Here is a 142,927-nt window from a genome sequence, read left to right as displayed (position 1 = left end):
GTGTTGGGTGTGTAGGGTCTGTGCCTGGTCTTCGAGTTTCTGTGAGGGATATGGACAAATTGATGGCCTAACAAGGTAAGTCCTCAGTCCTGCTGACAACCTGAAGGTCTTGAGATGTGTGAGGGAGCTGACCCCACCTGGGGCGACTCCCTGCTTTACCATGTTGGGTGCTGTCTGAGCAGATCTCAGGACCTTTGCAGAAGAACAATGTGGGCCCAATAGAGGGGCTGTGTAAGGATTTGCAGCTCTGATGGAGGGTCCAGATCTGCAAACCTAAGGGGCCAAGTGCAGGGGTAGGAAGGCGGGGTGACAGTGTCACCTCATCATTCCAAGCAAAAAAATGATATGGAGGCACGATTCTACCCAGACTTGAAACGGGGCTTTGGCCTCATTGCAGAAGCAGAAATGATGGAATTCAATGCCAGGAAGAGACTGACGTGCTGTGGATGACGGCCGCCACTCCAGACGACGGCGGCAAAGCTGTAGCCAATCTGAGTTCACTGCTTTGGCCGAGCCTGCCCGCGTGATGACAAGCGTAGAGGTCAGCGTCAAAAGCTCTTTAGGATTGTGGGAACAGAGCAAGCCTTAGGCGTCCGTCTTGTGTAGGCCAGTCAGGGAAGTGGGGGCAAAAGCGGCCCGTAATGCTGTGACCGATGGTCTGAAGGGCTGAGGCCAAAGTTGGCTGGAGCATTCAGGGGATTAATGCACTGTGGGCGGTTTTGTTTTGATTGTTTGTTTGTTTTTGCGGTGCGCGGGCCTCTCACTGTTGTGGCCTCTCCCGCTGTGGAGCACAGGCTCCGGACGCGCAGGCTCAGCGGCCATGGCTCACGGGCCCAGCCGCTCCGCGGCATGTGGGATCTTCCCGGACCTGGGCACGAACCCGCATCCCCTGCATCGGCAGGCGGACTCTCAACCACTGCGCCACCAGGGAAGCCCTGTGGGCGTTCTAATATAGGTTTTATTATGATTTAGGGATAGTAAGGCCAACAGATCAGGAGACGATTGCCACTGAAAAGATAGTTTGTTGTTGATGGTTCCTGAGAGGAGAGGACGCACCATGCCATGAGAGAAGAATACATGGGGAAGCTCCAGGGTGGCCAGGAGGCAGAGGGAGAGGGTAAACGTGGGTAAGAGCCTTTACTGTGGTTTCCGGGGGAAGGAACAGGTGAGAAGGGTCAGCAGGCTAGGATTGGCTAGTTTGAATCATTTCAGGGCTCTGGGCGTAGGAGCTGCCCCTGGTTGTCTGGTACCTGGCCTGGGTGATTAGGACAGAGGGACAGTGGTCCTGAGTGAGAGCCCCATAGAGGAGGTGGTGGGATGTGGCCTCTGGATTGGTTGGTTTGCGTATGTAGGGCGTGTTCACAAGCTAGTCATTTTCCATCGCTTGGAATTGGGTGACCCTGAAAAGGTCGGTTCCCCACAGAGTCAGCAAGGCCCTGGTGTACAAGACATCAGAAAACAGAAAATAAAAGAAAATGTTAACAGAGTGGGAGTCTAACTTTTTCTTTAGGGAGGATAAGGAGAAATCCTGGAGACAGTGGGCAGAGAGGAAATGACAGAGGGAGTGTTTCCAGGATGCAGTCACTGCCCAGCCACTGTATCTGCTCCTGGCGTCAAGGCCCGGGCACCCTCCGTGCAGCATACAGCCCGGCTGGCTGTCGTTTGTCCGGGACTGCTGTTTGGAAGCAGAATGGGCAGAAGCAGGACATTTCGTGTAGCCATTCTGATTAAATGGCCCTAACAGAAGATAAACACATTTTTGTGGTTGTTGTTAGTAAGATTTCAAACTCGGGCTAAGGCATATTTTGTGTGCAAGTGAATTAAGGTTGTGTGGCTGCAAAGACCTAGAACCTAGAATCTGAATATAATTCATGAAATTTTAAGGCTAGAAATACCTTACTTGTTGCATCATCCAAGCCCATCTTTTTTACATGAGGAAACTAAGGCTCAGAGATACCATGTGGAACGCACTATATTTTTATACTAACAATTGCAGCAGATAACCTTGACGCTTACACCCCTTCCGGCTCCATCTCATGCGACAAACCTTGCAGGGTTGTGGGGAGGGGATCGTCAGGGAATGAGAAAGATAACTGCTCTTCCCATGATTTAATAAAAACAAACCTGGAAGAGGAGTGCCTTTGAAAATTGTAAAATAGCTAGTGGGAACCTGCTGTGTAGCTCGGGGAGCTCAGCTCGGTGCTCTGTGATGACCTAGATGGGTGGGATGGGGGTGTGGGAGGGAGGCTCCAGAGGGAGGGGATATGGGGATGTGTGTGTCCATGTAGCTGATTCACTTCCTGGTACAGCAGAAACTAACACAACATTGTAAAGCAACATACTCCAATAAAAAGAAATAAACTAAAAGAAAATAAATGAGCACTCTCACACAAAAGACTTGTATAACGATTCATATAGATGAATTATAGAAAAAATTAAGGTGAGGAAAAAAGGCTAAGTATGCCACCATAGGTTAGCAAAAAAGGCCATATATATGAAGACAGAGGTTTGCCCACTGGCAGTGGGGATTTGTCAGGTTTTTAGGTGCCCGGCAACCAAAGCCCCTTGTCTCGAGGGAATGCCTTGTTGTGGGTGCCTCAGTAGGAGGCTCTGGCTTCCGCTGTGGGAACCAAAGTGAATCTCATCCTTTTCCCCATGCTTTGGGAACCTGGCGGGGGCGCATCCCCCAGACACACCCCTCCTCCTCCTGTAATGCTTCCCCTGGGGCTGCTTAAATGAGTGGTGCAAAGACGAGACGCCTGTCTGTCCCCGAGTCACGCAGGAGCGGCTCAGGCAGTCCAGACTGTCCTTACGATAGAGCCAGCCTTATATGACCTGATTCTCCCGTCATGCAGGGGGTCTGGGCCTCCCCTTGGCTGGTTCCCTGTGCAACTGGATTGAACTTAGGTGGAACTTGCCTGAAGAAGCTCACCGACTTCTGAGGTCAAGATGCTCCCAACCGGAAGAGCATCCAGTGCCTTAGGAGGGGACCTTTTCTTTGTGGCCTCAGCCCCTTACTCTCCCCACTCAGGGCCTCACACAGAAGCCACTGGCAGGGACAGCTCCCATCAAAAATGTTGGGAACCCCTGGTCATCTCCAGGGAGAACCCAGCTCATGGCATAAGGAGCAAAATGCAAAGTGTCACATCCATAAACCAGTGTGCACAGTATATTACTTTTTAAAAACACACACACACACACACACGTATGTATATGCATAACTCTAACCCTTGTAACCCCATTGTAAGTCAAGAGCTGTGTGTAGATACGTACATATACATACATATATACACACACACACATACACATTTAGAAAAATAGAAAAAACTCTGGAAGCGTGTACCAAATATATCTGTTAAAGAAGCTATCACTTTGGGGGGGGTAGCATTATAAATGCTTCTTCACCTTCTTTTTTAATAAATTTATTTATTTATTTATGTTTGGCTGCGTTGGGTCTTCGTTGCTGCACGCAGACTTTCTCTAGTGGCGGCGAGCGGGGGCTCCTCTTTGTTGCGGTGCGCGGGCTTCTCATTGCGGTGGCTTCTCTTGTTGTGGAGCATGGGCTCTAGGTGCGTGGGCCCAGTAGTTGTGGCTCACGGGCTTCAGTAGTTGTGGTGTGTGGACTTCAGTAGTTGTGGCATGCAGGCTCAGTAGTTGTGGCGCATGGGCTTTGTGGCTCCGTGGCATGTGGGATCTTCCCAGACTAGGGCTTGAACCCGTGTCCTCTGCATTGGCAGGCCGACTCCCAACCGCTGTACCACGAGGGAAGTCCCGCTTCTTCACCTTCTTTATCCCTTTTTTTTTGCTTTGTTCTCAAAATGTACAGTTGGCAGGTATTTTATCTCCAAATCTGTTTTCATCTGGGTGAAGCACGGAAGTTCATTCTTCGCTTATTGAAGTGGTCAGAGTTTCCTTATGCTCCAACTGCAGCAGCAGAGTGCCCCGGTCCCTCCTAGCCAATGCAGGGGCTCCAGTCCTCCGCCCTGCCCATCTGGAGGAGGTGTCACTGAGCCGCAGGAGGCTGGGGGCTGGTCCCCTTTACACCCTTGGTTCGTCCCCTCAGTGCCCATTTCTTCATGTGGTTAAACTGCTTGAACACAGGTTACATGAAGAGCTGAGGCCCTTGGAGAGAAAACCTGAACGAGCCCAGCGATGCAGGTACAACTCTGGACGCGCTCCTGGAAAGCCTGCTGCCGGCCGTGGGCATCAGCTGTTGCCTTCTGTGCACCCAAGACAGAGCATTGCAGCAGACGGGAGCAGAGGCCAGAGGTGGGCCGGCACCGGTCAGACGCTGGCCACATGGGTTACACATGTGAGGAACTCCCCTTGTGCATCTGTGAAAACGAGGAGGACTTCACAGGATTATTGCAAAGTCAAATGAGACAATATATACTTAGTATGGCTTCTGGCATGTAGGTGATTAATAAAAGTGAGCTGTCTTGGGCTAAATTGAGAGAAGTGGAAATACAAAGCATTGGCCAGGATTCGGAGTATGAAACGCCCATGTGCTGCTGGGTGGAGTGTCAGCTGGCATAGCCACCTGGGAAGACTGATAACATTTACTGAAGCCGAACTGACGCAACCCCGTGACCCAGAAATCCCATTTACAGGCGCAGACCCAACAGAAGTGCATACGAATGGGCACCAGATAAGAATGTTCTAAGCAGCATGATTCGTAATGGCCCAGACCTGAAAACAACTTAAATGCCCATCAGCAAGAGAATGGATAAATCATTTGTGGTTTATTCCCATAATGGAATCCCCACAGTGTCCAGGATGAACAAACTACACCCACAGAGAACATGGTGACTTTTACAAACAGTCTGAGTGAAGGAGCCAGACACTCACGGTCACATCACATACAAAAGTGGGTGAGGTGGGCCAGGTGTTCGAAGGCTTCACGGTGAGAGGCCACCCACGCTGGGAGAGGTGCTAGGGAGGGGGCGAGCCCACATGGGCTTCTGTTTCTCGATGTGCGTGCCAGTTACGCAGGCGGCTCTGTTGTAAAACGTATCAAGCTGTACGCGTGTGATATATGCACGTTTCTATATATATTGTAATTGTAATTCAATAAAAAAGGTTTTAAAAGGAAAACGTGGTTTAAAAGTTTTAAACAATCATTTAGTTATTATTATTATCTCTATTGTTACTGGCTGGAGCCTGAACTGAACTCAGGTTCAGCTGCTCATCACTCAAAAGTCAATGTTCGAGGGCTTCCCTGGTGGCGCAGTGGTTGGGAGTCCGCCTGCCGATGCAGGGGACACGGGTTCGTGCCCCGGTCCAGGAGGATCCCACATGCCGCGGAGCGGCTGGGCCCGTGAGCCATGGCCGCTGAGTCTGCGCGTCCGGAGCCTGTGCTCCGCAGCGGGAGAGGTCATAACAGTGAGAGGCCCGGGTACCGCAAAAAAAAAGAAGTCAGTGTTCGAGAGGCAAGAGTTGCTGGACAAGAAAGATGTTTTATTCAGGAAGCTGGCAATCTGGGGAGATGGCAGACTACCATCTGAGTCACAGATCAGAGGGCAAGGGCTTTTAAAGGAAAGCTTGCAGGCTGTGCTGGGGTGCCGCGTGCAGAGCAGCACGTCAGCTCCGCCAGTCATCCTGAAACTGGTCACGTGAGGGTCTGGTCAGCGCCATCTTGATTGTTTTAAACGCACTTAGTCTTCAATTCCAGGGTCAGTTTCTTCCCATTTTCTCATTAAGGCCAGTTCTTGGCATTGTGCAGGCCCCAGGTTCAGTGCTGCCCAAGATGAAGCAGCTTATGCCATGGCTACAGTCTGGTCACCACGCAGTTAGCATTTTCCCTCTGGTGGTGGTTTTTTTACCTGCAAAACAACCCAGGAATGTGCATCAGACACTCTTATCTATGTCCTTCAGGGAGGAACTAAAGATTCTGTGACTGTTCCATGGCCAATGCACTGTTTAAATTGTTACCAGTCCTCCAGGCCTAACTGTGCCTCTGTCACTCCATGTTTACATCCTGTCAATCCTTAATGCTTGAGCCAGGATTTTAGGGGAGGCCTAGGAGACTAAAGCCTTTTCCTAGGAACAAGAAACGGGGGACAAGGAGGGGCCTTTGTACCTGGGAGGGCCTCGCAGTGTCCTGCTCAGGGTAGGATGGTCGTCTTGCTCCTGTGCAGACTTTCTTAGTAATTCATTCAGTGCAGTTACACGGAATGTCTTCTGAAGGAGACTGGCTGCTTTGGGGTGATAAGTACAGGTTATTGAGGAGAGACAAGAGCTGTCACATTTGACCTTCTCACCCCTGTGGCCCCAGGATGCAGAAGCCCAGCTGGGGAGAGGAGAGGGCTGTGTGGCTGCGCTCCTGCCCCGCTGGCCCTCCCCAGGGCTGGGAAACGCCCTTCGGAGCCTCACGCTTGGCAAATGGTGCTGCATGAGGGACCCACAAAAATGCAAGATTTCATCAAGTTTAAGGGAAGCCACGCATTTCAGAGACTAACAAGAAAGACGGGTGACCCCTGAAGTGACTCATCACCTGGAATCCGGCATGAACTTAGAGAGCTGTCGTCCCACAAGCATGCTTTGGGTGAAGAAACCTAACTTAGACAGGGAAGCTGATGTATCATGACAGAGGGTCTTCCACTTTACAGAAGGCTGGCTTTTCTCTCCCCTCCTGCCCCCCTTTCCTCTTTTTCTTCCCCCCTTCTTCTCCCCCATTCCCCTAACTGGCTAAATGAATGGGGGCAGGAGAGCCTCAAACTGTGTTAAAACAACATCGTTCTAAGTAAGCCTGTGTTTTTTTTTTATTAAAATATTTTTTGCTGTTATTTGTTTGGCATATCACAGTCTATGGTAAAATTCTTTTTGAAATTTCAGGAGGTTTCACCTTACTAAAGGAAAAGAGAAGTGATTGACCCATGGCTTGATGATAATAGGGTTCAAAGAGAAATGGTGGCTTGAAAAATCAAAGGGAAAATGTTGGAGATATTTTCTTACATAAACCTTTAAAAGCTCAAGGATAACATGCACACAGTAAAGTGCACAAGTCACAAGCATGTTTTGAGAAATTTTCATGTAACCACCACCTAAATTGACTATTACCACCGTGAGCCCCTCATGTGCCCTGCAGTCCCGTCCATATCCTTCAATATCATAGATTAATTTTGCCTAGTTTTAAAATTATAGATTAAAAATTGGATCATACAGAATGTATTCTTCTGTGACCGTTTTTTTTTTTTTTTTGGCTCAATGTTATGCTGGTGAGATTCATCCATATTGTTAAGTGTGGCCATATTTTGTTCACATTTATTGCTGGAATAAGAGTGTATTTTAATATATTTTATTTATTTATTTATTTATTTATTTATTTATTTATTTTGTGGTACGTGGGCCTCTCACTGTTGTGGCCTCTCCCGCTGCGGAGCACAGGCTCCAGACGCGCAGGCTCAGCGGCCATGGCTCACGGGCCCAGCCGCTCCGCGGCATGTGGGATCCTCCCGGACCGGGGCACGAACCTGCGTCCCCCGCATCGGCAGGTGGACTCTCAACCACTGCGCCACCAGGGAAGCCCAAGAGTGTATTTTAAACAAGCGTCCTTGGTGATCACAAGGCAGGCAGTGCCCAGCCTTATTGTGAGAAATACTGCCCCAGACCCCGTCAACATAGGTACACAGCGGCCCTATTCCATTCCCCTCACTTTTAGAATCACAAGTACAGGAGAAATCAAAAATAGTCCTGCAAAAACCAGAGCCAGGTGCAGATTTTAAGTTAATTGAGGTCAAGAGCAATTTTGTGGCCCCCCTGAGTAGAGCATCTGAAGTAGTGCCATGGACAGACTACAGTTCAAAAACTACTTTTTCTTTCTTTTTTAAAACAATTTTTTTTCTGATGTGGACCATTTTTCAAGTCTTTATTGATTTTGTTACAATATTGCTTCTGTTTTATTTTAATTTATTTAAAAACTCTTTTGGTTGTGTTGGGTCTTCATTGCTGCACACGGGCTCTCTCTAGTTGCAGCAAGTGGGGGCTGCTCTTTGTTGCGGTGCACGGGCTTCTCAATGCAGTGGCTTCTCTTGCTGCGGACCACGGGCTCTAGGCTCCCGGGGTTCAATAGTTGTGGCTTGAGGGCTTAGTTGCTCCATAGCGTGTGGGATCTTCCCGGACCAGGGCTCGAACCCGCGTCCCCTGCATTGGCAGGCGGATTCTTAACCACTGCGCCACCAGGGACGTCCCTATGTTTTGGTTTTTGGCCGCGAGGCATGTGGGATCTCAGCTCACTGTCCAAGGATCGAACCTGTCCCCCCTGCATTGGAAGGTGAAGTCTTAACTGCCAGAGGAGTCCCCCCAAACTACTTTTTCTCCCATGGAGTCAGCAATATCAAAATCCTTGAGGACAGAAACGTGTGTGTGCGTGCATGAGTGTGGTATGGGCTGAATTATGTCCTCCTCACATTCATATGCTGAAGCCCTAACCCGCTGTCCCTCAGAATGTGACTGACTGTATTTGGAAACAGGGTCCTTAAACAGGTAGTAAAGTTAAAGTGAGGTCATCAGCATGGCCCTAATCCAATGTGACTAGTGCCCTTATAAGATGAGGAGATTAGGACACAGACAAGCACAGAGGCAGGACGGTGTGAAGAGACACAACAAGAAGACGGCCATCTGCCAGCCAAAGACAAAGACCTCAGGAAAAGCCACCCCTGCCCACGCCTCGATCTGGGACTCTGGCTTCCGGAACTGTGAGAAGGCTGTTTAAGGCGGAACTGTGTGCTGTTTAAGCTCCCGCATCTGTGGTACTTTGTTAGGGCAGCCCGAGCACACCAACACGTGTGTGTGTGTGTGTGTGTGTGTGTGTGTGTGTGTGTGTGTAGGAACAGGCAGCAGCAGGGTGACCATACTCCCACACCCACCTCTGCCCCGCTTGGTTGGAGGCTCCCCCCGATGACCCCACCTCGCCTCTTCCTTCCTCTGCTACCTGGACCAGGCTGGCCCAGCTGTGCTCATCTGAGTGGCAGCGCTAACTGACGCGAGGCCAGGCAGCCTCTCCGGGGGGATCTGAGAGGGAGGACAGCCGTGAGATGGTAGGAAAACCTTCTCCCTGCAGCTCAGAGCAGGTGTGGGTGGGGAGATTAAAAACTAGGCTTAAAGGAAACAAAAGATGCTTCATTCAACTCCATTCAAGAAAAAGAAACAAAACACATGCATTTTCCTCACCATCAGAGCCTTTGAGAAATTGCATCAACGAATATAATTTTTATCCTAATTTTGAGTCCTTTAAGAATAGCCAGGGACTTCCCTGGCAGTCCAGTGGTTAAAACTCTGTGCTCCCAATGCAAGGGGCACGGGTTCCATCCCTTGTCAGAGAATTAAGATCCCACATGCTGCAGGGTGCGCCCCCCCCCCCAAAAAAAAGCCAGTGAGGAGAAGGGCAAGCAGACTCCCTCCCACTGGAGGTGCTGAGCATCAAGGAGCCTGACTCGTAAGGAGAGAGATGCCAGGAGCAACGGGGAAGCTCATCTTCCCTCTGATGCCTTAGTTCCCTATGTGGTAATGAACGACCCCAGTGCTTGAGACTGAATTTGCAAGTCTGCAGGAGGTTTGGTGAAACAGTCCGCGCCCTCTGCTGATGCTGCCCCGGGGGTCACTCCACCAGCACTGCTGTCTCAGTAAGCCACAGCGGCTGCTGCTGGGCTCAGCCACTTGTGATTGGGAAGCACTACATCATCACCTTTGCTTCCCACTTAGGGTGGGCTTTGGCAGGGTAAAAATCCCCGCAAAACCGGGAATTTCTGCATCACAGTTGATCCTTGTGAAGCATGCCACTCTCCTCTGTACTCCCACAACTCAGAATCATCTATACCTCCACATACGACCATCAGGAAAATTTTTGTACTGCCTGTGTGTGCATTCTGTAAGGGCTCAAGGAGTAGAAAGGTCTTTTAAAAGTAGTTGTGTGTTGGGACTTCCCTGGTGGCACAGTGGTTAAGAATCGGCCTGCCAATACAGGGGACACGGGTTCGATCCCTGGTCTGGGAAGATCCCGTGTGCCGCGGAGCAACTAAGCCTGTGCGCCGTGACTACTGAGCCTGCGCTCTAGAGCCCGCGAGCCACAACTAACGAGCCCACGTGCAGCAACTGCTGAAGCCCGGGCGCCTGAAGCCTGTGCACCTACAGCCCGTGCTCCACAACAAGAGAAACCACCGCAATGAGAAGCCTGTGCACCGCAGCGAAGAGTAGCCCCCGCTCGCCACAACTAGAGAAAGCCCGCGTGCAGCAACGAAGAACCAACACAGCCGAAAATAAATAAAATAAATAAATTTTAAAAAATAGCTGTGTGCTTGTGCCCAGTGCAAAACACTGATGACACCAGATGGTGGTGAGGATGTGCAACAACAGGAACCCTACAAAACGAAACATACATCTGTGCTATGATCCAGCAGTCACGCGCGCCTTGCTATTTGAATGAGTTGAAAACTTATGTCCACAGAAAAACCTGCACACACACGTTTATACAGCTTTATTTACAATTGCCCAAACCTGGAAGCAACCAAATGTCCTTCCGTAGGTGAATGGATTAATAAACTGTTGGTATACCCGGGCAATAGAATCTATTTAGCACTAAAAAGAAATAAACCGTCAAGCCGTGAAAAGACATGGCAAAGCTTAGATGCATATGACCGAGTGAAAGAAGCCAATCTTGAAAGGCTACATACTGTATGATTTCAACTATAATGACACTCTGAAAAAGGCAAAACTATGGAGACAGTAGAAAGATCAGGGGTCGCCAGGTGTTGGGGGGAGGGAGGGATAAATACGCATAGCATAGAGAACTTTTAGGGCAGTGAATCTATCCTGTATGATGCTATAATGATGGACACACGGCATTACACGTTTGTAAGACCCGCAGAATATACAACATAGGTGATGAAGATGTGTCATTGTAGCTCATTGACACAGGCACAGGCACCACCCTGGTGGGAGATGTTGGTACTGGGGGGCTGGTGGGGGGCGGGGGGTCTATGGGAAATCTCTGTACTTTCTGCTCAATTTTGCTGTGAACCTAAAACTGTTGTAAGAAATAGTCTGTATAAATAAATAAAATTAAAAGAAAGTGACAGGAGAAACCATACCTATAGACGGAAATTACAGCCTAATTTTAATTGAACTGGGGAATAGGCAAAACTGTTGTGATCTGGTGGGCGTGGCAGGGGGCAGTAGCAGGATAGGTCCCTGGCCGTAGAGACGATGTTAATGTGGTTTGACAAGAAACCATAAAGGGAGAACACGGGGCACCCACCCCTGAGTGAGTGAAACCCCCTGGGGTCTCGTGAAGGGGTCCAAGATGCTGTGTGAGCAAGGAGTGTCTAAGCCTGACAAATCTGGTTCTTTGAAGGAACCGTGATTTTCCTCTGAAGTTACAGACGGAAAAGGGAGACAGTGAAGGGACGAAGAGATTAGGGGAACAGAAACTTGAATGGGACTGGGTCCTCAGAACTATACTGGAGAGCAGAGAAGAGAGGTGCAGGAAAAGAGTGGGGGGAAAGGCAGAGAGTAACACACGGGAAACTGATTTTAGGTCCGTAGTCCTACTTTTAGAAGTTCTGGAAAGAAGAATAGATTATATTAGTAAAGAGATTTAATTATCCAAGCAATCTTGTGAAGTGAAAAGACTGTTACGACATTTCATCACAAGTGAGATGTCGATTATTGAAAAAGCACATTATTTTTGGTGTTATAAAGAAAGACAAAAGCTTGCCAATTAAACTGTGACACTGTTCTGCTTATCCATTGCTGCGAAGCAAACAAGCGAACTACCCCAAGACTTAGTGGCTTACTACAATCACCATTTGGTGGTTTCTCCCAGTTCTGTGGGTTGACTCCGCTCACCTGGATGACTATCCCTCGGGGGGTCCCGTGTGGTACCCTCAGATGTCAACTGGGGCTTAAGGCGTCGGCAGACTTGATGGGCTGGACATTTGAGATGGTTCCCTCACATGCCTGGAAGTTGATGTGAGCTGCGGGTGAGGAACTCAGCTGGGGCTCTTGAATGGAGCACTATGTATGACTCCGCAATGGGGCTTCTTCGCAGCATGGCGGCTGTGCTGCCAGAGAGGGCACCCCAAGAGTGCGTGAAAACACCCAGGGCGAAGTCCGAGGCTCCTATCTTGTGACCTGAGAAGTCCCAGGACAACACTTTGGCTGCCTGCTGCTGGGCCCCAGACTGAAAAGGAGAGGAGTTAGATCTTCATTCTGATGCGGGGAACAGCAGGCACACACGGGGACGAAGGGCTTGGCCCTCTCTGGCTGCCATGGTCACTACCTTAAAGGTTGACTCAGGAGATACACACAGGGGTCATACCAGCCTCTCAGTCCTCTGAGATATCATTCATCTCCTTGAAGGGATTTGGTAATTTCTCCCACTTCTCATTGTACTGCTTGGCGAGTGAAAGGCAAGCCTTTCGCATGGATCGCAGTACAGAGTGTAACACAGCTTTCTTGACTGTGGGCATCTTCATTTCTTGGGATCTGTGAAGCACTTGGCTGTTGCTTTGCAAGAAGCCATAGAATTGTGAACATAACTGCAGGGATGGGATTGCTACATGTACCAGTCAAGGGTCAATCAGGGAAGCAAAACCACCAAAAAGCAGGGAATAAGACCCTGCACGGACCTGGGAGACACTGAAGAAGCCAGGGCCCAGAGAGGGAACAGGAATCAGAGAAGAGTCACTAAACCGCCCACCTGAACCCTGGTGCAGGAGGACAGGTTGAAGCTGTCGGCTGGCTACGGAAGGGAGCTGCCGCAGAATCTGGGAAAGCTGTCACCTCTGAGTGTACTCGTGCTTCCGCAGGGCTGAGCTAAGTGTCTGGTGGTGGACTGGGGCTGCTGTTGGATTGGACAGCTTGTCAGCAGCAGGGAGAAAAAGACAGGAATGGAGCTGGGAAAGCAAAGAGCGGGCTGGAATCTGCAGCCCCCTCGGCGTCTGCCTCTCACTGCATCTGACCACAAGGGCCACCTGGCAGTGATGGCAGCTTCTTTGTTTCTGTGTTTTAAATGTCATGCAGGGTCCTCTTTTGGTAATTTCTAACCTGAAACCTCACAGGTTTAGAGATTCTAAGAAACATACTTCCAGCTTAACTTGATACAGCCCACTGCTCATACACGAATATCAAATCTACACTCCACTGCTCTTTTCTGGGCTTTTCTCCATGCATGATGACTTTTGGTTTCAGTGGTAAACGAAAGTGTTTTCTCTTTCTGAAGATTTTTTTTAAATGGCAATTTAATTCAACACGGGTAGTTCCAATACAGGCATTATCAACCACAGTGATGACTATGAACAGCTGCGACCAAGTTTGCACATGCACAGGTCATGACAACAATGTCACAACTGGCTGGCCGTGTTTATGAGATGCTGTCAACTGCAAGGCACATCTCACTACAGAGACATTAAAGTGTGAGAAATGTGCATCTTTATGAGTTATTATTATTTCCATTACTTTCATTTACAGGTGAGAAAATTGAGAAACAGAGTCTAAGCAACTTTTGAATTAAGGAAGGTGACAGAAAGATGGATATCACAGAACATTTTATCCAAATTCTTCAATTTGTAGATAAACCAACAGGTCAGAGAGCTTAAGTGTCTTGTCTGTTTTAACATAACTCGGTCAACATTGAGTCAGGAGGTAAATCTTTTATTCCAAGGCCAGCTACTGCATTTGCTTGTATTATACTGACTATAAAGCACAGAACCCAAGTTTTGATATGGCTTGACACAGACTTTTTCAGTTTGTTTTGATGATGACTCATGCTAAGAATTACATTTTACTTCTCAGCCTGATACACGATACATAAATAAATACATAACTGAAACAAAAGTTTTATGAAGCAATGTTAACACTTCTACACATTATATATTCTAATATTTTCTGATTTGGGGGTAATTATTTTTAATGTTAAAAATATGCTGGGTACTTCCACTTCTGGCAAAAGAAGAGGGCTTCTTTCAGACCAATCTTCCCATTGAGAAAGAGCAGAAAAGCTGGAAAAAATATTTGTAAGAGATTTGATTGCCAGAATAAGAGAGATCAAAGCAGTGAGGACTTGAGGGGTCAAGATTCCAGAGAGAAGGGAAACCCAGAATGATGAGCCCTATGTTTGGTGCTGCACCTTCCATTGAGGCAATTAATTATCCCCAAGTAAAGCTGCCGCTCAGAGACTGAAAGGCTGAGCAGAGCCTTTGACTGAGGCTGGGGCAAAATCTGATGTTAACAACACCAAGGAACAGGGACCATGGTGAACACCCCAGATTTTCAGGTGAGACACTAGAAGTGAGAGTGAATCAGAAATAGACCAGCTCTCATAAGTGCTAAAGTTCAAATCAGCTCAGTCCAAAATTATTTTAATGTCATCCACCCCTTGCCCAACTGCTTGTTCCAAGCACAAGTGAATGGAAGCTAGCATACTGCGCCTCAAAATATTTTTCATACAAAATGTGAACATTCAATTAAAAACTACCTGACGTGAAAAGATATAAGAATAGACCAAAAGCCAAGAGAAAAAAAATCACACAATAGAAACAGTCACATAGGAGATACATTAAAATAAGACTTTAATATAACTATGATATATATGTTCAAGAAGTTAAAAACAGTATGGAAAATTTAGTCCAGAGAAATGCAGACTACAAAGGATAAAATGGAAATTTTATAACTAAAAATTATAATAACTAAAATTAAGGATTCAAGGAATAGGTTTAACAGCAGATTAGACACACCTGAAGAGAGAAATAGTGAATTGGAAGACAAACCAGAAGAAAAATAACTGGGTAGGAGTAAGAAAAGACAAGTGGATTTTAGAAATACAGAAAAGGAAACAAAAGTCATATGGTTTATAATATATATATAAATTCAGTTGAAGAATTAGAAAAAGAAGAAGAGGAAGAGAAAGAGGAAGAAGAAGGGGAGGAGGAAGAAGAAGAAGAATGGGAAGAAGAAGGAGAGTGGGAGGGAGAGGGGAAGGGGAAGGGGGAGGGGGAGATGATGAGGAAGAGGAAGAAGGAGAAGAAGGGGAAATGGACCTATAAAAAATGTTTTAAGATATAATAGCCAAGGATTTTTCAAGCTGAAGAATAACATCAAACCACTAAGGTAAAAAGCTCTGTGTAACCCAAGCAGGATAAATACAAAGAAAGACACACATAGGCAAATCATACTCAAACTACTGAAAACAAAAGACAAAGTCTTCAAAGCATATAGAAAAATCAAGATATATTTCCTTGAAAGAGGCAACAGTAAGACTGACAGTTGATTTTTCCCCGAAAATAATGGAACTAGAAGACAGTGTCATTAGTCAAATTGCTGAAAGAAAATACTGCCAAGCTAAAATTCTAAGCTTGGTGAAATTGACTTTTAAAAATAAAAGTAAGATAAAGATATTTTAAGACACACACACATAGACACATACTGAAAGAATTTGTCACCAACTGTCGTCCTACACTAAAGGATATATTAAAGGGAGTCTTCAGGCCAAAAGCAAGTGATCTCGGGTAGAAGTTAACAATGGAAAAAGAATGTAGATAAAGAAAAACGAACTATTACTCTAACAATAATAATGTCTGGTAGGATTTCAATATATAGAGATAGAAATAAAAGACTCAATAACAATAGCATGAAAAGCAGAAGAGGGATAAGTGTAGCTAAACTGTTTTAAGGTCTTTGCATTATCCAGGAAGTGACAAAACTAATGACATATTTTAATGAGTCAAGGGCGCATTTTTTTGTCTTCTTTCTTTTTTTAAAATTTAATTTATTTATTTTTATCCAGCAGGTTCTTATTAGTTATCTATTTTATACATATTAGTGTATGTATGTCAATCCCAGTCTCCCACCGCCTGCTTTCCTCCTTTGGTGTCCGTACGTTTGTTCTCTACACCTGTGACTCTATTTCTGCCCTGCAAACCGGTTCATCTGTACCATTTTTCTAGATTCCACATATATGTGTTAATATATGATATTTGTTTTTCTCTTTCTGATTTATTTCACTCTGTATGACAGTCTCTAGGTCCATCCATGTGTCTACAAATGACCCAATTTCATTCCTTTTTAAGGCTGAGTAATATTCCATTGTGTATATGTACCACATCTTCCTTATCCATTCATCTGTCGATGGGCATTTAGGTTGCTTCCATGACCTGGCTATTGTAAATAGTGCTGCAATGAACACTGGGGTGCATGTGTCTTTTTGAATTATGGTTTTCTCTGGGAATATGCCCAGTAGTGGGATTGCTGGGTCATATGGTAATTCTATTTTTAGTTTTTTAAGGAACCTCCATACTGTTCTCCATAGTGGCTGTATCAATTTACATTCCCACCAACGGTGCAGGAGGGTTCCCTTTTCTCCACACCCTCTCCAGTATTTGTTGTTTGTAGATTTTCTGATGATGAAGTGTGCATACTAATTTAAGATACTCATTAAAGGAATAGTAAAAGAATGTATACCCCAAAACTATTAGATGAGGATCCATGGAGTTACAAAAATGCTTAAACAAATGAAGTTAAGGAATATAATAAAAATCAAGGACCAGGCACAGCAAGTATAAACTGTCTGGGAATTCACTTACCAAAGAACTCACAAAACCTACACAGATAGACAGAACTTCTATGCTCTTGTGAGTATGTGAAAGATCAGTTCTACCCCCAAAATCAGTAAATTCATTGCAACCCTAATCAAAATTTAAGCTGACGCTTTTCATATATTTGATAAACTTATTCTAAAATTTACGTGGAGGAATAAAGGGCCATGAATAATATAGTTGACTTTGAAAAAGAAGAGAGGGGTGACTTGCCCAGCTAGATATCGAGGCACAAGTTATGGTAATAGAAATCGTCTGTTACTGGCCCAAGAACAAACAAAAGGCATAAATGAAGCAGAAAGGAGCGCTCAGAAACAGACTCTTGAGAACGTAATACATTTCAGAAAAGCTGTCACAAATCAGTGGGGAAAGGACAGACTAACTCACTAGGGACATGAAGAAAATAAAACTGAACGCTACCTGATATTATAACTAGGGACTCCCTTACAAATAAAATTAATAGAAGACAATGTTAGTGGCCTAAGAGGGGAAAAGCTCAAAAGTACAAACCATAAAGCAAAAAAGATTGGTGGGTTTGATTGCATCAAAAGAAAGGATTCCTAGTCAATGTAAGTGGGATGCCACGGACAAAAACAACAGATTAGGAGAAGATACATGCAGTATCTAAAGCCAACAAGGGAAGATACCTAGATTAAACAAGAGACTGGCAAATCAGAAGGAAAAAGAAGGAACCCTGGTTGAAGAATCAGCACAGAATATGAACCGGCAATTAACTGAAGGAAACGTGAACGATGAAGAAACGTGTAAAGAGATGGTAAACCATAGTAATTAGAGAAACGTAAATTGAAACAACCATAAGATCTCACTTTACACTCAGCACGTTAATACAAATTAGATAGTAATTAGAGAAATGTAAATTGAAACAACCATAAGATCTCACTTTACACTCAGCACATTAATACAAATTAGAAAGGTGGGGGGGGGAGGAAGGTAAGAAAGTAGAGAGAAAGAAATATGAAAAGGTGCAACAAAAATTGTAACGTAATAAATTTAATCTCACACATATCAGCAATTAGACACTAGACACTTCAACTTAAAAAAAAAAAAGATTGGTGGGCTTCCCTGGTGGCGCAGTGGTTGAGAGTCCGCCTGCCAATGCAAGGGACACGGGTTCGAGCCCTGGTCCGGGAGGATCCCACATGCCACGGAGCGACTAGGCCCGTGAGCCACAACTACTGAGCCTGCGCGTCTGGAGCCTGTGCTCCGCAACAAGAGAGGCCGCGACAGTGAGAGGCCCGCGCACTGCGATGAAGAGTGGCCCCTGCTCGCCGCAACTAGAGAAAGCCCTTGCACAGAAACGAAGACCCAACACAGCCCCAAATAAATAAATAAATACATTAAGAAAAGAGAAACAACACCTTTAAAAAAAAAAAAAAGATTGGCAAGTTAGGTTTAGGAAAAAACTCTATGCTGCTTATAAGGAATCACTTTAAAGAGCAGGCTAGAGGCTTTTGCTAGTCAGCTGAGCCGTGGCTCTGCTACTCAGCCCTCCAGGGCTCTCTTTTTCCTGACCGTTTTCCAAATCTTGTCCTCCGGCGTCTCGTGGATTCCGTGCGCCCCTATTGTATTTCCAACAATCCCATTTTTGCTTAAGGTAGCCAGACTTGTCATCTGTTGGTTGCAATAAAAAACTCTGATTAACGCATTTCTGGAAGTCTGGTCTTTGATTCCTAAGCTGATAGATACACACACACCCGCCCACTGCCATCCAGAAAAGAGAATGTGCTGATTTCCCATTCTTCTCCGTCTGATATTAGAAAATTGAAGGGGTAGTCAGTGGGGTCCTCTAACTGGAGAACTCATCTTAGATTAAAAAAAAATTTAAAGTCCTATCCTTTTACTCCCAGGAGGTTCTGCTTTGGTTCAACACACTCAACAAAATGCCTGGACCCATTTACCTATCACTAGAGAAGAGTTTCCCTCTAACTCTCAGGCACTCTGCTCTCCATGTCTGAGCTAGGAACACTTTGTTCTATAACATCTTCATCTTATTTGATTCCCCCCTGCCACACACACACACACACACACACACACACACACACACACACACTTATTTTGAACTGAAGAAAAAACCGTCAGCTCCAGTTCCAAACCAAAAAGATGGTTCTACTGAGCAGGGACACCCAGCCCAGGCTCCTTCTGTGAGCTCGGTCCCTGAGTGCAGCCTGGGGTGGGCAGGGGCAGAGGGTGGCTGACTGTTTAATTGACAGGTTGCAGAAGGATGGTCTGCAGACAGAACATAACAGCCAGCCGTGATGCTATGTTTGGACTGAACCATGTTTTTTTGTTTGTTTGTTTTTTTAAGTTAGCAAACAACTAAAAGCACATTTTAAAAATCTAGATTTTTGACATCATGACAAACACAAAGCCCATGGAGGGGCACGTCATCGCCAGTTTGCCTCAGTCCTCAGTGCTCTCTGTTATCACCCTGCACTGAGGCTGGCGTCAGCTGGTGTTCATCTGTCGCTCCCGTTGTTTCTGAATTAAAGGTGGAAAGAGCCATTTGTGTGAAGAAGAATGGGGAAGAATGTATTAGCAGGGCTGCCTAGTGGCTGGGGAGTCTGTGCCGTGCACAGAGGGCAGGAATCAGGCTGATAGAGGGCCCTCACTTGGCCTGCCACACTGTGCCCTGGGCACTGGGCTGCACCCACCCCAAGGGGGATCATTTTCTAATTTGCTCAAAGACTTCATATAGGCTAGTTGAGGCAGGACATATATTATATACAACGTATAACTGTGTTGAAAGGGTCAGATTCAGCCTGCTTTGCTTACGTTGCCTGGTCAGCTCCTGTAGACATCTGAATTGGCAATCCTTGGTTTATTTCTTTTACTCCTACTGTTTCATAAGCTACAATTTCACAGGATTTTCAAGACAATCCAGAGCATGAGGAAACATTTCCCACCTAGGCCTTGACAAGATGATGCCTTTTTTCTTACTACAAATACTCTAAACAGATTTTGATCCCCCCCCCCCCGTCCCCCGTCCTTTTTATCCTCTGGGTTATCTGCTTACTAGAATATTCCATGCTCATTCCCATTTCTAGGCCTTTGTCAGTGTACTTTCCCCATCTGAAGTGAGCTCACCATTCACTACACCTGTCCAGATCCTGGCCACTCTAAGGTTATAGTGGACATCTATTTGTTCTGCCTGCAAAGCACCTTTCTATGGAACAATGGTATGGGGGACACTGTGGTTTCCACCCCAGACTCCCATTGCAGGGCCCATGTATCTATATCTTAGAGGCTCGAATGTCAGCTGCTGACAGCTCACAGCTGCATCCTTCCCAGTCACAGGGAACAGCCTTGCCCAGGGTCACGTCCCCTCCCAGGGCTGCCCTGCAACAATGACCTACTGATACAGAATTCCCTGAAGGGTCACCTGAGGCCTCAGTTGCAGCTGCAGGGTGGTGGTTTCTCCCTCTGCCAACCCTTCCCTCTTCACCCCCCAGGTATCTTTGCTGAGAGCACCTACAGAAAATCTTCAGCACAGGGTCTGGTTCTGAGTCTCTTTCCAGAGAAGCCCATCTATGGCCATTGGTACCAGCAGTGGTCGTAGGGAAGTAAACCCTTTAGAGTCATTTCAGTGGGACTGTAGACTTGGATCATTCAGAGTGCAGAGTTGGCACAAAGATACCATCACCAGTGGTAGGAGAAATGTGGATAGGACTGCACGCTGTAGAGGTGCAGCTGTTATAATTTTCACCAGTGGCAAAGTGGGCCGGGATTCACCAGGATGAAACAATGGTAGCAATAAGGACTACGAAATTGGATGGTTGTTGCTAAGTGCCCTTGATTCACTGATGAAAGGTAATGACAGTCAGGGTGATTAACCATCAATTCAGGGCAAAATGTGAAAGTCAAAAAGTTTCTTCGCAGCATTTAAGGAAACCTTAATCTCTTACAGCAGGAGGGCAGACGGAATGGAGGGCCAGGCTCAGAAGTGAATCCTAAAAGTAGAGGAGCTGCGGAGACATTTGAGTTCCCACCCCCAGGAGGTCTTCTATACCAAGATCAAGGCCTTAATGGGGAAGAAATAGACCTCTGAATCTTGGAATGAGGGTCTCTGGGTAGATACATTTGAGAGCCTTGAATCCCCAGGCCCCCCTGAGCCAGCTGGTCCTGTAGAATCGGTTCATTTCCCCTTCTTAGAAGATGACTCCACCTCTTGTTCAGAGATTGTGCAGGGTCCTCAAGTGAGTTGGTATCTTCTAAGACACTGCTTATCTCCCTTAAGGTCTACTCCACCTCCCATCCTGGTAGCCAGACAGATTACAGGAGTCAAATCCCAACTCAGCCCTCTTGATGGGGTGCTGGGCCTGTTAAGGGAAGAGGGGGACAGAGAAGCAGCAGGGTCTGGCTGATGTGTTCCTGCAGAAGCGGGAGGGTGGATGCATGGCATGGTGTCTTGAAGGTGCTCAGTCAAGGGGAGACAGAAGATAAAGTTGAGTGAAAGATTGTTTATTAGCATGGGAGTTTCTCCCGTGATAGAGGATTAAGCGCCCTGAAAAAGATCCTGGGAAACTGTGCTAATATGCTGCTATTAGATTTTTGAAAGTTTGGAAAAAGGGATGGCTCATATGAGTCGAAACAAATGCCAAGACTTCTTTGACAGATCGTAGAGGAAGGCATCAAAAGGCTCAGAGACGTGGGCGTGCTAAGATGGACAGACTACGTAAGGCTGAGAACCCAGAGCTGACTCTGTCCTGTGAGAGGCCCGGAGGACACCTGTTTATCAAGACCGCAAGGGTGTCCTTGGGAAGGGGCTCCAGCATTGCTGAGAAGCTCAGAGAAGGCATCCTTTGTCTGCCAGGGTTGATGGTAGCAAAAGGAATGATAGGATCCTGAAATAATAGAGGTCAGAGGGTAATAATGACCCATCAGAAGCAAGATGGGCACAGTTATCACAATGAAGGGTGAGGCTGAATGACAGCAAGGGAGCTGACGTGCAGCAAGCTAAGGAGCTGGTTCATAAAACACGGGCTTCTCAGAGGTGAGATAAATAGGCACCTGACGAGGGTGTGGCTTAGCTGACGGAATGGAAAGAAAGCAAGGTGGATGATCAGAAAGGCCAAGGCAGCGGTCGCGATAGAAAGTCAAAATCCTTTGCCCAGTTTTGGGGCCCGAACCAGTTCTCAGATCTGGAACCCAGTGACTGAAGGAGAGACAAAGTCTCTTTGAGGACGGGCACTTCAACAATGCAGCAAATGTGTTGGATAGTAACTACCCAGACGTATCCATCAAGGTGCTGAAACAAAACAGAGACTATAATATAATACAGTACAATATAATACATCAATAATATAACATAATACAATACAATGTAATATGGGGGGAGGGAGAGAGAGATCTGAATTCATCTGCATGGATTTCACTCATGCAGTTGCGGTGGCTGGCAAGTCTGAAATCCATACGGCAGGCCAGCAGCCTGAAAATTCGGGAAAGGGTCGACGTTGCAGTCTTGAGGAGAATTTCTTCTTCTTCACGCAACCTCGGTCATTACTCTTAGGACCTTCAATTGATTGGCTGAGGCCCACCCACATTACGGAGGGCCATCTGCTTTACCCAGAGTCTACTGATTTCAATGATAATCACGTCTAAAAAATACCTTCACAGTAACATCTGGACTGGTGTTTGACCAAAGATTTGGGCACCATGGCATGGTCAAGCTGACATATGAGATTAACCATCACACCAGACCTTCTCCCAGTGCGATCTACTGCCATTTACTTGGATACTGTACATTGAGGGCAAAGGGAATTCCCAGCCCTTTCAAAGGTCTGGATTGCCATTGATATCTGGGGTCCTGGCCCTGGTATGATTTACAGGGGGTCCATCAGGGAGGTCATTTTCTTGGTTCCTAAATGAAAAACTGCAATGGACATTCTTGGTAGGTGGCAGCACCCTCAGATTGGTTCTTGGCCTGTAAGCCGTAAGGTATTAAAGTAGGAAAGGCCAAGGAGAAGCTCTAAACCACTCCTCCCCTGGCAAATGGTAAGGCAATAAGTAAAAAAAGAATGCCACATTCCATGCATTAGAGCTAAGTTCGAAAACATAATGAACGCAGGAGTGATGGTTCTGTGATAACCCAATGAAACTCACCAGTCTGGCTTCTGCAGAAATCAGTGGATCATGGCCAATGACAGTGGGTAATCAGAAACCTAACCAAGTAGCAGTGCTACCTGCAGCTGCTGTGTTGGATGTGATGTCTTTGCTAGATTAACCTCCAGCATGTGGTATGTGGCCATTGACCTGCTGAGTGAGTTCTCGTCTAATCTATTCGGAAAGGATCAGAAACAGTTCATGCTCACGTGGCACAGACGATAGTGTCCATGTATGGTCTCGCCCCAGAACTATCCTAACTTTCCTGCTGTCTGTCAGAATGTAGTCCAGAGAGATCTGGACCATCTGGACCTCCTACAGAGTGTCACATTGGTCCACCATATCAATGGCATAGTGTAAAATAGACCAGATGAGCAAAGCGTGGCATGGGAAGACGAGAGGAGTCACTCACTCCAAAAAGTGGGAGGAAAATTGTGTGGGGATTCCGCCCCCTCCCGCATTGCAGTGCCCTCCAAAGTAAGAGACAGGCGATTACATCTCATACCTCCCACTGTTAAGTAAGTACAACGCCTGGTGGGCTCTTGAGCTGGAGGCAGCATATTCCATACCTGGAAAGATGCTCTGACCAATTTACTGGGCAACATGGAAGGATACTGGATCTGAGTGGGGTCCAGGGCAGAAAAGGGCGCTGCAGCAGAGGCCCAGGCAGAAATACATGCAGCTCTGCTGCTTCAGAAGACCCAGATGCCAAAGCTATCTGTGGTGGGAAAGGATGCCTCGTAGAGTTGATGGTAACCTCAATAGGAGAATCACAAGGCAGACCTCTAAGATTCTGGAGCAAGGCCATGCCACCTATACAGAGAATCACATACCATTTGAAAAAACAGCTGTAGACACTCTATTAGGTCTTGATAAATGGAGCATCAAGGTGACCACATGGCCAGACCTGCCCATCCTGAACTGGCTTCTGTAGACACACCAAATCGTAAGGTCAGGTGGCTCAGCAACAGTGCATCACAATGTGGAAATGGTCCATCTGAGATTAAGCACACGGAGTGTCAGAAGGTGCGTGTAAATTGTGTGCACGGGGAGCCCCAACCTCCATGGCATCCATCACTTTTGCACTGGCCTTGCCTCCAGCTCACAGTGATGGCTGGATGGAAGGTTCCTTTGTGACCAGTGGAAAGCAAGATGTTGAGCTTGGTTTGCGGATGGGTCTGCTTGTCAAAAATAGATCGCAGCTGCCCTGTTCGGAGGTGGCTCTGAGTAGCCACTGAATTTCTGAAGGGCCGGGGATCCAGGCAGCAATATCTGGTCACCCAACTATGGAAAAAGAAGAGGCTCAAAATAAGCATGGACTGAGACTCGTGGGCAATTGTGAGCGGCCCGGCTGGTTGGTCAGGGCCTGGAAAGAGGATTGGAAAGTGGAGAACAGGGACGTCTGGATGGAACCATTAGAGAACATCACCCATTAATGCCCACTAAAGAGTATCCGCCTTGGGAAAGGCTCCAAACAAGAAGCTAGGCAGAATGACTCAGCGAGTGTAAGTCAGCCGCTCCAGAGCTGGCACAAGGGCCGAGTGAACAGAGCAGCTCCGCGGCAGAGATGGAGTTTATACACGGGCTCAGCCGCAAGAGCTTCCACTCACCAAGTCTCAGCTAGATACCGCTACTGTCAAATGTCCGCCCTACCAGCAGGGGGCGGCCAACACTGAGTCCTGACACAGCACCACCCCTCGAGGAGACCAGCTCTCCACTTGGTACAATTGATTTGAGTGGAAGGACGTACATTCTTCTGGGTTTGCCTTTCCTGTCCACGGGACCTTGGCCATTATTCCATCCATTTACAAAAGGATCCTGTAAATGTTATTGCAGGCCGAGGGACTTACTCTACAGAAAAGAAAGTGTGGCCATGGGCACAAAGAATCCACTGGTCCTGTTACATCATCACCCAGAAGCCGCCAGCCCGGGAGAGAATGCATCTCAAAGATGCAGCTTGTAGATGACACCCTGTGAGGGTGGGCTCGTCCTCCAGGATGCATATACAACGTAAATCAATGACCGTATGGTGTTGTGTCCCCTTGGGACTGAACAGGAGTGGCCACACTTACCAATACGCTCAATGACCACTTCGGGAGTTCGGGCTTCCCCTCTCCATTACTTTAGGGGCTGAGGGCAAGGGAAAGAGTCACCGTCCCGGCAGGGATTGTTGATCCCAGTCGTCAGGAAGAGGTAGGACTGGCGTTGCGCCAGAGAGCAGGGAAGAGCACGCTTGGCATTCGCGTGATCAACAGGAATCTCTCGGTGTTTCTACAGCGAGCTTCAATGGTGAAGGGCCATCAGCAGCAATGGCCTGAGGAGATTATGGCAACCAGGGTCTCAGCCCCTCAAGGATAAGGGTCTGGGTCATCATGACAGGCCCCGGGCAAGGGTGGGTTAAATCTAGAATGGGTTAAGGAAGAGAGGGGGTAAGTATCAGTTATAACCTCAAGAGCACCTACAACCTTCTCTTGTAAATTTCTGTCAAAACAAGACCCCTGAAAATTCTGGAGCAGCTGTTCCCATAAGGGACAAATTCATCATAAGAAGCAAGTAGGTCTGAGCCATGCGAGGGGGTGGACAGTCCTGTGTGTTGTGGTTCCCTGACCCAGTGTCCTCTGTAGAGACAGTGAACCCCTTCCCTGATGTCTAGGAATATCAGAGGTTGTGTCCTTCACCGGGGATGACCCTCAGCTTCAGAGACCTGAAGGTTACACCCTCCCCTAGAGAAAAGGCCCAGAACAATGGGGACACGGCCCCCTTGTCTCAGCTTGGGACAACTCTTGTAATCGAATTAGGTCATACGGACCCCCACTTGGGTCCTAGCCTGGTTGAGGTCCCCTGCCTTGGTGGGGAAGGCTCTTCTACCCTTCCGGTTCGTGCAACCAGAAGCCAAAAGCAAAGCTGATGCAGTGCGAGCTTTATTCAATGGCCAGTGGGAACTCAGCTCACAAATCAACTTCTCACCTGGGGAACGATGAAGACAAGATTTTAAGGGCAAAATTAATGAGGGGGAGGCATATGCTTTGGTTTTCTGGGAGTAGGCTGGGTTCTTGGAACTGGAGTGCCACCTCTTTTCTGCCCTGTTATGGTCCTTTGGCATCTGGGTTGGAAGCAGGTTGAACCATCGTGGTGCAGACAGGCGTAGATCTTAAACTGACTGATTGGTGGTGAGGTAATAGGGAATCAGCATCTTCACCCTCTGGTTCCAACGTGCTCATGGGTAGCAGTTAACTAACTTCTTCCACCTGGTGGGAGTTTCAGTGTCTGCAAAACAGCTCAAAGGACATGACTCAGGAGGAACTAAAGGTTCTTGGCTTTGTTAAATAACTATGATTATTATTTTGTCTTGCTTGACTATTTCCCTTTATTTTTGCATTTTCTCATTTTTCTGATTAAATTTATTCTTTGGGACTCAGGGAAGGCCTTAGAGGCTAAAGTTTTTCTACAAACAAGAGGCAGGTGGAGGACATGGTGGGGGCAGTGTGCTCTGTCCAGGAAGGCCCCATAGGGTCCTGCTTGGTTACACTCTCAGCTCCAGAGCTGCCCGGAGGATCCGCTGAGCCTCAGGTGGAACCACTGCCCAATCCTGCCTTGTTTCGTCCTTACAGGTGTGTCCCAGGAGCTGTCCAATAAGCCTTTGCATGCGGTTTCCCCTCACAGCGTCTGTTTCCAGACCTTGGGAGGGACCTCCCGCCAGCTGCAGTCATGTCTCTCACAGCAGCCAGCCGCCAGAGCACCCTGACCCTGCTGGCCCAGGGCAAGGTCGTTGCCTCCCACTTGTGGGGAAAGACAGTCTACGATAAATGAAGCAAAAATTAAAGAAAAAGAGTCTTGGGCTTCCCTGGTGGTGCAGTGGTTGAGAGATCGCCTGCCGATACAGGGGACGCGGGTTCGTGCCCCGGTCCAGGAGGATCCCACATGCCGCGGAGCGGCTGGGCCCGTGAGCCATGGCCGCTGATCCTGTGCGTCCGGAGCCTGTACTCCACAATGGGAGAGGCCCGCGTACCGAAAAAAAAAAAAAAAGAAAAAGAGTCTTGATTTAGTCACTCTGGGGGGTATCCCATAGTGCTCTAGTTCCTTCCTTCCTTAGATATATTTGTTTAGTTTTCTCTGAGTCTTGTAGGGGGCTTGAGGGCTTTGGGGTTGATCAAGGAAAAAAGTATGATTAGGAGAGGCAGTAACGCACAAGCTTTATTGGGTGGTGCTCGGACAGACGGGGATGTGTGGGACAGGATGCATGGGACCACCCAGAAGGGCAGTGGGGCAGGGAAATTTTGGGAAAGAGCAGGTTGGAAGAGGGGGCTCACATATCTAGGTGATGTCGCTCAGCAGCCCCACAGGGTGTCTCTGGCTCAGCGAGCATGAAGGACCTCAGCAGTTTGTCTTATAACCATAGGTTCTATTGGACCAATGGCCAGCGATGTGGGATGAGATTCCACGGGGGATGCAAAGCAGGCCATCTCTAAATAGCTAAAAATGTGCTCCTTCGGACTATTTTTAAATAATCAGATGTATAAAAATTTGAGTTTGGTGTCGATGGACTTTGAGCTAACAGGTCGCAGCCTGCAGTGAAGACATGAACAGCCTAGGGCCCAACACACAGGGCATCCCTGGCTCACGCATGGAGCAAGTCTGTACGGTCCTATCTATCCTTTTAAAAACATACCCCTGGGAGTTCCTGGGGCTCCAGGGGTTAAGACTTTGCCTTCCAATGCAGGGGGTGCAGGTCTGATCCCTGGCTGGGGAGCTAAGATCTCACATGCCTTGTGGCCAAAAAGCTAAAACAGAAACAATACTGTAACGAATTCAATAAAGACTAAAAATGGTCCACACCAAAAAAAAAAAAAAAAAAATCCCCCAAAATACAACCATTCCCCTTTGGTGCTCCAGCCGGTTTGAGCTGAAGTTCTGATAGCTGCAGTCAACTATTAGGTCCTGTCTGATGCAAAAGCCTAGCTTAAGTCTTCCTGTCTTTATGAAGCCATGAAATGAAGATTTATTCCCCTCCCTGGTTGCTCGGGGCAGTGAGCTCACACCCCTTGGCACTAGGGTCTGCCTTGCGTTGTTCTTTCACAGTTTCATGTTTCGTCTTGCCTGGCCTCTCTAGCTGGTTAGCTCTCTGAGAGCAAGGCCTGGCCCGATGGCCCACTTTTCTCAGGGCCCCGGGGCCTGGAGTTGCATCCTTCCTTTTCCTGCAGTCAGGAATGTCCCCTTCCACCTCCCCGAAGGCCTCAGATTGGCCAGCTGGGGACGGGCTTTACTCACAACAGGAGAGATGTGAGATCCTGAGCTGACCCAAAATGCTGCCTGAGTCACCAAGGCCCTCCACGGTTCTTGCCTTTCGGGTATCTTCTTATCGTCAGTTCCTGAGTGCTCACAGATGTCTGGGACTTTGGGCCACTTGCCTTGTTTAGCCCTCTTACCAGCCTGATGCCACAATCAATCAATTGTAAAAAGTAAAGCCTGGATTGGGAATCGGGGGTCCTGGTTCTGGTCCTGGGGCTGTGTGGCCTTGGACAAGTCTCTTGGGTCCGCAGTACCTTGGTTTCCCCATCTGCAGCACTACTAGTAACCACGAACATGTGATCCAGGCTTCCCACGTGTCGGGCCCGGGGCCCGGACTGTCTCGTGTAACACAGCAATGTGATATGAAGTCGTGAGGACCCCTGGGCTTACGAGACGTATGCAACTTGCCTGAAATCACACGCCAGTAACTCCGAAGTCTGCGGCGAGGTCTTGGATGGCCTGCCCCTCGAGCCCACACTGTCTACTGACAGCTCTACTGTCCTACGTTCTCCATCTGGACTCACTCAGCTGCCCTGTCTCCAAACTCTGCACACGGTTTCTGCCACCCAGCTCCCAAATGCCCTGATTGCCTGAGAACCTGTCTGGAGTCACGGCATTCTCATTAAGCATCAGACAAATATGTGAGATTTCAGGCAAATCACTGTGTCTGGACTTCCTCGCAGGAGACTTAAAACATTAAAGAGGCGATATTTAAAATGGGTTTGGGGACTTCCTGGTGGTCTAGTGGCTAAGACTCCGCGTTCCCAGTGCAGGGGGACCGGGTTCCATCCCTGGTCGGGAAACTAGATCTTACGTGTTGCAACAAAAGATTCCGCATGCCACAACTGAGACACAGTGCAGCCAAATAAATAAATATTTTAAAAAATAAATAAATAAAATAAAATGGGTTTGGCTACTTGCTTGCTCCGTTGAGGAGAGTGTTATTTCAGGGAATGGATCTGATAGTCACTTTGCGCTGCCCGAGGAGGACTGTTTAAAAACACATGTAGGGCTTCCCTGGTGGAGCAGTGGTTGAGAGTCCGCCTGCCGATGCAGGGGACATGGGTTTGTGCCCCGCTCCGGGAAGATCCCACATGCCGCGGAGCGGCTGGGCCCGTGAGCCATGGCCGCTGAGCCTGCGCGTCCGGAGCCTGTGCTCCGCAACGGGAGAGGCCACAATGGTGAGAGGCCCTCGTACCGCAAAAAAAAAAACCAAAAAAAAAACACACCACTCTTTCTTTTATAAAGCAGAAACTAACACACCATTGTAAAGCAATTATATCCCAATAAAGATGTTAAAAAAAAAAACACACATGTAATAAAGATGGTTGAAAAAAAAATGAGCAAAATAAAATGGTTTTTGGAGATGCTGTGGAGAACAGAGCTACAGAGTGTCCAGAATCACTGTCATTGATTTGCTATTTGTTATGTAGTCGTTTCTCTCTGCCCCATCCATTTCAAGCGGGTGGACGCATGTTCAGAGAGTGCCAGCGGGGTTCAGGGAGTGACGGCGAGGTTCTGGGTGGCGGGAGGTGTTGGGAAGGGCTGAGCTTTCTCACTCTCAGCAGCAGGGGCTGGGGAGCGCAGCCAGGGAGGCTTAGTTTTGGAAGATGCCTCGGGACAGCAACCTCCTGAGTAGGTGAGAGGATGTTTTTTTTCTTTTGAAAACACTCTTTTTGTTTTTTTTCTTTTACATCTTTATTGGGGTATAATTGCTTTACAATGGTGTGTTAGTTTCTGCTTTATATCAAAGTGAATCAGTTATACATATACATATGTTCCCATATCTCCTCCCTCTTGCGTCTCCCTCCCTCCCACCCTCCCTATCCTATCCCTCTAGGTGGTCACAAAGCACCGAGCTGATCTCCCTGTGCTATGCAGCTGCTTCCCACTAGCTATCTGTTTTACGTTTGGTAGTGTATATATGTCCATGCCACTCTCTCACTTTGTCCCAGTTTACCCATCCCCCTCCCCGTGTCTTCAAGTCCATTCTCTACGTCTTTATTCCTGTCCTGCCCATAGGTTCATCAGTACCTTTTTTTTTTTTTTAGATTCCATATATATGTGTTAGCATACAGTATTTGTCTTTCTCTTTCTGACTTACTTCACCCTGTATGACAGTCTCTAGGTCCATCCACCTCACTACAAATAACTCAACTGCGTTTCTTTTTATGGCTCATATTCCATTGTGTACGTGTATCACATCTTCTTTACTGGGCATATACCCTGAGAAAACCATAATTCAAAAAGAGTCATGGACCACGATGTTCATTGCAGCTCTATTTACAATAGCCAGGCCATGGACGCAACCTAAGTGTCCATGGACAGATGAATGAAAACACTCTTGAATGTCTCAGTGTTCCAGTTTCCCTGGAACTGAGCAGCTGCTGCCTTTCAGAGGAGCTATAAATAGGCCTCGCCTGTTTGAATAAATAATGCAGCAGAATGAGCATGGAGAGGGCCAGGTGCGCTGGGCAGCCTGACTGTAGCTGGGGGTGAACAGGGCCTGGGGAGAGGAGAGGGCGTCCCAGGCCCAGCTCCCCAAACCCAAGGGGGCCCCCCGGGGGAACGCCAAAGGGGAGCCTGGGACTCTGATGCCTCTCTGCCTGAGTGAAAAGCGCCAGGTGGAGGGACGGTGCTGAAGCTATACTCAGCCTGGGTGTGACAGCTGCCGGAGCTGCTGTCGGCGCCTCTGACCCGAGGGGTCGGTGTGCAGTGGATACGTGCGTCGGCTCTCTCCCTCCGGGCTGGGCGTGCGTGGTGGCCGCCTTGGAAAGGTGCCCTCATGCATCCAGTGGCTTCATCAGGGGTTGTGATTCTGAGTGTTCTGAGCCGTAGGGGTGAGTCCCTTCCTGGCAAAGATAAACACAGGACTATCTGAGGCTCGATGACCGGGGATCCTGACTTGGAATGTCAACACTTCCGCAGCCCCTGCTGCTCCCCTATGCGTGAGCACCTGTTTCTGTTACCATCAGGACATGCATGTTCTGGACTCACCGTGCTCTCTTGCATGATGTGAGAAGCTAACAACTTGTTTTGGAGAACTTGCTTCCAACCCAAGGTGACCTCAGCCCAGGAGACAGAGGAATGTCGTGTCCCGAGGTTGGGCCGAGCCCTCAGGGAAGTCAGTCCCGTTCGATCACGTCCATGCCAACCTCCCGCCTGCTTCTCGGGGGAGCCCGGGGACAGCCGGCCCCGGGGGCCAGAGCTGTGGCACAGTCTCCCAGTCCCCCCAGGCCCGCAGGGGAAACGTGATAGAGCTGGCACTGCCAACAGCATTGCCCAGGACAGATGAGCATTTTTGTCTTCCGTTTCCACAGATCTCCTGTCCTGGACTTTCTACCACCCGTGTGGAAAAAGACGTTTGATTTTCTGTAGACGTGGACTCCGTAAAAGCCCCTTCAACAGAACAGCCACATGTATGATTCCAGGTCTGGACTCCAGGTTTTTTTTTTTTGCGATATGCGGGCCTCTCACTGCTGTGGCCTCTCCCGTTGTGGAGCACAGGCTCCGGACGCGCAGGCTCAGCGGCCATGGCTCACGGGCCCAGCTGCTCCGCCGCATGTGGGATCTTCCCGGACCGGGGCGCGAACCCGCGTCCCCTGCATCGGCAGGCGGACTCCCAACCACTGCGCCACCAGGGAAGCCCTGGACTCCAGGTTTTAAGACCAGAAAAATGTAAGTGGGCACAGGGACAAGCTCGGGCACGAACTTGCCCTTTGCTGCTGTGACGTGAGAGTAGTGGGTCCTGGGTGGTTTCTGAAAGGAAGCTTGGGGAGCACCCATGGTGACAGTTAGAGGTCATGGGGGGATCTGCTGCCTCTGCCCCCTAACCTGACCCCCTCGTCCACACGGACCCACGCCAGTAATTGGTGCTTGTGTTGTAGGCTGTTTGTAAACACGCGGGGAGAAGAGAAACCCGTCTCTGGCCCTGTTTATGGTCGACGTCTTCCTGGATCCATCTTCACAGGGTCTGGGAGAGCTGCAAGGCCTGTGAGTTCTCTAACTAGTTGTAATGGGAAGGGTTGTTTGGGGTGAAGGCACCCCTAGAGAAATAACAGCTCTCTGGCTTAGACCCATGCTGAGGTGTGCCACCAGGTCTTCCCGCAGGGTTTGTCTGGCCAGGTCCCTGTTAGGAGGGAAACAGACAAAGGACACAGAAGGGGCCCGACTGTATCTGCCCAACCCATGTCCAGCCAGGGCCGGCCAGCAGATTGACCCAAGGGGTACCTTTGGTCAAATTCTAAAGTTGCTGTTCCTCACTGGCCTCCAACCAGGTGGGTCAGAGTAGGCTCCTGCAAACATCCTCGGATCCGAAGGACTACCCGTGAGGACCCCCTGCCCATGGCCCCGGAGGAAGCTCTGTCATCTCAGAGGAGTCAGCTAGGCCCACCTTACGAAGTGCTGCCCTAGATGAGACAGCGTGAGACACCGGGGGTAAGACTGAGCAGGGCTATCCAAGCGAGGCCAAGCTGACAAGGTCCCGAGCACGCGGCAATATTGACTTTCACCCCGTGTGCCCAGACAACCGCGGCACAGCACGTCATGGGATCAAACGAGGCACCCTCCTCACCCTGACCCTGTCGCCCTCAGAGTCTGGACCCATCCATCCTTCTACTTCTTTCTCTGCCATTTCTCCTCCTGAACGAGACCTCTGCTGCCCTAGTCAGGTGGATGCATTGCTTAAATTCCTCGCACACAACCCATTGGCTTTTTCCCTTTGTTCACACTCATTTTTCTGGTTGGAATCTCCTTTCTTGCCATCGCTACCTAGTCAAATACTCAAATGTCATCTGACTTCCTCATCATATTGATTCACATCTGTTCTGTTTTCATGGAGTTCTCACTTTGTGCCAAGAGATTTACACATATTAATTCTGGTCCTCTCAACAATCCCATCAGACAGAGATTATTATTCCCACTTTATAGGTGAGAAAACCAAGTCCGGAGAAGCTAAGTAACTTTTTGAAGATCACAGAGAACTGACAAAGCTGGGGCTCAAATATATGAATAAATTAATGAATTAATAGGAGTCTGTGCTGCCAATAAGCAAGTGAAAAGATGCTCAACATCTTTAGTCATTAGGGAGATGCAGGTAAAAACCACAATGAGATACCTCCTCACACCCACTAGGATGGCTGGAATAAAAAACACAGACAATAACAAGTGTTGACAAGGTTGTGGAGAAATTAGAACCCTCAAACATTGCTGCTAGGAATGTAAACTGATGCAGCCACTTTGGGAAATGGTCTGGAATTTCCTCAAAAAATTAAACACAGAGTTGACATACGGCCCAGGAATTCCACTCCTAGGTATATACCCAAGAATTGAAAACATATGTTCACACAAAAACATATTCTTGAATGTTCTTGAGATCATGATTCATAATTGCCCCAGAGTGGAAATGACCCAAATGTCTGTCAGCTGTTCCATAGATAAACGAAGTGGTATATTAGTCAGCCACAAAAAGGAAGGAAACCCTGACATACGCTGCAACATGAATGAATCTTGCAAACATTATGCTGAGCAAAAGAAGCCAGGCGCAAAGGACTACATGGTGTAATAACACCATTTATAAGAGATGTCCAGAATAAGCACATCTATGTATAGAGAAAGTAGATTAGTAGTTGCCAGGGGCTGGGGAATGGGAGAAATGGGGAATGACTACAAATGAGTATGGGGTGAGGGAAATGTTCTCGAATTAGATTGTAGTGATGGTTGCACAACTCTGTAAACAAACTAAAGCCCGTTGACCTGTACACTTTAAAAAGATTAATTTTATGGTATATGAATGTATCTCAGTGAAAAAAAAGAGGCTATGCTACCTGAATTCGCAGAATCATTCATCAAGCATTTTTTGAACACGTGTTATGTTCCTAGAATAGTGTGGCCAACACCTAGCACATAGTAGGCACTTTAAAATATTTGTTGACTCACTGATTGGGTGTCTGTGCTTAGCCCAGGAATAAAGAGATAATGAAGATGTGATTTCCCAAGAAGCCATAAACATTACATATCGTATTATTTCATTTATATAAGATTATATGAAATGCAAACTGAACTATAGTGATACAAAGCAGACCAGTAGTTGCCTGGGGACGGGGAGGGAGACCAGAGAGGGGAGTGGGGGAGAGATTACAAAGAAGCACTAGAAAACTCAGGAGTGTTTATTTATCTTGATTGTGGTGATTTTGCGTGTGTGTGCGCGTGTGGTGAGAACGTTTTTATTGCATCTCATACTTCTGGGGACATGTTTTTTCCCTTTCATTTGTTTTGAGATACTTTTAAAATTCCCTTTTGATTTCCTCTTTGACTCAGCAATTGTTCAAGAGTGTGTTGTTTAGTTCCCCTATTTGTGAATTTTCTCCTGTTCTTGCTGTTATTGATTTCTAGTTTCATTCTGTTGTGGTCAGAAAACGTACTTTGAATGATACAGAGCTTCCTAAATTTGTCAGGATTTGTTTTGTGACCTAACGCGTGATCTGTCCTGGAGAATGTTTCATGTGTGCTTGAGAAGAATGTGTGTTCTTCTGCTGTTCTTTGGAAAGTTCTGTATATGTCTGTTAGGGCCATTTGGTTTATAGTGTTGTTCAAGTTGGCTGTTTCTTTACTGATCTTCTATCTGGGTGTTCTATCCAGTATTGTAAATAGAGTATCGAAGTCCCTTGTTATTATTGTATTGCTGTCAGTTTCTGCCTTTGGATCTATCTATATTTGTTTTATATATTTAGCCTATGAGTGTCTTTCAGGCTATGAGTGTCTTTAAATTTAAAGCGAGTCTATAGTAAACAGCATATCACTGGATCTCGGGTTTTTCTGCTTGTTTGTTTGTTTTTATTTTTAATCTGTTTAAATCTGTTCAGACACTTTTGATTGGGGAGTTTAATTGACTTACATATAAAGTAATTGCTGATAGATGAAGACTAACTGTTGTCGTTTTGTTATCTCTTCTTCATTTTTGAAGGATAATTTTGCCACGTATAGTATTCTTGTTGGGCAGTTTTTTTCTTTCAGTACCTTGAATACATCATCCTACTCTCTCCTGTCCTGCAAGGTTTCTGCTGAGAAATCTGCTGATAGTCTCCTGGTGGTTCCCTTATCTGTGACAAGTCACCTTTCTCATATTGCTTTCAAATTTCTCTCTCCACCCTTGACTTTTGACAATTTGATTATAACGTGTCTTGGTGTAGTCTCCTTTGGACTGATGCTGTTTGGGACGTTTTCAGCATCACGAATCTGGATGTCCATTTCCCTCCCAAGATTTGGGAAGTTTTAGCTATTATTTCTTTAAATAAGCTTGCCCCCTTTCTCTCTCTCTCCTCCTTCTGGGACTCCCAAATGCATTAATTGGTTCTTTTGTACCAATACATCTCATGGGCTGTGTTTACTCTCCTCACTCTTCTTGTTTGTTTGTTTTCTCCCCTGACTGGATAATTTCCACGGTTTCTCTTTGAATTCACAGACCGTTTCTTCTGCCTGACTGAGACTGCTGCAGATGCCCTCTATTGCATTTTCCATTTCGTTCGCTGAATTCTTTAGCTCCAGAATTTCTGTTCAGTTCTTTTTTTTTTTTTTTTTTGCGGTACGTGGACCTCTCACTGTTGTGGCCTCTCCCGTTGCGGAGCACAGGCTCCGGACGCGCAGGCTCAGCGGCCATGGCTCACGGGCCCAGCCGCTCCGCGGCATGTGAGATCTTCCCGGACGGGGGCACGAACCCACATCCCCTGCATCCGCAGGTGGACCCTCAACCACTGCGCCACCAGGGAAGCCCCCAGTTCTTTTTTTCATGATTACTATTTCTTTCTTCAACTTCCCATTTTGCTCATGTTCTGTTTTCCTGACTTTTCTGAGTGTCTGGGTTCTCTTGTAGCTTGCTGAAGCTTCTTTAAAACAATTATTTTGAATTCTTTGTCAGGCAATTTATAGATCTCCATCTCTCTGTGGTTGGTCACTGGAAAGTTATCGTTCTTTCGGTGGCGTCGTGTTCCTTTGATTTCTCGTCTTACTGTAGGCTTGCATTGCCCTCTGCACACTTGAAACAGTGCTTATGTCTTCCAGACTCTAGGGTCGGGCTTCCATGGGGGAAAGACCTTCACCCATGGGTGGGCGTGAGGGCACCAGCTGGGTGGGGTGCAGCAGCTCCAGCTAAAGGAGGTGCTGTGGTGGCTCTGGCTCCAGGGAGTGCAGTAGCATAGACTTTGGGGAGCTCCATCAGCTGAGCCACATTGGTGAAGGCTGCAGGGGTCCTCAGCGGCCACGGCTGGGAGCGTCTGCAGTGGTGGGGAAGGCTGCTGGCATCCTTCTGCTCCCCTTTTCTTCTACGAGGGGTAGTCACAGCCAAGGCCACCCCTCTTGGTCTTGGGATTTAGGGCACAGACGTGCAAAGTGGCTGCAGAGGTCCAGGGCATGGGCACGTGGAAGCTGGCAGTGGCACCAGGGTCTGTATTCCAAACACTTTTGAGTGTGAATTTTCTTTTCCGTCTACCTATCCTGCAGAGAAATGCTCCTATAGGAAATTATTCACTTGACAGATGGAGAGATAGCCACGGCCTTTTTTCCTTAACAACTTAAAGCCCCGATTAGCAATGTGCCTTGGAGAAGGGTTTCATCCTCATCAACACAATATAGGCTGTGGATATGCACATTTTTGTGAGCGATGAACAAAGTTTCTAAAATAAAACTCTGAAATAAGTAAGCCATCATAAATACTAAGATTAATTTTATGAAGCTCCCTGGAGTTGTTACTCTCCTGGAATCTGCTGATGGTTCCCAGAGTGAAGCCTTTCGTTCTGCTAACTTTCGGTTAAGAAAATCTTGTTATCCATTTATAATGCGCTTCACTTGAATAGGGTATGACTCAGGGCCTCCCAAACTCACACTTCCCACGTGGAGCTCAGCGTGACATTCAAAGTAGTTAACCATCAGCAGGCGCGAGTAGTAACCAAGCACACAGACACGGACCAGCATGCCGTGCCGGTGCGCACCAGCTAAATGTCACTGTCGCTTAGCGTTAACCTCTCGCCTCACTTTTAGGCTCAAAAGGTAAAATGATTTCATAGATATCAAAAGGCCTTCACCCAGAAACTCCTATAACTGCAGTGGCGCACGTGAATTATGGTGTTGCATTTCTAGAAAGCTTTACCTAAGAGAAAGGATAAAGTAAGCGGCAAAGTCATAGTCATTTTGGTTACAAAAAATTATCTCACTGCAAAGTGGCTTCCTATAATAATGAGGTACATGGTGGAAAATTTTGTTGAAAGGAAGAGTAAAGTAGAGTTGGTGAAAATTACTTTTTATCCTATTTAAAACTCATTTTGTTTTGTTCAAATATATTTAAAACATTCGCAGGGAAAACAACTGGTCTCTTTGGTTAATAACTGGAAAATTAACGAAATTTTGGAAAATTTAACTGGTCTCTTAAGGTTAGCTGCCTTAAAGAAGTTGCAAGTAGAAGCAGTTTGGTAAGATGTGAGGCCCGTAACTTAGTAAAGAAATCTTTCTCAATGCTAAAATAAGCATGATTTGGTGGTGGGGGAGATTGGAGTGTATGCTGGGAGAGGAGGTGAGACAGTGATTACAAAGCGGGGGATAAAATATCTTGCACACACCATCTGTGTGTTGTGTACAGCAAATGCTGGGATGAACCCTGAAAGCAACCCACAGATTTCCATGTGCATCATTACAGAGGCAGCCTAGTTTCATAGCGACTTCAAAGTAGGGGATCAAACGTGTGATCGTAGCTGATTTGACGCCTCCCTGCCCCTCCTCAACTCAGCCCAATTCCAGGCCAGATGAGGCTGTGAGGGTGAGCGGACTTGGCAGAGGTCACGTGGCAGCTGTGATTGGCATTTTGGAGGCCGGAAGGAGCCCGTATTCAAGGGTGAGACAAAACAAAATTTTGGAATTAATGATAATTATCCAGGACATATTTCCTCCCTTTGCGATGGACATTCCTCTTCAATTTTTTGATACTGACCATTTATGCTTGTGCAGCACAGGGTTAACTCAGCAGCTCTGGGGCTGTTCAAACCCTGCACCTTCCAAAGAAACTAGCTCCGGACCGGCTCCTGGGAGATGAGCTTCAATTCCTTGGAATAGGCTGCCTGATAAGACCGTTTCTGTGTACCTGAAGCTTTGGGCCCTGCCATATAGTTTATGCTCACAGTGTGATTTCTGGCGGGGTCCTTGGGCCATGCCATAAGCGTTTGAGCCCTGAAGTAGCTGGAGACTGAGAACTAAGTCCAGCCCTGTGGGCGTTCCATGCTTATGTGAGAAAACCCCAATAAGAACCCTGTACCCCAAGGCTGGGGGAGCTTCCCTAGTTGTCAGTGACCCACACACGTTGTCACACATCTTTGCTGGGAAAAGTAAGTGGTATCTACACAACTTCATGGGGAGAGGACACCTGGACCTTGAGCCTGGTTTCTCCTGGATTCCATCCCCTCACTCCTTTTCCCTTTGCTGGTTGTCATCTGCATCCCTTCACTATAATAAACTGTAACTGTGAGTATAACAGCTTTTCTGAGTTCTCTACGTCTTTCTAGTGAATCACTGGCAAACTTTCTATCCGAGGGTGGTCCTTCTGTCTCACTTGAGGGTGGCCTTAGGGACCCCTGACCACAATGTTGTTCTCGCACAAACCCAGACGATCTTCCTCCAAACAGCCCCAGGCTGTGAAATACGTTGCCCTCCACTCCCTTTTATCAAACCTGCACTCCTTCTAGCTGATCTCTGAGTCCTGAAAAATCCAAGACGAGCACCTTCCAGGCCCAGGGTCGCTCTTGGCCAAGCAGTCAGAGTGACCGTGGGTACTTCTGTGGTGGAGCCTCATCTCGCTCCCAAGTATAATAGTGTGAGGCCGGAGCACTGTGTCCCCACGATGTCCACCCAATCTGTCAGGCAGACAGCTTCTACTTTGATTTTCTAGTTACACTGAAGTCTCACCTCCCCCCCTGGAATGTAGCCCAGCCCTAACCGCCAGCGAATGGTTAAGGCCCAGACCATGTTCTTACTAGTTGGTTCCCCTCTGCCCTAGAGCTGGGCCCTCTCCTCCGTGTCCCCAGGGGCCCCCAGGCCATCAGGGGACACGACCACCCTGATCCAGGTTCTGGCCTAGTCCGGTGCCTCCAGATCACTGCCGTGGCTGAAAGCAGCCCAGACTCCCTCCTCTAAAACATACTGAATCGGGGGGCAGGACAGACTAAACCCCAAAAATGTATTTTCCAGCCGACTGTCATCCTTACCTCGGCCTCCACCTGTAGAGGACAAAGCACTGTGTCCTTTGTTCCTGGAAGACTTGGAGTTCTTAGCAGGATGTGAGTGTCGTGTCCAGGCTCCATGCAGCTCACTTCCTCGGCCACCTCAGGCCTCCCCTCCCCTTCCAGCGGAGGCTCGACTCCCACTAATCATTCAGATCCCGGTTGATGTATTAATAATTCCTTGGGGGAACCTTTCCCGTGCCCCAGTCTAGGTCAGGTGCCTTTGGTCTATGCTGTCATAAAATTATGATCTTTTCCTTCCAAGAGTTCACCTGTGTTTGTAATTACTGGATTAATGTCTCTCCCCTTGCAGACTGGGCTCCATGGATGTTACGTCCCATTCTGCTTACCATGTATCCCAGGACTTAGCAACGTGCCTGGGCTCAAGACATGGTTCTTGGACTACATATGAGGTCTCAATGTCACAATCACCTTGCACTTTAAAAAAATTATGACAATGTTCTCTTCCAGATACGTAAACTCAGTCTCCAAGACCTTTTGCTCTTGTAACTTGGTCATCTGTTCGCAACCTTCAAAAAATTAGAGGAGTGATTGGTTGCCAAGGTAACCCATCTATAACTGGGAAAAAAGTAGCCCTGCAGGAAACAGATGTGCAGGCCTGTGTGGATGAGTCATCCTTCTCCACGCCTTTTCCCTCACCGTAGAAGGGAACAGAGCTAATTCTGGGGAGCTGCGTGGACAACTACACAGAGAACAAGTTCTCCTTGAAAAAGTGGCTGGGAAAATTCTGACACGTGCTACAACACGGATGGACCTGGAGTGAAATAAGCCAGACAGAAAAGGACACACGCTGTAGGAGTCCACTGATATGAGGTACCTGGAAGATTCAAATGCATAGAAACAGAAAGTAGAATGGTGGTTGCCAGGGGCTGGCAGGGAAATGGGAGTTGCTGGTGCGTAGTTACAGTTTGGGAAGATGAGAAAGTTCCGGAGATGGATGGTGGCGACGGCTGCACAGCAATGTAAATGTACTTCATGCCACCGAACTGCACACAAAAAGAGTTAAATTGGAAAACGTTGTCGTATATATTTACCACAATAAAACAAAAAAAGAGATGAATGAAGAAATCTTTCTAGTTAATCAGGAATTCAGAGGAAGCAATTGATGCTTTCTTGTTCAAATACTATAATCAAAGAAGTAGAAATTCTGTAAAGACACACAGTGGGAAAACATGGCCCATGAGCAACAGATAGGGGGTCTCCCTGTGACAGGTCGAGGACACCTTGGTCCCGTGCAGCAGTGGCTGAGGATCGAACGCACTCATGTTTATTTAATCCTGTCCCGTAAAGTGTGAGGGAAGAGTCCCTGCTTCCTTTGGAGCGTCTGTCAGTGTTCTGTATGTCTCCAGGCCGTACATCGGGAAGACCAGTCGACATGGTGAGGAACGCTTTCCCAGATGCTGGAGAAGGGGAGTGGCACATGCACAGCACCTGCCTTGCACCTGCAGCCTCTTTGCTCTTCATTAATCCTCAGACACAGGAAGCACACCCGCGACCTAGCTCAGGAAGGTTATGAGAGAGAAGGAACTGCCTGGAGGTTACATCTTCTAAGAGGTAGAGACAGATTTAAATCCACCTGATGCTCTCGAGGGCGGCCCCCTCTGAAAGGGGCGGCACGGGTCTGGCTTCCGCTTTCCAGACTGAAGTGTGCTACAACCCCCTGGGGTCCCTTCCCCCACCGTGATTACGTCCCAGACACTCCCTCCGTGAAGGATGTTGGCCCTTTCCTTGGTTGGTGATGTGGGATCTGTGTAATCCTGGAGATTTCCTGCAAGAGGAACTCAAATGCTAAGAGGTTGGGCTGAATATCCCCAGTAAAAAGGGTTCACCAGGAGAAGCTAGAAGGGAACCCCCCCAAAACAAACACGTTCAAGCAAAAGGCAAAGTTCCCAGCATTGCACCAAGCCCTCCCTTCTCTCCACCTAGAGTTCTCGCCAGGCTGCCCGGCAATGCAGGTGGTGACGGTGCTCAAAGTGAGCTGCCCTTTGGCAGGACATAAGGTGTGGCATTTGGGAGAAGCGGGCTTCCTCCTTCACGCAGGGCCTACTTCAGAGCGCCTCTTCCGGCATCCAAACCCCAGGTGCAGTGATGTCCACCCTGACAAGTGGCATCATACAATCCCCTCCGATTCTGGAGCCAGACGCGTCATCACCTTCCTTAAGTTACTCCAAGATCCCCAAAGGGCCACGACTTCCGGCAGAGGGGACCTGATATAAAGCGCCAGAGCCTCTATTTCTCCACCATTGCTCTCCAGAAAAACCCGTGCAGATGTTGTTTTTTTCCAAGCGAAAGAAAGGAGCTGATTTGACTAGACCGGGGAGAAACGTTGTGAAAACAAGTCCGGGAACTTCCTGTAACGCAGAGACTGGATGCTGCCTCCTGGAGGCTGAAGGCTGTCGGGTGGCAGCAGCTACAGTTCACGTTGTCTCGGCATCAGCAGGGACAGAAAGCAGGCGAGGAAAGCGGACCAGAGCCCTGGGCCGGGCGGCCGGGTCAGCGTGGGTGGTGGCTGCAGAGCGGCGGGTCATCAGTGAAGGGCTGAGATGGTCAGGAGTCAGGGCTGGGGCAGGCATCCGGGGACCCGAGGCGGGGTGGGGCCGGAGGGTCTGCGGGACGAGGCAGCGTGTTCCTGGTGAGGCGGGAGGGACTTGGGATCACGCAGAACTGGAAAGCTCCTTCGTTGTAAAACATAGCAAACGTGATAGATGCTCAATGTCAAAAATCCTAACAACAGAGAGGCGTGAGCGTGAAACTAAAAGTCCCTGCCTTCCTTTTCCAGCAATTTCCCTCCTCTCCCCGGGGATGACCACTGTGTAAATACGCCTCTCTGGTCTTTCTTCTAGGTATTTGGAAACACGTAGACGTCAGTCTTCCAAATCAGATGTCCTATGAAATGCTAGATTCCTTTATTAGTATTTTAATCAAGTTAAATCTGAATCCAAGCCCCCATCCTCCATCACCGGGGCTTTCCCACTCCAGAGTGGCACAAAGATCCCAGGGTCCTGTGCCAGCCGAGGAGTTACCAGCTGCTGTGTGAGCCCACAGGGTCCCTTGAGGTCCGGTGCCTCCCCGGGTCCTGTGCCTCGCTGGAGGCTGGGACACTGGCGTCTTTGACAAACAGATACCGGTTCCCTGGGTCCAGCCCCACAGGGCACATCAGGCTCTACCCTCACTGAGGTTTGCCATCCTGCGGGCAATATCAAGTTTCCCTCTGGGCCTAAACCCCTACCTCCTGCTGCTTTTTAGTTGGAGGGATATCTCTGTCTTGTTCTTGCCTCTGAGGAGGCATTCTCTCTCTCTCTCTTTTCTTACCTTCAAACCGCGCCCTTGTCTAATCTCTTCACTGAATGCGTTGACTTCTAAGGACCTCTGTTTTCTACCTGCAAAAATCACTAAAGCAAGAAATTACCAACCGTCTAAGCACCTTGAGGAAGGGAGTAAACTGCGAACAATGCACAAAATAATAGAACGCACACAAATATTCCAGGATTACATGAATGGGTCCCACTGTACACGATAGTCTAAAGCTTGCTTCTTTCACTGAAGAATAGACGAGACATATTTCTTTGCCAGTATATTTAGATCAACATCTCCTTTTTCAAACAACTGAGCAGAATAGTATTCCACGATTTATTTAGCTATTTCACGCTTAATGGAGATGTCAGTTTCCCTTAAGAAAAACCCCACACTATCAGTGCCATACTCGTACACACACCTTTAAGTGCACATGCACGTTATTTCTCCAGAAGAGAAACTTCGAAGTGGAATTACTGGATTTACCGGATCGGCGGCATATACTCTTTATATTTAAGTAAATATTGCCACTCCTTAAGCATACCGAGCCAGTTTATACTTCCACGGGTTCTGAGCACACCTGTTTCTATATCTCCTCACTAATCCTGAGCCTTATTAGTCGTTTTCTTTTTTTGAAATCCATTTTGTGGGTGAAGAATTGCATCTCGTTATGATTTTGTTTTGCATTTCCCTAATTACTAGAGTAGTGGAGCATCTTTTGAAGCTTACTGGCCACGTCTATTTCTTCTTCATGATCTTCTCCTAGCTTTAATCTATTAGTTAAAAAAAATTCTTTTCTTATTGATTCTAAAGAGAATGCACTTTTCTAATTCATGAAATTAAACCTTTGTCTTAACGTAAGTTACAAGTTTTTTAAATTCCAGTTTGTCATTTATCTGTCAGCTTTGTCTGTGGTTGTGATTCTGACTTAACTGGTAAAGGGTAGGAAAAGTCGGTAAACATTGCAAAACTGCATAAGGTAATTCCAATCAGCCAGGTTTGAGAAACACCAGTGCAGAGAGTAAAACACACAGGGACAGGGAACCAGAGAAAGCTTCCAGGTGTAGCTGACTTAGTGAGCAGTCTTAAGTCACTGAGCTATAAACATGAGGCCACTTTTATACCAGCCCTATAGCCTCCCTAGTTTTGCCTTACTTTCCATTTCATTCACCATACGGAAGCGAAAGGGAACGACCAAGTTTCTCTCCAGCCGGACACCCTTCAGTGGCACCGCATTGCCCTTATAATAAAACCCAAACTTCTTCCCCTGACTCCGTAGGTCCTGCATGATCTGGCCCCTGTCTATTCAACTTCATCCTAAGTCACCCCCCGCCCCTTTGCTCTCATCAGCCATTTCTTCCTGCTCACTCAGGGCCTTTGCAGCTGCTGCACCCTCCCTTCCCGACTCCCGCCCACCTCTCATTTGCACGGCGAGCGCCTTCTCCTTCTCTCTCCTTCACAACCCTTCAGCGATGTCTAAGAAGACTACCCCACCCCCTTCTCCACTCTGTGCCCTGTGTATTTCCGTCACAGCCTACCACGACTTGTCATTATTTAACGCACTTGTTTATTTTGTTTGGGAAGCCAGTATTCCCCCCGCCATGGGGACCCCATGGGGGTGGCCACCAGGATATTCCCCTGCCTGGCACATTTGGTGGCACGTAGAGGTCGCTCCATCGCTGTTTGTTGAGTGATGGAGTCACAGCACGGCCCCACCGGTGTTTCCTCCAACTCCAGCCCCTCCCCTTGGCATAGAACAACGGCTGAGGAGAAGAGGATGAGGGGCCCCTCCGGTCCCCAGGTGTAACTTGTGCTGACACTGTCCTCCCCTATGGACCGTGCCTCTTGGTCTCCCAGGTGACGGATGTGCTGGTGAATCTCGACAGCTGGTGGGCGCCGGGGCCTCTGCTCCTGCTTGGAAGTACCGGAGCCGGGCTCTGGCCCTCCCTGCCTGCCGCCCTTGACGCGGCAGCACCTGGACTCCTCTGTCTTGGACGAATAGCTCCTCTTCTGGCTCAACATGGCCTCCTTTCACCTTCTGCCCATCGAAATGTGGGGAGTGAAGGGAACGTTCCCCAGAGGCATTTTGTCTCCCTTCGGAAATGGACTTAAAGCCCCAGTAGAAGGCAGGTATGGTCCCCCCTCGATTTTTCCATTTCCATCACCACATATCTAGGAAGACTCTAGGACAGTTCAAAGGATCCAGATGCCAGATCTTCACTCTGGTCTTTTCAGAAGCTTTAGACCCAGCAAGGGGAGGGGCGGGGCTCGTGGTCTCAGAGGGAGACACCCCACGGTGCTGTGTTATGGGCACAGGGTCTGCTCAGCATTGGAGTGCTATCATCCTGTCACTTCAGGTGGTTTAACATGCCCGCCTTGACTGCAACAAGTTGTCACATCTCTTTACAGTGACAGCCTGCAGCCCGTCCGTCTGGAAAACGGGCATTTTACATCCAGGTCGATGCTGAGAAGATTGACCACCAAGCACTGCTGGCCACACCTGGCCCGGCGGGAGTTCTTGACTAGGAGATGGCATTGGTGGGCGGTTCTACGCGCCGCTTCCAGGGGACCACAGACAAGGTTGTGGGTACGATGACTGGGAATTTGTCCCTTGACCTGAGGCTTTTCCTGTTCAATCCTGGGTCTTCTGAGAAGGGCATACATATGAGAGAGCCAAGGTTTGCCCTTTGGGATGTAACCTCTGAAACTTAATCATTCCCCTTTTACTGAAACCCAGTAGATTTCCTGGTATAACCCACAAGGCTCCCTAGTCCCCAGGGGACAAGATGTTGATTGCCTGGAGAGGCCCTTGGGAATATGGCCTTTGTACAGCAGTGATTAGTATCAGTCACTTCAGCTTTTTTCCAATTCTAAACTGTCACACAGCCTTAGGGGAGCACAAAAGAAGTGTCACCAACACGCCCTGTCCCTCCTACGCTCCTATACCACCACCTGCTTAAACCTCCCTTAGATTAGCTAACTCTACAGCCCTTCACTGGGGCTCTGGAGAGGGTCCTAGCTCGACCTTCATTTATCCTGTGCCCCACTGTGAATGATGGCATCACTCCCAGGCCCCTGCCCCCCAATTCCTGGGCTCCAGCGGGTCATGGAATTTATTGTTTTAAGCCTAGATTCAGTGCTCTGGCTTAAGGCTGAAAAAAATTTTTTACATCCAAAATAAAAATAACTTTACTGAGCCTCCTAAAATGCATATCATTTCAATTGAATTACCTATCTTATTGAATAAAGGGATTGAAGGAGAAATCTGGGAATGCTCATTAGCCACTAAAATGTCAAAGTTCTGCTTTCCGTGAGAAGCAATAACGAGGAAGCAGTTTTTCTGGGTTTCGTACAGAAATTAGATCTGGACTCTCCCAACACTAGGCTGACTGGTGATAGCCCTTTACTGCTTTCCCTGTTCTCTCTTTTTTTTACTTGTATTCTTATAGTCTTTACTTTTTATTTTTTTTTTACATCTTTATTGGAGTATAATTGCTTTACAATGGTGTGTTAGTTTCTGCTTTATACCAAAGTGAATCAGTTATACATATACATATGTTCCCATATCTCTCCCCTCTTGCGTCTCCCTCCCTCCCACCCTCCCTATCCCACCCCTCTAGGTGGTCACAAAGCACCGAGCTGATCTCCCTGTGCTATGCGGCTGCTTCCCACTAGCTATCCATTTTACATTTGGTAGCGTATATATGTCCATGCTACTCTCTCGCTTTGTCCCAGCTTACCCTTCCCCCTCCCCGTGTCCTCAAGTCCATTCTCTAGCAGGTCTGTGTCTTTATTCCTATCTTGCCGCTAGGTTCTTCATGACATTTTTTTTCTTAGATTCCATATATATGTGTTAACATGCGGTATTTGTCTTTCTCTTTCTGACTTACTTCACTTTCCCTGTTCTCTTGGCAATTACATCCACCCCCGTGGAGTCAGCTGTTAACTGACGATGATGGCTGTGATAACTCCAGTTCCTCAGCTTCAGCCCAAACCTTTCCAGATCTCCACGTGGATGTCCTGTGGAAACAACTGCTCAGCACGTCCAAGTGACCTCATCCCCTAAGCCTTTGGAATCTGCCACCATTACAGCTGCTGCCTGGGTTCAGACCCTCTACCCTGGCATCCTTAATATCTCTCTTACCCCCCCATACGGCATTCTAGCCCCTCGATTCCGCAGCATGGTGGGTGTCTGTGTCCTCCCTGTTGTCTCCTCTTCTGCCAGGAGCCCCTCCAGGCTGCCCAGGACCCCCATGCTCCCACGTCTCTTCCCTGGGTCACAGTTCACTTGTCCAGGGTGGGCACACAAGGCAAGCTGGACCACCTGGACTCCTACTCCAGGATCCAAACTGGGTCACAGAAAGATGATTTCTGGTGGAGGGAGGTGTAAGGATGAAACTCTAGAGAATTTCGCTGCCATGAGGAGGAAATGAAGCCAACACACAGAGTCAGGAGGTGGAAAATCATCTTGGGGATAGTTGTATTTTTGAGGCATCCCCGCCCTTCCTTGGTGTTTGTAGGTTTGTGTGTTTGCTTGCTTTGGGGAGGAGAGTTTGTTGTTACAACAAAAAGAGGAGAGAAATGTCTTATTGGTCCCCCGTCTGCCCCCTGCCCCCGCACCTAACACAGAGCCTGGCACGTATTAAGTACTTGAGTAGCATTCTCAACTGCTTGTCTCTCCCTCTAGGATAAATCTTTGAAGACATAAAGCCATGTCCTATTTGTACGCCCTGCACCAAGCACACTGCCTGATACATAGACAATGCTCAAGAATGTTTACTGCCCTTGTCTTAAGGGCAGGAAGAAACAGCTGATGTAGAGTAGCGGGGGGCCGTGATAGAAAAGAGGGTTGACCTGGAGCAGTATTTGATGGTAGAATCAACCCACCCCAATGGGACAACATGGGTGGTCCAAACAGAGAAAAATCAGCAGACCTTCTGGTTTCTGGCCGCCTGGCTTTGGTAGCTGTGTGGATGGTAGCACCCTGCAGTGTGTAGAAAACACAGGGGAGAAGCATGTTTCTTTTCTTCTCTCAAGGTCGCCTGTGCTTCTCTTTGAGCCCAAGGAATTTTCCAACACTTCCCACTGTGCCCCAGGGACGTAACTGCAGCCATCCTCGTGACAAACACCCATGAATACCTGCTGTTTACAACACAAGTAGCTATTTTTGGATTCCTGTTGGTTAAAAAATATAGCCCTCACATTCCAAATTATCAAAATTCTAAAACTGAATAAAGTCTTCTTATTTAACTAAAATTTTTACTGGGAAATAATGGTTTTTAATGTGAAAGTTCAAATTTTTATCAAATGAATAAGTTCAATTAATTTCATGCACTTGAGATGCAGACTCAGTCCCTGAGAGACGGGGCTAGAGATGGGACTGCAGGCACGTGAGGGTGTGGACAAGTTCCTGCCACCGCATGGCTATGATTGAAACCCACAATTTTCCTGCTTTTAGAGAATAATGAATCTCCCTGGGTGTGTTTTCTATCTTTGTTTCCATCTGTCATTTGGGGTTCTTTGGAGATAAGTCAAGCTACCATCTCATATGGACAGTATCAATGCTAAACTGAAAAATAATCATAGGCTGAAAGGAAATTAAGACTGTGTCAAGGTGTGCGTGTGTGCGTGCGTGCCTCTGTGTGGTGAGAAAGAAAGAGTGGACCAAGGAGAGACATCCTAAAGAGAGACTCCCATTTCCCAGCCACTTGTGGAAATCTACTTCAGGTCACCTGGGATCAGTTGTGAGTCATGGCCTTGGGCAAAATTCCTGTGTGCAGTCAACAAATGAATGGGTGACACCTTGAGATGGGCTGGCCTTAGCTGAGTCAATGTCTGATATGGCAATCTCTCCTCAGACCAAATTCCCACTGAGGTTCCTAGGTGGGACCTGACCGAAGGAATGGATGGATCCTTGAACGTCTCAGTCCTCTCATGTGTTCATTAAATGTTCATTTAGTTAAAGAAAAGACAATATTCTCACAGAGTAGCTCTTTGCATTATGATGAAAGTCTTGTTTGTAGGTGTTTTCATATAAATACGAAATGGCTGTGACTTTTTATTCCTGAAATGCATATTTAACATGCAAGCTACAAAAGTTAGAAAGAATATTAAAGTCATATTTGGGGGGGTTAATGCCATGCTTTGCTAAGGTTAAAGAGTAACTCTCTCCTTCCCTCCAATTTTGAGGCAATTTTTAAAACCCTCTATGGCATGTAGCTAAACTCAAGCTGCCCTTCTAAGACCTGGAGACCCAGAGGCTAGAAACCAAATTATTTTTAACCTTAGAGAAATGAACCATCACATAGGTGCACAAGGAGCTTTGTATAAGGATGGTCTTTGCAGCATTTATTTACAGTAGCTAAAAACAAACAGCAACCTGAAAGCCACATAACTGTGGCTTTAGGGGAATGGCTAAATAAACTTTGACTTATCTATGCCATAGAACACAACAAAACAGTTAAGAAGAACGAGGTGAGCTCAGGCACTTATTAATAAGGACCCACCTCTAAGACACAGCAATAATAATAAAATAATAATAAAAAAAAACCCATACTGAACTCTTTCACACTGTTGGTGGGAATGTAACTGATTCCTCCTTGTGCACCTCTGTGATAAGGAAAACAGTATGGAGGTTCCTCAAAATATTAAGATCTACCATGCAATCCCTCAACTCCACCTCCGGGTATACCCTCCAAAAAACGAAAGCAGGGTGTTGATGAGATGTGTGCATGACCATGTCCATCACAGCATTATTCACAATGCCCAAGATATGGAAACAACCCAAATACCCATCATCGGATGAATGAATGAAAATGAGGTGGGTTATATATACAATGGAATATTATTCAACCCTGAGAAAGGAGGATATCCTTAGGACAGCATGGATGGGCCTTGAGCGTACTATACAAAGAGAAATAAGCCAGATGGAGAAAGACAAGGAGTGGATGATATCACTTATATGTGGAATCTAAAACAGTTAAACCTGTAAAGAACCGAGAGTAAAATGCTGGATACCAGGAGATGGTGGGGAGAGGAATTAGAGTGATGCTGTTTAAGGTCACAAACTTATAACGAGCAGTAGATAAAACATAGAGATCTAATGCACAGTATAATAAACATAGTACTCTTGTACTATAATTATGTAATGTGATAAATACCCCTATATCAGCCACCATACTACAATATATAAATGTATCAGAGTAACACTGTACACCTTAACCTTACACAATGTTACATGTCAAATTTATTCAATAGTAAAACATTAAAATAATGCATACTATTTACATTAAAAACACACTTACACACGTAAAACAATACTTTATAGTTTCTACGTAGAAGAAGGTCTGTAAAGGAAACTTGATAAACTGATAAAAGACTCCCTTGGAAAGGGCAGGGGCAGAATTGGGATTGAGAATGGTGGTGACGGGGAGCTTAGCCTTTTATGCAATGTTTTCGTTTTTCACAAAGAAACTGTATCCATATATTATTTATATAGTTCAAATTTAAGCCCTTGTAAACAATCACAGTATTACGAGGTTAAAACATTTATTTCCTGCCTTGGTCTATTTAGCCAACCCTTAATATTGTCCTGAAACTCAGCGAATCTTCTCCCTGAGGCTTATTTACTCCAGAGGTTCTGTTCTAGCAGAGCAATGGGAGAGGAAGGGTAAGCAAACTAGAATCTGAACTAACTTTCCACGTGGAATAAAACAGTTCAGGAGGGCTTCCCTGGTGGCGCAGTGGTTGAGAGTCCGCCTGCCGATGCAGGGGACGCGGGTTCGTGCCCCGGGAGGATCCCACATGCCGCGGAGCGGCTGGGCCCGTGAGCCATGGCCACTGAGCCTGCGCGTCCGGAGCCTGTGGTCCGCAACGGGAGAGGCCACAACAGTGAGAGGCCCTCGTACCGCAAAAAAAAAAAAAAAAAAAAGCAGTTCAGGAGAAGCCAAGTCATCTTCAAGGCTGGGTCTTCCCTCCCACAAGACTTCCGTAAGGTGACACGGGAGACAGCTTCTTCGTAGCAGGTAAACATTTCAAGTTCTGATCTTTTGTATATTTCAAATCTCCAGACGGAGGAACAATTGGCCACATTACAGCAGAATGGAAAATGCAGAGACATCCTCCTGGATGTGGGAAGCAAAGGAGGGAATGGAAGTGAGCTTTGCAGCACCGGGTGCCAAGCTGGGGGAACGCCCTCAAACACCTCGGGCCCCAGAACAAGGTGCCGCTGTGTAAGCTTTCACTTCTCACCAAGAAGAGGGGGCCCCAAACCAAGGCCCCTTCTTTATTAGAAATCTGACCCCTTAAAGGTAACCCTATGTGACTTTTAAAGTAAACAGATCCGTTGGAAAAAGTTTCTCTGCTGGATTTGCGACTTTTCACCTTGTTTTCATCAGAGCTTGTCAGGAGAGTTCAAGAAATGCCGAGAAGGCAATAGAATTGAATTTTCTGTGACAAGCACGGAGGACAATACCTGTCTCAAAACCTTGAGTGACAGTAGGTGATGATGTGGTGGAAGACAGGGCATTGCTGTTAGCCAGGCCACTGTACAGATGTGAAGGCTGACCTGGCTGGAGCAGGGCGTGCTTCGAGGAGAGGCAGAGGCAGCCATTGGTAGCCCTCCCCTCACTGCTTCAAGCTCTTCTCCATTTGGCTGAAGTGACTTCTGGGGGATTTTAAGGGCCCTTCCTTTTCTCCCTTCATTTTTCTCTATTTTCCCGTTTGGGAGCCATACATTAAAGACTAGGACATTCAAAAACAACTCCGTATCTGGGGGGGAAAAAAAAAGAAAGAAAGAGAAGAGAAAAGAAAACAAACAAAACTCAAGACAAATAATGAGAACAAAAACAACAAGTAAAAAACAAAGAAAGCAAAAAACAAGAAAACAACCAACCAAAAAAAGGCCCCCAAACCAAAACAAATAATAAAAACAAAACTAACAACAACAAAAAAAGAAAAACAAAAAATAAATGAAAAATAGCAAAGAGAACAGGAAGCAAACACACAAAAATGACAAAAAAAGAAGATAAAAATGAAACAAAACATCAAAGAAACCAAAACAAAAGATAACAGCAAAAAAGAAAATACAAAACAAAGAAACAAGCTAAAAAGAACACATAATAAAATAAAAATAGAAAAATAAAAATATATTTAAAACTAAAACAACAAAACAAAAAAAAACACAACAACAACAAAAATTCCCTGGAGCCTCCACGATCAGTGTCCTTGACCCCATGGTGAGCTACAGCTAACCACCACCTCCCCAAGAGGCCCTCCAAGGCCTCTACGTAGGTCTCTGGACCCTCTGTGTCAGCCCCACCTCTGTGTGCGTTCCTCCCACCATCGTCTGCTTCTGAAGCCATCCCGGAGTGCACGTGCCTGAGCAGGCGGCAGGGGCGCAGGCATCGATGGGCATGGCTGCCGGGGCTGGAGCAGCTGGAGGAGGCTTTCATGGGGGCTGCTCATGGGCCTACCTGGGCTTGTGCAGAGGGAGCTTTGGTGGGGACAGTGCTCAGGCCCCCTGGGGCCTAGGTGGACAGGAGAGGCTTTGGCTTGAGGGGCAGGTGAGGCCGCTCAGGCACGCACCCCTGCTATTGCCCATGGGGGCCAGGGCTAGCGGGTTGGGAAGGGCATCACAATGGTGGCCCTGCCCCTCGCGCACCACTCAACCATGGCGCCTTGCTTCTATGGTGGCCCGGGCTTCCTCCACATACCTTCCTGGCTGTGGAGCTCCTCACTCCCGTTCTCTCAGGCTGTCTCTTCACCACCAGCAGCTGACCCCTCCCTGTGTCCACTCTCTAAACCCCACTTTCCAGAACCCAGCCCTCCTTCACACCAAGAGACACAAGAATCAGGCTGGGTGCACAGGGCTGCAGCAGGGACCATGCACATGGTCTTTCCACAGACCAGTTGCTGCATTCCCCTCTGATCCCTTCCACAGACCAGTTGCTGCATTCCCCTCTGATCCCCCAAAGGTCTCTCTCTGTCCCAGCTGATACTTGCACCATGAGGGGGCTTTTCTGAATGTGGAAACCTTTCCTCTCCTTCAGCTCCTCCCCAGAGGTGCTGGTTCCATCCCATTTCCTCTTTTCTTCTTTTTCTTTCTTTCTCCTACCTAGTTGCACGGGGATTTTTCTTGTCCTTTTAGGTGTCAGAGGTCTTCTGCTAGTGTTCAGTACGTGCTCTGTGACAATTGTTCCATTTGTAGATATATTCTTGATGTACGTGTGAGGAGAGGCAAACTGCATGTCCTCCTATTCTGCTATCTTGACTCCATGCAGGAAGCATTAGCTGTAAATCCTCATTCCAAGTTTTGATCAAGATGTAGCAATGAGATTTTGGACCACATATTGCAACATGTGCAATCATTAAAGGTACTAGGATCAGCTCATTTTGAATTTAATAAATCTTTTAATAGTTCAGTGCCAGAGTTTTTCTACATGCAATGCCCACCCAATGTTACTCAGCAAGCAGAAGGCAAAGCCAGGATTCAAACTCAGGACCTCTGATTCTCCCCCTCGGGATTTTGCCATCAGCCTTTCCATGAAATATGCGACAGCAAAGATTTAGAGGCTAGGAAGTCCAAGAGCAGAGTGCCAGCATGGTCAGGTTCTGGTGAGAGCCCTCTTCCAGTTGCCGACCATTGACATGGTGGAAAGAGTCGTGTCTACTTTTTGTATCAGGGTAATGTTAGCCTTGTAAAATGAATTTGGAAGACTTCCCTCTTTTTCTATTTTTTGAAGAGTTCTAAAAGAATTGATATTAATTCTTCTTCAAATGTTTGGTAGAATTCACCTGTGAAACTGTTCCTGGACATTTGTTTGTTGGGAGGTTTTTGATTACTGACTCAATTTTCTTACTATTAATAGGTCTGTTCAGATTTTCTATTTCATCATGATTCAGTCTTGGTAGGTTCTATGTTTCTAGGAATTTTTCCATTTCTTCTAGGTTGTCCACTTTGTCAGGATATGATTGTTAATAGTAGTCTCATGATTCTTTTTATTTCTATATTTCCATAGTATCCGTTGTAACATCTCTTTTGTTTTGGACTTTGAGTCCTCTCTCTTTTTTTCTTGGTAAGTCTAGCTAAAGTTTTGTAAATTTTGTTTATTTTTTCAAAGAACCAGCTCTTAGTTTTATTGATCTTTTATGTTTCTAGTCTCTATTTCATTTATTTCTGCTCTAAATAATTTTTGTTATTTCCTTTTTTGTACTAACTTTGGGTTTCTGTATTTGAGACCTTTTTTGTTTCCTGAGGTAAACATTTACTGCTGTGAATTTCCCTCTTAGAACTGCTTTCCTGCATTCTGTATATTTTGGTATGTCACATCTCTATTTTCATTTGTTTCAATGTATTTTTTAATTTCTATTTTGATTTCTTCTTTGAACCACTGGTTATTCAGTGGCGTGCTGTTTAATCTCCACATATTTATAAATTTTCCAGTTTTCTTCTTGTAATTGATTTCTAGTTTCATACCGTTGTGGTTGGAAAAGATGCCTGATAGATTTCAATCCTCCAGTTTAAATTTATTAAGACTTGTTTTGTGGTCTAACATATGGTCTATCTTGGAAAGTGTTGCATGTGTATCTGAGAAGAATGTTTATTCTGTTGCTTTTGGATGGAATGTTCTGTAAATATCTGTTAAGTCCACCTTGTCTAATGTATCATTTAAGGCCAAAGTTTCTTTGTTGATTTTCTGTCTGGATGATCTATCCATTGGTGTAAGTGGGGTACTAAAGTCCCCTACTATATTGCTGTATATCTCTCCCTTTAGGTCTATTAATATTTGCTTTTTATATTTAGGTGCTCCTCTGTTGGTTGCAAAATATTTATAAATGTCATATCCTTTTGCTGGATTGACCCCTTTACAACAAGTAATGCCCTTCTTTGTCTCTTATGACGGTTTTTATTTTAAAGTCATTTTGTCTGGTATAAGTATAGCTGCTCCAGCTTTCTTTTGGTTTCCATTTGCATGGAATAACTTTTTTCATCATTTCCCTTTCAGTCTTTGTGTGTCCTTTCATCTAAATGGGTTTCTTATAGGCAGCATATAGATGGGTTTTGGGCTATTCTTTCATATGTATTCTTGTTACTAATTAGCATCCTTTCTTTTCAGCTTAATGAAGGATCGTTAACATTTCTTGTAAGACCAGTTTAGTGCTGATGAACTCATTTAGCTTTTGCTTGTCTGGAAAACTATTTAACTATTCTTCATTTCTGAATGATAACTTTGCTGAGTAGAGTATTCTTTAATGGAATGTTTTCCTTTAGCACTTTGAATATTTCATGCTACTCCCTTCTAACCTACAAAGTTTTTACTGAAAAATATGCTTGTAGCCTGGCTGCTTTTAATCCTCTTTTCTTTTTCCTTGAATTTTGAAATTTTCATTATAATGTGTCTTGGTGTGGATATCCTTGGATTCCTCTTATTTGGAGCTCTGTGGGCTTTCTAGATCTGGATGTCCATTTCCTTTCCCAGCTTAGGGAGTATTTTCATCCATTTTTTCTTCAAATAAGATTTCTTCCCCTTTCTCTATCTCTTCTTTTTATGGGAGCCCTATGATGTGAATGTTAATCCATTTGATGTTGTTGCATAAATCCCTTTAGCTATCTTCACGTTTTTCATTTTTTTTCTTTTTGCTGCTCTGAGTGAGTTCCACTGCCTCATCTTCAAGCTGACTGATCCTTTCTTCTGCTTCATCTAGTCTGTTGTTGAATCCCTCTAGTGTATTTTTCAGTTAAGTTATTGTATTCTTCAGCTCTGTGACTTCTATTAGATACTTTTAAAAATATTTTCCATACCTTTTTTGAAGTTCTTACTGTGTTCATCCATTCTTCTCCTCAGTTCAGTGAACAACATCTTTATGTCTGTTACTTTGAACTCTATCAGGTAAATTACTTATTTCTATTTCATTAAGGTTTTTTTCTGAGGTTTTATCTTATTCTTTCATTTGGAACATATTCCTCTATTTCTTCACTTTGTTTGACTCTCTGTGCTGGTTTCTATACAATAGATGAAACAGTTACTTCTCCTAGATGTGAAAGTGTGGCACCATTTAAGAGATGAACCTTGTTGTTCAACCTTGCCCCAGCTCTTGGTTGTCTCTCAAACCTTTGTGTTTTTCCAACCAGCCTATTATATTTTTAATAGCTCCCAGTAGTTGAGGATGTGCTAAACCTGTCAGTGTCCTAAACGGGAGCACCTCAGCACCTAGATTCAGGCTGACTAGAAAGCAGACTCTTAGGCATCAGCTTTTAAAGGTATGTAAGTATATACAGTCTTGTGGGAGCACAAGCTTAAGCCCTATTGGCCACTGGAGCCAGGCAATCTGCCTTGGGCAGCAGTTACAGAAATTGGGGCTCTAGATGAGTATATAATCTCTTTTCTGGGTAATACTGGTGAGCTGGGGCAAGGCAGAGAGATGGCACCAAAAGAGCATCCACAGACTATGTTCCTGGAGAGCAGCTCCATATGTCCCTAAATGTGTGCCAAATCTGAAGCCTGCCCCTCCAGCTGAAGCTCCAAGATAAGCAAAGAGACCTCCTTCACAGAAAAACTGTGTAGTATGCTTCATTCCACTGTCTGTGCAGTACTCTGGGGGCATATCCTGCCAAGAACTGTCTCTTCAATTGCCACAGTCTTGTGGGACCCCAAGGAATGCAAGCCCCACCTAACCACTATAGCCAGGTGATCAAGGGGTGTCATTTGGGCTGCAGCTACAAACACTGGGGTACCAGACACATAAAAACCAGGACACTAGACACATAGAAAGCTTCTGCCCCATCCCCCAGAAGACAGTGGTGCTCTGGAGTGTGGCAGAGAATGAGTGCAAAGATAACACCCACCCCCTAAGGTTTCTGGAAAGGATTTCAGTAAGCCCCTAAATGTGTGTTTAATTATAATCCTGCCCCTCAGGCCACAGTCATGGTGATCAGCTAATAGACCTCCTACAAAGAAAGACCCAGCTCCTGGGTCTGCTGCCTCTTGCTGTGCCCTGGGGATGATAGTTGTTTAAGAACTCTTTCTCCATTGGTTACAGCCCTGGTGACCCATTAGTACAAACCCTGTTATCCACTAGAGCTAGATGTACAGGTGTCCCCTGACAACAGTCATAAAATCAGGGCACCAGACAAGGGTATGAGTGCCTTTCAGGTGACACCAGTTATTAAAGTTCCATGGGACCAGGAACACAAGCACCCCCAGCCTCCAGAGCCAGGAAATAAAGTGGTGTCCCCTAAGACACAGCCACAAGAATTGGGGCACCAGATAATACAATAATAAACTATCAGAAAGAGAAATTAAGGAAACAATCCCATCTATAATTGCATCAAAAGTAATTAAATACGTAGGAATAAATTTAATAACTACATGACATTAACGAAAGAGACTGAAGAAGACACAAATAAATGGAAAGGTATTCCATGATCACGGGTTGGAAAATTAATATTGTTAAAATGTCCATGCTACCCAAAGCAATATACAGATTAAACGCAATCTTTTTTTTTTTTTTTTTTTTTGCAGTACACGGGCCTCTCACTGTTGTGGCCTCTCCCATTGCGGAGCACAGGCTCTGGACGCACAGGCTCAGCAGCCATGGCTCACAGGCTCAGCCACTCCGTGGCATGTGGGATCTTCCCGGACCGGGATACGAACCCATGTCCCCTGCATTGGCAGGCAGACTCTCAACAACTGCACCACCAGGGAAGCCCTAAATGCAATCTTTATCAACATTTCAATGGCATTTTTCATGGAAATATAACCAAAAAATCCTAAAATTGTATGAAACCATAAAAGACCACTAATAGCAAAAGCAATCTTGAGAAAGAAGAACAAAGCTGGAGGTATTACACTCCCTGATTTCAAACTATATCACAAAGCTATAGTAATTAAAACAGTATGGTATTGACATAAAAACAGACACATAGATCAAGGGAAAAAGGTAGAGAGGCCAGAAATTAACACACACTTAAATGTTCAACTAATCTATGATGAAGGAGTCAAGAATATATAACAGGGAAAAGACAGCCTCTTCAATAAATGGTGCTGGGAAAACCGGACAACTACATGTGAAAGAATCACACTGGACCACTTTCTCTCACCCTATATAAAAATAAACTCAAAATGGATTAAAGACTTAAACATATGACCTGAAACCATTAAACTCCTAGAAGAAAACATAGGCAGTATGCTCTTCGACATCAGTCTTAGCAATATTTTTTGGATATGTCTCCTTAGGCAAGGGAAACAGAAGCAAAAATAAACAAATGGGACTACATCAAACTGAAAAGCTTTTGCACAATTAAGTATTGGGAAAATGAAAAGGCCATCTAATGAAAGGGAGAAGATATTTGCAAATCATATTCCTGATAAAGGGTTAATATTCAAAATACACATCAATACATACAAATAAACATCATAAAAACAAACAACCCCATTAAAAAATGGGCAGAGGACCTGATAAGCCACTTTTCCAAAGAAGATGTATGGATGGTGAACAGACACATGAAAAGATGCTCAACATCACTAATCATCAGGGGAATGCAAATCAAAACTACAGTGAGATATCACCTCACACCTGTTGGAATGGTTATCAGCAAAAAGACAACAAATAACAGGTGTTGGTTAGGATGCGGAGAAAAGGAATACTTGTGCAGTGTTGGTGGGAATGTAAATTGGTGCAGCCACTGTGGAAAGCAGTATGGAGTTTCCCCAAAAAAGTTAAAAATAGAACTACCATATGATGCAACAATTCCACTTCTGGGTATTTTTCTGAAGAAAAAAGACCACTAATTCAAAAAGATATATACACCCCAATGTTCATTGCAACATTATTCACAATAGCCAGGACATGGAAGCAATCTAAGTGCCCATCAATAGATGAATGGATAAAGAAGATATATATATATGTATATCTTCTAGTTACAAAATTTCTAGTTACAAAATAAATGAGTCACAGGGATGAAGTGTAAGCATGGGGAATATAGTCAATTGTATAACATTTTATGATGACAGGTGATTACTAGACTTATCATGGTGATCATTTTGTAATTTATAGAAATATTGAATCACTATGTTGTACACCTGGAACTAATGAAATATTGTAGGTCAATTATACTTCAATTTTAAAAAACTGACAAAGTCACCTAAAGCAAGGAAAGTTTGAGAAACTGTCACAGCCAAAAGGAGGCCAAGGGGACATGACTACTAAATGCAATGTGGTGTCCTGGACGGGGTCCTGGAACAGAAGAGGGGCATTAGTCAAAACTAAGGAAATCTGAATAAAGCACGGAGTGAGGATTAAGGGTACAGGAGAGAGGGAAGAAATCTGAAGGGGACGGCTGGCCCCTGCAACCCAGGGACAGGTGTTCAGTCTTTATTCTTCAGTTTTCCTGCTAGTGAAGTGGATGTAGTACTACCTACTTCAAAGGATTTTTGTAAGGACTAAATAACATGAAAGTGCCGCGTACTCCACGAATATTAGTTTCTCTCCTCTCAGAATCTTGTTCAGTTAGTCCTTCTTTGTACCTCTCAGGCCTGATTTATTCGTATCAGAGTTTGGGATCAAGTCTTCATTTCATTCATTCATTCAGCATATTTGAGTGCTTACTGTTAGTTACTAGCCCTGTGCTCGGCTGTGGAGGTACAGGGGCAAGCATCTGGAGGGCGTACAGACCCAAGTGGGATGTGCACTGCGCTGTAAGGGGGAACAGGGGGCTGGGGGAGCACCTGCACAGACCTCCACGTCTCGGACCCCACAGGACGGGAGGAGTGTGCAGGCCAGGTGAGGGAGGCCAGCACAGCCAGAGTGGGAAGATGCTGGATCCGGTGGAGGTGCAGAGGGAGGGGTCCGCTTCAGGCAGGGCCTCCGTGAGGCTTTTCAGGGAGGTCAGCCCCACGGGTTCCAGTTCAGCGGTGGTGTGGCCACACTGAGACAGCTCAGTGCACGTGGAGTCTGGGCTCTGTCCACAGGCCCTGGGGAGATGCTGCGGGTTTCTCAGCAGAACGTGTGTGATCATATTGGTGTGTGGTGGATGCAGTGTGAGGACTTGGTCACGCAGGCTGCGGCGGGGGCGAGCAGTCAGGACGCTACTGTAATGACCTCGGTGCGCTTCCACGTGACCTGCCCTGGGTGACAGCATGGAGGTGGCGCAGAGGCAGACTGGACAGATGTGCAGAGGAGAGAAACACCAGCGGTTGTGATGGATTAGATGGGACAGACGAACACCGGGGAAGTGACCTGGGCTGCCAGGGTGGCCATGGATGAAAGAATGGATAAGGAATTGTGTCATATATTTATAAAACAATGGGATATTACTCAACCATAAAAAAAATGAAATCTTACCTTTTGCAACAACGTGGGTGGACCTTGAAGGCATTATGCTAAGTGAAATAGGTCAGACAAAGACAAATTACATACGACCTTTTATATGTGGAATATATATACATGTATATGTATGTGTGTATATATATGTGTGTGTGTACATATATGTGTGTGTATATATATATATATTTATATATATATACATGAAAACCAAACTCATAGATACAGAGAACAGATGAACAGGTTGGTGGTTACCAGAAGCAGGGAGTAGGGGATGGGAAAATGGATAAGCTTTTGTTTTTTTTACTTTAAATAAATTGCATCTTAAAAGGGGGGAGGGGACGTTATCGACCACTTACTCTCATGGTTTTCACTGCAAATCTTGCAATTTTGGGTCCAGTTAGATAGAGAGAGAGAGAGAGAGCTAGAGATAGAGACATTAATGCACACACATATATATTTACCAGAGAGAGACAGAGAGATTGATTTATTATAAGGAACTGAGTCATGCGAGTAGGGGGGCTGAGAAGTCCCAGGCTCTGCCATCTGCAGGCTAGAGACCAGGAGAGCTGGTGGTGTGATTCAGTCCGAGCCCAAAGGCTTTAGAACCAGGGGATTTACCACACTATGAATCCCAGTTTGAGGGCAGGAAAAAATGATGAGATGCCTTAGCTTGAGCAGTGAGGAGAAAAGGGGTGAGTTCCTCCTTCCTCCACCTTTTGTTCCGTTCAGGCCCTCAACGGATTAGATGGTGCCCACTTGCACTGGGGAGGGCCATCTGCTTTACTGAGTCCACAGATTCAACTGCTCATCACATCCAGAAATACCCTCACAGACACACCCAGAAATAACGTTTGATCTGGGCACCCCATGGCCAGTCAAGTTGACACATGCAATTAGCTATTGCAGTATAAGTATATATGTATGTGTGTAAAAATATATATATACCTATCTCTACCTACATGTACACACACAATATGAATACATGTACTGGGTCTCAAAGTAAAACTTATTTCTTACTGTGGATCAAGTTAAAAAACAGGAAGCCGAGGAAATCCTGACATAGCCCCAGACAAGAGGGGCCAGGTTTTTCTGTAGCTCCCATGACACGAAGTCCACAGCCTGGACTAGGTAGCACCCTCTTGTGTCCCTTGGGGAGGGAATAAAGAAGAAAAGAAAGGTCACGGAAAGGGTTTACACTGGGTCAGTGGATGGTGGTAAGATACATTTCACATTTTAAAAGATCCCTTTGGTTGCTATGTAGAGAACAAATAGGAGGAAGGCAAAAATAGAAACAAATTATTCTTCAGTATTTATGCAACACCTGCCCTGTGCCAGGAGATGGAATAGAGAAGAAAAAGTTGCTGCCCCCCGTGAAGTTCCATTTTAAGAGGAGAGCCAGACAATGAGCAAAGCAATGTACACATCTATCAGAGAAGGTGTGTTAGGGAGCATTCTAAGACAGCCTTGTGACAACTCTCCCCTTCTGTTATAGGTCTTTTGAGAGTGGACAGAATCTAGGACTTCCTTCTAACCAGTAGAATTTGGCACGGTAAGGGGCTGTCACTTCTGTGATTACATTCTATTATATAAGACTGTGTTTTTGCTGATTGGAGGGAGAGGCCCTCTTGCTGGACTTGAAGAAGCAAAGAGATGTGTTTCAAACCACCTGTGGAGTGAGCTGTGTGGCAGAGAACTGCAGGCAGCCTCTAGGAGCTGAGGACGGCCTCCACTTAAGAGCCAGAAGAAGGTCCCCTCTGCCTCAAATCATACAGGTCCAAGGAAATGAATTCTACCAACACCCCAAGTGAGTTTGGAAGAAGACTCTTCCCTAGTCGAGCCTTCAAATGAGAATGCAGTGTGGTCAACATCTCCATTTCTGCCTTGAGTGAGACCCTGAGCTGAGGACCCAGTTAAGTGTGCCCTGACTCCTGGCATACAGAAATTATGAGACGCTACACGTCTGCTGTTCAAAGCTACGAAGCTTGTAGTCATTTGTTATGAAGTAACTGTTAAAAACAGGACAGTAGGCCCCCAATGGAGTCGCTTATGCTAAGCCCCATGTCACCAAACCAAAACAACGGAATTACAACTTCTGCTCTCCCTGAAACGGAATCTTAAACCAGTCAGTCAGGAATCACGTGGTCAACACTAGTGAGGTCATCTGTCCGATAGACCCCTACCCTCCCCTAAAGGAAAGCCACCTTGCAATAACCGATCTCATTTTTACTTAGAATAACTTCCTTGTTCCTGCTCCCTTCTGCCTATAAAAGTCTTTTACTTTGTACAGCTCCTCGGAGCTCCTTTCTATCTGCCTGGTTGGATGCTGTCCGACTCGCAAATTGTTGAATAAAGCCAATAAGAGCTCTAAAACTTACTCCGTTGAATTTTGTTTTTTAACACCACAGAAAACTAAACCTGAAGGCCCTCATCCAGGGCACACCGATGTTTAAAGACCAGGAAGACCAACAAAGAAGACTGAAAGGGACAAAGTGGACACAAAGGGAGGGTCAGAAGCGCCAGGTGCACACAATATAATCACATATAGCAAGTTTAAATGAATGGACTGCCTGTCGTTTAGGACCGACAGGTGGAGTCATATGAGACCTGAGAATTAGATCCAGGACCACTGGATTTGGCCCTGTGGTGGTTATTAGTGACCTTGTGAAACACCTGTGTAAGCGTGGTAGCAGGGCCAGAGCCTGACGGCAGTATCTGAGTTTAAAAAATATTTGAACGGGAGCAGTGGCTATGAAGAGCAGTGGCAGAGTCTGAGTTCTGTTTTGGAGGCAAAATCAAGATAAGGGAAAGGGAGGAATCGTCCCGGGGGCTGGGGCTTTGGCCACTAAGCAGGTGGGGGTACCAGGGAGACTGGGAGAAGGCCAGGAGGAGGAGGAAGCAGGTTAGAAATTATGTTGAAGGTAAGATGGCTATTGTGTATTCACATGGAGCCGCGCTGTGGGCAGTGGGGCATACGGGTCTCAGCTCCAAGGAAAGGCTAGGGTTTGAAGTACTAACTTCAGTTTATAGAAAGTACTTCAATCAACGACACTGGGTGGAATCGTCTAGAGCTCAACGACACTGGAAGGAATCGTCTAGAGCAGTGGTTCTTAAACTGGGGGCTGAGGGTAGGGGGGTTGTTGCAGGGCACGTGCAGAGACACTTTGGGATGTCATAGCTGAGGGAAAAGGTGCTAGAGGCATCTGGTGGGTGGAGGCCAGGGACGTTGCTCAACACCCTACAGGGCACAGGATGGCCCCATAACAAAGAACAATCCAGTCCCAGGTGTCAACAGTGCCCAGGTTGTGCAACCCTGATCCAGAGAGAGCACGGCTACAGGAGAAGACCCAGGATCAAGCTCTAGGGTATTTAAGAGTGTAGAGGCCAGTTAGAGAAGAAGGGTGAGAATGAAGGTCCAGATGGTGGGAAGAGAAACCCAGGACAAGAGGGCACTAAGGAGAGAAGGGGACGTGAGTGCCTGGAGCCCCGAGTGCCTCCCTGTGCTTGCTAAGAGACTCTGTGCACCACTGCAAACAGTTCTAGGTTGACGCCTGAAATTTTTCATCACAAACTTTTCATCGTAAGTTTACATATTCTTATTGATTAGAGGTTGAAATATTAAACATTAAAAAATGAAATAGGAAAGGATTGACTTAATTGAAATAAAATTTTCCTGTTACAATTTGAGTTTTTAAAAATACCAACAACCTAGTTTTCTACTGTATCATGTACTAAGCCACACTGAATCTGAAAGAAATCAGTTGAAATGCTTGTTTGGGTTTTTTCCTATTGTATCTGGAAACATCTTAATCCCTCAAAACAATAGAGTTGAAAAGAATCAGTGTCACTGACCCAAACTGAGTCTGCTTTTCTGATTTCACAGCCTTTCAACATCGGCCCAAATGCCCTTTTTCTAATGCTAACTTTCAACCTTAACTAGAAGGAGAGGAAGCCCTAAGGGTGGGAGTCACCAAGATTAACCACTGAAGGAGGTTAGTTGAGATGAAACCAATATTTCAAATTTGGGGTCACCCCAAGGCACACGCTGTAATAAGATTTGGGAGGAAGGGGGTGTACTGCTCTCTTGTAAAGTGAGAGGAGAATTGTGATGGCTGACTTGGGCATATCAGGTTTACTAAAGAGCGTTAGAGGAGTAGAGGATCTGGAAATGGACTCCCTTAAAATGGTCTGTGCACAGGATTCTTTCTTTTTCAGTTGAAGTATAGTTGATTTACAATGTCATATAAGTTTCAGGTGTACAACAGTGATTCAGTTATACACACACGCACACACACATATATATTACATATACATTCTTTTTCAGATTCTTTTTCCTTATAGGTTATTAAAAATATTGAGTATAGTTCCCTGTGCTATACAGTAGGTCCTTGTTGGTTATCTATGTTATGCATAGTAGTGGGTATGTGTTCATCCCAAACTCCTAATATATCCACCCCCCCTTTTCCCCTTTGTTAACCATAAGGTTTTTTTTTTTCTATGTCTGTGGGTCTATTTCTGTTTTGTAAATAAGTTCATTTATCAGATGCCACATATAAGTGATATCATATCATATGATATTTGCGTTTCTCTGTCTGACTTCACTTAGTACGATAATCTCTAGGTCCATCCATGTTGCTGCAAATGGCATTATTTCTTTTTTATGGCTGAGTAGTATTTCATTGTATATATGTACCACATCTTTTTTTCTTTTTGTCTGCCCTGGGTCTTAGCTGCAGCACGTGGGATCTTTGTTGCCATGTACAGGATCTTCAGTTGCGGCATGTGGGATCTTTAGTTGTGGCATGCGAACTCTTAGTTGCAGCACATGGGATCTAGTTCCCTGACCAGGGATCGAACTCGGGCCCCCTGCATTGGGAGCACAGATAGCCACTGGACCACCAGGGAAGTCCCTGTACCACATCTTCTTTATGCATTCCTCTGGCGATGGGCACTTAGGTTACTTCCATGTCTTGGCTATTGTAAATAGTGCTGCTATGAACATTGGGGTGCAAGTATCTTTTTGAATTGTAGTTTTCTCTGAACATATGCCCAGGAGTGGGATTGCAGGATCATATGGTAGCTCTAATTTTAGTTTTTAAAAGAACATCCATACTGTTCTCCATAGTGGCTGTACATTCCCACCAACGGTGTAGGAGGGTTCCTTTTTCTCCACACCCTCTTCAGCATTTATTAATTGTAGGCTTTTTAATGATGGCCGTTCTGTCTGGAGTGAGGTGATACCTCTTGTAGCTCTGATTTGCATTTCTCTAATAGTTAGCAATGTTGAGCATTTTTTTCATGTGCCTGTTGGCCATCTGTATGTCTTCTTTGGAGAAATGTCTATTTAGATCTTCTGCCCATTTTTATTAGGTTGTTTGTTTTTTTTGCTATTGAGACTGTATGAGCTTTTCCTATATTTTGGAAATTAATCCCTTGTCAGTTGCATAGTTTGCAAATATTTTTTCCCAGTCTGTAGGTTGTCTTTTTGTTTTGTTGATAGTTTCCTTTGCTGTGTTCACAGGATTCTTTAGAGAGTTTTCAAGTGCATGTTACCCTAGTTGGGCAACCACAGGTATAGGCAAACATTTTAGAAGTTATACTGTGAATGAGAAGATGTTGGGTCAAAGGAAGCTTTTTGGTTTTTTTTAAAGATGGAAGCTGGTTTGTATGCTGATGGGAATGCTCCCTTAGGAAGGAGATGTTGATGCTAACTCTGGGCGTGGAAGCCTTGAAAGGGTTGGAAGGAATGAATCCTAAACACAAGGAGGGCCCCCCTGGTGACAGCTGGGAAACATGCTCCCCCATAATAGTCTATCATGGCTCTTCTCCATCAACCTGCTTTATCTTTAGCAAACACCCTCTTTTTCTTTGTTTATGGTACATTTCTCTGATTACAACGTAAACCCATGATGACAGGGACTTTTCCGTATTGTTCATCCCTGAATTACCAACACTCAGGGCAGTACCCAGCACACAGTGGGTGCTTAATAAATATTTCTTGAATAAATGTTAAAAAAACAGACTAAAATGGGTACAGATGCCGCTATAGATTTTATCTGATGGTGAGGATAAGGGAATTCCTGCCTAATTTGCTTTTATTTTCTCAAAGTTGACACTAGGCATGAGCTGAGAGTGAGGGGGTGTTGTTCAGAAGGGGCGGGGTTAGGTGTTGAGGCAAACCCCTAGGTGGGAAATGGTCATTTCCATTGGAAAGGAAGCAAACCACTGGAGAGACAGGGGAGTCTACAGTCAGGGCTGAGCATCCGTTTGAGGTCGTGGTACAGCAGGTTGGCTCAGTTGTGTGAATGATTCCTGGGTGTCTGGCCTATGCAGCTGGCATCTGGTGAAGCCATTTATCAAGAAACAAAATGAAGGAGGATAAGCAGGTCTTTCCGAAAAGATGATGAATCAAGGTTTGAACGTGCTGAGTTTGAGGCACCGGTGGGACATCACCGTGAAATAGCACAAGTAGGTGGTCCGTTACTTGGCCATGGTGGGGAAGAAAGAAGTGGATAGTGGGGAGGCAATAGGAGAGGAGCTGCCTTGTGGGTGGGAGCTGAAACCAAAGGCATAGTTAAGATCACTACAGGAGAGGGTAGCACAGAAGAGGAAGGTTAACTGAGCCTGGAGGAACTCTGGTGGGAAAGTCACATCATTGGTCATGCACGACAATGACAAAACAGGTCACAGCTTCCCAGGGCCAGATGCCAGGTCTGGAGCCTCATTCATTCCCCACCTCTGGCGCAGTGCTGGCCACACAGAAGTTAATTCTAAAATTCACCCTGATTTGATTTCTCCGCACTTTCATTTGCTAGAATCCTATCACAGCTTATTATTTGAAATGCTGCTAGGGGAAAATTTTTTTGAAGGTAAAATTATGACTTTCATACAAATATAAAATGAACACTTGTAAAGATATTATTTAATTCATTAATTAACAAGGAAGTCAGTAAGACATTACCACCACTCCAAGGGAGAATCCAAAGAGTAGACACATAAACAAACAGGAATGCTTAAAAGAATTTGCTTTTATAGATGCAAATAGATGCAAAACTGGATTCCTCCAAAGGAAAGAGGGGGTCAGTTGTACTTCCCATGGACAAAATTCATTTGTATAGCTGCAGATAAGAATAATTTGCATGATATCAATTATCTACCGTTTACAGGATTGTCCATAGCTCAAAGACAAGAAAGGCACACAACACTCCCACAGAATCGGCCCAGAAGGGTGTGCTAGAAAACACCTACGTTTCCTTTGAAGACTCTATTTTCTTCCACGTTTATTTCAAAGTCTTTCATGTTTTTCCCTATAATGTTAAAAACAAAAAAAAGAGTTATCCTTACCACTTTTATTAGTTGGGTCTGTTATAAAATACACATGGAATAATACTCCAGTACTACCATACCCAAACATGGGTACTAGTTGATTAGGGAGATGAGGCTAAATTTGGGATACCTTAGGATTAATCTGTCTCTTAGTTGGAATGGGAAATTCTAAGATTCAAACCAAACCACCTCAAATCTACTCTGGAACGTAGTGGGATATCAATCAAATACAGAAGATGTTGAAATGGTCCTGTGAGCTCACTGCGAGCTTGCCAAGTTGGTTGGAGGCCTGGAGCGTGATGCTGGTTCCACCCCCGCCCCTGCCCCAGCCCATGCCTGCCTTCCTCTTGGAATGAAAGAGTGTCAGACTATATACGTAGCCTTCAGTTCAAGCGTATGATCCATATAAAAATGGAAACCCTCCTCTCCTGCGGTAGCGAACAAGGATGACTCCGGTTGCTGTTGGAAGCTTTCGCTGCTCTAGCACAACAGTTCAGGAGGGATCAGAAAGAAAGCACGTTGATGATTACTGGAGAAAATGCTCATATGAATTCCCTGAGCACAGTATTTCTCTTTGCAAGTTTTAAGTGTTCCATGGCAAGTCTGCCAAAAGTGTGAGAAGTATAAATAGGGAAGAGTGGGAAGGAAAAATGGGGACCTGTCACGACGCCACTGAAAATAGGGAACTAAGAACTTTCCTGAGATCCAAAGTCAAAGGGGGCTAATATTTACTTAGAAATGGAGTAGCAGGCATGAGCTTTAGCATGAAATGAAAGGCAGAAGAGTGAAATTAGGGAATAGAAGAGAGAAACTTGAAGATAGAAAAATGTGTCAAATTGAAGTCCTGCTCTTACGAAAAGTACAGATCAAAGAATGAGGGAAAAGGGGACTTCCCTGGTGGCACAGTGGTTAAGACTCCATTCTCCCAAGGCAGGGGGCCCGGGTTTGATCTCTGGTCAGGGAACTAGATCCCACATGCATGCCGCAACTAAGAGTTCATGTGCCACAACTAAGGAGCCCTCGAGCCGCAACTAAAGAGCCTGCCTGCTGCAACTAAGACCCAGTGCAACCAAATAAATAAATAAATATTTTTAAATAAAGGAGAATGAGAGAAGAAAATTAGGATACGCTGACTGCTTATTATGTCTTGCACTGATTAGGAACTTTATATCTACTTTTAATTTAATCTTTCAGTTCCTATTTCCTATGAAATAGCTATCTCACTAAAGACGATATTCAAATGTTTAGCAGCACAGACAATGAACCAATCAGAAGCTGGCCAGAGGACCCCTGCTGAGCTAGACCTTAACCCTTCATCAATCGACTCCCCAGGCCACAGTAGGGATCTTGGGAAGGGCTCAAGGCAGCAAGGGGACAGGAAGCAGGCTCTAGACAGAGGCCACGCACCCACATTTGCATGAGTGAAATGATGTGTACCAACTGAACATCAGCTCTGAGTGACACCTGTCCTCTGGGCAGGTTCAGGCTTAATCTCCGTCTTCACTTTGTCCTTTCCATGATGCTCCACTAGCATCAGGGGTCTTCCCTGCTGCTCCTGCAGAGGCCGGAGAAAGATGGGCTCCAGACTAGTCATTTACAACCGGCCTCCAGGTCACACCTCCTGGGGTGAGAAGAAGATGGGCCGCAGGCCTACTGTTCACTACCAGCCTCTTATTTACATTTCCTGAGACAAGAGACAAATGGGCTCCTGGCTACGTATTTATGACCAGGCTCCTGTCTGCATTTAAAGATCTGCACTTTGATATAAGAAACAACAACAGGAATAGGGTAGGTAACTGGACATTGGACACTTTTATGGCAGGAGGAGAGAGGGGCTAAAGCCTGTTAAGAGATCAAGAGATCACACATTTCCCGTCCTTGAGGCAAGGGAGACACTACTCATGCCCTAACGGCCTCATGGGGTCAAAAAGGCAGGGGTGCCAGCCCATAATAAGTGTTGCCTTTGCCCATGCCAGACGCCTGTGCGAGGAAATCCTCTTGACTGAGGGGTGCATGCTCACCTAGGGGAGGGTCCCAGGACAAAGTAGCCATGGGGTCAAAGCAAGATGATTAGCCAAGAAGGCAAAGACCCAGAAGACTGACCCCTTAGAAAGGATTTAAACTTCCCAAAGGCATGACTCTCCTGACTCTCTCGCTGAGTTCGCCCGTGCGTCTTTCCGCATGTACTCTGCTTTTCTAATAAACGCTTTACTTTCCTCTATACCTTCCGTCTCCTTGTCAGATTCTTCCTTTCAAGGTAGACAAGGACTGGGGGTTTAAATTCTAGCCGCTGGCCCCTGTGGTCTAGCGCTTAGGATTCCTGGTTTCCACCCAGGTGACCAGGGTTCAATCCCCTGGTCAGGGAACTAAGGTCTCGCTTCAAGCCGCTGCTCGCTCACTGCTGCATGCATCCAGAATCACGGCGGGCAGCAGCAGGGACCCTTGTTCTCCTTTACCCCCTAATCCCTTCAGCATCCCCATGATTAGCATGCCAGCCTGTATAAATTTAGGTACATTTCTTTACTAAAGGCCTGGGAACAATTGCAGAAGGCAATTATAATGAAGGAAGGAAAGAGTTCAAGTTCTAGTTCATTTAGACTTCTAGAAAAGGCAGGGTTTCTCAGACATTTTTACTTGGTCTACCCAGCACCTTCCCCACAACCCCCCATCTTGGCGCCTTGGTTAAGGGTGGGCTTTGCAGTCTGTGCTTTCTGGGTTTGCAACTGTCACTCAGTAACCTCGTGGCATTGGGCTAAAAGTCACACCTCTCAGAGCCAGTATTAGAACTGGTGATTTTTATTAGGTGTGATGATGGCATTGGGGGCTTGTAAGGAAGTATCTTTTTTCTTCTTTTTCTTTGATGTGTAAACAGAGGTATTTGGGGAGCAGGAAATGATGTGGTGTTTGCAATTTGTCTCAAAATACATTCCAGATGAAAAAACGGGAGTGGTAGTGCCGTGGTAGGAGAAGACAGATGATTGTTGAAGCAAGGTGATGAATACGTGGAAGGGGGTGAGGTATCCTGTGCTCTCCAGACTTTTGTGTGCGCTTGAAAATTTTCATAATAAGAGTAAACAAACCAAAACAAATAATGAGCCTTTCTGGCTCCACATTTTAAAAAGAATAGCAGGATGTACTTTTCATGATTGTAATTTATTTTGATTTTCCAGATAGATCCCACCTCTCATCCTATCCATCAGCTTCTCTAGACATTAGCAGGGAACATTCCCTTTGACAAGACTTGCCAGTCCCAGTGGTAGGGAGTATATTGTTTTGGATTCTATACCTACATTTTAAAAATGTCACCAGTTTCCTATTTGGAGTAACTTGAATGCAAGTGTCTTATCTTAAGGTGTTGCTTTCCTCTGTCCCACTCCTTTTTTTTCCCCGGTAGCCTTGCCATTTCTTTTTTTTCATTTTCATACACCTTTATTGGAGTATAATTGCTTTACAATGTTGTGTTAGTTTCTGCTGTATAACGAAGTGAATCAGCTATATGTATACACACATCCCCATATCCCCTCCCTCTGGAGCCTCCCTCCCACCCTCCCTATCCCATCCCTCTAGGTGGTCACGAAGCACTGAGCTGATCTCCTTTTTAAGGACTCTTAGGGGTTAGCATTATCTCCGAGGAGAAAATAGCCTTGGGAGGAACAGCCTACACCCTGGTGTATAAAGGCAACGGGCTGCAGGAAGGAAAGACGTGGCAGGGTGAAGAGTGTTTACTGAGGTTCGTGGTTAGGGTTATCAGGGTCTTAAGGAGAAAAAAAGAGAAATGAATCATCATCATTTGATCATGGTATTCACAGCCAGAGGGAGGGACAATGGGAAAAAGAGAAACACAAAGAAACCGTCAAAATAAAAGTGGGATGTGCAGGAGGAGGGAGAAAGTCTGAGAAATGGGGGAGGGGGATGTAATCGCACCGATACTGGCCACAAACACAAAAATTTGCCCATTCCTGGTTTACATTAAAAATGAATATGTATGCACATGTATTTGTCGGCTGTGTCCCGACTAGGCAGGTGATGAGGCGCTCCTTTAAGAACCTTGAAGACCCAAAGTTGCACTCAGACCGCCCACCTGGATCTGAGCCCAACCCTGGACCTGAGAACCGAATGGCCGACTGCGGCCGTGGCTGTTCCCTCCGCCCTGGAAGAGCTTGCAGGTCGATTTTTGCCAGCGGGTCGAGAGGGAGCCCCGGAGTCCTCCAGCCCGTGCTCTTAGCGCTCAGCCCCCGCCTGGACCGCCCGGTCGGAGCCGGCCCGAGCTGCAGGGCCGCCCTCCGCCGCACGGGGCAGCAGCACCTGCAGCGCGGCGGCGGCGGCGGCGGCCGTCCCGGCGCCCCTCTTGGCGGCGGCGGGCGGAGGCCGGCCCGCGGCGCGCTCGCTGATTGGCCGCGGCGCGGACGCTGCCATGTTGGCGGAAGCGGCGCCTTCTGTACCTTGGCTGCGGCCGCCGAGTCCGTGCGCGCGGCGTCCTGCTTCCTCGCCTCGTCCGGGTCTCGGCGCTGAGAGGCGGTGGCGGCCGGCGGGATGGAGAAAAGTAGGATGAACCTACCTAAGGGGCCGGACACGCTCTGCTTCGACAAGGACGAGTTCATGAAGGTGCGCGCTGGGGCTCCGCTTCCCGAGCCGGCGGCGGGGGGCCTGCCCTCCTTTCGCTCCGGGGCCTCCTCGGGCCGCGCCCGCTCCGGGCCGGCCCCCGGCGGGACCTCGCTGTTCCTCGCAGTGGGTCTCTTGGCTTCAGGTGTGGCCGGGCCAGCCTGGAGAAAGCACCACTGTGAAATCGTGCGTAGTGAGCGAAAAGGCCTTGAAGTTGTGTGCAAGTGGTTTTGAGCTAAGTATAAAAAGCCCCTATTATTACCCGACCCCGTTAGCATGCAGTGCAGTAGGATTGCCAGTCCCCTGGCCAGACAGAAGCTTGTTGACCAGCGCCTTGCACCTAAAAGCTCAGTACTAATGCATTGACCAGATCTCTGAACCCACGCCCATACCGAGGGATCAGGTGGGGGGGAAAAGGCACTAAATCGAAAGTTTTTCCTTAACGTTCATCTAAAGCTTCTGAATGAGATATTTAAAAGATGAGAATCTTCTCATTTTGTTGGCGATACAACAAAGCAAGCTATTCTCCTTTTCTAAAGTTGCTCTACTGCTCTTTATAAGGTGACCTCGAAGTTGGTCTGCAGGTCATTGTAGGACATAAACTTACATAAGCAGAATAGCAATATAAACCGAAAACATTTTATGGATAATAAAGGTTCATCAGGCACAGCCTTGAAAATATCCAAGATTTGAATCAGAGCTAGGAGGAACTTTGCATACCTATTTGGTGTAACCCTCTCGGTCTGTACTTAAACTACCAAGAAACATATTTATGTTTTATATCTAAGGATTGGGGGGTTTGATACCACTAAGTGGCTGTTTTCAGTGTTAAAAAGGTAAACGTTTTGGCTCAGTAGACGCTAAACTTTTAAGGAAGTGAGTGTAAGTCCCTTACTGTTCTTTTTTGATGACTTTAAGTCATACTATGCTTTTTCTTATTTTAGGTTCATCAGTCTCTCTCTCTTTTTGTTATTTGCATTCAGATCACATCTCTGGTTTTTAAAAGTATTTATATCTCATTTCTTTATGGCTGAGTAATATTCCATTGTATATATGTACCACACCTTCTTTATCCATTCCTGTGTTGATGGACATTTAGGTTGCTTCCATGTCCTGGCTGTTGTAAATAGTGCTGCAGTGAACATTGGGGTGCACATAACTTTTCAAATTATGGTTTTCTTCAGATACATGCCCAGGAGTGGGATTGCTGGATCATATAGTAGTTCTATATTCAGCTTTTTAAGGCGCCTCTATACTGTTCCTAAAAAAGAACGAAATAATGCCATTTGTAGCAACATGGATGGACCTAGAGATTATCATGCTAAGTGAAGTAAGTCAGACAGAGAAACACAAATATCATATGATATCACTTATATGTGGAATCTAATTTTAAAAAATGATACAAATGAACTTATTTACAAAACAGAAACACACTCACAGATCTTAAAAGCATACTTATGGTTACCAAAGGGGAAACGTGCCGGGGAAGTGATAAGATGGGAGATTGGGATTGACATATACTTACTACTGTGTATAAAATAGGTAACTAATAAGGACCTACTGTATAGCACAGGGAACTCTACTCAATATTCTGTAATAAACTATATGGGAAAAGAATCCAAAAGAGTGGATATAAGTATAACTGATTCACTTTGCTGTACACCTGAAACTAACACAACATTGTAAGTCAACTATACTCCAATAAAAAATTTTTTTTAATGTGGTAAAAAACAGTATTTCCATCTGGATTCTCTCCAGTGTGGCCATATCATTTTTAGTATGCGGGGCTGTCTAGACCCAGGAATAACTTACTCTTGTTCTCGTACAGTGGTGTTTCTGCTAAACCACGGCAAGGAAGAGCGTAACTTGTCAGGGATGTGTGAAAGGGACCGCGGAGTGAACTTGCTGATCCAGGAACGCTTTGTTCCACCCCCTGGCAGAGAGCTGCCCTGGAGCGAGGGTAGAAAGAAAGACCATGATGAGAAGAGGCGCACTGGAAGAAGAAAAGGCACAAGCAGAGATCAGGGGCTTTGTTCTGACTTCTGATTTCAGGAGTCTCAATACAGAAAACTTAACTTGTCCAACTTTTGCCTTCTTCAAGGCTTCCTTCAGGCTCAGTACCAGCATTCTTTCGGACTTGCTAGCCCCACCACGTTTCTTGCTCTGAGATGGCAGAATGCCTTTGGCAAGAGCAGCTGCAGAAAGCAGAAACCTCAGAATACAAGTTCTAAAGTAGAGCCTGCAGTAAGGAGAGGGCAAACTGGGAAGGTGGCTGGAATGGCCCTGTTCTGTCACGGCTCCTAAGCCTCTGAACGTGCCCTACAGTTTGTAGTGCTAATAAATGTGACCACTTCACATGTAGAAGAAAGATACCTAGGACAGCTATCCTGTGTTAAACGTTGATTTTCTAGGTGAGACCTGGAGATAAAGGTTATTTGCAATTTGTGTTTCCTTCAAAGAGACATTTTATAAGTTTTAGTTCCATGGCAGAAATGGTGGGTGGAGAGCTTGCTGTCGGGGTTATATTTCTACCTCTGTGTCTCATTCAGCACATTTTGTAATTTGTTCCTGTGGGAAAGTTAGGGAATGTCCTATTTGCATTAGGAGAGTTGAGATTCCTTGAAATCCAGTCGTTGGGTTGGAAACTGTGTCATTAGTCTGCCAGACATGACGAGGGCCTGTTAGGACAGTGGTAGCAGTTGCTCACTTAATAAACATTCATTGATCACCTGCTTTGTGTCAACCAGCAATCTAGACGGGATAGTACAAGGGTACATAAGATATGGTTTGGGCTGTTGAGTATGGTCACAGGAAGACCACCGTGTGTGCTGAGAAACTGGACCTAGTCCAAAGAGGCTGGAAGGCTGGCCAGGAGTGAGACCGCAAAGGTAGGAGGGCAGCTGGGAGGGTTGCAAGTTGGACGGGGCCCTGTGTGCTACACCGAGGGCCTTGTGCTCGATGAGCTGCCTTCACGGTTAAAGCAGATGACATGGGCATGTCTGTTGCATTGGAGCAGCGTTAGAGGGCGCTGTGCCACTGGTTCCTTCAGGTTGATGTCGGGTTCCAGCTCAAGGGAAAATTGTGTTGGATTTGAACTGATGAGCTAATATTTTGATACGGACCGTTCTTGCACATGTGTTTCAGTCCTAACTCAGTGTCTTAGTGGTACCTCAGACCTTTAGGAAAGTATTTAATAAATTCTTAATAAATAGCAAACTACCTTTCTGAACACAGAAAAAAAAGAGACTACTAAAAAGTTATTTCAGTGGTCCTTGTGAAATCTAATGAGAAAGAGGAGGGGACAGATTTGTGGAAGATGGAGGTGATCAAAAGACAGGAGTGGCAGATGGAAGAATCACTTGGGGCAGAGGTGGTGGTGACATCATACCGTTAGCTTCGTCACCTTGCAGAAATCTTTAGCGTGCGTTGATAGCCAGCTATCAGATGAAATAGGACCTAAGATCTTGGTATCAGGGAGAGAAAGCGGCCTGCTAACAGAGATAAATTAGATCCCTTTATCTAGGAGTGCTATTGGAATCGTAGCTTTCCCCTTCTAGCCCAGCGTACGACTTCGCTTCCTGTTTTATAGCAAAAATAGTGCCATCGAATGGGAACTCCTTCATCTTGCTGACGATGACGGCTCATTCTCGTATTTGTGCCCGTTCTCTTTCTCCTCCTCGCCGGTTATGTAGAGGGGTTTTCCTTCCTTCCTTCCTTCCTTCCGCCCATGCTTGGAGCCCAGGCCCTCCTGCACTCTCCCCACTGGCTTTCGAACACGCTTGCTTTGGTCTCTTCCCCTTGACCCTGCTGCCTCTAGTCTGTCCTGTCACACTCTTCCACATTACAGCCAAATGGTCCAGTTGTTGTTACTTCCTTCTGCGCTTTTTGGCCATCTGTGTGTCTTCTTTGGAGAAGTGTCTGTTCAGATCCTTCGCTCATTTTTTAATTGGGTTGTTTGTCTTTTTATTGTTGAGTTGTAAGAGTTTTTGTATATTCTGGATATTAGACCCTCATCATATATATGACTTGCAGATATTTTCTCCCATTCAGTGGGTTGTCTTTTCACTTTTTTAATAGTGTCTTTTGACACATAAAAGTTCTTATTTTGATTGTGTTCAATTTTTCTATTATCTTGATGCTTCTTGTGTCATATCTAAGAAATGACTGTCTAATTCAAGGTCACACGGACTTTCACCTGTTTTCTTCTAAGAGTTTTATAGTTTTAGCTCTTCTGTTGAAGTCTTTTGATCTATCTTGACTTAAATTTTCGTTTATGGTGTGAGGTTGGTGTCCAAATTCATTCTCTTCCGTGTAGATATTCTCTTGTCTTAACGTCAGTTGTTGAAGAGACTCTTCTTTCCCCATTGAATGGTCTTGGCACCCTTGTAAGAAATCAGTTGACTATAAATGTATGGGTTTTAAGTTCTTTCTTTTTAAATGTTTAGGAAATCTACAGTGTAAAGTAAAACTATTTCTGAGAAATGAAATGTGGCTGTTGTTACATACCACTGAGTTTGGGGTTGTTTGCTGTCATAGCAAAAGCTTCCTAATCCAGTATTCACAGATGTTCTAAGTAATTTAGTCTTGTGCAATGCAACGCTTGTTTAAGAACAAATATATAAATGGCAAGTTGAGCGCTAATGTTACCTAATAGCATTTGTTTGTGAGAGTTGAGTTATATGATTTAGAGTGTCACCATGAAGTTCACACCTGAACTTCATCCATCTGAATTTCATACCTTCAAAGATTATGTACCTGAGGCAAGCAGAGTGCTCTGCACAGTCATACAGCTGGTTAATAGCAAGGCCAGGATGTCAGGCTGAGGCCTGCCCACACGTTCTTGCTGCGATTGCTGTGTAACTATGAATGTAAGGTGTTACCTGGGGTCGTCTCAAGCAGCAAGATGTCTAGGCTAATTCTGGCTCTAGGTAAAGAAGCAGATGGTTTTCACTAAGTTGCTGTGAAGTTACAGTTTGGTGAGAAATCCTCTTATCTGACACTATCAGAGCAGGTGTTTGGGTGATTAATTAAGAAAGTCAGTTTTTACAAGTACTCAAGGGATGGTGCTCGAGTCCTTAACATTCTATTTTCAGTCATACATGTGTACATTTATTCTCCATTGATGTGGCGCCAAGCTCTTCTCTCTGAAAATTCGTCTGCTGATTCGATTCTAGATTGTCCTTTAAGTCGGTGAGAACCCTAAGGCATCTGCAGAGAACCTGGTGTAGAATCCTTCAAGATTTGTGTGACCCTCCTTCCAGCTGCCCTACCTGGTTCATGGTCATGTGATACATAATTGAGGAAAAATTGTCTTATCAATTTCTCAGTATCGGGTCTTCACAGAGCATCATAGTTTTCATGAGAACAGTTATCTTCTTGCACTTATATTTTGTTGGTTTATATAATGTTTAATAAAATTCTGTAATTTTGATGATAAGTACAAGTGACCTTAACAAGTTCGGGAATCATCACATCTGATTCTTGATGACTAAACAGCTCAGCTAGTAGCAGAGTCATAGGTGCAATAGACAGTAACCTGCTGGCTGTATGCATGTCTGCCTACCAGGGGCATCAGAATGTTACAAAGGGAGATGGCATAGCGAACCTGTGAGACCAGTACTTGGAAGTTGGTTTTGAAAGATTCTGAACATGTGCTCAGTGGAATACTCAGCATCCATATAAAATGTCAGCACAAGTTTATACGTATTATGGAAAGACATTGGAGTTATATCTCTATATGGGAAAAGTAGCTTAGAAAAGGCTTATTAAGATTGTGTGTGTGTGTGAACACAGGAAGAGGTCTGGGGTTTCGTGGAACATGGTGACGTAGGAGGATCCTGAACTCACCTCCTCGCATGGACACACGAAATCGACAGCTACTTAATGGAACAACCTCCTCTGAGAAAACCCCCCAAAACTAGCTGAGCAACTCCTGCACATCTGGCAAACAAGAAAAAACCCACATCAGAGTGGGTAGGAGAGGCTGAGACACAGTCTCACCATACACCCCTCCGCCAGCGTGGTGACCCACAATCAGGGGGAACTCCCATCCCAGGCTGCTCCCCGAGGAGCGAAGGGTGTGAACCCCACCCCTGGCACCCCTACTTTCAAGACTTGCACCTGGGAGATGAGCCCCCAAAACATCTAGCTTTGAAAGTCGATGGAGCTGGCATCTGGAAGACCCATGAGGCTACAGTGACCTGAGAAACAGTTCTTGAAGGGGCAGCATGAACTTACCCTCCCCAGGGCCTGACACAGACACAGCAACTGAAAAGGGCCCAGACTTGCTGTGAAAGAGGCTTGTTTATCTTAAAGCATCGGCCTGAGGGGCAGGCTTCTAACTTTGCCCACGTCTGGGGGCTTGGAGGCCGGCGGGGCCATCTGTGCTCTCTCTCTCCTTGCTCCGCTCAACAGTATCTCCTGGAAAGGAACGTGTGTACTTGGTCTGGCGCCCTGATTTTTGCAGCTGCTGCCTGGGGACACCTCTTAGGTCACCTGGCTCTGGTGGCCAGTGAGGTTTACGCTTGTAGGTCCCCAGTGTTCATTGCAGTATTATTTGCAATAGTCAAGACGTGGAAGCAGCCTAAGTGTCCATGGATGGATGAATGGATAAAGAAACTGATACACACACCACACACTGGGATGTTATTCAGCCACGAAAAAGAAAGAACTCTTGCCCTCTGTGGTGGCAACGTGGATGGACCTTGAGGGCATTAGTGCTCAGTGACGTAAGTTAGAGAAAAGATGATCATGGTCTCACTTGTGTGTGGGATCTAAAAAGCAAAGCAAGAAAAAATGGACCCACAGGTACTGTTCACATGGGTGGTTACCAGAGGCAGCCGGTGGGGAGTGGGCAAAATGGGCGAAGGGGGTCAGATGGTACAAACTTGCAGTTAATTAGGTAAGTAAGCCTGGGCAGGTGGTGTACAGCATGGTGACTGTAGTTAATACCGTGTTGTGTATATGAAAGTTGAAGGGAGTGAACCTTTTTTTTTTTTCAGTCTGTTTAGAAAAGTCATTAAACAATAACAACTACGATAAGCAGCAACAGCAACAAATCCTAGGCAGTGGAGAGTTGGTACAATTATTATCACCCAAAGTGCATAATTTACATTAAGATTCATTCCTGGTGTTGTACATTCTATGAGTTTTGACAATGGATAGTGACCTGTATGTACGGTCACAGTGTTGTGTGTAATAGCCCTAAAGCCCCTCTGTGCTCTGCCTGTCCATCCTTTTCTCCCTCCGACCCCAGGCAGCCGCTCATCTTTTTACTGCGTCCATAGTCTTGCCTTTTCCAGAATGCCATATAGTTGGAATCCTATAGGATATACCCTTTCCAGATTAGCTTTTTTCACTTTGTAATCTTAAAAGTTCTCATAGCGAGAAAAGGAAATGTGTAATGGTGTGTGATGGATTTTAACTAGACTTACTGTGGTGATCATTTTATAATAGATACAAAGGTGGAATCATTATGTTGTGCACCTAAAAGCCATATAATGTTATATGTCAACTGTATCTCAATTTAAAATATAATTTATATTTTAAAGAGAAAGTCAAAAAAATTCTGGAAGGATGTGAATCATGATGTTAAATAGTGAGAAAAACATTAATAGTGCCTATCTGTAGAGCATCAGGACTGAGTGATTTTTTTTTTTTTTTACTGTCTGTCTTTTGTGTCATTATAGCCCACCCTCCTTCTCCTCGGGTTCCACATCTGTGGATTCGACCAACCATGCATCAGAAATATTTGGGGAAAAAAATTCCAGAAAGTTTCAAAATGCAAAACTTGAATTTGCTGAATTAGCAACTATTTACCTAGTATTAACATTGTATTTACAATTATCTGCATAACATTTACATCTTATTAGGTATTATGTAATCTAGAGATTATTTAAAGTATACGCAAATACTGCGCCATTTTATGTTAGGGACTTGGGCATCCCCGGATTTTGGTGTCCTAGGGGGTCCTGGAACCAGGCCCCCGTGGATGCTGCGGGATGGCTGTATTTCTTTGTTGGTTGAAAGTTTCACAGTGAATATTTGTTACTTTTAAAACTAAGGGGAAAGGAGCAATTTCTGTTTTGTGAGGAGCCTATTTAACGTGTGTAGTTAAAAAAAATTAAATCCCTTGTAGAATGTAGGCGACAGGAGAGAATGCTCTTGGTCAGGGGCCCCCCTCTTGGCGCCTTGATAGTGCACAAGCACCTTTATGTCGCGTGTACTGAAAAGGACTTTCTCCCAACGGCAGTAGCCTTTCAAATGAGTAGAATGGCGTTTATCTCTTATTCTTTCTCTCCTTTTATTTCTGTGTGTAAAATGTGATATCGTTGCAGTAATTCTTTTTTCTGGTTTTATTTTCAGGAAGACTTCGATGTCGATCACTTTGTGTCCGACTGTCGGAAGCGGGTCCAGCTGGAAGCACTGAGAGATGACCTGGAGCTCTACTATAAGCTGCTTAAAACGGCCATGGTCGAGCTCATCAACAAGGACTATGCAGACTTCGTCAACCTGTCAACGAACCTGGTAAACTTTAAATCCAGAGTTCCTACCAGTCAGTGTATTTACATACGTACTACACACTCTCTTTCTCACTCATGTTTATTCTTAAAAGTGCTGAGTGTTTTTAGAAACCTTTTAGTTGATTTTTCCCCCAGAAACTTGGAGAGATTACTAATCTTATTAATAAAAGAACTAAACTTTCTTGATACACATTTTTTGTTTTGAGTTTAGTTTGATTATATTTTGAATGACTTATTAAGAAGTAGTGAAAAGTAAAGGATAACCATCTCAAGAGTGGTTGTTTTTGTTAGTTGCTAAGTGATTACCGTGAAATCTCACTGGTTTAGACTAATTTGCTAGAGCAGATACCAACGATTCTTAAGGAAGTGCTTAATTTACTTTCAGGTACTGTGCTAGCCAGACATAGGTTGAGGAAACGTTGGCCAATATTGACCTTTAGGTGGCCTGGTTTTATAAAAACATAGGAATGGTTTGTGAGAAGCGCATCAGTTACTTGGAAAAGTTGTTTAGAAATGCTTGAGTTTTAATACTTGGAAAAGTCTTCTTGTTCATACTTTATTTTTTGTTCAATCTGTTTATCCAAAGAAGTATAGAAAGTCGCCATCTCCATGGGAATTTCAGGAAGCACTAAGAATAACGAGCTGTGTTTGCTTTTGGGAAGTACACCAGTAAGATAAATGTTCCAGTAGGATTAGAAACCCTGAAAATTTTATTTCCATTCTATTTAATTTGTATTTTTCTCAAAGGCTCTAATAATACTTAGGAGAGATATAGCTCATCAGACTTTCACATCAGCTGGCTGAACATCATAAGTACAGAGATAGCTATTTTTCCTGTTAAAGTTTTTTTAGTTCATTTAAAATTTCATCCAGAGGCAAACTGTACACGAGGAATCTTTGATTTATTACGACTTTCCCTATTTGCATAGTTTCATGTATATCAACAGATTTTTTCACTTTCTGTGAGCAATATTTGTGGTAAGATAGCATTTCTGTTATTTATCTAGTTATTAGCAATATGTGATTGTACGGAAAGAATAACCTAAGTCTAGTACTGCTTTGCTCGTTAAACAGAAGCTTCAGTGTCACTCCTGACTGACATGCTTGTGCCAACATGATTTTGCCTTTAGGTTGGCATGGACAGAGCCCTCAGCCAGCTTTCTGTGCCTTTGGGACAGTTACGAGAAGAGGTTCTGGTAAGTCCCCAGGTGCCAGTAAACAGTCTATATGTATAAAGCACGTTACGCTCGTTTGCCTTCTCCAAGAAGAACTCCTTTAATGTGTTAGGTTGTTGTGGTGGTGGTTTAATGGTCCATGATTATAGTACTCACCTTCAAAACTGGTGAAAATGATTCTCTACTTTTTGCATGTGATATTACAGACTAAAAACGTGTTTGGTTTGAAGACGACAGATCGTCAAAGAGTAGACACTTTTAAATGTCAGGGCGGAAAAGAAGGGTATTTCAAAATTTAACTTGTTAATACCACCTCCCCCATCTGTAAGTGGTCTCCAACTTAGAACTGGCTGACGTATAGTTTAAAACTTGTAATTTTACAAGTGTTTTCCCAGACAGTGTTTTACATGTGGTTAGGTTCCTGGACCAGTCTACAAAAGCTGTTCAACCCCTGTATGTAACTGAAGGATAATATAAATATCATGTAACGCCTAGTTTCTGGGAGAAACTCTCTCCCGTGGGAATGGGAGTGTCTGCCTGTAAGCCTTGAGGACAGGGACCCCATCTGGATGAACAGTGGAGCGGGAGTTTCGGCATCACCTCTGACAGGAGACCGTGTGGCCTGCCCTCCCCTCACCCACTCGTCTGTGCTAGGCACCCCGGCCTCCATTGTCCCTTAGTTGTGATGCACTGCACCATCGCTTCCTGTGTGTGTCACCACTGGACCACGCCAGACCAAGTGGCCTCATGCACCTTGCCCCCGAGACCGCACCTGGCACGTGCGAGGCTCTCAGTAGGTAACGTAGGTAAAGAGGCCCTGCCTGCAGAGAACTGAAGGAAATGCAGGATAATGGGAGTGTCAGAGCTGAGAAGTCCCGAGGAGGGGAGGGGTAGGCGGGAAAGACTTCATGAGAGAGATAAGTGTTGAGCTGTGCCTTGAACTAGCAGATGTGTTTGAAAGTGTATGTTTTTGAATTTTACAAAAGCTCATTACAGTGCTTTTCCTTGGAGTGGAAGGAAAGGGGTTTGTAGCCCGCTGCTGGGCTGCACGGCAGCTTCTGCGTGGCTCTCCTGCCTCCTCCTCGGTGCTCCCTCACCTCCCAGCCTCGTGGCTGGCGTCTCCTGGGCCTCAGCCTGTGGTAACCTCCCATTCTTCTCTGTGCGCTCTCTCCGCTCTGCTGACCTGTGCTTTCAACTTCCTGGGCTGCTCTCACGCCTCCGGGCTCTAGTCCTGCCCTGCCACCTGCCAGTACCACGTCACCTCCCTTATTCTGCAGCTGTCTTTATAGCCACGTTTCTCCTCACCAGCCACAGACCTCACCTGCCTTTTTGACCTCAACTCACGACGCTGCTCTGAGATTCTACGATCATTGAGGGATAAGACCGTTTCTGTCTAATTCATCATTGTAGCCTCACTGGCTACCACGGTAGCTGACATTTAATAGACATTTCATAATGTTTATTGAATGAATGAATTCACCTCTCTATAAAACTTTTGTGATTTATCTAGTTTATTCTGATCGTTTCCATTACCTTCATTTTGGCCTCAATTCTTCATACTTGGCTTAATTTATTAGCTTCTGGACATGTTTCTCCACCTATGACCTCTGGCTTTTCCTGGCCATTCTGTTCCTTACTTCTTGATTCCTGCCATCCCCCAAACAGCATTTCATCGGGAAATATCAGTGCTTCGGGATTCTCTAGTTCCCTAAAATGTGTAGAATCTAACGTCCTCCTAAATCAGCCCCTCCCTGTTTATTTCTACTCCTGCAAAATGAAGCCTGCAGTGCACCGGGTGCATGCCTCACCCACCTTGAGTGTGCGCCGTCAGTTGTGTCTTCCCACCTTTGTCTTCTGATAACCTCCTCTCCACCATCGTCAGCTTCCACAGGTTCTCAGGGTCAGACTCAAGTCCCATCCCCTGTGCCAGACTCTCCTATCCTTTGATTCAGATGATTTCTTGAACGACATTGACGGTACATGTATTATTATTCCTTCGGCCGTTAATCCTCCATAACCTTGGCTTTATATGTCATTTTGCCCCCAAACCATGAGTGCCCTTGACAGCAGTTGTATCTGATATTATGTATTTTTGTCACTATCTGCATAATACCGGCCCGAAGATAAAATTAAGTTCTGTGGAATTTAATTAAATGTGTAAGTTTCATAATGTCACAAAACAGTTTCTGCTGTATGTTTTCTTTATTCTTTTAAAGAGTCTTAGATCATCTGTCAGTGAAGGAATTCGGGCAGTAGATGAACGAATGTCTAAACAAGAGGACATTAGGAGAAAAAAGGTAGGTTGCACATGGCTTCATGGTAGCACCTTGGAGTTAACGGCACTTCCGCGCATGTGGTCTGATTTATTTCTCTTGGTACCTTGGCAGAGAGGAAGTGTGGGGTCTCTCCTTATTTTTAGGCATCAGTGTTCAGCAAAGTTCGCGAGGGGTCGAGCCAGAGCTGGAGCCCAGGTCTTCTCACTCCTGGGCTGATTAAGGTCCTGTTAATAAGAGAGGTGTGCTAAAGTAACTAATAGAAGAAACAGAGAAAATCGCGTGTTCTTCTCGTGCGTTAATTATCCGTGGCGGCATTAAAACTTTGAAAGAGAACTGTAGATTTCTTGCGCTGCATGCCAGCGAAAGCCCTGCCCTCATGTCTTCTCACACTTCTCAGTACTATGAAAGTGGTTTTTCTCAAAGCCTTTTTCTATGTATCTATATATACTTACACTTATAATGTCACGTCAACTGTTTGAAATAGTAAGACAGAATTTTAGATGTACCCAAGTGGTCACACAATTAACATTCCTCAATTTTTCCGAAAGAAGAAACAGTAATAACTGGTATCCGTGAAACACCTTACAGTTTAACGGGCATATAACTAATTTCTCAGCACCCCTGTAAAGAAAATATTAAAATTTCAGACGTTAGGGAGTAAGTGGGCTTTCTAAGACCAGCTCTTCCAGTGTTCTGCTGCAGGTTGAAAAACTAGTGTGTTGCTCCCATTCTGCTGCGTTTATTTCTTCTTTTGTTTCCACTTGCTAACTGTACCTCTGCATGCACTGCTTTTACATTTTACTGGTCCTGTGTTTCAATTTTATTATCTGACTTTAAGGATGTAATGGCAGAGTTAGGATTAGAATTTGAGACTTCTGATTCTAGCCTGGTGCTCGGTCAGTGTTTTCTAAATTTATTAGCATATTTTCAAAATCTCAAGGGAAAGAAGCCTATTTTGAAACCTTCTGTTTAATTCTCCTTTAAATATCAGCTTTCGTCCAAAGATTTCAAGAATGCAGTGCCTTTCTAGAAAAGATTGTAAGCTTTGTGAGAGCAGGGAATTTTTGCCTGTTTTATTCACCCGTGTCCTCACTGTCTGGAAGAATGTCTGGTGCACAATAGGTGCTCAGGAACTATTTGTTTAATTTTTTTTGTCTTTTTTTAAAATTAATTTTTATTGGAGTATAGTTGCTTTACAGTGTAGTGTTAGTCTCTGCTGTGCAGCAGAGTGAATTAGTTATACATATATCCACTCTTCTTTCGATTTCCTTCCCATTTAGGTCACCACAGAGCATTGAGTAGAGTTCCCTGTGCTGTACAGTAGGTTCTAGTAACTGTTTGTTTAACGAATGACTTCCTTTTTGTTCTTTTAAGGATGAGAGTTTTTATAATATTCCTCAACCTCTTTGATAATGTTTATTGTGTAATAATGTCTTTAATGAATTGACGCTTAGGCATATAATTGTGTCGTATACATGTAAATAGGATAAAGATGATCGGAAACTAAAATTAAAACATGAGAAAAGGGTCATAAGAAAATAAATGTAGTGCCTATACAGGGGTTCATTTAAGATGGGGAAAAGAAAGAAGAAATAAAAATGCAGGAAATGAGATAACAAAAAAAGTCTAGTTTTTTTCTTTTTTTAACTATTAACTCGTAATAGAATATTGAAATACGCTTCTTCTGGGCAGCTAACATTAAGTTTTACGTTCTTGGGAATTCAGTGTTATGTAGAAGAATTCAAACTGTAGAGTGCTCCACACACTTTAAGGTGACTTTTGGCTTTGTATTTCCCTGCATTTAGAAAGGGGAAATAAGATAATTAAGATTAAACATCACAATAACTTCTTTTTGGCTTCATTTTTTTTTATAGATATGTGTGTTGAGGCTTATACAGGTTATTCGATCAGTTGAGAAAATTGAAAAAATCTTAAATTCTCAACATTCTAAAGAAACATCTGCACTAGAAGCAAGCAGGTAAGTATTTTTTACTAAATATCACATAAATTAGTACTTCACACCCAGGCTACTTTTTTTTTTTAGTTAAAACGCATTTCTGATAAAGAAGAAAAGCCAAGTCTATGGCTCAGTGTTTTTGAACGTAGCTTATGAAAAGTGGAGGGCATGAGATGGTCAAGTTTATAATACATCCTTCTAAAACCTTTGTGGTGATGGACCACTGTTCCAACACATCACCTTACAGGGAGTCAGAGGAGTGTGCTTTCAGTGGAGGATTTTTATCTTTGGAATCGCCTTATGTAAGCACTGGCAAAATCCTTTGACCTTCCAGGTGTGGAATGGCTTTTATCTTTCATAAATTTACGTAGACGTGCCCAGAGTATCACCATTCATGTATCTTGCACTAGCATTGTAGCGTTAAGAAACAGTACAGGACACATTTAGTTAAAATTTATAAACAAGGGAAAGAAACCTTGTGAAATTAGAAAAAAATGACCATTTCCTTTGTTACGCTGCGACCGTCTTACTACCTTCCTAGTGTGAATTCTAAATCAGCCAGGTAGATGAGTGGCTCAGAAAATGAGTAGGTCACACCAGCACCATGGTGCCTTGGGAGGGGCACAAGTTTGTGCTGCATCTACCATTGGGCAGCCTGAGTCATGGCACCTCAGCTCCCTGTGTCATGGGCAGCGTAAGGCCAATAGGAACTCCGCTGGCAGGGCTGTCTGACAGCTTGGCAGCCCGCACCCGGCATGTCGTAGGCCTTCACACATCTAATTTGGGTCTGACAAGAGCTTCTCCTAAAGTCGCGTGGACAGCCGTAACATTCTTCCCTGAGTAATATTGGATAATCTGCTGCAAAGCCAACCAAAGCCAAATTGAATATACCTATACCAGAGTCTTACCACACGATAAAGGCATGTTGGATTTCTTAATTTTAGGAATCAAAATGTTAGATTTGGGAGCACCTTAAAGGCAGTACGCTCCATATCTCTCGTTGTATAGATTGAGGAATGCGGCATCCAAAAAGGAAGTGATTCTCCTGCCCTGGGTCTCTACTTCCTTTCATAATCAAGATGTACAAACAAGTGGTCAGCACTTGCTGTCTCTGTCCCTTCAGCCCCCCCGTCCTCACGCTCCTGCCCTTACCTCCGCTGGCCAGGGTCTCCGCTGCCGTCCTTTCTGACCCGTCCCTTCTGACCCGTCCGGTGGAGCCGTTTGTCTTGAGCTGCTCCGCGTCTCTCTCACCCTCAGCAGCATTGGCAGCTCCTGCCAACTTGTCTGCACTCGACATCCGCCATACCTGCCTCCCTGTTTTCTTTCCACTTGGGTCCGTTCCTACTCCCTTCCTCACTGATGTCTTTTTCTATGATACTATTCCTTTGCGATGTTCCATCTTTTTTTTTTTTTTTTTCTCCTTTTTGGCCGCACCGCATGGCATGTGGTATCTCAGTTCCCCAACCAGGGATCGAACTGTGGCCCCCTGCAGTGGAAGCGCAGAGTCTTAACTGCTGGACCGCCAGGGAAGTCCCTCAATGTTCCATCTTCAGTGTAATAGATATTATGCTGTTTCTTGCTCAGAATCACCTTTGAGTACTTTTTAAAATTCAGATCAGCAACTTTGAGCTGTAGAGAGAGGAAAACCAGGGCAATGTAAGTGAATGGTAACTACAGCATGCTTCTTAGTACAAGAAACGTTTAGATAATTTATAATTAATAGGTCCACACTAGGTTACTCAGGAAAGAGGGATTAACCTTTTGGGTTGGTCTTGCAGGGGAATTGCTCTCCCTCTAAACTAGTTTTGTGTGTGTGTGTTTTTTTTTTTGTTTTTTTTTTTTTGCGGTACGCAGGCCTCTCACTGTTGTGGCCTCTCCCGTTGCGGAGCACAGGCTCCGGACGCGCAGGCTCAGCGGCCATGGCTCACGGGCCCAGCCGCTCCGCGGCGTGTGGGATCTTCCCGGACTGGGCCACGAACCCGTGTCCCTTGCATCGGCAGGCGGACTCTCAACCACTGCGCCACCAGGGAAGCCCTAAACTAGTTTGAATGCTACAGATCCAGGACTGGATAGACCTGAAATGGATAGCATTTCATTTCCTTGTGATGTGGACTTTTTCCCTCACTCACTGATAGGTCACCATTAGATACAGGATGCCTCAAGAGAAGCCCAGCAGATGCCTCAGTGCCTTTACGTTTTTCTTCTTTTGCTATTTAGCTTCCTTTTGAGTGGTATTGTTGCAGTGTATTTTAGAGGAAAGAAGTGCATTTATTACACTTTGTGGCAGATACACAATGAATGTCCTTTCACTAGGACCCAGAGAATACAGGTTGACTGCTCTTTCAGCTCTTTGGTACATGAAAATGTAGAGCTCTTCTGACTTACTTGATGTATTGCCGCTAGAGGGCCGCTTTTATTTTATCAAGGAGACAGCAGTGTTTGGTATTTTAGAAGTACTGGAGGTATTTTAGAGGAAGAGAGAATGAGACAGAGCAGTAGAAGGGGATTCAGGTGTAAATAATAGGATAGGGCAAGAGAGGGAAGGGAGGTTAAAGATGAAGAAGGCCATGGACAGGAGAGCCTGGGGGAGGAGGTAGAAACACCCGTCACACCCACAGTGGCCTGGTCCAGCTCCTGCTTCTTGCTTGGACCCTGTGGCTGAGGCCAGGCAGCGTCAGTGGCTTATACTGAAGTAGTTGCCCACTGTCCTAGAACATGCTGTGCATGTGACTTGTGAAAGCTGATGGCACGAAGGATGCTTTAGCTTCTACCTTGTAACAGGGGGCTGTGGAAAAACACAGTGGGTGCTAAAGCATCAGCATTGCTGATCATGTGATGTGTTCTCTCGGAAACTTAAAACCTTTAGGAGTTAAATTTCTCTAATTGTCTCTACTAGCCCACTTCTGACTGGACAGATTTTGGAGAGAATTGCCACAGAATTTAACCAGTTACAGTTTCATGCTGTTCAAAGCAAAGGCATGCCTCTTTTGGACAAAATAAGACCAGTAAGTGTTGTTTTAGATTTCCACACTTTGGTATTTAGGAATTTGCTAAATAATTTTGGTTTTACCTGATACAGGCATACCTCATTTTATTGCCCTTCACTTTATTGCACTTCACAGATATGTTTTTGTTTTGTTTTGTTTTTTTAACAAATTGAAGGTTTATGGCAGCTCTGCATCAAGCAAGTCTATCAGCCTACTAGTGCCATTCCAGCAGCATTTGCTCACTTCATGTCTTTGTATCACATTCTGGCAATTTTCACAGTATTTCAAACCCTCCACCAGCAAAATGATTACAGCTCACTGAAGGCTCAGATTATGATTAACATCTTTTAGCAATAAAGTATTTTTTAATTGTTTTTTTAGACATAATGCTATTGCAGACTTAATATACTGCAGTATGGTGTAAACATTTCTCTTACGTGCACTGAGAGACCAGGAAATCCCAGTGCCCCGCTTCACTGTGGTCCTGCTCGATTTACTGTGGCCTGGAGCCACACTCGCAGTGTCTCCAAGGCATGCCTGTCATGCCTGTGATAATTGTTGATCTGCGGGATTCTGAAACTAGCTTTGAATTTTTTCCTTCAGTTTTTGTTTTTTGGACCCCTGCCCCCTAAGTGTCACACATTGTAGATTTTGTGTAAAGACACAGGCATATTCTCCGAATTATAAGGGTAAAATTAATTCTAAACTTCATGTAACTTGACACACTGCATGATGTAGTCAGAGTTAGTTTATCCGCAACTCTCGACTGGGCTTTAGATTCATGATGTTTGTCAGATTTACTCTGTAGCTTAAGAGGAAAATAACTTTTTTTCTCATTCTGCAATTCTGTCTAAGTCCTCCTTTGATATAGCAAAGATTTACTTATAAAGAGATGTGGGGTGGAGGAAAGATTCATTGTTACGCTCCAGAAAATGTTAATATTTCAATTTTACACATATTCTCTTCTAGTGCCGCCAGAGATTTGTTATGTATATATTTGAGTCTTTAGAAATTGTTCCAGCTGCTTTCTTACCTGTTTTTCTTGCAGCGTATAGCTGGCATTACAGCCATGTTACAGCAGTCACTGGAAGGCCTCCTTTTGGAAGGTCTGCGGACTTCCAGTGTCGATGTAATCCGGCACTGCTTACGGACTTACGCCACGATTGACAAGGCACGGGACGCGGAGGCGTTAGTTGGTCAAGTCCTCGTGAAACCATATGTGGATGAGGTTTGTGCACCCCCAGGCCTCCATTCAGCAGGCATTCAGAGAGCGTCTGCTGTGTCCTGGATGCTTCACTGGGCGTGAGGGTGGATCAGAGGTCCTTCTGTGAAGATTCTCATAGTTACTGCAGCATCACTTGTAAGAAAAGATTGGTCCCTGGTGGTTACAGCCAGCATGCAGGAGTCAGGCACCCTCTCTCGTATTTTCTAGTGATGCCGTAGCCCAGGGATTATCTTAATTTAGTAGGGTGCAGGTCTTCCCTAGGGAGAAGGTGTGTATCAGAACATTTTTAGGTCAGTTTTATGCTATGTAAATTATTTGCCAATAAAGTTTTTAAAACGAATCTTTTAACTACTGGTCTGGTGGGTAGAATGGAACAAGTAAAGCAGATGCCAGCACCGCAGCTCAAGTGCCTCGTGGTGGGACAGCGGGCCAAGAGCCCTGAGCGTGGAAGGTCTGCGTGGAGGGCTGTCTTCACAGACTGCTGAGGAGTGTGTGGGCCAGGAAGGTGAGAGGGAGGGAATATTCACAGATGAAGGGCTTTCATAGGCAAATTAGCAGCGTAATCCCTTAAATCCAGAACTTGGCTATCCAGTGTCCTTCACCTACGAGGACACAGTTAAAATTTGGGAAGTAAGCACGTTCTGCCTTTGAGCAGCCAGAATATATTACAGATTGTACCATGTGAAGTTGCCAATACTCAGCGTTTTCCGACGCGCAAAAATGGCAGCTTTGTCTGGTTCAAACTGGTGGAAGTCACAGGCCCGTCCTCAGTGTTTGCAGACTTTCTTCAGTGCCACATCAGTGTGGACGCTCTTTCTGTCCAGTAAGTACAAAGCCCTACTCAGCATGACTTTGGGGTGAAAGTCTCCCATTTATAAATGGGGAAAATTGAATGTCATTGATAAAAATGAAACTTAAGGATTAATTTCAATAGTCCAGTCAGCTTTCATTAGGATTACTAAAAATAAATGATCTGTCAACTTCCTCTGTTTGTATCCTGTTGTATTTCATAGCTGTCTCTCTATAGGAGTGAAAAAGACAAATTACCTACACTATTGTGAAAATGGTTACTAATTTATGCCTTTGTTTTTCATTGAACTGAACCTAATGTGCTAAATTAAAGAAACGTTTGATGTCTCAGTGGCATATTAAATAAACTGTGGCCACATTTTAATTTTATTTAAATTCGTATGCTTGTCATTCGCCTCTTGATTCTCAACCTTAACACAAAAGACAAAATAATAATAAAGTAAAATAAAATATACTCCCTTCCATCTTTCTCTGTCTCAAACCTTCCCCTAATCTGAATAATGGTATTTAGAAGAAAAGGCCACGGTCAAGACAGCAAGGAGCTGTTGTCATGGGAAATCATCGTTTTATTTCGTTTTCAAGCTCAGGAGGGAAACAGGCGAATGTGTCTGGCTTTTCAGCTTCAGGCCAGTCTCTGTCACCCAGCCTGTGTCTCCCCCAGGTCAGAGCTATGCACCCGAATCCTGGAACTAGCTCTGAGTGAGGCTGTTACTGTTAGGAAACATGTCAGCTGGGGAGGAGGGGGGCGAGAGGAAACACACTTTTCAGGTTTTCTTTGTTCTTTTCCCTGTGGTATGTAACTCATACTTGTCTTTTTTAAAAATGATGCTCCTTTTACTAGGTGATTGTAGAGCAGATTGCCGATGCTCATCCGAGTGATCTTCAGCTCATGTACAGGAAGCTCCTGGCGTTCGTTCCCCACCACTGCCGCCTCCTTCGAGAGGTCACGGGAGGAGCCACCTCAAGGTAGTCTGGGCAGCTGTTCTCAGAGCTCCCGCGGCCCGGGGCTGCGCCTGGGAGCCGCTCGTGCCCTGCTGGTTCTTGCTGTCTCGTGTGGACCGGGTTCAGATGCCCTTTCCTGTCTGTGTGTGAGCACAGTGCTCTGAGCTGGGCAGGGACCATTAGCCTCATCTTATAGAGAAGGAAACTGTAGTGGGTGGAACGGAGGAGAATGGTGTGTCTCTCTTGAATCCACAGCCCATGCTTTGCCCTTTCCTACACTGTCAGTTCCCTAAACTAGGTTTGAAATAAAAGTTGGTTTCCTTCCATTATCCTAATGTCATAATCTGTTAATAAATATCAATTCAGTTTAATTCAACAAGTTTTATAAGATGTTAATTGTGGTTAAAGTCATCTTCAGTTTTCCCTCCTTTTGTCTGATTTCCATGGTTTTCAGTTCTGTTTTGTAAATACCCCACTGCCTTCCACCACTGCCACTGTTCTGGTCCAGGCCTTTGTCATTTCTCTGTCCACAGTAACAGGTTTTCCCCACCTGCTCGCGCGTCTCAGTCTGCCCCTCTGCTGGCACATTTACCCACAGTGCTGAGATTCATGCCCTGTCTTCCTGAGTCTTTAGTGGCTTCCTATTGCTCATTGTGGAAAATGCAGGCTTCTTGATCAGCACACAAGGCCCCTTGTGCTCTGGCCCCGGTGGTCCTTGGGTGGGGCACTCTGCTCTGTGGTGCCCTCGCCCTGCAGTTTTCCAGCACACAGCTGCACTTGCCCGCCCCAGCACACGCTGGGCGGGTCTATGTTTTTCCTCGGAGTCCCCTCCGCCTTTCCTGATCCCTCTTTTTGTTGACCTGTCACTCCACGTGAAGCCCCAGCTCAGATGCCACTTCCTTCGAGAGACCATCTTTTACCCTGATGTCTACCTTTAATCCTGTTCTCTGCAGGCCATTGCACGTCGCTCTCACTTTTCCCATCTCAACAGTGTGCTCCCCTCCCGCACGGCCCACACCTCCCTCCTGGCACAGTGTCTTGAAGGCAGTAACGACCCAATGTTTGCAGGATGAAAGACTTAACCTATTTACAGCATTAGAAAGGCAAATGAGGTCCCTGTCTTCATGGAGTGAACATTATATTTGGTCTTGAATTTTTGTTCTTTGAAAAGAAAAAAAAATCTGGGGAACAAATACGCTGCCTGACTTGTGAAGTACCCTATTTCCAGTACACGGTTTCAGATGAAGCCTTGTTTTGCCACTTTTGCTTAGTAACCATGAAGATTTAGTTGGATTTGGATTTGGGGTAAGAATTTAATAGAAGTCATGGGGTAAATTTAAAGAAGCCACAGTTATGAAACAACCAGTCATTAGATTTGACAGGCCTAGTCTTGGTCCTGAAATGTCAAGTTACAGAGCCTCACGTGCTCTTTTCCGTGGTTTTCAGTGTGGCAGAATTCATGCAGATGCCTCAGAAATCTGAGGAATCTAAACTGTACCTTGGTGGGCCATCTGCATTTGCTTGAGGCCCCGTCGTCCCGCCACTCCTCACCTTCCCTTGCTCAGCTTCTGCCTCCAGGTGCCCTTTAGAGCTGGGGACACCAGCGACGTTCAAGATTTATCTTCCGAAGAATGTGGGTTAGCTTTTCTAACTGTTGATCTCACAGATTTAAGTTTTCTCTTTGGGGCTTTAGTTAGACATTTACTTTGGGAATGAGGTGATCTTGTCCTTCAGTGTTGTTCAGATTATGTGCATTTGTATTTTAAAATCTTCAATTCTGTTCCTTCTTTCTTCCGATACCTTAATAGAGCTACTTCTTATTATGATTAAAAGTATATGATATGATACATGGAATTGGGTATGTGGGACACAGGCATCTTCTTTCCCTCCTGGACCCTCCTCCAATCCCACCAGTAATTTCTCATCAATTCCTACCTATTATAGAATGAGATTATCTGGTAGCTCTTTCTGAACAGTAAAGCTGAATAAGCTATTTGTCTTGATAGTTTTTGCTAAGCAGGAAAATTATGAAAACTTTTTTTTTTTTGAAACTTTTTACTGTTTATTTTTAATACTTATCAGAATGTTAAATGCCAATTTGTTATCCCCACTTAGCTACACAACTCCCCGTTTTGCTAAAAAAATAAGACCGTATATTGCATGGATGATCAATTTTAAAGACAGTTATCTTAATATAGAGCATATCAATAACGGAGCAGTCAAAGTGGGTCGATCAGTGAGATGGTGTTGCTTAAAGCTACTTCCAGGTCTTTAAGTTCAAGAGAAACTTAAGGAACCTGCTTTTTTTGTTTATGTACTTGTGTATTTAACCACTATTAACATAGCACTCATTGTATGCTAGGCACCATCCTGAATGCTTTACAAATATTAATCCATATAATGACCCTGTGAGGTACGTATCATTATCATCCCTGTTTTGAAAATGAAGAAACCAAAACACAGAGAAGTTAAATGACCCAAGATTTGAACTCACGTACTCTGACTCCCAAGTGCATGCTTTTATCTCAGTGTTGTCTGTCATCTACGTTTGTGAATTAGAAACCCAGAGTCCAGCCTTTTGGCTAAAAATGCAGAATAAAGCATGCACACGCAAAAAACATTACCGTTATCAGTTTTTTGTATTAAGATTTGTGATTGAGATTTTACGTAAAATAGTCATAGAACTTTAGAACTGAGGAGAATCTTAGGGATAGCTGAAGTTGTTAGTAATTGGGCAATTAGCGTGATTTATAGTGCTTTAGAGTTGAGTGGTGTTAAGGTTGAATACAAGACTGCTTTTCTTTTTTTTTTAAATATATGTGCTGTCCTGTAGGCATTATTGTTCCATTTACAGAGCACAGGCAGAGTAGATGTAACATAATTCTTCTTTTTTTAAAAAAATTTATTTATTTTTGTCTGCGTTCGGTCTTTGTTACTGCGTGCGGGCTTTCTCTAGTTGCGGCAAGCGGGGGCTACTCTTCGTTGCGGTGCGCGGGCTTCTCATTGAGGTGGTTTCTCTTGTTGCCGAGCACGGGCTCTAGGCGCGCGGGCTTCAGTAGTTGCGGCGCACAGGCTCGGTAGTTGTGGCTCGTGGGCTCTAGAGCGCAGGCTCAGGTGCTGTGGCGCACGGGCTTAGTTGCTCCACGGCGTGTGGGATCTTCCTGGACCAGGGCTCGCACCCGCGTCTCCTGCATTGGCAGGCGGATTCTTAACCACTGCGCCACCAGGGAAGTCCCACAAAGACTGCTTTTCCTGTGGTATTAAACTGCTTCTTTTTCAAGACAGAGTATAAACATGGTAGCCCATTTTAGGGGAGAAAATTGTGCCAAGTTAAGTCGATGTAGTTTTCCATTACCCTTGACCCCAGCTTGCTTACTACTTGATAGATAGATGTAGGAGTCAGGACACAGAGGATGTGTCAGGTTCAAGGTGAGAATGAGATCAAGGAGTGAAATAGAAGTTTGGGTCTAAGAACAAACTAATTGACAGATACCGTTTTTTTAAAAAAGTTGAAATAAATTTTAGCCTGAGGAACTTTTATTTTAATAAAAGCACCACAGTGGAATTTTGCGTTTTGGAAGTAGAAGATTCTGGTGTATTTGACTGAAATTTTCCTCTTATCTTACAGTGAAAAAGGCAATACTGTTCCCGGATATGATTTTTTGGTGAATTCTGTCTGGCCAGAAATAGTACGAGGATTAGAAGAAAAATTGCCCTCACTTTTTAATGCTGGGAATCCCGATGCCTTTCACCAGGTACCTTTTCCTCCATCGTCTTGATTCTTGAAGATGTTAACCTGAGACTTTAGGATAATCGTATCTTTTCTGCACAGTCTTGGTTCTGTGGTTTTAGGAAAAACCACAGTCTGAGTTACGTAGCAAGCATTTACCTTAAAACACGCACTGTTTTATTCAAGTCATAGATAGTCTCTGATAACTTCAAGGACTAAGAATATTTTTTAGAATGTAAAGTAAAATTCAGTCTAGATGCAATTGGGACTAGATCTGAATATTCTAGTTTTTAAAAAGATCCTAAGGACCATTAAAAACAAGGCTGTTTGCAGTTGTTTTCCATGAAAAATTAAGTTTGTAGATATCTACTGTATCGTTTTGAAGGAAAACGAAGTATTGGATTGGATTTTAAAATGCAATATGTAAGTGTCCTCTATAATTTGAAAGATTAGGAGGCCTCGATATTTTCATTTTTTAAAAAAAAAAAAATCATTTAAAAGACTTCATGGTTGATATTTCAGTAGACTCGTATGTTAATTTTCCGTTGTACCATTTTTTAAAGACAGTACGTAGTGTCCTGGAGAAGAATAAAGGCTCTCGGCCAGGTGGCCTGAGTCCGTGCCCAGCTCCCCTGCTCAGTACTCGTGTTGCTCAGCCCCTCGGTGCCTCTCCTCTCCTTCCTGCTCTGGATTTTGATTTTTGGGTTTTCGATTGTTTTATTCAACATGACAATCTTTGTCTTTCGCTTAGGTAATTTGTTAAATTTACAATGATCGTAGTGACTGATATATTTGGGGTTTCTTTGGTTCTTCCTATTTGTCCCATTTTTCTTCCTTCTTTTCCTTTCTCCCTTCTTTTTTTCATTCCTTTTCCGCCTTCTCTGTATTTTGGACTTTTGGGGATTTGTTTGCCTCATTTATTCTGTTTTTCTCCTCTACTAATTTGGAAGTTCTACCCTTTATTTCTTTACGTATTAAGTAACCTTAGTGGTTACTTAACAGAATCTAAAGCTCACTGGTGTTCTTCAGCCCCCCAAACAGCACAGGGATCTTCGAGGACTTTGATGCCAGTCGCCCCATTCCATAGTATCTATTACTGTTTCCAGGGTCTTATTTCTATTTTGATTTTTTTTATCCCCCAAATTGGGCGTTATTTTTATTGTTTTACGTGGTCATCGTTCTCCTCTCAGAATTATTCCACGTGTTTATCATTTCCTTTGCTTCCTGTTCCTTCTTGGATGTTAGACCTTTTTTCTGGGATCATTTTCCTTCTTCCTGAAATTCATCTATTAGCAGGGCCTGTTGATAATAAGTTTCACTTTTTTGTGATAAACCCTCAGTTTGTATGTCTGACAATAACTTTATACCTTTTGTGTTTGAAAGGTAGTTTTGATGGAAGTAGAATTCTCTGCACTTTGAACATTGTCTCTTGACTTCCGTTATGAAAATAGTTACTGTTGTTTCTTTGTAGTCATCATGCCGTCTCTCCCAGGTCTTGCCTGCGGCTCTAGTGTGCTGCTTCATTGTGGGAATCTAGCGTGGGCTTCTTTTTCTTTATCGTATTTAGGATTTGGTGGCTTTCCTGGATCTGAGGATTGGTGGTTTTTAATCAGCTCTGTCTCATTTTTATTCATTAACTCTTCAGTGTGCTTTTCTCTCATTCCTCTATTATTTTCTTCTAGAACTTTTGATTAGACTTCCTCACTTTATCCTTTGTGTTTCCTGAATTCACTTTTTAATTTTTTGTCTCTTTGTGCTCATTCTGGGTAATTTCTTGGGACTTTTCTCCTAGTTCACTGATTCCTTCTTCAGATTTGTCTAAACTCCTTTTCACCTGTTTCCAATTTACCCTTATTTTCGTTTCTAGAAGTTCTGTTTGCTTCTTTTTCTAACTCTGCTTGGTCAAATTGCTTATTAATTTTTAAAGTGTAGAGAGGCACAAGGTGAGTGTGGTGAGCCTGGGGCCAGGTAGACTTCCAGACAGGTAAGACAACAAACTGGGAGCTTTATTGTCCCAGAAATACCACCGATCTGTTCTCTTGGCCCGTGTTACAGTGTGCTGAACAATATGAGGTCTTGAGCATTAGCAGTTTAAGACCCTTTTCATTCCTCTTTAGAGAATCATTTTGATCGTGTTAGGCTCAGGAGATTTTTCAGCTCAGAAACGAAGCTTTCTGCTAGAGTGTCGACTTTAGAATTCTAAACCAATACTTAACGTTTGCGGGTACAAACATTTCTTGCAAGAAATGCTTTCAGCTTTCAGTTTTAATGGGACATGCTTTTGTGAAGAGAAAAATATTTTTGTATTTTTTCAACACCCATTATATGCAGGGGTATAGTTTTATCCCAAAAAGGATGAGTAATACCTTTCTTTGTCTGAACTCCACACATGTAGACCACACTCAGGGGATTCAGTAAGTGTAGCTCAAAACCAGTTGAAAGAAATTGAACACCTGTGGTAGTGTTACTGCACTAAAATTCCCACATAAGCACAGACATCATCATATTCAGGTGATTGGTTTGGTGACCCAGAACAGAGTCCCTCTTAGTGAGAAGTACATGGGCAGTCCTGCAGTGTCCTCCCCAGAGCCTGGGGACTGGGGAATAGAGCCCTTGCCGAAGGAATGTGCAACTGCAGTTTTGCACTGCTGACTGGTGAGGGTTCTGTTTCCCCTATTTCCTTGCTTTGTTTCTGGGTAAATTCTCTCTGAGCCTAAGCAGAAGAGGAAGCGTCATTTATAAAATAGGGGATGATATAAAAGTAGTTACCGGGTAGGGCAGTTTTCTGGGTTAAAGTAAGAAAGACAATTTTAAGCACTGTGTGAGGATGATAAATATTAAGTAAGTGTTAGCTTCTGCTCTTAATGGTGTTTTTAGATTCCTCCTGTCAATCTTCACGCTGTGCCATCTATAAAAAGGATGTAATTACTCACATGGTTTGAGTCTTTCTTTCCTTTTTAAAATTTTCTACTTCTTCTTCTGGAGAGGCAATGAAAATTATACCACTTAATCTGCAATCTCTTGTGATTCCAATGGACTGGGTTAGGGGTGCCCTAGAAGATGGGGGAGAGCTGTCGCTTAAAGACCACTGGACTTAGGATGCCTGGGTCTCCTGACGGGCTTGCCACCTAGGACCTTGAGCATGTCACAGAACCTCTTTGGGCATTACTTGATCTTTAAGCGGGGACCTTGGAAGGAAGATCCCATAAGGTCCTTATCAGATCCAGAAACTATGATTCTGTGTGTTGATCTTTATCTTGATTACAGCTTTTTTCGCTATATGATCCCAGTTCTGGTTAGTTCACTTGAAATGAAAATGCCACCTGTTTGTTCTTATTTTAGAAATATACCATAAGTATGGATTTTGTAAGAACATTTGAACGGCAATGTGGATCACAGGCCAGTGTAAAAAGATTAAGAGCACATCCCGCCTATCACAGCTTCAATAATAAGTGGAACTTGCCTGTGTATTTTCAAATAAGGTCAGTAATTTACCCCCCCCCACCTCCACCCTTCTAAAACAGAATTTGAGCACCAGTTAAGTATGTTGGCTCCAGCTAACAGCCCCTTCTTGATCATCATACTGTTCTTTGGGAAACAAAATGTAGAGTGGAAGTGCACAGAAGTATCGTGATTGCCAAAGTTCTGGCTTGTATGACAGAAAGATAAGTCTTACTCCTTGGTCATTAGACAGCTGAGAACACTAGACTCAGAGTGAGCTAGACCAGGCCTGGCTTCATTCCCACGTGCTACATCCTTGTTCGTCCTGAAGAGACAGGAAGAGCGGGTCACCTGGCAGCTCTTTCTCCCCGTTTTCCTCTCTCATCATCTGCTTCAAATAGCAGACCTACCCTGCATTTGTTGTTTTGCTCATCGGGAACATTTTTTGTCCTCAGAGGGAGGCGGGAGAAGTGTTCTCTCTTAAAGTGGTCTCTGTAGCTGATTCCGTCTTAGCAACTGATCGTAATTCTACCTATTGGTTTGGATTCCTTTACGATACTTTGTGACATTTTTTCTCTCTATTCTGGAAAACGCTGACACGTTTCTTCCAGATGTCATAATGATATCACCTGTGTCAGTAAGTGGTTCTGTAGACTGTTTGGGGAAATTTAGGATAAATTCTTAACAATATGTGTTCCCTTAGAAGAATAGGTGATAATAGCCATTTGTGCAGCTTCTCTTGAGTGAGATCACAGTAAGCTCCTCCGTAGAACGGCGTTAACGAGAGCATTTGAGCTAGAATGCTCTTTCAAGACTCAGGCTTTTTGTTTAAATTGTTGGATGTTTTCATTAATTATGATGCAGTCCTTCCCCAGGGTTCTAAGGAATAATTACAGAGGGAGATATACTAAGAACTAGATACCTTGATTTGTAATTACTCGCCATGATTGAGAATGTATGTAATCATCTTTTGATAGTGAAATCGTAGCTGTCAGACTGTTAGTAAATGCCCTTTTACACACAATACTGGGTTTTATGCTTAATTTTTCAAGGTTACATTATCCTGTAGGTAGGAAATTAAGGATTTTTTTTGTGTAAGATACTCATGGACTGCATGGGAAGTAGTCGTTACGTGATGATGAAAACTAAGCCAGGGCAAGAAGCCCTTTTGGTTTGTGAGAAGAATTTAAAATGGTGAAGCATCACTTTATAGCATAAGACTGCAGTAGAGAAATAATGTTTCAACTGTCCCATGTCTTTTGTAGTCCAGGTTCAAGGTTAGATTGCTTTAGATATCCAATGCCATCAGCCCATGCTCCCGTCTACTGCCTCCGAACCCCTCTTTTCTAGTCATTTTCCCCAGACCCCAGGGCCCCATGCTTGGTAATCTTGCACTGTCACCTTGCTTCCTGGAGCTCTGGGCCCCACAGGGGCGGCACAGCCCGGCCTCGGCAGGTTCTCCTCTCATTATACGTTCTCTCAAAGCTGGTGATTGAGCCTTAAACTCTGTCGGAACTCAGCCAGTTCCCTGAAAGACGTTTTCACCTTCAGCAGATTTTAGCCATAGCATTCAAAGGGATTGGTTAACTTTTCTTTGTAAACAGTTTTATTTAAAATGTATAAAATTTAAAAAAAATTATGTTTGAGTTATGAAGTGTGGAACTTCATAACTTTCAATACATCTGCTTTTCTGTTTAAGAAATAAATTCAAGTAATACTTTATGGGACACCGTTCTGTTGATTTTTATCAGGCATTAGATTGTTTATTCTGAGGGATGACAGAATGTTTTGCGAACACCGCTGGGGTCAGAGTTGTAGTGTTACCTGATTCACCTCAGGGTCATTTAAAGTAAGCCTAAAGCCAGTGGGGTGATGATGTGTTGACATGTTTCTAGGAAGAAGTATTAATATTGCACCCTCAGTAACAGGTGGATGCTCCCGGGTCTGACTCTATGCCTGCATCCCCGTCACCTTCAGGAAAAAGGCAGCCCTGGCCCACACACACCGTTCTGTGAGCACCTGTGCACCCCTCCTGCCCCTGGTACCCTACTGTGTCTGCGCTTCATTTGTTCTTACAGGAGTATCGGAAAGTAGGGTTAGGACTCCGTTTCTCATAGGAAGAGATTAAATGTACACGTGTGCAGAGCAGTCTCAAATGGTAGCGAATCAGTGGCTGCCTGGAAACTGGGCTGGTCGCCCTTTAAATGCCACAGGCAAAGCGTTAGGTCTTTTTTAATTGAAATCTCGCTAGAATGTTATATGCTCCCAGGGCGGTCACATGTGTGTTCTGTGTCTGTCACGTTCAGCATGCGCTGAGCATGGTGTAGCTCCTTTATGACATGGAGTCCGTGTGGCACTAACGTACCTTCCTTTCCCTCCACCCTCCGCAAGTGTGTGCCTGCGCGAAGTAGAGACATGCGTTGGGAAGTGCGTCTCCAGACCCTCCCCAAACCCAAATGTAAGAATTTGGGAGTGTTTGTATTTGGGGTTGCCTTTCTTACAAATCTCCTATCAAGAGTAGAATAGCATCCCATATACACATGAAGACTACAGCACAACTTTTCAAATTCCACCAAAGTAACATCTCACTTTGTTTCTTTTCTAAGAAGTATAACGTATCACTTCAATCCTGGAAGCTACTGCTCAGCAAGGCTGTGCCAGGGGCTGGTGCTGGGCTCCTGGCCCTTAGGGCTAAGGGGACAGCTGGGTCACGTGACATAGACAGCTTTCCTTTCAAGGGTCCAACAGCTGGTCCCACGCAGTCAGCACGTCTGTGTGAAATGCACTGGTGTCGGGTCTGCTGCATTTTTCTTGCACTTTCTCGTTTGTGTGTTCATCAGAATTGTCACAGACGTACATATAATTTTATCCCGTGTCTTTCCTTACACTGAACTATACCTGCTCTTCCCATGGCTGCACAGCTGTGAGCTGACCTCTCTTCATGCTGCGCTCAGCATGGATGTGCTGCACGTTTACAGGCCCTTCCCTTCCTTGGGGCCTGGTGTTCCCGTTGTAAATGGTGCTGTGTTAGCTGTCAGGCCTTTTCCGTGTTTTGCGGATTTGGAGGAAAGGTGGGCTGAGGGTCTGAGGCTGACGCAGGTGCTGGTTTGCTCCCTCCACTGCGGGGCAGCCCCTCCCCGTCCTCACTGTGCTCGGGACCACCGCCTCCTTCGCTGGGCCCCGGCACTCTCTTCTGTTCCCCGCTTGCCTTCTATCACTTGCTCTCTCTCTGCCTCTCTCTGCTGCTTGGAGAGACTAGCCTTTCGCGGGGCAGAGGGCGAGTCCTTTCCCTCCCTGTGGTGTAGGGACGCTGCAGGCACCGGCCAGCTCCAGTGGCCAGGGCGGTCCAGAGTCCTCCGCTGTCAGCCACTCGCACCTTTGTGGCGGACGGGGTGGCTGCTCCTTGTGTGAAGTGCTTTTACTCCTGAAAACCAGCCTCTGAACTGCTTTTAAAAAGCACGTGAGTGCTATCCAAAAACCAGAATTACGACTTCAGTAAATTGAAGCATGTGTCAGAATTTATTGCTAGCAAAGGAACTAGCAGGTGACAGAGGAGTGTATGGTAAAGAAAGTATGAAGATGGAAGAGCTATATAGTTGGGGAGAAAGATGCTACGTAAGCAGCTAGTTAAGGAAGTACACGCGCACACACACAAAGTTCTCATTTCAGAGTCATAAAAATGTGTCCACGCTAGTCATTAAAATAGAAGTCTGTGACAGGATGGTATGAGGGCACAAGTGGGCCAGCAGAGGAAAAAGAAAACCCATCAGGAAGCAGATCTTGAGCCTCGGGGCCGGCGGGCCAGTTACCATGGCAACGTGAGAGACCGGCAGCAGGGCAGCAGATGTTCGAGGAGCGCCAGGCAGAGAGCTGTTCTGGTGTAACTGCCTCTACCTTCAGTGATCTTTCTCAAGCTGCGATCAAAGACACAGAATACAGCTTTCTCATTTCTTAGTTTGGGGGACATTCACTTTCTTCTGATAGGGCTGATGTAAGGGGATTGGAAAAACCAGTCTTGCGGCCTTGAAGTGATTACCTGATTATAGCTGGTGGGACTTGCCAGAAATGGCTTCCTAGTGGATTAATTGAGACACGTTTATTTCCTGCTCGGTAAAAAAAAGTCTGGAGAACAGGCATCCGGGCTCGTGCGGCATCTCTGACAGTGCTGGCCTCACCAACAAGCCAGTGGAGGAAGGTCCTGTTTCGTGGGGAGAGGGGAGGATGGGTGGGACAGCCGCCTGCAGCAGAGAAAACAACAGTTTACACTCTTGTTTTTCTCTCAGATTTAGAGAAATAGCGGGATCCTTAGAAGCAGCACTTACAGATGTCCTGGAAGACGCACCAGGTAACTTCCTCAAAGTGACAAATGACAGGCTGTCACTGAGTTAAGTAGGCTCACCAAGTCATCTGGGGGACCTCAGTACCCTGGGGGCTCTTTCACCTTTTCCTGTCTTCCAGTAAGTTAGACCCAAAGGTGTACTTTAACTTCTTTTTTAAAAAAGGGTTTATAGGGCTTCCCTGGTGGCGCAGTGGTTGAGAGTCCGCCTGCCGATGCAGGGGACACGGGTTCGTGCCCCGTGAGCCATGGCCGCTGAGCCTGCGCTTCCGGAGCCTGTGCTCCGCAACGGGAGAGGCCACGGCAGTGAGAGGCCCGCGTACCGCAAAAAAAAAAGGTTTATAGAGCTTCTTGCTGTACAGAGATGATAAAAACGCTGCTTTAAGAACACAGGAAGGAGACCTCATTTTCATTCCTCAGTATAACGTGTCAAGGGGATATAACTGCTGCTGTGCTTAAGGGAGCAGCCCTTTTTGTAGCCAAGTGGCCACGCTCCACTTCTCTCCGAAGCTGAGGTGAAGGACCAGGGTGGCCTTCCCTCTGGGCGGGAGGGGGGGTGGGGGGCGATGGCTCACAGCGGGGGCTCCTTGCCCCGGGCCTCCAGAGCCCTTGGGCCAGTCCTGGGACAGTGCGCAGGTGACCGGGGTTAGGATACACTTTGCAGACACGTTTGCATCATTTGCATCCCTACAGCCTCGTTCACCTGTGTCACGTTGTAGCCATGCCCGGTGGCCACTCACCTAGTAGGTGGCTGTTCCTATAGCCGCAAGAGTCTTGGGGCAGCTCCACTCCGCTTTCTGCTCCCTTTCGTGCAGCCAAGTTCCATCTAAACTGCACTCTTTTAGCCTCAAAGTTAGTTTCCAGCTGTTTTTGCCCAAAATGGCCATATGTAATCGACATCCTGTGTTGAAATAGCGTATTCAGGAGGGAAGGAGAAGACAGGACAAATTCAGAACCGAAGGTGAAACCCTTGCCAGTGGCTGCCTCTCCAGCTTGTGCTTGTTGATCTGGTACGAAGTGTCTGCTGGCTGGCGATTCTGAACGCCGCTTATGTCTAATGCCTGTCAGATGCCTGGGAGGGGGAGCCATGTAAAAGTAGAAGGACCTCCCTAAAGCTTTGCTGACAAGAAGGCCGCTGCCTTCACCCTTGGGGTGTACGTGGAAGATTTTAGCCGTTGGCCCTTCAGCTGAGATTCCTTAACCGTATGTTTTTTGTCTAGCTGGAAGTTCGTATTGCCTCTTGGCTTCTCACAGGACGTGGAGCAGCCTGCAGAGGTGTTGGTCTGACCAGATGTTCTTGCCGTTGCTGGTGCATCGTCTGTGGAGACTCACTCTGCAGATTCTCGCACGGTACTCCGTGTTTGTCAAGGAGGTGAGGGCTGGCGGGTGGCTCATCCCTAATCGAGGCTGAAACAAATTAAAGATGGGTGAAGCCGAACGTGCTGAGAGTCTTAAAGGCCATGTTGTCATGAGAGGTTGATGCGGGGACTGCAGGCCAGCTTCTCAGTTGCTACCCAATTTCGCTTCTGGGTTTCCTTTTCACTCGTGCGTGTGGCCTCGAGGGGCGTCTGCTGTCACGTGGTCAGTGGTTTGTCGTTTGGAAAAGCCCTCACCGGCCACCTCACTTTTCCCTTCTGAAAACCAGGATCTTTGCCTCCAGACTAAAACAGAAATGAAAATTTCTAATGAAATGATTCTAATGAAAATGATTTTTAAAATGCGTACGTTAGTACCTAGTCTTTGGAAGTGTAAAAACTCCAAGTGGTTGAGATTAAAAGGTAGTAAAATTAATTAACCTTCCCTCCATTTCAGAAGTAGTAGTTGGATGCATTAAGCGTCCGCACGCCTCTGATGGTTTATTAGATATTGTGCGTAAAGCCACGGGAGTACTCGTGTGGTCCCCTGCTGAGCCCCCAGCCCCGCCAGGCCCTGCGCCCGTGTCTCAGAGATGCCTGCTGCACGGACAGCTCAGTGACAGACGCACCCCCCGGCCACGGCAAGGTGATGAGTATAAAAGAGATGTGAGCAGAAGCTTAGGGAAGACGACACGAGGAAGGCCTCATCCATGGAGAGGAAAGCACTCTGTCATCTGGAGCAGAGGGTCTCAGCGGAAAGAGCGCAGGCTTGTGACAGCGTCAGACCTTGGCTCTGCCACTCCTTGTCTAATTTCGTGGTCTTAGGGAAATTGAGTCTCAGATTCTTCATCTGTAAAGGAGGAAAACAGCTTCTGTCTGTGCTTGTCGTGAGGAGTAGAGAGAGGTTTGACCAGCAAACTGATAACCAAGGGGCCTGGCAGACAGGGGCGCTCCACGGCAGTTCCTTTCCTCCTCCGCCTTTGCCTCTCTCTGCTCAGAGGGGTCTCAGGAGACCACCGTGCTCCATGAAACTGTTCACGAAGACCGTGCCGTTCCTGGGCACGGTCGGGTTGGTACACTTCTGTTAGGCCTGGGCCTGCTACGCCACGCCCAAGCGAGATGCTAGCCAGCAGTTCTTCTCACATCCAGAATATTCCGTTCTTTTCTCGATCCCAGTGCACGTCTCATAGGTTTTTTCCCCTTGTAGCAAAAATCCATTATGCAAAGAACACTTCTGTCGTTTGTGTTATTTGAAGCATAATTAAGGTTTAGATTTTGATTTTTTTACCCTTATGATGATGATAAATTTATTAAGCAGATACCGTACGTTATTTACCTTAAGCAGTTAGTTAATTTTTTAAAACCTATGGTGTTCCACATCTTAATTTTCCTTTAGCTTAGGGGCCTGTGGTTTCATTTCTGCCTGTTACCTAAGGAGGGGAAATGCACAGGGGGTTGCAGTTCGTCCTGTTTCTCTGTTTCCCACGCCTGCCTGGGGAGAGGGCTGTGGTGTTTGTCGTGAGTAAACTTTCACGGGATCCTTTGTAGACAGCTGACATTTTATGGTGAGGCCCTGACCTGTATAAGTGCGCATGTGTCTTGCTGGTGGAAACATTTAATCGTTGAAACCCTTTTGTTCAGCTTTTACTCAGGCCCATCTCTAATGAAAGTGCCAAGGATATTAGAAAGCCTTCGGGAACCGGCAGCAAAGATCCTTCTGTCGCCCAAGGAAACTGCGAAGACCGAGGAAGCGGCCCTTCCGAGACGAAGCCCGTCGTCCCCGTCTCCAGCACTCAGCTTGTTTACGTGGTCGCAGACCTGGACAGGCTTCAGGAGCAGGTGAGCCTGTGTCCCGGAGGAGTTCTAAGTACCGGCTTCAATGTTTGCAGCGGCTGGCCTCACGGGGCTTAGAACTGTGGGTCCAGAGCACCCTGAGAGCACGTCCGTTCACCTCGCTTCTGGGTGTTGCTCTCGTTTCCCTGCCCGGCGTGCTCGCTCCCCCGTGCTTGCCAGTCCCGCCTAGGATGTGCTAGCCCGGAGCCTCGGCTTCCCTTCAGCAGTGACGCCACAGTCTAGCAGCGCGCCAGGCACCGCCGTTTCTTGCATTAGCTCCGCTTACTCTGTGCAGGCATGACCTTTAGTGGTTGGATTTTAATCGTTTCTAATTCACTTACCCAGTATTTCAGGGTAATATGTAATCTTCAGTTATACTTTGAAAGTGCTGACCTATTAACACGTCTTCCTGTTTTCTCCAAATAGATTCCATGTTCTTGCTTTTACCATTAACAGAACTTTGTGGGATGAATGTGTTTAAGCGCTGTGATATGCAATTCTGCTTTTCTCAAGTTTGAATATTTTGTGGTGCTTGGACAGATATTGTATGTTTGGAGCAAAAACGTGGTCTTTACCATGTGTTTTTTTGGTACTGGGGAGAGCTGCAGAATAGAAAAGGATTTCGCATGTTTTCTGGGTCTGTTAATAGCCGTGAAAATGCTATTTTCCATGCTGTTGGATTCTTTCATAGTGAAAGCATTAATTAGGAATTTTGTTTTCTTCTGATGAAAACCACTGGAAGTTCTGAGTTTAGTTTTATCGTTCATTAATAATATTCTAGAGTTCGTAGATGCATAAAGAATTGACTCTTCCTTTGATTTATAAAAAGTAACTGAATATATAAAGTGCATATTTATTTCAGCTTCCAGAGCTCTTGGAAACAATCAGGCCAAAACTTGAAGTGATTGGCTTTAAGAATTTTTCTTCTATCTCAGGTAAAAATGAATCTTTAGATTCAGCAAATCTTTGAATAAGAAATAATTTACAATAGAATTTTAGAGACCATAGGATAAATTTTAACTAACCATTTTCTTCTCTAGTTGTAAGTCCTTGGTGGTTTCTGTATTCTGTTCTGTGTTTATAACTTCCTTGGATGAGACATTTTGTTTAATTCTAATGATCTGATTTGATTTGGTTTGGTGTAGTATGCTCTCTAAATATGTTGACGGTGTTTAAAATAGAATTCACCCCTGGGCCTGGATAGTGTGATTAAACACATGCTTCTGTCTGTGCAGCAGCCCTGGAGGACTCCCGGCTATCTCTGTCTGCCTGTGTGCCTGCCTTGAGTGACAGAGTCACCCAGGACTTGAGTGAGTCTTGCTTCAGTCACCTGAAAAGTGCCCTGGAGGTTCCCAGGCTGTACCGAAGAACCAACAAGGTCAGTGCCCTCACTGAAAAGGGTTTCGAGGTTGGGAAATGTATATCAGGAAGGCCAGAGAGGGAGGAATTGGTTAGGCGAGGGACAGAAATAGGTGCTCGGGGGGAGAATCCGCCTCCTGGAGAGAAACCCTATTCGTGAGAAGGGGGCTCCTCAGTAGATGTGGCACAGACACAACTGAGCTAGTTGGACTTGCACAGCACGGACTTCTGGCCTTAAGGAAAAACCGTATCTTCAAAGAAAGCATTTTAATAGAATACTTTTAAGTCCGACCCTTGTTTTGGTCTTCATATCTTATACTTGAAAAGATTTGAATTTACCTTATTTCTTTTATATTGTCATTGGAAGTACCTGCTTTCTCCTGTCTTTTACTAGGTAAGGTATAAAAAAAAGCTGCATTAAAAAATATTAAAGGCATTTATAAGGTGAAAAATTAAGCTCACACTGGTGTTCAGAGTCGAGTTCTGTGTCCTCACTTCGTAGAATGGGGATTTGGGGGGATTTGTTTTTACCAGCGTCTTAATTTTCCCTCTTGAACTCCCATCTTCATGCGTTTATTTATGCTCATTTCATTCTTGTCAGTTCTCACTTATTTTCCCTCTAGATTTTCTTTTCTCCCAGTTGGATAGTTGGATTTTAGGCCATTTACAACTGAAATTATTCTCAGGAACTGTGAGAACCTCCTGCAGCATTGTGCTCCTTTGGAACATCCCGGAGTTCCTACAGACACGCCTGGGCGGGGCCGCGTCTTTGTGTGCGCTGAGCCTGCGGCCTGGTCTGCTGCTGTCTGGTCTGCTGCTGTCGGGGTTACTCGTCCCGCCCTGCCCGTGTTCTGGGTGCAGCGAGCGGCTGGGCTGAGTGCTGAGCTGAGACCCAGCTCACCTCCGCTGGGGCTGTTCTCCTTTTCCTTTTAAAATCTGGGACACTCCAGCAGAATTCCCATTTCTAGCAAGAGTACCTTATCTCCCGATTTTCTGGTCTGAAGTGGGAGAGACCTATTTTATTTTGCCAAATTCATTACTTTTCCTTTAGGAATCTAGCAACTTTTCCTTTTCTCTTCAACGGGGTGTTACATTTACCGAGCGCTTGCATCTTAGGTCAGACACCGTGCTAAAGACTTTATACCCTCATTAGTCCTACAGAGTGAGCGTCCGTGTCCTTACTCACGGATGAAGAAACCAAAACTAAGAAAAGTCAGACACCCTAGATCCTAAGCTCTCACGTGGTGGTCTGTTGGCCAGCAGCGGACGGTCGCTGGTGGGAGCTTGTTAGAAATGTGCCATCTCAAAACTTGGCCCCGTTCCCCTCCCTGCAACACACACCGAATCAGACCCGGAATTAACGGGGTGGCCAGGTGATCTGTGTGGACAGCAGGTTAGGGAGCCTGAGTCCAGTCGCTCCGGGCATCGTCCTCCCCGGCTGTCTCTCCACGGCTCCCTCTTGGTCTCCAGGGGTCTTTCTGTGGACAACGCTTGTATGTGTCTCAAAACTGGTACCTGCGTAATGCCCTTTTGAACGTGAGGTTTGGGTAACTTACTCTCTTTCTTCTTTTTTTGTTTTTTCTGTTCATCTTTAACCCCTACCAACGTTATTCCAGGAGGTGCCAACGACAGCCTCCTCTTATGTGGACAGTGCTCTGAAGCCGTTGCACCAGCTTCAGAGCGGGCACAAGGATAAGCTCAAACAAGCCACAATTCAGCAGTGGTTAGAAGGCGCTCTCTCTGACAGCACGCATAAGTAAGTAACTTAAAAGCGGACTATTCTGGACTTGCTTAGAAAAGCCCTAAGTCAGACATCACTGGGACCATCACAGGCTGCTTGTAGATAAGGTAGTAAGAACATCCAGTGGCCTCATCGCTGGACAAGGCAGGGTGCGGGCACTCAGTCCCTCCCCGACTGTGCTCGCTCCACCCCACCCAAGGCTCTGCCTGGCCTCTCCCAGCTCACACACCTTTCGGGGCCCAGGCACATTGCACAGTCCCCCCGGCACACTGCCTTGGACTGTCCTTAACGTCGCTTCATGCAGGAATGTTCTGCGAGTCCAGGCACGCTTTCTCCTTTCAGGTCCTTTCTCTTCAGCTCTGTCAGTCCATGATGGCTCCAGTCATGCCACGTAATCAGCAGACTTGCGCTGGGGAGACCCGTGTAATCAAGGAAGCGAAAACACTCATTGTGCAGTGTAATTACAATTGCTGAAGGATGGGTGTCAAAATCCTAAAACTAATGAGAACAGGGGAGGTGTTCAGTATCACTGTGGTCGAGCATCTCTTCATTTCCGATTCCCCCTACTTTTCCCCAAATCCAGTGCTGAGTTATGTCAGAAAGTACATTATTTGATTTTATTGTTGGATTTTTTTTAATTATTAATTTTGCAGTACTATTTTGTTTCTTTCGACCAGTTATGAGTTAAGCAGCATTTGTGAGTTAACTTAGAACATAACAATGAGTTATAATACTGTTTCTGTGGGGAAATGTATTCCAAATGCCAAATAACCAGCTTGTAAACAAAATTTTGAAATATAACTCATTTATAATTTGGAAATTATATTGAAAAGATTTAAAGGCAATTAGTTTTATTTAAAAGTTCTGAAATACTTTTTAAAAGATGAGCTGTTCCTAGAACTGATGGTAAATGAGTTTGTTCCTTGCATTGGGGAACGAGCTGCAGCTGTTCACCCTTTATATGAGAAAGACAGTTTGGCCTGTGATTCTCGCTTAGTGTTCAGGACTGAAATTTTAGACAGAATTCATGTACATAGTTGTTATGTTCCGAGAGGATGCAGTGCTAGACAGTCAAGACCCTGTTTTTCTTTCAGTCTTGAGAAACAGTATTTACCGTGGCTGGTTGTTTTTTTTTTTTTTACTGGAATTGAATTTTTATCTTAAAAATCCCTGTTTTGGTCCACAAAGCTCGCGGGCGTGTTTGGCGTTGTGTCTCTTTCACCAGTCTGTGTGTCTCGTGCTCAAGGTACTATGAGACCGTGTCGGACGTCCTGAACTCCGTGAGGAAGATGGAGGAGAGCCTGAAGAGGCTGAAACAAGCCAGGAGGACTGCTCCCGCCACCCCCGCCGGGCCCAGTGGCGGCGGCATGAGTGACGACGACAAGATCAGGCTGCAGTTGGCCTTGGACGTCGCATATTTAGGAGAGCAGGTGACCTGAGCGCCGCCGTCCTTCCAGGGGGCCTGACTCCACATTCCGAGGGCCTGGCAGCCAGCTGGTGGTGCGCCTGAGCCCAGAGATGCTGGGAGGAGCCGGGAGTCCATTCCCGGTGCTGGAAAAGAGGGCCAGGGCCCCAGACGCTTGAAGGAAGAGGATGGGCCCCTAGGGAACATGAGAAAGAAAAGACAGGCTTTTTGAGGTCCAGGGAATTGACATCCTCTTGGCTCGCTGGCATTCATGTTCCCGAAGCCACTGGGGCTGTGCCCATGGGCAGAGATGGTGTCCTTTTGGTCCACTGCCTGGAACGTGCCTGATACGTCACGGGTGCCAGATGAGGGTCTTTTGAGATATTTGTTAGTTTGACTTTAGGAGAAGAGTTAGGCCGTTGACTTCTCAGTGCGGTGCTTGAAAAATATCTCAGCACAGCTTCTTTGCTTCCCTGCCTGCGTTTTGTAGGTTTTCTATAAAACACAGATTTTTGTGTCACGGCGTGTGGACATTCACGTAGGTACCGTCACGTAGGGGCAGGTGTGGATTCCGCGCACGGCCTTCTGTCCTCACAGACTGTCAGAGCTTTGGGGTGTTCAGAAACTGGCTTTGTCAACTGCTTAGGTTTTCTATAGCAGTAGATCCTCAAGGAAGACCTTTTTGCTAGAGAAAAAGTGGGATCATAACATTCCCATCAGAAGATGCCTTGTTTTCTAGTCACTCTTTCATACGGTTCAGGGTCATCACTAAAAATCTAAATTTTTCCCCTTTCGGGTGAATTTAGAGATGCATTCTGGCAGAAGTCCATTGCCTTGTTTCTTTATTTCTCAAGAGAAACTTAGAAGTCTTTTGACAGCCAGGAAGGTTGGTTATAGACACATGAAGAGCAAACAAGCAAAAGAGTTGTGGGCCGGGGAGGGAAGGAAAAGGCAGTCCTCGACCCCAGCCCCTAGACGAGCCACAGCACGTCGGCAGAGACTCGATACTCTGTCTGGGTTTTTCCAGGTCCGCTTGTGCACGCGTGCGCGTGTAGTTCCTGACAGCTGTTGGGTTAAGGTGGGAGGGACGCTGCATGCTGCGTCTCTGGCACTGAAATAAATCCACAGCAGCTGCTGTGCAAAGCTGTCTGACTGCATCAGCTTCTAAGAAAGGCTTGTGGATGACACACTAAGAAATGAAGGTCTCAGGCCGGTTGTTTTTTGAAAATGCTTCAGTTAAAAAATTACTTTATTATTTCTCTTAGTGTGAATTTTCTCTTCCAGTCCGCAAAAGAGGCTCTTATCCTGGTGAGAGTCTGATTTAATGCACTGAGATAACTTAACACTGGCTTCTTAGAATGACCCCCCGAAATAAATTCTACAATAAGGAAATTTTTTTTTACTGCATTTATTTGAAAGGAAGAAATATCCTACCAGTCACTAGGGAGCTGCCCTTTTCTGGTTCCGTGGAGGGTGAGGTGAGGGTGCGTGTTTTGTTTCCTTCTTTGTAAGGGTCTTCTCCACGTGCAGCTCACATCGCAGTAACTTGATTCATCCCCGTGGCCTTTGCAGATCGAAAAGATAGGCCTGCGGACAAAGGACATAAGAAGCTTTCCAGCTCTTACAGAGCTTGTTGCCGCTGCGAAGGACCAGGCAACGGCGGGGCAGCCTTAAGCATCTTGGAAGAGCCCAGGGGAGAGGAAGTCGGGCCTCGCGCCTGCACGGAAGAAAGCGGCTCTGTTCTCTCACGGCCTGCAGCCAAGAAGCGCTTGCACAGGGTCCCAGCAACGCACCAGGACGGCCTCCCACCGCAGCGTATTTGGGTTTTCTTTCACCCAAAAAGAATACAAAAGCCTTTTTCCGTTGTATGGAAGATAGTTTTTAACTAAGACATTTGAAACTTTCTACTATAGTTTACAGAGCAAATTATTTTATTTTTATCGTAAATCTTAGCGTGGCAGAGCTGATTTCTAAAATATGATTGAAGGAAATATATATATGAATATAAAAAGTCGTCTCCCTGATCCTGCAGTTAGAAGTGGCCGGCTGCAGAGGGGTGACCATACTGTGTGCAAACGCCCTTCTCCACGATGCAAGTAACTGCCCACTTGCTGACTTTCTGGAAGACGCAGTCCTGGTGGCTCCCCCTCCCCCGTTAGGCGTTCAGGAAGAGTGCAGGTCACCCAGGCCTCTGTCAGGAGCAAGAACCAGCGGGGGGATCAGTCTCCTAAATAAAAGAAGAGTCTGCCAAAGCCTGTGTACCTCTAATGTGTGAATTCCGCACAAGTCAGATGCTCCTCCGCAGTCATGCCTCTGACGACACGTCCCCTCTTCTTGGCACCTGCAGGGTCCTGTCCACCCAGAGCCTCCCTTCAGGCGCGTGGCAGTTCTGGTCCAGGGGAGGGTGACCCGACGCACCTTCCCGGCAACCGATGCCTGCGTGTCGGGGAGGGAGAAGAGTTGGGAGTGCTGGAAAGAGGTACTGAAAGCACGTGGCTGGTTCGTCGGTTCGCAGGTTCACACGCGCGTGCGAGCGCTCGTGCCGGGCCATGGCACGGGCCCCTTCAGCCCAACGATGATGCGAGAGCAGGTACGCCTCCTGCTCTGCCTTTGCGTTTCCTCGTGGCTCAGTCTGGTCGAAGGTTAGCTCTGTGGGGGAGAAGGGTGACCGGGAGTTAAGGGAGCAGACCTGGGAGGCATCAGCGGGGATTGGGCGGCGGAGCCAGAGCAGGGGCGGGGGAGGGGAGGGGAGGGGAGCCACCGGGAGGGCAGCGGGCGCAGCTGGGCAGCGCTCTGGCCTCCTCCGCTCCCCACAGGGAGGGCCCCGCCCTTGGACGGATGGGCGTCCTAACTCTGCGCAACATTAGGAAGCTGGCCAGAGGCGCAGGAGGGCGAGTGAGACCGTGGGAGGGACTGGCGCTAAGGGGCTGAGCCCGCTTGGCCGCGGGCGCCGGTGCCCCATTGTGCGGTGCTGGGCCCGTGGGCAGCAGGGGCCGGGGCGGGGAGAGCCGGCCCCTCGGCGCCGCCCCGGAGCTGCACGCACACCTGGGAGTTGGGGCGTGGCCTCGTGCCAGGAGGCGAGCCTGCAGCTCGGCGTAAAGGGGTGCGCTGCACGCGCTGCATCACTGCCTCCGCATCGCGCGGGCTCCCTCGGGGCCTCGGCAGCCACGTGGCCCGGTCTCAGTCAGCGATAGGCTCTGGCGCTGTCCCCATCTCCCCGGCTGCTTTGCCTTTATCGGTTGTTTCAGGACGTGGTGGACAGGGATACAGTTTATTAGCCCCTCCAACTCCAGCACTGTTGTTCCCAGTTTGCAGGTGAGGAAACAGAAATTAAGGAGTTGAGTCGGTAACAGGTTTGGGATCTGATGACATCCCTCAGGGGCCGTGAGGCGCGTTCCCTGGCCGTCCTTGGGCCGGGGCTCGTGCCCAGCTGGAACGTCAGATTGAAGGGACCTGTAGTTGTCAGATGATGACCTTGTCACTGGATAAGCACTTCGCAACCCCAGGAAGACGCACGGTTGGCTGCAGAAATGTGTAAGAGAAACCAACCCCTACCGTTAACCCGTTAATCCTTTGTGTCAAGTGGTGCACAAGACGTCGGTCCTGAGTATCCTTGCAGCATCCTGAGCCTTCTGCGCACCTGTGAAAGAGCTCCGGAGCGGAGAGCGGCGAGTCCGCTAGTGTCCTGCCGGTTGCTTTTGGAAGTGAGGCCAGAGCACAAGCATCCTCGTCCTCTGGCCGCCGTGGTGGGGCTGCCCCAGGTCTATCCAGGCGACTTCAGCCAAAGCTGGGCACCCAGCGGCCCTCACAGATATTGGTCAGATGCAGGAAGGCATGTGCTGGGAGGATTGTTTTGAAAGGCAGCTCTGAATCCAGTAGTCAGCACCTGTTTTGAAAATAAAAACCCTTTTTCGTCTGAAGTTGTTTTAGGAATTACAGAAGACACCATGATGGTTGTGGTTCTGATTTGCAGATGCTTCTGTCCCCTCGAGACCCTAACTCCAAGTGGTGGGTCCTGACGGGTGGTGGCCACGTTCCCGTCTAGAAGCATGTGCTTGGAGGGGAGGTTTTGAGCATCGCTTAAAGCAGTGCTAAATTCTAGGTGATCCCCGGGCCTCCTGCAAAGATACAGATTCCGACTCAGGAGGTCTGGGCGGGGCCTATGGGCCTGCCTTTCTCCTAGGCTCCCAGGGCAGTGCTCCCCCGGATGCTAGCGGAGGACCCTGCCCTTCCTGTGCAGCTCCGCGGGGCTGTCCTCACTCCTTGCCCCGTGGCCCCGTGTCACATCTCCCTTCTCCTCCAGTCTCTCTGTTCCTCCCTCTTACAAGGAGGCCTGTGACTGCACCCAGGGCCCACGCAGATAATCCAGGATCACCTTCTCGCCTGAAGACCTATAATCACATCTGCAAAGCCCCCTTTGCCATCTAAGGTCACATTCAGAGGTTCTAGGGATTGGGACCTGGGCGTCTTTGGGTGCCATTGTTTAGCCTACCACAGCTGCCCACAGATAGGCACCCCCTTCCTGCCGTACTTTTGTGGAGCAGGACTTCCAGACAGGGAGGTCGTGGCCTTTGTGTGGACTGAGGGCCATTGACGTATTGGTGGTGGTTATTCAGTTATTCATTCAGGTGTTTCCCATTTTACAAATAAAGGCAGGGAGGCCCAGAGAGGCAAAGTAACTGGATCTGGGGCACACAGCAGTTCGTAAGTGTTGGAGCTGGGCTTCCTGCCCAGCCGCCCATCTCTGGGATGCCTCTCATGTGCCCGGCGCAGCAGACTAGACGGCTGGGAAGGACAGCGGTCTCCCCTGACATTGAAACTGGGGAGAGGTGTTTAGACTACAGAGGGGGGCTTCTTCTCAGGAGAGAAGCTGAGCTGCTGTCCCCTGCCGGCCTCGGTGGTCGGAGGAGCAGACGCCCACCCCGTTGCCACAGTTCCGTCCGGAAGAGCCGGGCCCTTGGAGCGGATGCAGGGGCCCAGTCTGGGGTGGGCGGGGCAGCTCCTACAAGCAGAGCAAAGACGCCGTCCACTCCCAGCCCTCGAGCCTCCGGCTCCCTCCCCTGCTCCTTGGCCCTTATGGGTAGTGGCCACACTTCAAGACAGCTTAGTCCTTTCAGTGTTCATGGAAGGCAGGGACTGAAGGTGCTCTGCGTGCATTTCACAGTTCGGGGCGAGCAGCATGGGCCAGCCTGCGAGGGCCCACCTCCCTCTCGGGCTCTGCCTGAGACTTAGAAAGTGGGGGACAGGCAGGCACTCAGCAGACGGAGAGGGATGTGCCCACGTTCACGGGTGAAGGTTTCTCTCTCCACCTTCCGAGCCCAGCCTCTGTAAGCAGCAATCCCGGGACGTGTCCGGGAGGAAGGGCCTGGCTGTCTGCCGCCCGGTACTTCCCAGCGGGCTCCGCGCAGCTGGTCTGCGCACCTGGAACTTGTCCAGATGAGGCGAGGACAGCCTGTGCCTTCCACGAAAGCCCCGTCCAGACACGGCTCCAAGGCCGAAAAGGCCCTTTTGTCGGTACAGCCTGTCAGCTGCCTTGCACACATTAGTCCCGCTGCTGCTGCTGAGTGAAAGAGGTTTTCATTTTTGCTTACTGTTGCAAGACATTTATTAACACCGCAGTGATAGCCAGCCATGGGATTACAGTCTAACGTACATTCAGACGCTTGTGTTGTTTTTCGTAATGTGTTTTTCAAAAACCACAAGTATCAGGGGAAAGAAAAGCTGAGAAACCCAGAGAAAGGAACGCATCATGGACCACTTGCAGGTCATCGTCACGCTCAATAAGCCAAAGGTGAGCCTGGGGCAATGAGAAAGGGATGTTTTAATTTTACAGCCCGATTTCTGTCCTCGATGAAAAAGGAAACCATTTTGGGTTTCAAAAACAAGCTGGTGTGTTCAAGCTCTTTCAGGAGCAGTGGCCTGTACCGAACACGGGCTCATGGCCCTGCATCCCCCCAGCCACCTGAGAAGGATGCTCATTGGACACAGCGCGCGTTTCCCAGGAGGAGCGGCCGCTCTCGGCCCCAGGTGGGCGCCGTGGAAGAGAACGGGGACGGGTGGTGACACCGGCGGTGACACACGGCAGCGGGCCTCACGCAGCGCTCAGCGGGTTGGACACGCGGCCCAGGAAGTGCAGGGCAGCCGAGTCTCGCTCCAAGACGGCCAACAGGAATGGGCTGTTCAGGGTCACCTCCAAGACCTCGGGCCCAGCTGGCTGTGGTGCAGACTCCGTGGGCTGCTCTCCCTCGTCTGCTTTTAGCTCAAAGAGAACGCTGTTCAGCACCTGCAAAGCAGCAAGCCTGGGGGTTGCTCCTGAAGGCCCGGGCCTGGGGGAGGACCGCTCTCCAGCCTGCCCGCCCTCCCTCGGCCTGACTCACACCATGTGACGGCTCCTCCCCAAAGTGTCCCCCAAACCCGCCCGTCTCCACCTTTCCCTGCTGTCCCGGGCAGGTGCTTCTCTCTGCGAACTCAGCGCAGAGGGCTCCGGGCCCAGGACTGTGAGCCACCCGGCCTCCCCTCCCTCCCAGCGTGCAGGCATTTCTCGGTTGCGGGCGTCCATCGCCCCCTGTGCCCCAGGACCGTCCATCTGCTGCTAAGTGCGTCCCTGAAGCCAGGAGCCGTGTGGCAGGGCCAGCAGCCGGCCTAGAGGCACTGGTCTCCGGGTCCCCGTCCCGACCCTGCTGTAGGATCTGGGGAGGACCCGAGGCTGGGCAGGTGGGACAGAGCCCAGAGCACGTGGTGGGGAGAGGTTTGCCGCTCTCCAGCTGTCCCTGGCAAGCCCCAGAGAGCTCCGGTCACTTCTCTGCCACCCTGGGCCCCCAGCCGCCCGGCCACACCCTCCTCTCTCTCCTCCTACCCCCGGGCCACCTCTGTGTCCCTCCCACCCGTGCCTCCTGACTCCGGGAACACAGAGCCCACGTCAGGCACAGACGCCGGCGGCACGGTACCTTTCCAACTCTGAGGTTGGCATCGCTGATTTTGCCCAGGTTTGCCTCAGCGCCCAGCAGGGCGGGCAGCTTGGTCTGGGCAAGCAGGTCCTGCAGGTCATAGGACCCTTTCAGTGTCAGCTGGGGCATGGTCAGGCGGATGGCCCTGGGGAGATGACACACGGTTACCAAGCTCCAGCTGTGAGGCCCCAGGCCACACCGGACTCACGGAAGACCCGGGAAGCCGGGTGGCATGTGTCCCCGAATGAGGGGGCGTTTGCTAGCCTCACCCAGCTAGGGTGTCTCGGGAAAATTTTCAGCAACAAATACAATTTAAAAAACCTTCATTTTCTTTGAAATTCTGTGGGAGGGATGTTCAGTATTTAACAACGGTGCTCTCTGGGGGTTGATGTGAATAGTTGTCTATTCTTTTTTCTACTCCTTTTTTAGGTTGGCTGCATTGAAAGCATACTCGTTGGTTAATTTTAAAACGCTGTCCTCTAGAATAACGTGTCGTGTCTTACTACCTTTCAGTGGTGAGCTCCCCGTGGGAGGGGGAGAGGGTACGATGTCAGCCTCTGTGCTGGGCATGTCACTTAGGTCAAGTCAGTTCACCTCCATGTACTACCTCTGCCTTCCTTGGGCAACGCTGAGAGTCCATAGATGTTTCCAGCGATGCACCAGACCCTTACAGGGCTGACAGTACACCCATGTCCAGAGCAGCGCTATTCACAACAGCCAAAAGGTGGAAGTGACCCAGGTGTCCATCAGCGGATGGCTGGATAAACAGACCGTAGCAGATACCACACTGGAATACTACCCAGCCCCACAGAGGAAGGACGTTCTGACACGTGATGCACCATGCATGAGGCTTGAGGACATTATGCTCCGTGAACTAAGCCCAACACGAAAGGACAAATACTATGTGATACCACTTATAGGAGGTACGCAGAGGAGTCGAGTTCATAGAGACAAAGTAGAAGGGTGGTCGCCAGGGGCTGCAGCGAGGGGAAATGAGGAGTTGTTAGTGATTAATGGGGACAGAGCTTCAGTTTGGGAAGATGAAAAGTTTCTGGAGACAGATGGTCGGTAGCACAAAAACGTGAAGGTATCGATGCCACAGAGATATACACTATAAAATGGCTCGGGTGGTAAATTCTATGTTATGTGTTTACCACAGTTTTTAAAAAATGACTTAAAAAGAGTTGACCTCAGGAGGCCCTCTGTGCCCCTTGGTGCCTGTCTCAGAATCTGGACCCGCTGCTCTGAGCCTGATACGTAAGCGAGTCTGATGCCCCAGTCGCAGTAGGAAAGAGGAACAGATGACCCAGGCAGCAAACTAGGGGAGTCCTGGAGTCAAGAGCAGCACCCCGAGAAAGCCCGCCTACTCCCAGGGCTCCTGGAAAGTCAGCCCCCAGGAAGCTGTTGGAATGCAGCGGATCACACACGGCAAAGGTCCCCTCTCAGAGGGAGTACTGACCGTGGGCCGCCCAAGCCTGCGGGTGAACGGAAGCATGGGGAAAAGCGGGCCTCCTCCCCTGCCTCTCCTGCACCCAGAGAGGGACCCAGAGAGCTGGGTCCACGGATGGAGGGTGCACTGGTGGGTGGAGGGCGCTCAGGCACCATCGCCACCCTACCCGCTGGGCGCCCAGGGCTCGGCCCACACCGCGCCCGTGGCCACCCATGCCCCCCACCGCCCGGGCAGAGCCGTCCATGCAGCTCCCCACTCCAGGGGCGCAGCCCAGGAGGGTCCAAGCAGTTTCCCGGAGCCGTACCGTGGAGAGAGATTCTTCATCAGGGTCAGGAAGTTGTGCTGGAAGGTGAGGGCCTCCACCTGCCACAAGTCGGGAGCGTGGTGCGGCCGGATGAGCAGCAGGCAGGCATTGGCGCTGAGGGGCACGCGGGTCACGGAGAGGTTGTTCTGGGTGTCGCTCCAGTAGTGGAAGGTGCCGATGCCCGAGAGCATAGGGACCGACACGGAGGTGGTGTTGTCCACCCAGAACTCCTGGAGCCCCGGCAGCAGGGAGAACCCCTTCATCTTTCCTGGGGACCCGGCAGGAGACAGGAAGGGAAGAGTCAGGAGAGGGAAGGCGTGGGGCAGGGCTGGGCCACAGACCCCCTTCCCCTCCCCTCCCCTCCCCCTCCCCTTCCCCAGCCCAGGCTGCTCTGCACTTTCCTGGCCCCCGAAGTTCAGCCCCAGGACCCCTGACCATCAATTCTTCCTCCTGCAAAATCCACCAACTGCCACTGTTGAAGGCGTAGTCCATACCAGGCCCCAACCTGAGGCCCACGAAGGAGCTGAGCTCGAGGACCCTACTGCGCTAGTAACCAGGTAAACTCAGACCCAGAGCTGTCCTGGCCCCAAGCCTGGGCTCTGCCACGCTCACTTTAAAAAACAAACAACAAACCAGAAGAACCACTTTATTTCTTAGAGCCGTTTAGGTTCACGGCAAAATTACGAGAAAAGTGCAGGTCTTTCCTGTATGTCCGCTACTCCCCCCTCCCCAGCACACAGCCCCCCTACAACCAGCATCCCCGCTAGACGGTACGTTGGGTAACACTGAGGAACCGATGTGGCCACATCATCGTCACCCAGAGTTCCAGAGTTCACACAGTTCACGCCTGGTGCTGGACGTTTTACAGGTTTGGACAGACGCTCAAGGCGTGTCCACCGTTCCACCAGCATACGGAATCGTTCCACGTTTCTCGGTGCTGCTGGGGACGGACAGATGATCCGGTGACCAGTGGTTGTGAGCGGAAGTGCTACGTGCTACCTGTGTGCTGCGCCCTGAAGGGGCCGAGCCCTCCCTGCCCCCTGCCACCCCCGGGGCGGGCTGTGGCATGGGGCTTGCGGAGCTGAGCTGTTGCTGAGCAGCTCGCTGAAGGCGCTGGCACCTGGGGGCGCACCAGCACATCCCTCCCTCTGCGGTCATCCCAGTGCCCTTGAACGGCCCAGTGTGGTTGTCCCTGGGAGAACAGGTGAGGTTGAGAGATGAGCCCATCGCAGAGTGGCCCTGGGGCACCTGGCACTTGGGAGATCCGAGCAGAGGTGACTTAAATGAGTCAGCGGTCCCTTCTCATTGAGCCCGAGGTCTCCAAGGAAAGGGGTGAGGGAGCTGGGGACAGGGAGCCTGGGTCTTGTGAGGAGGGAGTGGCCAGGGCACCCAGCCCTATCCTCCATCCTTGGAGCCCTGTGTGTACAGACAAGCTCGGCTTCGGGAGGGCTGCTCACGAGGAGCTGCGGTGTCCGTCCTCTGGCTCCCCAGGGCACCTCCACGCCGGCCCACAGACCTGGCAGGCGGCTGGTTAGTGTGTAGGGAAAGAAGGACTAAATTTTTTCCACCAACAAACTAAAAGGGAAAGAAGGATGCTGCCTCCAAAAAAGATACGGGAGTCTGAAACGAAGGTGGCTGCCCGCTACTCTCTGCTTGACTGAAGAACACAGCACCCTGTTCTCATCCAGAGATTAAGGACATCTCGCCAGGTTAGGAAAACTGGTGAGGCCCTTTCTGGCGCCAGTGGCTCTCTGGCTCTGCCTTTTGGGGGGCAGGCCTTTCGCATTAAGCTCTCCTCCCAGGCTCCTCTTAGGGATGGCGGGCCGAGCTCACAGGCCCCCTCCACCCTCCATGGGGTGCGGCCACCCCTGGCTGCATGGCCCCTGCCTGGACTCTGCTCCCGGGACCTGTCAGCGCGGGGACCTGCGCCCTCCTGGGGTTAGCACCTTACCCCTGCTCCCAAAGGCAGGCTGGAGGCCTTTTCTTTGTAGATTTTCAGCCTTCCAGGATATTGTCAGAGTAAGGAAAGGACCGCGCTCTGTTCAGCCTTCGCCTGTCCCCACAGCCCTGCCCTCCGACCGCCTTCCTTGTCTCTCGGCTCTGCTAGGTTGCAGGTCCCGATAGCACCTCACGCGGAGCCCTCCTCAGCCCGCTCCTCCGTTCACAGAGCCGAGACCTCAGGGCCTGCTCCCAGGAGAGTTTGCCGGGCGATTGTGTAACCTTCCAACCACTCTCCCAGCCTCCAGTCCCCACAGTGCAGGCCAGGGATGACCTCTGCGCAGAAAGTCTGCCACTCAGCTCCCAGACACCCACAGCTCCAAACTCCCAGCATCACATCCAAAGTCTCAAAGTCTGGCCCTGACCCATCTTTGTGGCCTTGCCTAACACTGTCCCATTCTCTCCTTCTGAGCTCAGGCCAAACAAAGCCACTCCTGTTCTGGTTCCTTGCCCTGACCTTGGCAGCCTTGTGCCACTTCCCAGGCCTTCCTTCTGTCCTCTCCCAGGTGACGCCCCTCGCCGAGTGTGCTGAGCCCCAGGCCACCTTCCCAGAGCGCCTTACCTGCAGCTCTGGGGCTGAGGCACTGGTCCGGGGGGATCCAGCTTTCTGGTAAACCACAGTCAGCAAGCTGGGGGCGGGGCCTGTGCAGCCTCCCTGCTTGTCCCCTCTGAGGCGCCAGCTCAGAGTCCTACAAGTACTACATCCTCAACGATTGTTTTCGAATGAATGAACAGCCTGTGTCTTAGGCATTTTTTTTGGTGATAACCTCTCTCAGTATGAAAGTGATGTAAGCAAACTGGTTATTTTTGCATGGGACAGTGACCTTCTCAAGGACGAGAGCCCTTGATCTTCTCAACAGACAGGAACCCGTCCCTTCTGAGCGTGGAGCTGGGCCACGGCCACGAGACGTGAGTTTAGAACCTGGGACCGGTCCCTTTGTTTCTCTGAGTCTGTTTCCTCACTGGTAAACGAAGGCAAATCACACCTCTCACTGCGTCACGAGGGGATTCAGTGATGAAAGTAAAAGGATGCAGTGCAGTAGCTGCACATAGTAGGGCAGCAACGGGGGAGGCGGAGGCTCGGCCAGTGCCCATCCACGGAGCCCAGTGGGGCAGCCACTGCGTCCTCCGTGAGGGCGGCCCCAGGTACTTCTCCACATCTGCTACCCTGCCCCTCTCCAGGCCCAGCCCTGCTCAGCTGAACTGAGACGTCGGACACGAAGTCCGTACAGACAAAGACCTGCCACCCTCCTGCACCGGCCGGGGGCAGAGCCCCCCCCCCGAGGGCTGGCCTTACCTTGGAAGTGGACGTAAGTGTTGAAGAGCAGGGTGCTGTCTGGGTTGACCCCTGTCAGGGGCCTGCCCATCTCCCACCCCGTCACAGCCTGCATGAACCTGTTGATCTTCTCAGCAGCGAGATCTGGGTCCGTGGACAAGTCTAGCGAGCGGGAGAGGGTGACAGGGGAGATGAAAGACAGGCCCTGCACGAATGGCTGCTTCAGGCGCAGGCCAGGGGCCGTGAACAGCCCGACCACCGTGGACAGGAGCAGCCTGGCCTGGCTGCCGGCCCCGCCCTGGGCCACCAGGAGGCCCTGGATGGTCTGCAGGGCGGAGAGGACCTTGTGACCATCCAGCCGGGAGGTGCAGCCCTGATCCTCCCCCGGGACGCCCAGGAACGCCTGTAGTCTGCTGGCCGTGGGGTCCAAGGCCCCCAGGTAGAAAGAGGTCAGGGTGCCAAAGAGAGCCACCGGGGAGAGCACAGCCCCGCTGGCCGCGCTCCGTGTCTCGCTCAGCATCTTGTACATGTGGAAGCCCATGAAGTTGAGCAACACCCCCACCTTCACGGCCCGCAGCCGCTCTTCGGCCTCCAGCTGCTGGGTGGCTCGAACCAGCTGCTCCCGCAGGGCCTGCTCGTCCACGGCGGACGACTTGGCCTGAATCGGGACAGGTGTGAAGGTTGGGTCTGGGGGCGACTCCGCCCTGGGTTTCTCCAGCTGGTCACAGCTGCTCTTGCTGTAAACAAGGAGGTGGAAGGGGTGTATATACACCCGGTCTGCAGGGGCCAGGCGAGCCCAGGCCAAGAGGCAAAGGACGGAGGCCCCCAGGCTCAGGCCAGCAGGAACCATCTCTGACGGGGTGCTCACTTCTGCGGACCCTGAAATATTTTGTGAAGGGTGAAAGAGGATTATTGAATGCCCTCTAGCCGTATTCCCTACAACCAGTCAGCACAGGAGAAATCCCTCCATGTCTTAACAAATGTCGGAGAGGAAGTGGTTCAGAGCTCTGCGGAAAATATCTATGTATATGATCCCGGTGCAAACCGCACTGTCGTGGGCTGAGTCGTGCTTTCGTGGGGTTTTATTTGGGGGCTGGGTTTGGGTTTTGTTTTGTTTACATTTTAGAGTGGTGAGGATGCCTGAATATGAAGACATTTGTAGATTTTAAAGAAAAAATATGAAATGGCTCATGAAGTCAAGTAAAAAATGTAAACAAATGTTTTCACAAAATATCGCAAGCATTTTTCTTCAAGAATATGTGAGTAGGGCTTCCCTGGTGGCGCAGTGGTTGAGAGTCCGCCTGCCGATGCAGGGGACGCGGGTTCGTGCCCCGGTCCAGGAAGATTCCACATGCCGCGGAGCGGCTGGGCCCGTGAGCCATGGCCGCTGAGCCTGCGCATCCGGAGCCTGTGCTCTGCAACGGGAGAGGCCACAACAGTGAGAGGCCCGCAAAAAAAAAAAAAAAAAAAAGACGTTAAAAAAAAAAAAAAGAATATGTGAGTGGCTTGTATTATTTTTACCTTGTGCTAATTAGTGATATGATGCTTTGGTCATAATTACATGTTTAACAGAAGAGTAATCTGGAAACATTTTAACTTATTTTTAAAGGAACACTTTGAGTAAAAAAGTATCATGATATTTATGCAAAAATTAAAAAATCCAAATGTTGAAGTTGATGGGAGACATGTTTACATACTGAGGTATGGGGAAGTCATTCTGGCTTATCCAAAGTGGAGCTGGGTGGCCACTGCAGTTGTGGTTTCAGACATGTTCCTGCATCACTGAGAACTTGAATTTTCTGAACTCTATCAGACTCAAGGATACCACCAGCCATTCTCAAAATCCTATCAGCTAGCAGGGGCCAGCTGCAGCCTTATGGTCTCAAGGTCTCCCCTTGTAACTATGCAACCTTTTTGGACCCCAACCAATCCTTGCTAAACAAACACCCTTACTTCTCGCCAGTGCCCGTCCTAATTCTTGACCAACAGCTTATGTAATTTTGCAGTTTTTGCCTTTACAATCCTCCTCTATTTTGTTGCCTGGTGGAACCCAATTCAAGTGCTTCCTGTATCCGTGTCTCCCTGCTATAGTCCCCAGTTTGGCTCAAATCAAAGAGTTTTCTATTCCTAATATAGATTGTTTATCGATTATTTTCGTCAACAAAGTCCTGACCCCCAGTGCCTCAAAGTGTGACTATATTTAGGGACTTCCCTGGTGGTCCAGTGGTTAAGAATCCGACTCTCAGTGCAGGGGACGCAGGTTCGATCCCTGGTCGGGGAACTAAGATCCCACGTGCTGCAGGGCAACTAAGCCCACGCACCGTGACTAGAGAGAAGCCCGCTCGCCACAACGAAAGATCCCACGTGCCGCAACTCAGACCCGACGCGGCCAAAACAAAAAAATAAAAATAAATAAATATTTTAAAAAATATATTTTAAAGTGACTATATTTGGAGACAGAGTCTTTAAAGAAGTAGTGTAGGTTAAATGAGGCCATCAGGGTGGCCCTAATCCAATCTGACTGGTGTCCTTATACGAAGAGGAGATTAAAACACAGACAGGGAGGACTACTCGAGAATACAAGAAGGCGGCCAGGAGACTGACCGCCTGCAGGCCAAGGAGAGAGGCCTCAGAAGAAGCCACCCCTGCCAACATCTTGATCTCGGACTTCCAGCCTCCAGAATCAGGAGAAAATAGATTTCCGTTGTTTAAGACCCCAGCGTGTGGTACTCGCGGCAGCCCACGGCACTAATATGCCCACATGGTTATGGCTATCAGTTTTCCCCAGAGAACAAAACGTGGGGCAGATGGCAGGTCTTTGTGGGCCTCCAAGCCCCAGGGTAGGGTACACCAGCTTGGAGTACAAGACTAACACACACAGAGGTTCTTCCTGTTATAAATCAGCCTGGCAAGAGCAATCCAGCTCGTTTCCCAGCTCTGGTGTATAATCTAAGAAAGGAGACCTTACATTTGGTACGTGACAGTTCACCAAAGCCCTTTCCCATAGATCATCCTATCTAACCGTTACACGATCGCGTAAGGAAGGAATTCTTTCCCTCCTTTGCAGACACACAAAGGGGAGTTCTAAGGTGTGGAGAAATGTTCCCAAGGTCATACAGCAAGGATGGAACAGACAACCGATTCCAACCTACCTTACTCTCCCCCAGTTCTCAGGGGACTCACCCGGGAAGCCTTAGAAAGTATGAAGCCCGGGGCCTCACCACCAGAGATGCTAGCTAAGTGGCCCTGGGGAGGGGTCTGGGGAGGGGATTTTAGTCTCCCAGTGGTCTCAACATGCAGCTGGGACGAAGCACCGTGGGCTCAGCCCGGGGAAGCCCAGGCATCCCTCACCTGCGTCAACCCCACACCAGCTCCCTCTTCCCTGCGAGTGGAATCCCAGAGGAGCTCTGTCACCCCGCCAAGCCCCACCCACCAACAGCCCGATTTCACTGGTCTGGGTCGCGTTCTGCCAGGCGACACGGATGTGCCGCAATGGTTTAGAGCCTCTCCCTAGACACGGGTCACCCGGGGCGGGCGGGACAGTCTCCAGCACCCTTTGGGCTCAAGAGCCCTGCGACCCTGCCCCAGCCTCACCTCTGGCCAAGAGCACGGCAGTGGGCCGAACCCCTGGGAGAGGAGGCCCCTGGGCAGCTCTGCCCGTTTATTCTGTGATGGTTCTCACTGAGAGGGCGAATGCCGCCTGTACGGCTTCATTCAGTTCTAGTCATTTTTACACGACACCTCCCTTGTGGTTCTGAAGGGGTGTGCTGTGCTACCAGGCTACTGCTCAGCTTCCCCCGCCCCGCCACCCCGCCACCCCGCTGCCCTCCCAGAGCTGGCCTGGGCCTCCTTGGAGCTGTGGGACATCGCCTCCGCCTCCAGGTCACCTCGAGGCCTGGACGCTTCCCGCACACCCATGCACGGCCGGTCAGCGTGCTTTCCTGCCCCAGGCGTGCTGACTGCAACTGCCCTTGGCATCCAGCCCCCACGCGTTGTGTGCTCGCCCTGCTCTAGGCGCCGGGTTGCCAAGGGAACTTTGACCTCTGGTCTCAGCCCCTGCCTCCCCTCCTTCCAAGGCATTTGACACAACCCACTGTTCTCACGAGGAACCACACGACACGGAAACAAGGGACAGAAGATTCTCCCCCCTTCAGAGGCCCTCCTGGTACGCCGGCCCAAGTTGCCGGCCGACGTCTCGTGTAAAAGGATGTAAAAGGCCACAGCAAGTCAGGTCGCCGGGGAAAGCGCTGGGGCCCGAGCGTGCGGCACCCCTTCAGCGACCGGCCTGAGGGTCCCGGGGGCACAGCACCGTTCCAGGTGATTTCCAAGCCTGCCGCTGGCTCTCACTTGTGGTCCGTGGCCGCAGCCCCGGTTCTAAGTCGGCACCCGGCCGGCCTGGCCTGACGCCCTCTCCTTGGGTTCCATTCTCTTCCACCCACCCGTCCTTGGCCTCCCCCTTCACCAGCCCCTCCTTCTAGGCTTCCCTACTTCTCAGGGCCCCGTGCGTAAGGGTAATGGTGAGGACGGCAGCTAAGGCATGTATAAGGAGGATCGCTGTTGTAGCGATTTCAAGGATCGTCCTCCGACCCTCACAGCAGCCCTACCTTCCTGCCCACGCCTCGCCGCCGCCAGATCTCATGCTGCGACTGGCCCCGACACGCCAGGCACTCTGGACTCACTCCCCCTGCCCTCCTTTCCCTTCCCCATGCCACTGGGCACCTGCCACACTCTGTATCACTGAGTTATTCTTTTATTTCTTCTGTTTAGCGTGTACTGCAACGCTAAACAATGAATGCAAATCCCACAGGAGTGAGGCTCTTGCTCTGTTTTGTTCACGGATGTGTCCCACATTCCCCCAAATGTGTCAACAAGTACTCAGCAAGTAGTGGCTAAATGAATGGGTTAGTGCTGTTTTGCAGAGGAACAGAGAGGTTCAGAGACTTGCTCAAGGTCACACAGCCAGTAAGAGACAGACCTAGTATTCAAACCCAGAGCCCCTGACTCCACAGTCCACACTCTTAAGCACTAATCTATACTACACGTGAGCCAAAATAATAAGACCGTGTCTTTTTCGTTTATTCTAAAGTTTAGGAAGCACTTTCAGGTTGTATTAGCACTCTTAATTTATAGCACAGTCCCTGAGCAAGGGAGGCCAGGCGTTGCCATTGGTTCCATTTTATAGATGAGCAAACCAAGGCTCAGGGAGCCTGGGACCAGAGCCAGCACTGCCTCAACAGAGCTGCAGGAGACGAGGCCACCACTCCCCTGAGCCCTGTGCGGACACAGCCCGGGCTCACTGAGCCTGCCCTTCCCCCCAGCTCCACTGCCTGCACAAGCCTTGCTGCCCCTCTGGCCAGAAGAGGACCCAGTGGACTGTTGACCACAGTGAGTCTTCTCCCAGGCCAGCCCCGCAGGACCCAGCCCTGCTCAGAGGGACTGGAGGACCCGGCCAGCCTGCCTGTCGCTGAGGGGAGCAGGTCCCCTGGTGAGACCCAGGGTGGGCTCAGAGGAAGGACTGCCTAGGCCTGGGGGAAGAGACAGCCTCAGCGTCTTCAGCGGTAATGTCCGCCACAGCCCAGGTCACCACTGGCCCCTGGTGCCTGCGTCCTGGGTGCTGTTTAGCGGTGGCCTTCCAGCAGCTCTTCCCCTGCCCCCAGCAGAGGCCCCAGCTTTCTTCCCACAGCGGACAAGCCCCCCGCAGGGAGAGAGCTGGGGAGGGGTAGGTGTGGAGAAGGCTCCCGCTTACCTTCTGCTCTCGTCCCCAAGACAGGGGTGGCCTCTTCCTCTGGCTGGGCCACTGAGGCCCTATTTATGTCTGAAGGGTGGGGACCGTGCTGTTCCCAGGCTGCCCTGTGCTCAGGCTCGGGGGAGGGGTTGCATCACGGCGCCGGGCCATGGGGGTGGGAGCCTCAGGCAGCTGCCCACCTGGGGGGACAGACCCCAGGCCAGGCGACTCTCATGCTGGGCCTCCGTCCAGGAGGCCAGGGAGATCGATGCGCGCTGTTGCCTCTGACAGACTGAGCCGGTACACAGTCGAGTTACACATTCACTGAAGTTGTCCCGAGCAGAGGCTGTCGCTATGGGACACAGGAGTGTCCGTGTGGTGGTGTGATGCGTCTCGGCCCCCAGATGTGATGGCCCGAGGCCAGCGCCCCAAGCCTTGGGCCGGAGTCCACATGGGGTGTGCTTCTGAGAGGCCCCAAAAATGTGCAGGCTCATGGGTGCAGCGGGAAGGGGAAAGCCCTGCTCAGGTGGCCTGGGGGTGGCCTGACCCGACGGCCTTGAGCGGCCCAGCCGTTGTCCAGATAGCCACTGGGCGCCCACCCCACGCGAGGACCTCTGACAGGCGCAGGGAGAAACACACAACCCAGCAAAAACATCTTCTAGAAGCTTGTGATTTACCTGGGGAGACCATTAGACACTAACTAGACTCAGACAGGTGGGAAGGTGCCCACAAAGTGCTTTCAGATTGTGAGACAGATCAACCCCTCAACACTGGGGAAGGCCTCAGGGGTCTCCCTGTCACTTGAGTCAAACCTTGAAGGATAAATAAGTTGGGCTTGGAGGTTAAAGAAGCGCTTTTCAAGGGTAGAGACAGATATGACAGTAACAGAGGTAGGGAAGCATGGGGCTTGTCTGGGGGTCACCAGCCAGCCCAGGGGCTGGAAGCGGGGGGCAGTGATGGCAACCAAACTACTGCTGCTCCTGGGCTGCGCCCCCCACCCCCCCGGGGATGGCGAGAATTCCCCAGACACAGAGTTTCAGGCCAAAGTCTGCAGGAACTGGAGTTGACACACAAGATGCCAGCCTGGGTCTGGGCTGTGTAAAGTGAGTGACAGGGAAGAAAGGATGCTGCTTAGAGCCCAAAGACCACTTCAGAGGGTAGAGGCGATGCCCGGAGGGGAGGGATTGAAGACCTCTGAGCAAAGCGGGGGGCATGCGGCTGGACCTCTCCTTCAAAAAATTCACTCTAACAGCGATACCGTCACAGGAGGTCTGGAGGAAAGACGAAGAACGTACAGGCATCACGTTTCCAAGCTGAGGCTCCTGAGAGAATGATGAAACCAATAACCCCCGAGAGGGACACGGGAGGTACAAGAGCTCTGGGGAAGGACTGCTCAGAGTTTGAGTTTGGATGGGTTTCTTCTGAGGTTTCTATCAGAACCCAGTGCTGAGCACTTGGGGAGACGGTTCTGACGCTCCAGAGGGTGGTCCAGGCTGGGGACGCAGACGCGGGAGACAAGTGCACCACCAGCACGTAATCCAAGGCCAGTGGGAGGAGGTGTTTTACCCAGGGAGAGTCAAAGTGAGGAGAGGAGCCGCTAGGGAAATCCAGGGGGTGAGGGAATGGGATAGGAGTCAGCCAGCCTAGGAGGGGTCCAAGGGGGCAGTGCAAGAAGCTTGAGGTGGAGTTCCAGAGGCCAGGGGGCAGTTCTGATAAGTGAGGAGTTACAGCCTGAAAGAGGTCTTCTGAGCAGGGTGTCACATGGCTTAGAGTCATTGGGACTGAGATGTGTCCACACAAAGCATTTTTGATCAATCATTTACTAACCCTTTAGCGCTCGTCAAAGGCCAAGAGGAGGTGGGTTGAGGCCATGGGCAAGTTGGAGAGTGGCCTCAGGGAAAGATGAGGGAGGGACGAGGCTCAGATGGTTTGAGAAGACAGTGGAAGGAGAAGTGGGCAGATTGAACTGTGAGCTCCTTTTTTTTTTTTTTCTTTTAGATTTTTTTTTGATGTGGACCATTTTTAAAGTCTTTATTGAATTTGTTACCATATTGCTTCTGTTTGATGTTTTGGTTTTCTTGGCCACGAGGCACGTGGGATCTTAGCTCCCTGACCAGGGATTGAACCCACACCCCCTGCACTGGAAGGTGAAGTCTTAACCACTGGACCTCCAGGGAAGTCCAGTGAGCTCCTCTTTTATTGAAATGTGATAATGAAAGAAGAGGCATTATTCTGTATTCTCAACTCTAAAAGAGAAGGAAGAAAGAATTAATATTTATGGAGCAGTTGCTGCATGCCAGGTTTATAAATCTTTCAACATGGCTGCAGTATAAATTTTACTCTACTCACCACCTAGGGAGAGAAAACTGAGGTCCAAAGAGGCTCAGCTATTTGCTAAACGTCACCCAGAAGGAATCCAGGTCTGTCTGACCCCAACGCCCATTCTTTTTGTACCACTTTTGTTCATTTGCCCAACAACAATTTACGGAAAACCTATTAGAATACATTCCAAGAATGGAACTCATCTCTGAGGTGACAACTGGAAACAGTCGCCACCCTCATGAAACCTACAGTTTTGCAAAGTGTCAAAATTAATCCGTAATTGCATAAATAATGATTTATTTGCAGTTGGGATAAATGTTAGGAAGAAGAAGAGTCGTGTGCAACCTGAGGATAGAACAGGAAGCCTGGTCTAGGCTGTACGTTCAGGCAGACTCACTTTGAGAAAGGAGAAGGCAGGGCAAGGCCTTGAGGATGAGTGGGAGTGGCCCCGGGAGCAGTGTTGGTGGGGCCCGGACCTGCACTGGCCGGGGTCAACCTGGACCCATGTCTAACAGTCTACGACTCTCTCAGAGACAGGACGGACCAAGGGACAACATAGTCCTCTGGGCAGGTCTCTGTCCTGCTGGTCTGGGAGCTGCCCCTCACTCCTCTCTCTGCCCTGAGTGACCACAAGCACCCTTCTAGCCCTAGGAGTCCCTTATCTACCTGTCAACTCACCTGGCCTCACAGATTTCCCTGCCCTGAGGGACAGATGCACCAGCCCAGGGGAGGGTCTGGGCTGAGAAGAGTGCTCTCCCACTGGGCAGCCCACTTGCCCCTCAGCACTTAGTTTGGGCGTTGCAGATAAAATCTAGATTGTGCTTGTTGATGGCGCATTGCAATGGGTCCTAGCCCAGCTCTCAAAAGGACCACAAGTGTTTCACAAAAATGACAGTACCAAGAGGTGGTGGGAGACATCCGCTATCTAGACAAATCGTCATGCACAGGTTTTTATTAAACTAGTGAATTTGGGGGAGGGGCCCTGAACCCCAAATATGTGTGTAACTAGGTTTTACTGCATCATCTCGAAATGGCCCAACAGCAGTGGGAAAACTGAGGTGTGAAGAGTTGACTCTTGGGACCACAGAACTAGAAGGGGCCTCCCGACAGTGCCGCCCTTAGATCCCGCAAGCCACGCTCCAGGGCACCTTCCTCTAAGTGTTCCAAGCTCTCTGGTGCCTGGGACCGGCAGGGTGGCAGGACCATGACCTGTGTGGCCCCTGGCGGCCGCTTTTCCCCTTCAGGGCACTCATCCCCCAAGTGGCACCAGGGGTTGACCAGATGTCCAAGTGGCTCCAGGACCCTTGCCTATGGAGTATCCCAGGTCTAGGAAGGCCGTCTAGTAACGGGCTCACTCTTGCTGCCCGGCACAAGGTTTCCTCACTGTATGTGTGTAGCAGGATGTGGGGTGTGTGTGTGTGCACATGTATGATGTGTGTACATATGAGTGGTGTGTGGGTATTGTGTGACGCGTGTGTACACGTTTGGGTGCGGGTGGGGTGTGGTATGTGATGGTCTGTGTGTGTGATGTGGTACGTGATGTGTGTGGTGGGGTGTGTGTGTATGCACTGTATGTACGTGTACGGTGTAGTGTGGTGTGTGTATGTGTGTGGTGTTTATGTGTGGTGTGGTGTGTACATGTATGTGTGTGGTGCTTGTATGTTTTTGTGTGTACGTACGTGTGCAGTAGGGGGTGTGTGTGTGTTGTGGTGTGTGTAGTGGTGGGGAGCTGGGCATATTGACTGGTGTTTGCCCATCCCGTGTCTCTTCTGTGCACATGTCGCCTCCCTGGGTCACCCAGAATTTTGTCTCCCGGCCTGTTCCCCAGCTTCTCTGTCAGCTGGAGGGGAATAGACACCACGTTGCCCAGTTCCTTCCTCTCTTCTCCAGGCTTTCCCTGGGTCCAGGCTCTGCTGCTCCTGCCCCCTCTATCCATCTTATTGTTTGTGGACTCACTGGTTTCCCAGTTCAAGCCTGGACCAGCTCCTGCCTGTGATGGGCGGCCAGTCCTCTGAGCCCTCAGACCAAATGCTCTCCTCCCCATCTCTAGCCTCAGCCGTGCCCACCCCCCCCCAGACCCAGGTCACCTCCAGCTGCTCCGGGAGCTTCTGCAAACCCTGCCCTGGCGTAACTCCGCTTGGCAAGGGCCCCCCTCAGCCCTGAGGGAGCCTGCCACGCGATCACACATCTTTTAGTATATTTGAAGCAGCTTCTCAGGGATCGCAACCCATGTCAAAGTTCATTTCAGCCTTGTCATGGGGAGTGGGGCTCTAAAACAAGGCAGAAAATTCTCTCTTGGTGATGACATGTTACAGGGGAAAAATAAGGAAAGAATCGTTGTTGGGTTGGACGCAATAAAAGGACGTCTGCCTTTTATTGGTTCAAGGCCCTTCATCAACTTTCAAGGGTGACTATCAGACGGGTGGGTTTTCTAAGTGAGGCTTTTAAGCTCATTAAAATAAATTAGAAAATTGCTAGAGCATTTTATCAAGAATGTAAATTATCCCTGGAAAGAGCAGCCACTTCCAACAAACCACAGACTTCTGACCCAGTCAGATTTAGGACAACTTCTTTGCAATAGGTGCTATTTCTTGTGCTTTCATCCCAGCAGTGGATGTTGGGGACAGTTTATCTGTGGCTAAATAAAGACTTGAATGAAAGTGAGCGCTGGCTGTGGAGGAGGCTTCTCTCAGAGTCGGACCGGGAACCCAGCCATGGACACAGTCAGCAGACGCGGTGACATTCTGGTCAGAAGGTGCCCCTCGGGCTGACGTCTGTGTGGCTCAAGTCTATTCTGTGGTTGTGAGATGAAGCTTGATCTAAACCAGAATCCCCACCTTCCCAGCTCCTGACCAACCAGCCAGTCACGGGACAAACACACACAGACTCCTACTGTGAAGGAAACAGAGCCAAACCAGGAGAGAAGGAGGTGCTTTCTTTATATATGTGGGGCAATCCTGCTTGGACCAGCTAGCACGAGGTAAGGAAACAAGGAGGGGTCGACAGAGGAACTGGGTTTCCAGTTTTGCGTCTAGGAAGAAACTAATTGTTTCACAGGGGATTTGTTTCTGCCCGGACCAGACTGTTTGACCATGAACGTGCCTTGTGCAAGACCCATGGCCACTAAACTCATCATTTACTGGAACCAGAGGATGGGGAGGGGCTCACTGTCCTACGTCCAAGGTTTTCCGTTTATGACAAGGACAGTTTCCACTCCTCCTGAGTCCTCATTGCTTCTCCCTTGCATCAGGAGAGCCGGGGCAGACCGGAGGGCTCTGCATTTGTAACATGGGCTCTTTAGGGGAAAGTCCACTTCTTTCTAATAAACACTCACATACAAAGAGTTTTCTCAGTTGGCTCAAATGAGTTTTAGATTTCTAGTAAATACAACAAAACAGTCCCAGCTCCCCCATTTCCCCAGGAGGAATCTGCTCCCCCGTGTAGCCCTTTTAGACCTCTCAGAATGCTCCGGGCTGTGCCCTGCAGACCGCTGCAGGCCGCCTTTGTCTGGCAGAAGCGTGGCTGCCACTTCAGACACAGCAAAGCATGGAGTGGAGAAGATGGTGATTTGGGATGATGAGATCCGGGAAATTTTGTGATTGGACCATAGCCAAACTGATGGCTTTTCTTGGTCGCCAGTTACAGTTTTATAAATAAGAAGTGGGCTGTTTGTCCCTATCAATTTTAACGTGAGGCGATACAATGAGTGAATTCAGTCGCATGTTCTTTTGAAAAGTAGTAATAAAGTTGTTTTTTTTTATAATTGGGATATAGTTGTTTTACAATGTTGTGTTAGTTTCTACTGTACGGCGATGTGGAGTTTCCTGTGCAATACAGTGGGTTCTCATTGGTTCTCTGTTTTATACATATTAGTGTATATATGTCAATCCCAATCTCCCAGTTCATCCTACCCCCTCCCCCGCTTCCCCCCTTGGTGTCCATACATCTGTTCTCTACATCTGTGTCTCTATTTCCGCCTTGCAAAGCGGTTCACCTGTACCATTTTTCTAGACTCCACATATATGCGTTTATATACGACATTTGTTTTTCTCTTTCTTACTTCACTCTGTATGACAGTCTCTAGGTCCATCCACATCTCTACAAATGACCCAATCTCATTCCTTTTTATGGCTGAGTAATATTCCACTGTATCTATGTACCACATCTTCTTTATCCATTCGTCTGTTGATGGACATTTAGGTTGCTTCCATGACCTGGCTATTGTAAGTAGTGCTTGGCATAAACTTTATTACCACTTTTCAGAGAAAACCATAATTCAAAAAAACACACGCACCCCCAAAACACGTTCTCCCCCTACACCTTTCTCCTTTGTCCACATCCATGTAGAAATTGAGGAAAGTAAATACTCGCTTTCTTAGCCTCCTCTGTAACCGTTAGTGACCAAATAAAAGAGTTCTGGCCAGTGGGACATAAACAGAAATCTGTTGAGGGCTTCTGGAAGTGCTTTTGCTTTCCTTTTATTGGCAGAGTCACTGGCTCAGACTCTACCCCTTCTTCCTCCCTCAAATGTTGATGTAACGTCTGGAGACAGCAGCCATCCTGCAACCAGGAAACAACAAACGTAAGGACCAAAGGCCAACAAGTCAAGAATGATTGAGTAGAGCGATGGAAAAAACCTGGGCTTTTGATTGACATATAGAGCTGCTACACTAGTACCAACAACTGCCCGTCTCTAACCTCTACTTGTCTGGACCCAACTAGTGGCATTTTTAGACAGTTATGTGCAGCTGAAAACATTCCTAAAAAAATACGACTTTTACTCCCACCCAGAGGCCAGAAGAGCATTCTTTAAAAATTCGACTCCATTGAGTATAGTATATTTCCTGTCAAATTTCAGCCTCTTTGTAATGGGTTTTCTGTTTCATATTTGTTTCAGTTGGTTTTAATTTTAAGGCAGCATGCAGAGTATAATGAAGTGTAGCAATTTCCCAATTAAGTTCAGAACTTAATCTGCTGTGCGCAGATGAGGTTAATGCCTCTAAACCTTGAATGAATAACAAGGTAAGTGTCATACCTTGCTTTGCTATTAGTTTTTATTCTATCATATAATTAACCCTGTGATGAGGGTCTGGACAATCGTTCTGCCTTCACTTTCAATAAGGTGGGAATATGGTTACCTTCCCTATATCCATTCCCAGGAGGTTTATTGTTCTTAATTTAGCACTGCAGGGTGTTGAGGTCTTCTAAGAAAACTAGGTATGACTCTGACAATCACACATTGTTGGTGTACAGACTTCTTCTTCTTCTTTTTTTTTTTTACATCTTTATTGGAGTATAATTGCTTTACAATGGTGTGTTAGTTTCTGCTTTATAACAAAGTGAATCAGTTAAACATATACATATATCCCCATATCCCCTCCCTCTTGCGTCTCCCTCCCTCCCACCCTCCCTATCCCACCCCTCTAGGTGGTCACAAAGCACCGAGCTGATCTTCCTGTGCTATGCGGCTGCTTCCCACTAGCTATCTACCTTGCGTTTGGTAGTGTATATATGTCCATGCCTCTCTCTAATGTGTACAGTCTTCTAACAACAGCTGTCATCCTGAATGACTGGGTGAAAAGAAACCATTTCTAATGTGTATTCCAGGACCTCCCTATTTATAGTATTCTATGGTCAATCTTGGCAAAGAAAGGATACTTTTATAAAACAAATAGAATGAACATCTATTCCAGGGATTGGCAAACTAAAGCCCACGGGCCATATCTGGACCATGTGTAAATAAAGTTTTATTGCAACACAACCATGCTCAGTAGTTTTCATACAGTCTATGGCTGCTTTCAGGCTACAACAGCAGACTTGAATGGTTGTTACAGAGAACATATGACCTGCAAAGCCTAAAATATTTATTACCTGGCCCTTTACAGAAAAAACTTGCTGACCCCTAACCTATTCTGTTAATTCAGATTGCCAGTGACAGAGGCAATAAATCTAGACTTGTATATTCTCTCCTTTTATTTAAAAATTAGCATTGTAAACATGTACTGTATTTACAGCACTCATTTCATGTATAATTTAATTATTTCATTCCTACATGAAGGGATGACTACTCAGGGAATTCTGAATATAATGACACACACAAATTAGATAACATGTTTTATTCAACTCATAATGAATATGACAGGTAGAAATAGTCTACACAGCCTATCCACAGACAATGGCTAAAACTGCACCTTACACACTTTGTCACCAACTGAAAATTGATTTTAAAAAATAAAAAATTGATTTAAAAAAATTTAAGCCTTAAAAACTGTATTTGACCAAGGTGGGGTGGGAAACAAAGAAAAACAAAAGGAAATTTTGTATCTGGCCATAAAAGAAAACTTTCAGTGACAGAAGTTATAATCAGGAAAATTTGATAAGGACAAAAGCTAATTGATTAATCAGCTCTTCATTATAAACTCTAAACAGAAAAGAATTTATCCTGACGAAAAGTACTTTTGAAAAATCAAACTGGAAAATGTTTCATTAATTAATTTTAGAAAAATAAAAATGATTTAACCAATATATAGAAATTGATTAAGGAATTAAATTGGCTTAATGGGTTTTATTCCAGAAAATACATTTTTCAAGGAAAATTCATCAGGAGTCATATAAAAGTGCATACAATATTCTTATTTAAAATGGCAAGACTTCCCTTGTGGCGCAGTGGTTAAGAATCTGCCTGCCAATGCAGGGGACACGGGTTCTGAGCCCTGGTCCAGGAAGATCCCACATGCTGCGGAGCAACTAAGCCCGTGCGCCACAACTACTGAGCCCGCGAGCCACAACTACTGGGCCCAAGTGCCACAACTACTGAAGCCCATGCGCCTAGAGCCCGTGCTCCACAGCAAGAGAAGCCACCGCAATGAGAAGCCTGCTCGCCACAACTAGAGAAAGCCCGCGCGCAGCAACGAAGACCCAACACAGCCAAAAATAAATAAATTTATTAAAAAATATAATAAAATGACACATTCTTGGGTGTCCTGTTTGTTTTGTGGGTGCCTCCTTAGTTCAGGAATGGCCCTGGACAGGCCTGGGGAGACATTTCTGTGTCAGTAGAGTGACGTGCTGTGAAAGCAGATACAGAAAGTACTATTTCTAAATCCATTTCTCCATTCAGACTCTCTGGCCCTTAGACTACTGCAAGCAAGGTGGCTGAACTCCAGGTGTTTGCTTTGGCGCTCACGCAGCTGGGAAAAGTCTACGGAGGACAGTTCCACTCACCGTTTAATAAGTTTAGATAAGACGTGGCTGTTGAAATGGAAAAATGTTGTCACCCTTTTCCCACTGAAGCACAGCATTGTTTGTGATGGTAGAAATTCTGTGCTGTGAGCCTGAGATGCTATCTCTTATGAAACCAAGCTCCAGAGATAATATTTATTTAATGATCGGTTTCTCTTCCAGGAAGAACATGCAGAGAGATTTGGAAAGAGACATATTAGTGTCTTCCTACTGCAAAGGAGGAGAAATCGGAGGACTCAGCCTGGGGGAGGCCGTCACTGCGGGTCTATGGGGAAGGCTGGCGGCCACAGCAGCAGGGAGAGGGGTTCCCAGGCACCGCTGGGCGCCCCCAACCCCCATGATGTTGTGCAGAGAGCTAAATGGTTCCTCCTGCCTGAACATCTGTGTGAGGAGAGCACCCACCACAGTCCCTTTTCTCCTCTTCACCATTAGAGGCCCAGCTGCCTTACAACTGGTCCAATGGCAGATGGTCAAACCAACTGGACATAAGGCTTGGCCTTACATGTCACCTTACCAGCCAAGGTGGGAGAGAGCTCGATTTAATTTGCACTTACAATATTTTAAAAAGCAACACCAAACGCAAACAGTTAGTTCGATTGACCACTTACATTATTTTATTATATCCTTAATCAGCAGTAGGATGTCTGATGGGTGAATAAATCTCTTCTGGCATCCTTTCTAAACATCCTTGTTCCATAATTCAATAAAAAGTCATCTGTGGGTGTTCTTCAAACTGTAAGACTCACAGAGGTCCAGATGACCCAGGGTCAGCCACCCCCTTCTTCCTCCTGTCTCTTCCCACAACAGGGCCTCACTGAGCCCAGCTACCATGTCTCCCCAACACTTGTCTTCCCACCTCACTATTCCCTTGGATCTCAAAATATTTTCCAAGACACCTGGGCTATCTGAGTAAGGAATAAGGAATTTGGACAAAACACCTGGAAGTCCTCCCTTCTCTCTCTCTCCTAGATGGTCATGTCCTGGCGTCCTTCTCAAGTCAAGGTTGCCCTCTCCGTTGTCTGTACCATGAACGATGAATGGTGGCACTTTTGGGCACCCCAGTGGGCCTTGGAGAGCCCGAAAACCACACCAGTGGTGCCCAGGTATGATACCCAGAAAGGACTATCTCTCCTCCTAAAGATGCTAGACAATAGGAAAATATGACTCCCCTTAGCTCCCTGCCTCAGACATCAGTGATCCCCCGTGCCAGAAATTGCTTCTCGTACGTGAACCCAACTGGGCCGTCCCCCAGGCCAGGGCAGAGAGAGCATCTCATAGCACCAACCATCCAAATTGGGAATCCCAGATGTCTTCCCCAGGAGGCAGATATCCAACTGCACTCAGTTCTTCCACGATCATAATCTAAAACTATCAATCAACTGTTAACAAATATTTACTGAGCACATAGAAACAGACCACAGTTACAGAAGAGATTGGAAAACTGAGAGCTAATACTATATACAGCTTCATGCCATGAAGGAGGAAAACCTAAATGACATGTCACAATTCTCTAGCAAAATCCGCATAATCAATACAGGCTCAAGAAGAAATAGAAATCCTAAGTAAATAACCGAGGAGGATATAAAAAGTTCAGTCAAAGTTCTACCCCCCAAAAGACACCATGCCTGAGTGGGAAGATGGCAAGTTCTCTCCACTTGTAAGGAACCAACAGTTCTCCTCTTCTGTGAATAATTATCGAGCACCTACTCTGTGTAAGATCTTGACGTAGGGCCGGGAGGCATATAAGATAGGAAGTTCTCCAGCCTTTAAGGGTCTACGTCAAGCTGGAGAGGTAATATTTATACGCATGAAGATATAACGGGTGAAATATTAGCAACAGTAATAAGATACTGCCAGTTACCAAGCACTTTTTTTTTTTTTTTTTTTTTTTTTTTTTGCGGTACGCGGACCCCTCACCGCTGTGGCCTCTCCTGTTGCAGAGCACAGGCTCCGGACGCGCAGGCTCAGTGGCCATGGCTCACGGGCCCAGCCGCTCCGCGGCATGTGGGATCTTCCCGGACCGGGGCACGAACCCGTGTCCCCTGCATCGGCAGGCGGACTCTCAACCACTGCGCCACCAGGGAAGCCCTACCAGGCACTTTTGATGTACTTGACATCTTTACCAAGCACTTTACATCTACTTCATTTCATTCTCCATAACACGGTCCACAGAACAAGGGTAGCGTGTACTTTTTGCCCTGTAGCTCTTTCAGGGCAGGGATTATTTTTGCTCTTGCATCCTATATTCTTTAATTAAGGTCCAGGAACATACCTGGCACATTTTTGTATACCCTGTAATCCCCAGTAGAAAAGTTCCTATCTCTGGTTTGTTCTGAGGATTAAATTCGTGAACACAGGCAAGGCTTTGGAACAGAGCCCGGCTTGCAGGGAGTGTAGTTTAAGCATTAGCTACTCTCGCTCATGAAAGGTCAGCTGGTGGCGTAGTTCTCAGCCAGCAAGCTGGGGAAAGAGAGGAGGTCCCCACGGACCTAATTCGTCCAGGCTCACAGCAACGGCAAAGCAAAAGCAGCCTGACCCTCCCCCGACCTGGAGCCCGCGGCTTCTGCAATTTCTCCATCAACTACCTCGCAGGGCTCCCACTGCCGTTTGGCGGCCACTTTGCACCCGCTCCCTGGCCTTTCACCCACATTCAACAGGCGCTTGATGATGATCGCTCCCTGTGCCCCTGGCCCGGGTTCCCAACACGCAGCGGACCCTGTGTACGGACAGATAAGAGTCTAAAATTCTTCCTGTTGAGAATGGGGAAGAGATTCCCCTCCCATCCTTCTCCTCAGGGCATTTACCTTAGAAAACGCATCACCGTAAATACCTCCTCTTCCTTTTGAAATACAAGCATTAAGGGAGATGGTGCCCTCTCCTCCAGTTCAGTGGGCACCTGGCTCCAAGTTGCACAACCGCTTCCTGCCATAAAGATGTGAGAGTTTGTTTCTCCTCTGGATGAGGCCAAGTAGCCAACACAGGTGGCTCTCCAATTACCAGGTAAAGCCGGGATGGACTCTGTGTGACCAGTGGCGCAGTCAGGCCCCTCACGTGAGGACGAGTTACTGTTCATCATGAGAACATATGTGTGATTGGTTGTATCTACTCATCTGCATAAAAAGTCAAGGTTGCTTCCTGTCTTTGCAGTCCCTTAGCGGAACGCCTGTGATGCCCGTCACACTCTGGTTTAAATGCTTATTCAATAATAACAGTGTTTGCTTTTAACTGCTTGGTAGAGAGGACGTCTGCGTTGGGAGAACTTCGTCCCCAGCAGTGCCCCATAACTCTGCCTCGTGTGTGCCTGGCTCGTCCCACAGGCCTCCTGACTAGGCCCCCTGCTTCCCCTGCTGCCCCTTCCATCTGTCACTCACTCAGCTCTCGGTGTAAATCAAATCACATCATATTCCCTCCCGGAGTCAAAGTCCCCAAAGGCAGCCATTCCCGTGAGCCAGCTGCTGCCTCTCTGTAAGCCTCACCCTGCGCCCGTCCCTTACGGCTGGGCTCCAGCCACGCTGACTGTCTCTGTCCCCTGAACACAGACTCTCAGTGCTGTTCCGTCCCCCCACCCCCAGCGTGCTTTCTTCCTCAATCTAGAGCAGAGGTCCCTTGCCACTTGAATCTCAGCTGGAATCGCACCCCAGAGGAGCCCTGCCTGCCTCTCCCCTCTCAGGACAGCCTTGCCTGTTTTATAAAATTTTAAAAAGATTTTTGGCCACGCCGTGCAGCATGTGGGATCTCAATTCCCCGACCAGGGATCGAACCCGTGCCCCTGCATTGGTAGTGCAGAGTCTTAACCACTGGACCGCCAGGGAAGTCCCAACCTTACCTTCTTTACAACCATTGTCATCACAGGAATTGCGTTATTGATGTCTGGGTTAATAATTTATGTCTGAGCTCAGTGAGCTCTCTGAGGAGTGATTTTGTTCGTTGCAATATTGCCACATCTAGAGCAGTGTCTGCCTAAAGGTAAGCCCAAGAACTGGTGTGCCCACCAAGTCGTGGGGCAGGTAGAGCTGGGGCAGGCAGCCTGGGCTTTCTGGTGAACTGGTGGAGGGCTAAGCCAGCTCAGCACAACTTCAGAGAGGCCCCTAAAACCAATCTCTGACGGGCTCAAACGAGCAATTGGCCCATTAAAAGTCAGCCCCTTGTTGTGAAAACTCCTTCCAATGGAAATGATAGAATATTACTATCAACTCCCAAACTCAACTCTTTACTAGATGCTTCCAGGCACGCTTCTGTGACAGCTGGCATCGGTGACGAATACTGGCAGGAACTGGTACCCAGTGATCACCTTTGGTCGTGAGGCTGTTTCTCTTACTAAGCAATTTGTGTGCCTTTACCTACATCCCAAAGGCTGTCTCATTTGCCACAGTTTAATAAACCCAGTCATACCAAAATGGTATCTCTGCTTATTGTGTGAAAATAGGAAGGCTTTGAAGGAGCGACTTTCCTCTTTCAAGCAGCAAGGGGGGACGTTCAAAGGTTCTTCCTGAGTCTTTTGTGCCTTCATGTTTTCATCTCAAAATAATCTGCAAGCCGGAGTGACACATCTTGGGGTGGCGGCCCTGAGCCCCATCAGTTCCCTCCTCTGAAACTTCCCTGGAAGTTTCACACACAAAAGCTGAGCTGGTGGCTGTGGAGAGAAAAAATGGTATATAACCAAGTAGTAAGGGATCTGCAGAGGGAGAAAAAAACATAGATTGGAATGAGGATCAACCAGGAGACAAGAACAGAGTTGCCACCTAAAG

General features: G+C 47.2%; 2 protein-coding genes across 5 annotated transcripts; one reads left to right on the top strand and one right to left on the bottom strand.

Annotated features, from left to right (window-relative positions):
* Window positions 1-71,660: 71,660 nt before the first annotated feature.
* Window positions 71,661-113,359, top strand: COG2 (component of oligomeric golgi complex 2). Of its 4 annotated transcripts, none has more exons than XM_030839609.3 (18): window positions 71,661-71,824; window positions 80,186-80,347; window positions 81,474-81,539; window positions 83,735-83,815; window positions 85,669-85,772; window positions 88,648-88,756; window positions 89,787-89,966; window positions 91,615-91,739; window positions 95,344-95,470; window positions 98,788-98,927; window positions 103,170-103,231; window positions 104,443-104,594; window positions 106,219-106,416; window positions 107,273-107,345; window positions 107,649-107,788; window positions 109,386-109,525; window positions 110,757-110,940; window positions 112,488-113,359. In XM_030839609.3, the coding sequence occupies exons 1-18, from the start codon at window positions 71,753-71,755 to the stop codon at window positions 112,587-112,589; spliced, it is 2,217 nt and encodes a 738-aa protein (XP_030695469.1). In that variant the 5' UTR covers window positions 71,661-71,752; the 3' UTR covers window positions 112,590-113,359. The 4 variants fall into 4 exon arrangements, with proteins under 4 accessions (XP_030695469.1, XP_030695468.1, XP_060141928.1 ...); XM_030839608.3 differs by having other exon boundaries at window positions 107,646-107,788; XM_060285945.2 differs by lacking the exons at window positions 95,344-95,470; window positions 98,788-98,927 and having other exon boundaries at window positions 107,646-107,788.
* A 3,407-nt stretch (window positions 113,360-116,766) lies between these two features.
* On the bottom strand, window positions 116,767-123,740 carry AGT (angiotensinogen). Its single transcript, XM_030839614.2, has 4 exons — window positions 122,912-123,740; window positions 119,617-119,884; window positions 117,863-118,007; window positions 116,767-117,198 (listed from the first exon to the last, which is right to left on the bottom strand). The coding sequence occupies exons 1-4, from the start codon at window positions 123,738-123,740 to the stop codon at window positions 117,007-117,009; spliced, it is 1,434 nt and encodes a 477-aa protein (XP_030695474.1). The 3' UTR covers window positions 116,767-117,006.
* Window positions 123,741-142,927: the final 19,187 nt, after the last annotated feature.

This window comes from Globicephala melas, chromosome 16 (genome assembly GCF_963455315.2).
Source record: "Globicephala melas chromosome 16, mGloMel1.2, whole genome shotgun sequence".
Lineage (NCBI taxonomy): Eukaryota > Metazoa > Chordata > Mammalia > Artiodactyla > Delphinidae > Globicephala > Globicephala melas.
Note: the sequence above shows the minus strand (reverse complement) of the source record. Positions and strands in the feature narration are given on the sequence as shown.

What these genes read in the sequence shown, in the direction of transcription:
- COG2 (XM_030839608.3), top strand. Translation starts at nt 71,753, where the DNA reads ATGGAGAAAAGTAGGATGAACCTACCTAAGGGGCCGGACACGCTCTGC. An exon ending in ACTCCGTGTTTGTCAAGGAG is followed by an intron (nt 104,595 to 106,218) that starts GTGAGGGCTGGC and finishes CCTTTTGTTCAG; the next exon opens with CTTTTACTCAGGCCCATCTC. An exon ending in CTCTCTGACAGCACGCATAA is followed by an intron (nt 109,526 to 110,756) that starts GTAAGTAACTTA and finishes CTCGTGCTCAAG; the next exon opens with GTACTATGAGACCGTGTCGG.
- AGT (XM_030839614.2), bottom strand. Translation starts at nt 123,740, where the DNA reads ATGGTTCCTGCTGGCCTGAGCCTGGGGGCCTCCGTCCTTTGCCTCTTG. An exon ending in CACTTACGTCCACTTCCAAG is followed by an intron (nt 119,885 to 122,911) that starts GTAAGGCCAGCC and finishes CCGGGTCCCCAG; the next exon opens with GAAAGATGAAGGGGTTCTCC. An exon ending in ATGAAGAATCTCTCTCCACG is followed by an intron (nt 118,008 to 119,616) that starts GTACGGCTCCGG and finishes TCATCTCCCCAG; the next exon opens with GGCCATCCGCCTGACCATGC.